The sequence below is a fragment of the Saccostrea cucullata genome, unplaced genomic scaffold (assembly GCF_032062105.1).
Source record: "Saccostrea cucullata isolate Sc308-1 unplaced genomic scaffold, CSIRO_AGI_Scuc_v1 ctg4865, whole genome shotgun sequence".
NCBI lineage: Eukaryota > Metazoa > Mollusca > Bivalvia > Ostreida > Ostreidae > Saccostrea > Saccostrea cuccullata.
Genome location: NW_026925948.1, coordinates 1 through 104,679, shown reverse-complemented (window position 1 = coordinate 104,679; position 104,679 = coordinate 1). Strand labels below are relative to the sequence as shown.

Below are 104,679 nucleotides of genomic sequence, written 5' to 3'. Positions count from 1 at the left end.
ATGGACAATTTTCTGATTTTAAAATGCGATTTTGTCGCGCACTTTTATCGAAAATGGCTAAAGATATGAACTGGAGATTTATTGGAGACGATAGCTCATGACTTTCTGGTTTGCAGAATCACCTTTTTGTGCGTTGTCAATACTTCCGGTCGTTACGAGAGGCAAATTTAAAAACTCGTATTTTTCTAACTTTTTTGTTTTTCAACATTTTTTATTTATTTTTGGAATGATAATAGAGACCCTTTGATCGATGCTTACTATATAAGTTGTTTGGATATTGGTCGATCAGAACTCTAGATATTAATATTTGAAAATCTGAAGCGGACCCAAGATGGCGGCTGTCTCTGTCAACTCCGCCATTTCGCGAGTAGGGGTTTATGGAGGCAGCTGAGCGTTTGACTAAATGATACATGAAAAGTAAAAAAACTACGTTGACTTTCACCTAGTAGTACGGTGCAATTCAGAGACAATCTTAAAACTTAATTTCCGTTTTACTGCTTTAGTGTAATTGGGCTAGATACGTGTGTGCAATGTACAATGTGTTAAATTTACTTTCTTAACGTCGAAATAAAATAAAGGCGATAAGAAGTTGTTTTATTTAATATAGTTATTTATTTAGTTCACTTTGGGGATAAACGGGTAATTAAAAAAAAGTTAAAAATGATTACCATTTCACTTCTTTTGTGTTACTTACCTATATAAGATATAGAATATGTACAATCGATTAAATATACTTTCTAAACCTCGAAATTTAGGCTTAAAGAACGTTCCTTTTTCTTTATTGTATTGAAGCTATTACACCTATTTAATGAAACATTCCAAAGAAAAGGCGCGCAGATTAACTTGTGGCGTTTGGCGCGAAATTATAAATAGTGGCGCGCCTTTCGTGATTCTTAGACAGGTGTATTGTTGAAGAAGTGTATTCAAGTACATTTGGAACAGTGGACTCAAACGCGTGATTTGAGCGTGTTGGGAATAAAGAGGAAAAAGGCGCGTTGGATTTTCACGCTGGCGACCTGGGTTCAATCCTCTTTGTGACCCAATTTTTTTATCACTTTTTCAGCTCGATTTTAGGTTCTTTTCCTGAATCGGACGGAAGACCTCTCGTTGCTCGCAACGAGATCGTTTCTAGTTCAATAGTAGTTCCATACATGGAAAAGGAATTTTCCTTTCTGTTCAGAATTTTTTAAATATTTCCTCTCAGGCCATTTTGACAACTCTGATGCCAGTGCCTGGTAAATTTTATATACTTTGTAAATAAATAAATAAAGGTTTTTCATTTTTTCCAATGCATAGGGGGCTACTCTCTGGGTTTTACAAGAGATGTTTAAAAAGACATTCGCGTCAGCTAATGTGACCTATATTTTTAACACCTTCTTATTAATATTTTTTCATGAATGCAAATATCTGATTATTTTACGAAGGAGCGTACATGTATATTGATTTTTAATATACCGAAAATCGCTATTTCTGGGGATTGCGTAATTCTAAAAAAAATTCAAATAAATTTCAAAGGTAAATTAAACAAAGGATGCTTGGTATTAAAATATTATTTCAAATCAGTAGAATTGAATGCTATTGACGACATCTGAATAATCAGGCTATAAAAGGCTTATATGCCAACTTTGGTCATCTGCACTTTAATTTTAAACACGACAGGATTTGTAATTTTTTCTGTATAAATTAATAATTTCTATATACGTTGGAAACTCAAATGAAATATTTTAATACACTTTTCTCGAGCTCTTTTCTGCAGTTTTCCTGAAATTTTATGTGGGTCCGAGGTGTTATTTGACTTTAACAGTGATTCTCTACGTTGCCATTAATTTGATTTGTTTGTGTGTGTGTGTGTGTGTGTGGGGGGGGGGGGGGGCGGGGTATTTTTATTATTAACATATTTAACGTTGGAGTTGAATCTTTTATATTATTCCAATAACTTAAGATTGATTGTGACATTTGGATGAAAGGTCAAGGTCATTAAAAAGCACCACCTCTTTAACTTCTAACCTGTCAACCGAAATAAACTCTGAAAGGTGTTTCTAGATACATGTACATGTACTTCATGTTTCTTTTTACCCTTGGGTCAAGGACAAAGGTTAAGGTCGATTTCAAGTTTATAGGTCAAGGTGATTTTGGTAAATAGCTAATATCAACATTTTATTCAGGTTACCAGTGACCTTGACCTAAGTTTCAAGGTCAAGGGTAAAAAGATCTGCATGCTTCAGTATGTTACATGTCTTGACATTTAGAAGTTCTTAATTGTGCATGAACATCAAACACTCAAGTATACTGTCTTTTAATACATTGTGTGCGGTCGCATGTGCATGCACGTCCATGCATTTACTTTTGATAGTAGTATGATGTAGGCAATCATTATATCTATTCATATTTGAAATTTCACCCTGTATTATTGAGAACCAAGAAAGATGTAGGCATTTAAAGTTTTAGCCAATCAGATTGCAGCACACGTGCATGTGCGTACGTTCATGATTATTCTTATATATCATGCTGTAGATCTTCATAATGTAAGACTTTGTTCAAAATTTCAAAGGATTTTGTCAGAAAACAAAATAGGTATCTAGACTTTTAGTTTCAGCCAATCGCAGCGAAGGGCACCTGCATGCGCGTGAGATCTTGCTATTTTGACCATGTCATCATGTCTATACTACTATTATATCCTTATATTATGAGTTTCAAAGCATTTCATCCAATATTTAAAAAGTTACGGCTAAATCTATTATATTGGTCATTTCACGTGTTACACGTGCGCGCACATGCACGCACGTGCGCGCAAAAAGACCTTCGTTCCGCACATCTACATAACATACCTAGTGACCCTAAAAAGGTTTCACCTAGATCGGATGAGTAGTTTACGAGAACACTCGCGGACAAAAAAGTACCGGAGAACAAAGAAAAAATTCAGAAAAAGTAAAAACAATATGTTCCCAAACTTCGTTTGGGGAACATAATCAATCAAATCGCACGTGACATTAAGAACGTCTAGATGCATGTATGTACCTGCCGCCACAAAGTATTATATTGTTATAGTTTCTGGCTCCTGTTTGTATGGAATTTAATCGCTGTTTTGAATCGAACTTGGTTAAGCATTATAGAATGTAAAATTATGGAAGAACTTAAGTATGCAGCGGAATTTTTGAAATAGAAATTCAGACAAAACTCTGCTCAAAAGCTTAGAATCGAACCTCCTTAAATATTTTGTCGTTAAATAGGTTACTGTATACATAATTTAATTAGCATATACTGTACGCATATATCTTACCGGAGTGCACAAATCTTAATTATTCATCTTAAATCAATCTAAAACTTGCAGTTGTCCAACAACAGACCTTCATGCCGATGCTTCATAAAGATGCTATTTAAAAAGATTAATCAATAGAGTTCAAAGGAAACAATCTCCGTTATACTACAAGATGCAATCTGATAGATTGTATCCTAAAGCTCTTTAAGAGAGTGTAGAAATGGTATAACTGAAAGTTTAAAAAAAATTATACTGAAGATAAAAAGCCTTGAAATCGATCACATAGCTTTCTCGTTAATAAACTATATATTCAAAGTTACCTAGAATGAAATATTTCTTTTTTGAATAAATTACAATGTTGGAACATATTTATCGATTATACCGAAATTTTCAATTAAAACAACGTAATCATGGTAATGTGCATTTATTTACTCAATTAAAAATTTTGGTAAAAATTGATGAGCAAGTCATCTTTTCTAGTTTTATCATTGTTCTATTTTTAATTCCAAGGAATTTTTAAAATTTAAAGCAAAATTTTATCGCTAGGCACCTGATGCCACCTCTGGATTTTATAGCGGTGGGTGTGTAATGTCCTGTTTATAAATTTGTATGGTTTTTAGATTTTTAGAGCTCCGTCACTGTGCGTTACATTTACCTTTATACGTATATACCAAAATACCGTTCAGACCCAACCTGTTACCCAAGCAGTCCCAAAAATCAGTCCCCAGTGCTTTGGGACCGCTGTGGGACTTGAGTAGTCCCAGGAAGCAGTCCCCGGGACTGCCCTGGCTGTGACTGCTTTGTGTCAGGTTGGGTCTGATCGGTACTGTAACCTCTTAAAATGAATTTAGAAGTAATGTTTGCATAAGCCAGTAATGAGGCATGTAAAAAAATCAATAAAAAAATAAACAAGAGGCCCAGGGGCCACATCGCTCACCTGAGCACATCGACTAGGAAAACACACAAAGATCAGAATTGAAAAGTTACTGAGGGGGTGGGAGTAGGGGGTAAGGGGCTTGAAATTTAATACTACTTGAGAATGCCTCCATATCAATTCTGCATATAACTTCTCGAGAAAGTTCTTAAGTAAAAGATTTTTATAGATTTTTAAAAATATTTTGTTTGTATATATTTGTAATCATTTCCCTCTCTACCCCAAAGGGTACTCATGATTTGAACAAATTTAAATCTTCAATACATGAGGATGCCTACTTGTCAATATGACTTAACATAGCTTTTCTGTTATTGAGATTTTCTCCTATATTTTCTTATGTAAAAATTGGATCCACCATTGATACCCTTCCCCACCCATGGGGTTTATGATATGAAGAAATTTTATTTTACACTACTTGAGGATGTATCCATATAAATATCACTAATCATGGCTTTGCTATTCTTTAGATAAAGATTTTTAAAAATATATTTTAATGTAGAACTTGGATCCCCCATTGTGGCCCCACCCTATCCCTGGGGGTTATGACTGGAACAAACTAGAATCTACAGTATCTGAGGATGCTTCCATAAAATATCACTAATCATGGCTTTGCAGTACTTGAGAAGAAAATTTTAAAAGATTTCCCTATATATATTCCTATGTAAAACTTTGATCGGCCATTGTGTCCTTACCCTACCCCCGGAGGTCATGGTTTAAATAAGCTTGAATGTACACTACCTGAGGATGACTCAACACGAGTTTCATCTTTCCTGTCCCTATGGATCTTGAGAAGAAGAATTTTAAAGATTTTTCCTATATATTCCTGTGTAAAACTTTGATCGGCCATTGTGGCCCCAACCTACCCTCGGAGGCCATGATTTGAACAAACTTGAATGTACACTATCTGAGGATGACTAAACATGAGTTTTATCTTTCCTGTCCCAATGGTTCTTGAGAAGAAGATTTTTAAAGATTTTTCCTATATATTCCTAATTAAAACTTTGATCGGCCGTTGTTGCCCCACCCTGGGGGTCATGATTTGAACAAACTTGAATCTACACTACCTGAGGATGATTCCACATGAGTTTCATCTTTCCTGGCCCAGTGGTTTTTGAGAAGAAGATTTTTTTTAAAATGCCATTAATTTTTCACTAAATCATAATTACCCCCCCCCCCCCTGGAAGAGGGCTTGGCCCTTCATTTGAATGAACTTGATTTCCCTTTACCCAAGGATCCTTTGTGGCAAGTTTGGTTGAAATTGGTCCAGTGGTTCTTGAGAAGAAGATGAAAATGTGAAAAGTTTACGACGACAACGACGCCAACGACGACGACAAACAACGGACAAATTTTCATCAGAAAAGCTCACTTGAGCCTTCTGCTCAGGTGAGCTAAAAAAAAGAGGCCTATGTGCCACATCTCTTACCTGAGTAGCTTTGACCATGCTGTTCTTTACCAGATTTCCCAATTGTAATACCTATTGTGACCCCGCAATAACCCACCGGTCATAATTTGAACAATTTAAAATATACACTACCCTAAGATACTTCCACATAAGTTTCAGCTTTTTTGACCCAGAGATTTTTGAAAGGAAGATTTTAAAAGGTTTTTTTTTTCTATATTTTGCAATGTAATTTGATTTCATATTATAGCTCCGCCCTTTCCCCGGGGATCATAATTTTAACAACAGGAATCTACACTACCCAAGGATCCTTCCAGTAAATATAAACTTTTCTGGCCCAGAGGTTCTTGAGAAAATTTTTAAAGTCTTTTTTCCTACATATTTTAATGTAAAAATTGGATTCCATATTTAGGCTCCGCCCAACCCCCAGGGGGTCATGATGTTTTCAATTAAGAATCTACACGGTCCCAGGATGCTTTCACATTAGTTTCAGCTTTTCTGGCCCAGTAGTTCTTGAGAAACAGATTTAAAAGTTTTTTTTCGATATATTTCAGTGTAAAACTTGGATTCCTAATTGTGGCACCGCTCTACTCCCAGGGGTCATGATTTGAACAATTTAGAATCTAATTACCCCAGGATGCTTCCACATAAGTTTCAGCTTTTCTGGTCCAGTAGATCATGAGAAGATTTATTCAATGTAAGACTTGGATTCTTGGATTCCCTACTGTGGCCCCGCCCTACCTCCAGAGGTCATGATTTGAAGAATTTAAAATCTAGACACTATCCAAGGATGCTTCCTCATACGTTTCAGTTTTTCTGGCCTAGTGGTTTGTGAGAAGAAGGTTTTTGAAGATATTTCCTATGTACTTTAATGTAAAATTGCCCCGCCCTATCCTTGGGGGTCATGATTTGAATAACTTAGAATCTACACTACCTCAGGACGCTTTCACGTAAGTTTTAGCTTTTCTGGTCCAGTGGTTTTTGAGAAGAAAAATGTCTTAATGACCCCACCCTATTTTTGTCTTTTCTTGATTATCTCCCCTTGTGTGAGGGCTTGACCCTTCATTTTCACAATTTAAATTCCCCTTTACCCAAAGATGCTTTGTAACGAGTCTGGTTAAAATTGGCCAGTGGCTCTTGAGAAGTCGAAAATATTAAAGTTTGCAGACGGACGGACAGACTGACGACGGACAAAATGTGATCAGAAAAAATGATATAATAATCTGAGTAAATGAAAACAATACAACCTGACTTCAATGGAAACATATTTTACTGTGGGAAAGAAAGTAAAACCTTCTTAACTTAAAAATTTAATTTACCATCGGCAAAAAATGTGAAATTGTGGTTTAATATTATAATCGAAAATTAAAGGTTTGTTTTCTTTATATATATTTTTTAATCGGAAGGATGCATGCACTGTCGTTTATAAGCATATAGTTCTATAAATGTAATAGCATTTTATAAATGTATAACATGTCAAGTTCTTTGATACGCCTTCATAATCATTTGACAAACATTAAGTTCTTGAAAATGTTTATCTGCAGATCTGTAGCTCGCAGATCTGAAACATTAGGAAGAAAGACCAGTCTGTTGATATAAGCTATATTTCTGCTGCTGGAAAAGGCGTGAAATTTTTGTGAAATATGTCTGAAAGTGCAGTTTATCGACAAAAGGTCTGTTTTTTTAATGTTCTAATACAATGTTGATTTTACAAAGAATGATTTTTTTTAAAAAAAATCATATAACGAAAAAATATTATATTACATTATATTTTCTTTCTTATAGTATAAATTTGTTCAAGTTTTTACGAATAGACCTGTATGCAACATAATGCATTGAAGTAAACATAAAACACACTTCTTCAAACATCATTTCAAATGACGTGTAGACATTTTAAAAAACGGCTTCACAAAACAAAAATATGATTGAAAAAAAAAATCAAATCAATAAATGTGCAAATACAGCGGCACGTTATCATTTTCGATGCAGGGTTTCGCCATTACGATTTTATCTCTTTAATTGCTAAGAATAATATAATGCAAACAAATAATTTCAACAGAGTCCTTTCAATAAATCGTTTTTGATAACAGGGTTTATTGATCTGAATCTAAAGAATTACTTATTTTGCCAATCAAAGATTCGGGGATAGTTTTTGCCCTGTCCATCCGTCTGTTTGTTTGTTTGCAAGAACTTTAACCTTGCCCACAACTTTAGACTATGTAGGGCTATGGCTTTCATATTTCACAGTTGCATTCCTTGTGACAAGATCTTTCTTTGTGTATGACTAAATTTGACCCCTTGATCTTAAAGTTTGACTCACTTTTTACAACCCCCAAACTTTAACTTTGGCATAACTTTTGAATAGTTGGTGCTAGGGCTTTCATCTTAGGCCAGGTTAAAGCCTTTGGGACAAACAGACAGACAGATGGACGGACAGGGCAAAAACTATATACCTCAAGTCTTTGATAAGGGAAGCATAAAAACCTTCCTATTTTCTAACGAAAAGAACATATGAACTATTGAAACATTGAATGTGAACAGAACTCATCATATTACCTTCACAAGTAAGATTTGTTTGTGCTCGTAATATTCAGAAGGTATCGTTGAGGTTACGTGTTTTTTTAATTAAGAGAAAATCAAGAATCAAGTTGAGGAGAACAAAATGATTGTCTCCAAAAGCCATATGTGAAATGTAAAAGCCATCGCACTAATTATTCTAACTTTATGGCCAAGGTAAAAGTTTTTTTTTAAAAGTAGGCTAATAACTAATAGATCAAAGAGTCAAAATTGTTTGTATCCTAATGGACTACCTTCTGAAAGGAATGCATATGATATATGAAATTTTTAACACTGTTAAAAAATCATGGTCAAAATTTTCTAAAAGTTAATCAAGCTTCAAGGTAAAGAATTGGAAGCCAAGAAAAGTGTTATCACAAGAAATATTAAAGCCCTAACACTTACCTTTCAAAAACATGATTTGCAAAAGTGAGTAAAACTGCAAGCTTAAGGTTAAATATGTTGTAACAAAATTGAAGTAGTGTCACAAAGAATACAAATGTAAATTATGGAAGTCACGGCTACAAGGTAGACAGAAAAAGATATAAGTGGGCAGGGCAAAAACTTAATGTTTTATTCACTAATCTGCCAAGGGGGGGGGGGGGGTAAATTTACATGGTCCTCTACGACCACAAATACACAAACGTCACAGAGTTGAAGTCATAAAATCTATTCTTCACTAATCTGCCATGGGGGGGGGGGGGTAAATTTACATGGTCCTCTACGACCACAAATACACAAACGTCACAGAGTTGAACTCATAAAATCTATTAATTTGTAAACATTGAAGCCTGCAATTCATTTTGATTAAGATATGTCCCTTTGGTTAACAGTGCAGTTTTTGTCCTGATTTACATTTTTTATGTCCAGTGTTGGCCGACACCAGTTCTAAACACTTAGTAAGCTAATTTAATGTCTTTTTCATTTAATTTAATGTCTTTGTGAGCTTGTTTCTAATCAAAAAAAGTGGGCATGGAAAAAACTTAATGTTTTATTCACTAATCTGCCATTGGGGGGGGGGGGGGGGGAGGGTAAATTTAAATGGTCCTCTTCGACCACAAATACACAAACGACACAGAGTTGAAGTCATAAAATCTATTATTCACTAATCTGCCATGGGGGGGGGGGGTAAATTTACATGGTCCTCTACGACCACAAATACACAAACGTCACAGAGTTGAAGTCATAAAATCTATTATTTTGAAAACATTGAAGCCTGCAATTCATTTTGATTAAGATATGTCCCTTTGGTTAACAGTGCAGTTTTTGTCCTGATTTACATTTTTTATGTCCAGTGTTGGCCGAAACCGGTTCTAAACACTTACACAGGCAACTTAGCCACATATGATTCTCATATGATTGGTTTCATATGAGAATCATAGAAAAAGGGCATCATATGTGAATCATATGAAGCAAATCATATGATTCACATATGATCCGCATATACTCTTCATATGAAAGGCAATGCATATGTGGATCATATGTGGCTAAATTGCCTATGTAGCATGTCAACATAATTATTTTGCATGTGAAAAAAAAATATCTTGCATTTCTGCATAATCATCTCGAATGTTAACATAAGTATCATGCATGTTAATGTTTGTATCATGCATGTTAACATAATTTACTTACATGTTCACATAAATAAGTGACATGTCTGCATAATTAACTCGCATGTTGACATAAATATTTTGAATGTCTACATAATTATTTCGCATGTAAACATAGGTAAACCACATTTTGTCATAATTATGTAGCACATTGCACCTACGATGTCAGATAAGGACTTACGAACGTGATTTTAGCCATATTAAAATCAGATTCTCATACAAAATTTGCAAGTTGCATGCCAACATAATTTTCTTGCATGTAGGCATAATTTTCCTGAATGTTGACAAAATTTTCTTGCATGTTAACATAATTTATCTTGCATGTAGGGGGCAGAAATATGCCACCATAGTTTCCTTATCCGTCGCCGGGCATTATCTGAGTAATTGCAAAAGATACCATTGTATTCAGTAGGAAGTATATAGGAGTTTTAAAAATTGAGTTGGCATTACTTTTCAAGAACTTTATAATAAGGTCAATGCATATAATATTATTTGAAATATACAGTTAATTAAAATAACATGGAAATCCACACCAGGGCAGCATTAATTATATAAGCCCCCTTGGTATCCGCTTCGCGCTGGGCAATATTTTGTCCATCGGGGGCTAATATTATCAATATTTCCCTCAACCCCAGTCAGTATTTTTATAAAACAACATTAACCTCGGTACACTTTATTAAAATACAATCAAGTTACGTAACAATGGTTTTGCACACTGATCTGTAAGATTTTTTTCGGCATCAGTAAATTTCGACCTACAATCCAATATTCCAAGCATTGCATTCTCACGTCTTGCGAGAATCAAATTAAAACTTTTGAGAACCGTAATAATTAACTCGTAATAACGAGATCTTTTCTCGTAATTACGAGATCTTTTCTCGTTATAACGAGATAATTAACTCGTAATTTCGAGATAATTAACTCGTAATAACGAGATCTTTTCTCGTTATAACGAGATAATTAGCTCGTAATAACGAGATCTTTTCTCGTAATAACGAGATAATTAACTCGTAATAACGAGATCTTTTCTCGTAATTACGAGATAAAAATATTTTTTTTATTTGGCCCTATTCGTCTTTCGTACTTTTCTTAGGGTACCTATTTTCGCCGATAAAATTCTTTTAAATCAAATGCTTTACAATTTTTTTTCTATCCATATCTATTCATATATAAACAATATTCATTACTTCTAAAGTTCATTCCGTAATTCCTTATACTTCTCGAGGTATTCTGAAATCAATTCCAAAATTGACCTCAATTTAGCTTGGGCCTTTGAAGAGCTACACAAATTGTTAACCAAATTGGTTCTATACACTGATACTGTGTTGTGTTTGAATATTTTTCCTGGAGGTAAATGCCACGTACCTTACAGTGAAAATTAGATAATTAAGCTCAATATTAACACTATTATACAATATATTTTTCTCAATGTCCAAAACACGTTTTGCACTGGTGTAGAGAGGATCCTTAAATCTATATATTTTATGAGTGCAGACATTGGTAAAAATTGACTTATCCTCTTTCAAATTTGATTTAAGCAGAGTTAATTGAATAATTTATAACAAAATTGACTGTTTTTAACTAAATGGGTTACTTTGTTTTTACATAAGGGGCCTTATTCAGCTGTAAAGCAGATTCAGTCATGTCACCAGTGCTGGCTTGGAATTAAAGTTGCATTTTTGGTAAAACTGAAAGATTATTAAATCAATTTAAATGTAATAGGATATTTTATATAAATTTCTGTAGAATATATTGTAATTATACGTGAACATGGTGAAATATGTTTTTGAATATTCCTCCTCCTTGTCATATCCAATCTGTATATTCTGAAGAAAGGGAAAAGGTGTTATTTTGTGCTCTAATAATGCTAAAAAATGAAGGAATTCTTTTTAAATGTAGTTTATTTGAAGACAAGTTATGTTTATCTGCAGTTAATTATCATTTCAATAATAAGAAATGAAATGCAAACGAATGTGTTGCCTTTTACGAGAAAAAATACATTTTTACATCGATTACATGAGATCTTCATTAAACTTATATATATAAGTAAGTAATAAGTAAGTAAGTAATTTATTTATTTATAGTGACATGTGTACATAATTAAATTCGTTTGTTTACAGACTGTATAAAACAACAATCAACACCCGGCCCATTGGGCCTATATGCCACTTTAAACACAAAATTGAAATGCAATATATAAAGAAAATAAAGAGCACAACGTTAAATAATAATAAAAAAGTGCATGAAAAATAAACATAATTGTAATAAATATATATTTTATATGCATTTTGTATGCTAAGATTGGTAATGTCTGTTTTAAAGATTATTGTTAGATGAAAATGACATTGAAATATATTTTATTTTTTAAACATAAAGGATTGTCTTCGCATAAATGAAAAATACAAGTACTTTGCAACCTGTCTAGGATAATTTGAGATAAGTAAACATAGTAAATCCATATCTGACCACCCCATTTGATTAATGCCAGTGTTTTCAAAAAGTTTTGATCGATATTCAGAGTAAAAAGGACAATGCAGTAAAAAATGAATTTCGTCTTCCACATTATTTCTAGAACAAAGTGTACAAATTCGATCCTCAACAGATTCACCATGATATCTACCGGTTTCTATTCGTAAAGATAAAATGTCACATCTAAATTGTGCTAAAATTGAACGTAAATATTTAGGCATATCAAGTACTACACAATTTTCCCTACCAAACCTTGTTTTAAAATTAACATAAGTCCGCAGTTTTGGAATGCTTAAAATCTCATTGCTCCAAAGGTTTGAGTAATAATTGTGAATTTTTGATTGAACCATATTTATATCTATCATAAGCTTTGACACTAAATAGTAATCCAGCTCTAGTTGGTGTAATATATCTTTCAAATCACTGCACCAGTTATTTCTACACTTATTGTAATCAACTTCTAAAACAATTCTTTTAATTCGATCATTGCCCAAGGATAAAACTCTATTCCAATATCTGATTATATAAAATAACACCAGGTCACTGTCCTACACTTCCATAATATACACAGATAATTTATCCAACGTCTATATTGACTTTGAATCCATCCAGTGTCTCCATAAACCCCCAATGTAGGAGCAAAACGGTGAACCCCAATAAAATACCGAGTAGCTCTGTTCTGAATATTATCTATAGGCTGGAACTTTTTGTAACCCCAGACACTGGATGCATAATCCAAAACAGGTATGACACAAGAGTAAAATAGTTTTTCATAAGCATTAAACCGGAAATCTTTATTACTATGAATCGAAGATATAATTTTCCCTAGTGCACGTCCCCCTGCTTTAGCAAGATTTTCTGCATTTTTCATGGAATTACCAGTGATGGCAAATCTTAACCGGTTAATCGATTAATCAGTCGGAACGATGCTAATCGGTTAGAAAATCCGTTATCGGTTAGTCGGAAAAAATAAAAATATATTTAAATTTGAACATATTTTCTTAAAATTCACTTCCCAGAAAGAAAGCCACTGCTTAAAAATAATTTAAAATATTTACATATCTTGCAGTTGCAATTAAATAATTTGGAGGTACTTGTAGCTCTTCTGATTGGGGTCACGGGGTAATTGGTCAGTTTGTAAAGTGTTAATTGCTTTTTTAAAACATCATACCCCGACTGTTTTGTTCCCGTTTTGCACACATTTGAATTACAGGTATTTAAAAAATGTTAGTCTGGTCCGATTTATAGAAAAAAAATACTTCTAACGGCAAATAATTATTATTTGGTCCAGCATAGTTTTTTAAGCTATATACTACTCAAAATTTGATAAGGATCATTGAAATTTTCTATGTATTTAGATACTCAGTAATCAATAACTGTATAACTGGCAATATTTTGTCCAATGCAAAAAAAAAAATGTCTTCAACAAACTTTCACGTGCATTTCATGTCATGGAAATGGTTTCTCGTCACAGTTTATACTTTTGCTACAATTGCACGATTTTCACTCAGGCAGCGGTGTGATTCTTTGTAAGATTTAAAAGAACTCACCTGAGTGTTTACACTACGTTTATCAACATAATGGCCCCTCAACGTGTAAGGCGTCGCCTGACGACAGAACAACTAGGTAGATGTATTGGAATGCTTGACGCTGGTTATTCACAACGTGATGTTGCAAATGCGCTAAACGTCAGCCAGAGCGTTGTAAACAGAGCCTGGAACCGACGGCAAACTTTCGGTACAGCAGCACACCTACATGGGGGAGGTCGTCAGAGATCAACAACTCAACGCCAAGACCATTTTGTGGCTCTTCAGGCACGACGCCACCCCTTCTGGACAGCAACCAGCCTGCGTAACGACCTCCTGAACGCCTCGGGGGTAAACGTCTCGACTCAGACGATACGGAATCGGCTTCACATTGCAGGTCTCAATTCGAGAAGGGCATGTGTTCGAATCCCTCTGACTGTGCGACACCGGCGGGAGCGATTGGACTGGGCTGAAGACCATGTCACTTGGACACAGAACGATTGGGTTCCAGTTCTGTTCACCGATGAGTCCAGGTATTGTTTGGACTTTACAGAAAGGAGGCAACGAGTGTGGCGACGACGATGTGAACGTTTTCATGATACCCACATCAGTGAACATGACCGTTATGGCGGTGGTTCCATCATGGTTTGGGGTGGAATCAGCAGGGATGGAAGAACAGATCTTCATGTCCTGGAGAGAGGAACAATGACGGGGGTGCGGTACCGGGATGAGATCCTGGATGTTTACGTTAGACCCTACGCTGGTGCTGTTGGCCCTGAGTTCATCCTGATGGATGATAACGCCCGTCCACATCGCGCCAGGGTGATGGAGCAGTACCTTCAACAGGAGACAATTGTCCGTATGGACTGGCCAGCGCGCTCGCCGGACTTGAACCCGATTGAGCATGTATGGAACATGCTGCAAGTTGCCCTTTCACACCGTAGAGCACAACCAACGACTTTGGCAGAGCTGGGAAACGCCCTCGTTGAAGAGTGGAACAACCTTCCCATCGGAAACATCCGGGTGCTTATTGACAGCATGGCTCGACGTTGTCAAGCCGTCATTGATGCAAGGGGAGGCCATACTCGGTATTGACACTACATCGACTATTTGTAATGATGGACTTTCTCCAAAAACTGTGCAATTTTTTCTCTGGTTTTCTGTTAACTTTTTTGTAATGAAATGCCTTTTTGGTGTTGTTATAAGATTTCAAGCATTCCTTATTGGTTAAAGTTCATGTTGTTCATAGATACCCATTCATAACCTGAGTAAACACCTTTTTGAGTTAATTTTTGTCTGTTGTTATGTTAGTAGTAAATTACACATATATAACCTAGTGATCCTTATCACATTTTGAGTAGTATATATATATTTCGAGTATGCTGAATCAGAAAAATTATGCTGGCCTTCATCAAAATGGCGTTTAAGAGGTCAAAATGGCGACTCAATATGGCGGACATCAAATTTATCTAATTTTCTCATAATATCTTTCAGAAATGGAGAAATAATGTTTGAATATCTCACTGAGTGTAATACAAGTATAAAAATTATAATAAAATGCTAACAATATTAGTTCAACTCAGAAAATCTACTCGTTTCTACAATGAATTCGAATTTTCTCTGATTTATTTGTCTAAATTGTTCTATATTCTTCTTTGTTCAGGATTTTACATTTGCAAATACCCATACACTGCAGATTTGTATTTTTCACTCTACATCTCACTATCCTACAATTGAATGATGTTGCAGCTGTAAGTTAAAAGTCAAAATGGCGATTCAAAATGGCAGATATTCATTCTTTTCAAATTATTTCTTTATGTCGTTTACATAGGAGAATGATTTGTGAATATCTTACTGAGCTTAGTAAAACTATTTTATTGACAATAGAACACTAAAATTATCACTTTTATTCGGAAAATTTAGTCGTTTAAATTTGAACGTATTAATTAGCTCAAAATGGCGATTCAAAATTACGTTATATTCACTTGACTTTCGTAGAATACTCAAACTGCTTAATTCTGAGTCATTTTGCAGAAATAAATAACAGTTTTTTTTTTTATATATAGTATTTATAGTATATTGATTAGTCCATTAAAAGTGAACAAACAAAAAAATACTAGAAAAAATTCATTTTTTTCTGGAAATAGTTAAAACAAACTCAACTTAAGAGTTACAAAGTTTTCCCCTTTGTATTTGACCGTGTTATAAAGCCTTTGAACCCCCGTCCACGTAAAATCACTCTTGAATCCTGTCATTATCTTCTCGCATTTCTACTTCAACATCCCTCGGCACACCATCAAATATAACTGAAGAAATTCTTGTCCGATTTCATCGAACACTTTGTTCTAGCTTTTTACCACTTACAAGAACTTAGTATTATTCCCTAACATCTTCTATTCCAGCTTTTTTTGCTATGTGTTTCAGTCTGTCCTCGGAATTTTGGTATTTTCAACACTCAAGTGAAGGGTGCCCCGTGTCAAGGATGACAACCCCCTTGGCACATAAAAGATCGTTTCGAGTTCGAAAAAGAGTAAGCTCAATGGGGGCTGCCAGAGAAACCAAAAACCTTCAAAAACCGATTATTTAAACTGATAGTCCGTGTTAAATGTCTATTTTGTTTTTCAAAACCTTATGCAAAATGAACTAGAGGTACTGTGAGCAATTAGCTCACTAAATTATACCCCCTGTCTCCCATATGAATATCATGACAGTATCCATGTTTTGCTTTGGGAAACCCAAAATATGTGTCGGATCAAAAAGTAAAATAGAAGGTCACAATGGCAATATGTAATAAAGATTCTGTGTGATCGTTTCATCAAATTTCATTCAGTGGTCTGAGAATAACTGCGGATAAGAGATGGGTACCCCAAAGCGTAACAGACGGACGGACGGACATACCGATTACTCTTTACCCTCCCGCTTTTCAAGCGGGGGGAATAAAACATCTCTGATATTCAAGACATGTAACTCTTTATTTTGTGACCTCGTATAGATTTGTTGCAATCACATTGTATGCATACATTTTGGTGAGAAAAGTTGTATAATTATGCAATTTAAGAGCCGTGCAGATTCTTCGTGATATCTATCACTTACAAGCTTTCGTACCAATAGGCCTAAGTCATTCTTGACTTCGATCTAGTCAACACTCCTCTTGACAACAAAATTTTCTCAAACACTTCAAGAAATTTACAATGCAACTTGATCCACATATCTTTGTTAGGATAGTGTAAGGTTGTATAAAGAATCGAGGAAGGATAGAACACAAACATTTTCTTCTTTCAGATTTTTAAATTTCAAAAATTTTATATATACACTGTTCAATACAAACTTATCCGTTCACAACATGAAATATTTGAGAATGCAGTTGAATTTTTTGACTGAGAATAACAAAATGCAAATGTAAGGACACAGAATCAGAGCTGGACAATCAAGAAAACTTATGGTTTACATACATTATACTGATAATTCTTAATTCATATGTTTATATTTGGATATTATAATATATTCAGAGTTATATGATGTAACAATTACTAGCCCTCTAATTGGTCATGGTCCTAAGTCATTACCAAAAGTATCCTCTAACTTTCATTGCATATTTGAACATTATTTCATGAATAATGTAAAACTGTAATTTATTTTTTGCAAAACGAATCAGAAATAAGCAGTTTGGGTATTTTTATAAACTTCGAGTGTATAAGACGTGTAAAAGTGTATAAGACGTCATTTGAATTGCCATTTGAGCAAATTAACACGTTCAAATTTAAACGACTAAATTTTCCGATTTAAAGTGATCGTATTAGTGTTCTATTGTCATTTAACATAGTTGTACTACGCTCAGTAAAATATTCACAAATCCTTTCTCCTATGTAAACGACATTAAGAAATAATTTGAAAAAAAGAAATGAATTTCCGCCATTTTGAATCGCCATTTTGACTTTTAACTTAAAGCTGCAACATCATTCAATTGTAGGATAGTGAGATGTAGAGGGAAAAATACAAATCTGCAGTGTATGGATATTTGCAAATGTAAATTCCTGAACAAAGAAGAATATAGAAACAATAGAAAAATAAATCAGAGAAAATTGAATTAAGTGTAGAAACGAGTAGATTTTCTGAGTTAAACTAATAATTTTAGTATTTTATTATCATTTTTATACTTGTATTACACTCAGTGAGATATTCACACATTTTTTCTCCATTTTTGAAAGATACCGGGGTATTTAGAGAAAATTAGATAAATTTGATGTCCGCCATTTTGAATCGCCATTTTGACTTTTTTAACGCCATTTTCATAAAGGCCAGCATATTTTTTCGGATTCAGCATACTCGAAATAAGTTTAAAAACAATGCTGGACCAAATAATAATTATTTGCCGTTAGAAGTTATTTCTAGCCTTCTTTTTAAAAATCAGGACCAGACTATGTGTGAAAAACGGGAGTTTGACCAGGTGAAATAATTGCTTAATTGCTATAGTCTTTACCATACTTAGTATGTATGACATACTTAGTATGTATGTGAAAGGAAAAATCTTTAAAAATCTTCTTCTCCAGAACCACTGGGCCAGGAAAGATGAAACTCATGTGGAATCATGCTCAGGTAGTGTAGATTCAAGTTTGTTCAAATCATGACCCCCGGGGCAAGGGTGGGGCCAAAATGGCCGACCCAAGTTTTACATAGGAATATATAGGAAAAATCTTTAAAAATCTTCTTCTCCAGAACCACTAGGCCAGGAAAGATGAAATTCATGTGGAATCATCCTCAGGTAGTGTAGATTCAAGTTTTTTCAAATCATGACCCCCGGGGCAAGGGTGGGGCCAAAATGGCCGACCCTAGTTTTACATAGGAATATATTAGAAAAATCTTTAAAAATCTTCTTCTCCAGAACCACTGGGCCAGGAAATATGAAACTCATGTGGAATCATCCTCAGGTAGTGTAGATTCAAGTTTGTTCAAATCATGACCCCCGGGGCAAGGGTGGGGCCAAAATGGCCGACCCAAGTTTTACATAGGAATATATAAGAAAAATCTTTAATAATCTTCTTCTCCAGAACCACTGGGCCAGGAAAGATGAAACTCATGTGGAATCATGCTCAGGTAGTGTAGATTCAAGTTTGTTCAAATCATGACCCCCGGGGCTAGGGTGGGGCCAAAATGGCCGACCCAATTTTTACATAGGGATATATAGGGAAACCTTTTGAAATCTTCTTTTCAAGTACTTCAAAGCTTTGATTAGTGATATTTATATGGAATCATCCTCAGGTAGTGTAGATTCTAATTTGTTCAAATGATGAACGCCTGAAGGGGGGGGGGGGGTAAATTCAAGCCCGATGTGCTCAGGTGAGCGCTGTGGCCCCTGGGCCTCTTGTTTCTTTTATATTGAAATAAAAATAAAATGTACTCTTATGCACATCGAAATCAAGATAATTAACAGAATAAAACTTCAAACGTCTTTTTAGCCTTCTTGTGTATATGAAGAAATGTCAAAACGAACATCTTGATACGACTAACCGGTTAATCGGTCGGAACGTCTTCCGGTTAACCGATTACACCCCTACTAATGTTATTGTGATTTAAATTCAAGACACGTGGTTTAGGTTGATCTATTCAAAGGTTATAGGGTAGAACCGGTTTTATAAATAAAATTGGCAGTAAACATGATATTGCTATAGCCTGTTTCTTTTGAAAACATGTCCTATAATAAATGTTTCTAAACCTTTCTCAAAGACTTTCATGATTTTCAACAGAAAAAGGGTGGCTATAGGAGGGGTGTTAAAATAACAATATATCTTATACTTTTCGGCGAAAAGAAGGACTCACTAGTGACAGATTCGATGGTAAAACTGTGCATTATTATCTACACTGACAAACCTTTGTTTGTCTTATATGGCTATTGTTATAAATGCGCACAGAGGATCTTATCACGAGCAACTGACCAATCGTTAAATGAATTGCAACGTTTACGCCAAATGCATGTTTACATATTTTACTTCGAACACGTAGTTCAGGTCAATCTATGATCATGTTAATGGACTGCAAAATAAAAAAAAAATGTTCTTCAAGGGTAAGAAAAACGAGCAGTATCTCTTGTGCATTTAAATGGACTAAACTTTGTTTACATTCGTGATCACGTGTTCGGCCAGGGAATTCACATGGCAATTGTATTCACCGATAGTACAACAAAGGAATTAATACGGACGCAAATCGCTTTTGCAGTATGACTTTCAGAAACCTAGACTTCCGCCATTTATTTAACAGATAAATTGTTTGTCATTATGAGCATGAAAATAATATTTTTAAAAATGCTTTTCATTTACCATAAGATTTTCCTTTTTTTCAAGCGTAAAATTCCAGTAGTATTCGTAGTAACCCATAATGCAATACTCACTCAGCTGATTGGTCAGTTAAAATCATGCTGGTGCCTCATTTGCTAATCTGACGCCAAAAATATAGTCCCGATTCCCATGCAAAATATTTGTCCAAAAAGAAATTTTAATTCATGACTGCAGAAAATTGTATTATAGAGAATACTTATTGAAGTTTGAATAAATGTAAAAGAAATCGATTGATTGAAGTACATATCTACAGACATTATCAGCTGATTCTAGGGTGGTGAAAACTGAAACGCAACATAACATTTCAGTTTACCATGCCTCCACGTGCTAGTCACTTCCTAGCCAGATTTCCGTGAATAATTTACCCTATCTCGCTGAAGTCTCGCTAACTCTCGCCAGAGCCACTGCCAGAGCTACTCTGAACTCATCGGACTTTATAATTTGCAGAACACTGAAAAATAAAAGGTGTTGAACTCTCAACCCTCGGAATCTGTCTCCTAGCAGTACAGGAACAGCGCGTTAGACCGCTCGGCTCTCTAGGCAAGTTAAAAAACTTGCTTTCGATGCCGATGGAACTCTCACAACGCTGCCCTACACTACACGGTCATTGAGAATAGAAGTGAGATACAGTTAGTTGGACATTAGTTTTTAGAGGATCGTTACCAATACATGTTGTGATGAAATTAATTTTATTTATAGCGGCACAATTTACAACAACTCTTAAACTAACATATGTTAGTTTAAGAGTTGTAAATTGTGCTTTATATATATATATATATATATATATATATATATATATATATATATATATATATATATATATATATATATATATATATATATATATATGACCCGTCTTTAGGTGTACATTTTTGAACCGATTGTTTTGCTTGGTAACGTTAACTATTTTCGAGGGCTGTTCAATAAAGAATGTCCTTTGTGCTCAGAAAGAAGTAAAAGAAGTAAAAGACACTTTTCAATGATTTTGTCTTCATGATTTTACTAATTAATCTCTTTTAATTAAAACACATGTCCGTAACATTTTTTATCCAATTTCTGATTGTTTTTAGAACTCATTTTTGGGTATGACCCTTAGTATTCTGGAAAATGGCAGATCCAGGGATTTCATAGATTTGTTTCTTCCTTTTGAAAAGTGTTTTTTTTTCAAGTTTGGAAATAGAAACAAGTAAAAAGTTCAAAGATCTGGCGAATATTGTTAATGTGAAAAAACATTAACTTTCTTTTAATCCCGAAAACCCCTTTACTCTCCAGGGCATGCGGGTTTGGACGCTGTCATGAAGAAATTCAATGTAGTGGATTCCTGATTCTGGGTCCTTCCTTTAATAAACCTTTCGATTTTTTTGCAAAAACTTGCTTTCTAGACTCCTCCAGAAATTAAACTGTCTCCCCGAATACGAATTTAAACAACAATACCACTAATATTTAAGAAAATTGCATATAAATCTGTCTTTGTGCTCTTGCATACCTTAGCTCTTCTCAGACCTTTTTTATCAAGTGCATTTTGTTTTGAGGGTTTTTGGGCTTAATAGATTCATGTTCCAATATCTGCTATTTTAGAATAACCGTCAAACGTTTCCTAAAAACAGTGTAAACTACTCCCGATATGATGTCTATCAAATTTGCTATATATGTCTTTAAGTCAATCATACATCATCAAATATTTGTTGAAATTTGGCGAACAGTACATAAGTTGTTATAATTTTGGTTGGCAAGGACGGTACCAATATTTGATGCCCATTATATAATTTTTCATCATTGAAATCCACTTGCTCATTTGTCTATAAAACAGACATTGGTTGCTGTAAATATCACATATTTCAGTGAATGTTTCTTTGGGATTTTAACAAGTTTTACAGCAACTTTAATGAAGTTTTTATTTTCATTCTAGTTTACTGATTCTTTACCATTGATTTATAATGTAGTGTATCGAATAACACTTGTTTCCCAGCTTCTCACGATGAAACTATGCGATGAAAAGTGGTCACATAAACTGTTATAAATTCATTAAAGAATCAATTATGAGAGAAAGCCAAGTTTAATGTCATATGATATCTGTATTGTATGGTATGTCATACAATTCAGGACATTATTTTTTGAACAGCCCTCGTGTATATATATATATATATATCTCCAAAATTTAAATAATGTCTCAGTAATCGAATAACAATATTAAAAAAAAGTAAAAAGAAAACACAAAAATCCTCGGTTAAGCTTTAGCGCTTTCATTTTCAATCTTCCGAAGCTTACAATTCTTATATATATATATATATATATATATATATATATATATATATATATATATATATATATATATATATATATATATATATATATATATATATATATATATATATGTGTGTGTGTGTGTGTGTGTGTGTGTGTGCGTGTGTGCGTGCGTGAAGGGTATCAAACGGGGACATTTGTTTGTTTACACACCTTCCAACCGGGGACGACCTTCCAACCGGGGACGTCCCCGGTTGTCTTCGATTGAAAATAGCGCCAAATTCGAACTCAGGGATGTCTAATTACCCCAAAAAGCCTCAAAAGTCCATTTTTTAACATGTTGAAAAAAAGTCCCCGGTTAGTTATTATTAAACTTGTGTGTTTGTGTGAACTTTTCATGACTAACGAAGGTTCGTATTTGGGGGTTACACACGTGTCCCCATTTGTATAGTGAAAAACGTGTCACGTGACTTGCGTGATATAAATTTTATTCTTTTTATCCCATCTTGGGAACTCTGTATTCAATTTTCATTTATATTTTGCATTTTATTACTCTTTTTTCAGAGAAATGTGAAACATTTATTTTGCAATTAACCTACTTGAGAGTGCAAAACTTGCTATGAATTTAAATATGCATAAGAAATATATATTTTTAGTTGAGTCTAAATAATGAATTCAATACCTAAACAAGCTATACTGTTTCACATTGGTTGGGTCAACTTACGCTTTATAAAAACCCTATAAGTCTTTTATAATTACAACAGGCATGTCACCTGTACAGATTCCTTGATCATGTTGATCAGTGGCTGTTCCATCAATTAATGAAACGTATATGAAGACGTTCGCATCATTAATACAATAATAATTAAAACTTTTTAATCCTTCTTTAAATAATTATTTAAACAGATATAAATATAAACAATAAAATGTCTTTCTTATGCGGGTTACGTTTTTTTTTTCTGCAACAGGGGCCTGTTTTACAAAAGAACTTACGACTAAGACCAAAAACTTAGGGTGATTGTAAAATTTTGCAAAATTAATCATTCTCTTTGAAATTGTTTCTGTAAAAACATCTTACCACATTCCTTTAAAATAGTTTAAAATAAAGTTAATTAAAGTTAATTAAAAAGTTATATGAAGAATTAAAAGTGATCTTAAGTCGTAAGTCCTTTTGTAAAACGGGCCCCAGCTGCTTCCAGGCACGTAGCTGCCTATACGCAAGTTTCCAATTGCTTATAAAAAACACATCATTTTCAGCCAAAAAAAAAAAAAAAAGAAAAAGAAAGAAAGAAAGAAAGAGAGAGAGAGATTTATTCGGAGAAAAAAAGAGACACTATCTGTCTTTCCAATTATTTTACGTCTTATTGTTTCTATTCAAATTTTGTTCAGAATATCTTTAAAATCCAGTCTTTTATAAAAATGAATTCCAAAATTCTTGAGTAAGAAAATATTGTTGAACCAAAATGTTCAATTGTTAATCCACTTTATCCTGATTATCCGAACAGATACATGTATTTGATGAAGGAAAGCGACCTACACTGTAAGTGACGTGGACGACTATATAAGAATTTCCCTTGAAGTAACATAGGCGTCGGTACCGGGGGGGGGGGGCTCGGGCCCCCCCCCCACTTTTTTTCCAAATATATACCTAGTATAGACATTGAACATATCTTCGTAAGTTTAGCCCCCAACTTTCCACAGATACGTCTTAGTATAGGTTAAAATTGGGAAAAGTGTTGGTGCTTGGAAGAAAATTTTTGGTACTGGAGTTCGAAACCCCCCCCCCCCCCCCCCCCCCCCCCCCCCCCACGAAATAGGATTTTCGTGTTTGGGAAATATACATTTTCTTTTTTTTTTTTTTTTGCTTGTCAGGTTTTTTTGGGAGGAACAAAAAATTTTTTTCTTACACTTAGCCCCCCCACTTTCAATTTGCTTCCGACGCCAATGAGTAATGAGTAAATATCGATAAACTAAAAACAAAAAAGGGCAAAATTCAAATTACTGAACAAAAGGTTATATAAAGAATATAAAGTTTATCAAAAGACCAACACCCCCGTTTATATTTTGAAATACTTTAATTCCAATAATAAATATATATACAAATATATATACATATATATAGTTGAAAATAGTTCACAGTCGATGTCACACAGGTGAAAATAATTATAAAAGAAAAAGAAAATGAAGTTTTCAAATTTCATTTAACACAAGAGCTTTCTGGATTTCATAATCCGTCTTCAGGTGTACATAAATTGAACTCAGTCTGTCTTTAAAGCAGCATAAATAAATATTTTTAGAAATTAAATATAAATATCAGTGTATTTACTCATCAAATTTATGCATTAATATTATAAAGTCAATGATTACTAATACTGAAGAAATTATTGTCATCAGAATGAAAATGTAGACTTTTCAATTGGAACCATGATCTGATACCCAGGATCTTTGTCACCAGTGGTGGATCCAGAAATTTCGTAACCGAAGGGGGGGGGGGTCTTGTGGCTTTACTGAAGTCCCGGTGGGTCTAAGACAATTTTGGGAGTCCGGGGGCAAAGCATCAATTATCATTATCTGATTCTAATTTAAATGATAATGACATTGAAATTTTGTTCACTATGCATGTCTGAACATTCAAATTCATTAGTCTTTCATAAAATTAATTTCAAAAACAGTTTCCAAAATTCTTGAGGGAGAAAGTTTTGTTGAACTAAAATGTTCAATTGTTGATCCGCGTAATCCTGATTATCGGACAAATATTTGCTGATGGAAAGAGATTTTAAAGGCTTTGATCTAAAATGAATAATTATATAATATTTAATATTAAATATCGTACTACAAAAAATGATAAATTTAAAATACGCTGAAGTAAATAATAAAATAGATCATGTATCAAGATGTTACCAGTACATATCAAATTATATTATTTAAGCATTCTAACATTATTTAAGCTCAGAATATAACGGTACATGTAATCAAAATTAGGCACCCCCAACACCACGTTTTTTTTTTCTAAATAAAATCATTCAAATCCAATGAAAACAATATTGTAATAACTTCTCTGTTTTATCTTGTAATCAATGTTATCATTTTGTAATAATTGTTCATGCCCCCCGTGGGCCCTTGATTGGTGAATAAACTTAAACATGTCACACTTGGAAACTTTTTTTCAATACTTATATCTCTAATTATCGTTCTCTTCCGGAAGTATCCATGGAAGTATAAAACTTAGCTAAGTGCTTGCTTGAGAAAAGAGATGAAGCGTGATTTCTTTTGCGTTAAAAAATGACTGAAAATTTTCGTAAAATTAATCCCGGAGCTTCTAGGGGTTTTGCCCTAGACCTCCGACCGTTTTACACTTCGATCATTTTAATTCATGCTGGCTACGCGCCTAAAAAATAAGTTTAGAACAAGTTTACTCGACATGATTTTATACATATGGTATAATTTACAGATTTATTTACTGAACTAATAGTAATAAAAAAATAACCTACTTGCAAATCTCACGGGGACATTGGTTACCGCCCCCCATTTGGAAATGAAATGATTGAAATGGTAGTAATGAGATTTGCTTTGATACATGATTAGGGCCCATGTGTTAGGATTGAATTTAGGGTGGGTGGGGGACTGCATGCAGAAAATAAGGAAATGAAAAAAAATTTCGAAAATAAAAAGAGAGGACAATTTAAACAATATACTCCCTGGATCTATTGATCCGAGTGCATAAAAAGAAAATTGTGGGTAATGAATACATGTGGGCAATTAGCTGCAGATCTGAAGCTATCCGGAAAAATATATATTGATAGATCCGGTCTATCAATATATATTTTTTCGGATAGCTATGTACAGATCTGCAGCTAGTGGGCAATGCAATGAAAACTTCCGGAAAATTCACTTTTAAAATTTTGACTATGCACGGAACATTTCTTTTTTAATTAAAAAAAAGTTTTAATGTCTCCGACACCACATTATCTCCGTATAAGTTTCTCTTGTCAAAGACACCCCAAAAGCAGGTTATGTAGTATTTTTTTTCATTGGGATCTGGAGTCCAAAATCAGTAATCAGTAAAAATGAAATACCGATCCCGATGGAAAATATGGAATGGCGGCTTGGCAACACAGCAGCTGAGTGATTGAGTCCCCGGTTGTACACCATGTGAATGCTACAGACTGTATCTCTGCAGTGTGTGTCCCCGGTTGTACACCATGTGACTGCTATCTCCTGACTATGGCGGCAACGTGTTTTTTCAAGGTTAGTCATGAAATATTCTAATTGCATGATGCATGCATGTGTTATCTGCTTTTAACCCCCAGTGCTGGCAGAGTAACCCTAAAATAGTGGTCCATGAAACAGAGTTACCTGTCCAGTAGGATATAGATGTATATTATTTATAATTGAAGGTGTTTAATCCGAGGTTCCTCTGATTGAAAAGATATTTCCTCATTAACTTTTGCATGTTGTGTTCATCTTCAGAAGATTGAATAGGAATATTTTTCTTGAGTTGCATGCACAGCATAGTTTTACCTCATTCACTAAACTTTGAGCCCAAGCTTTGTAAACTTTATCTTTTGCAGATGGGATTCTCATTCAGGAGGTACAAATAGAACAACACTTGGATTTAAGTACGTACCTTTTATACTTGCCTATAAGGCAGTCCACCTATAAGTCCATTGTATTTTTTAAGCTTATATTAGAGGAACTGAACCTATCAAATACCAACCTTTTTATAACTTGGCTATAAGTTGGACCAAGAGTTTTTTACGAAAGATCAACTCCCCGATAACTGATTAGGCGAGTATATATGGCTCTAAATTCGCTCTTGCGTACATTTGGGGGGACAAATAAAGAAATTTGTAGACACTCTTTTCTCTTAAATTTCTTTATGTATATTTGAAGTTTACACTTTAATAAGGGTGAAACAATGTTTGAATAGATAATCAAGTCAAAAATAAATATTTAATTAATGTTTGAAATGTATGAAACGTAACATATGACAGACATATAACGTAACATGACAGACGTGTAACATATTATGACATGATTAAATTACATTTTTTGATGTTTAGCAATACAAATAATTAATAAGAAATAAATTTAAACAATTCTTTAAACAATATTTTTAAAAAATCATTCTGACATAGAAGGAAAAAACGATTTTTAGGCTACTTTTGATGCAAAAACTGACGAACGTAACACTGACAGACTTCTTTACTTAAGCCAGCCAAGTCACCTTTAAACTTCATTATTTTAGCAAAAAGGTAATGTTATCTTATGAAATTTACTTTGTTCAAATTTTTATTCCTTATAAATTTTAAATTAGAATTTTTCTAAGATAAATCTCTGCCATACGCTTTGTAACATACAAAATTTCAACCATGTCTGTCATGTTACGTTATTTCTTGAGCAATACCCGTTTGAAACGAGCCAATAAAATTTATTATTCAAAGCTAATCTTTTATTCTTAGGAATTAGAATACATAAAATAATATTATTTATGAAAATTCTTATGAAATTTTCAAAATAACATTATTTAATATTGATAAAACCTATAACGTTACATGGACAGACGCACGTAACCCTGACAGACACGTTTTAAAAATTGCAAGAAAATAACTATAAAATTGTATTGTTTGAGTTATAAAGACAAATTCTGCCTTATAATACAATAATATGTTTGAATAAAATATCTTTTTGGTTTAATTCACTGAATGTTTAAATCTGAATGAATCTGCTTGATGAACGTAACATGGACAGACATTTGGTTTGTCCGTCATCGTTACGATAATATTCGGGCAATGTCTGTCAATCGGTAAGTTATGTAAGAAATTCCAAATTTGAAGTGTTTATCTATTACATGAAGAGCGTGCAAGTTCATAATTTAAACAAAACGTACAAAATACATCTACTAGTTGACAATCTTTGATGATATGTGTATAAAATCTAAGATAAAGACGACTTATAGTTTTGTGAACGTAACATACTTTTTGTAACGTAACACTTAGACAGACAAGCTTTCGTGGCTTCTCTGAATCTCTCGGTAGCTCTTCCGATAGAAATATAAACACATTTGCATAGAACATTGGAGAAATTTTAAATATTCATGACCTTAAGTGAAATGCATGCGAAGAAGCGTCTCCGAGCTCAATTCTTAAATTTGCACGTAACGCCCACTTGTCAGGACAGACACAGGAAGCATCTCACAGATTTGTTAATTTCTCAGCACACTAGCTTTTCTGTTGAATCTGTGACCACTTAATTGATAAAAAAGTAAACTTTCTACCACTGGACAAGAAAATTAAGAGTGTTTGCATAAACAATGTCCCATTTAATAGCAATTTACCATGTGTATTGAGACGGACAGACGTTACGTTCAAAATATGAGGAGAAATAAAATTCATTTTTTCTTTTATTTGAGTCATAATGTGCATTAAAATACTTTTGTATGTAAATTCTATCCTTCCTAAACAGTAGTAAATAAAAATATGCTGTGTACAAGGTATTATTGCCGTATATTAGTCTTTTATTTTGACATGGTTGAAAATGTCCCCCTACACATGCGTGATTCTAGTGGAATTTTCAAATTCTTTTCAAGAAAAATAAGTAAGTTGATGAAAAAATCTGCTCATATTATCTTTTCTATATATTTGCAATATAGTTGTCAATATAAAATATTTTTTATTAAAGTTTTTTCAATAATTTTTGAAATATTTCTCTTGTAAAAGTCATAGGTCAATATGTACACAAGAGCGAATTTAGACCCATATAAAGTACTTGACCCATATTACCAGTCTAGTCGAACCCTCAAACGAGGGTAAACAGATGTTGGAAATCCGTACCCTCAAATGGGGGTACGGGGCATGCGCAGACACTCAAAAAGTGCCGTTTTCACGGAAAAACGTGTGGTCCACAAAATATGCTCGTGCAAAGTGATGGATTATTTCGTAGCTCTGTATGTACTCAAATTTGATAGATTAAAGATGTTTAAAGAGATTGTATTGCGAAAAAGTATATGTTTATTGTAAAAATCGAGACTTTTTCTCTCCCAAAGTTAGCGTATTCTGTGCCTTGACCTCCGTGTTTGATACAACTAGATTTTTTTATGCATAATTTAATAAAACGGATGAATAAACAAAACATGTTTAAAGTTAAACTACATATAATTCCGTTCCCCGGTATTACAAATTTTGTGTAATGAACATGTTATTTATTATTTTTCGACACTTTCTTCAGTGCCCGTCCGAATTTCCTCTGTAATGTAAACAAACTTTTGTGTTTCAGAAATGAGGTAAATAAAAACGAAAATTAATTTATTATTTTTTTAAATTAAAAACAAAGGTGTAGACAATTCATTTTTGTATGTTAATGATTTTTTTTTTAAAAATTATTTTTCAAATAAGAAGAGTTATCGTTCTTCTGCTTTCGCACGTTGCATTTAGGGAAGGAAAACCCTCGTTTGAGGGTAAACCCCCGTTTGAGGGTTCGACTAGACTGATTACCCTCAGATTCAGTGGAATTGAATGCATAACACTAACAGATATGTATGCATGTTCTAAAATACCCAGTTTATATTAAAAAAAATTAGTACTTAATGCGTCAGTTACCGTAAAGTGATATAGCATTGTAAAATTAGAAATTTAGAATATCAAATATAAAAATACTTATTTGCTTTTTTTTTTAGATGCTATTAGTTTCATATCAATCAGCACACAATTAAGTTCTGCAGTCATGAATCTGAGCTATGGGAAAAGAATGGTACAGTGTATACTTGCATTTCTTTATTCTTTATCATGAAATTGATGATGAATAGAGGAAAAGTCTAATTTTGCACATTTATGATAATTATGTTGATTATTTTACATTGATAAATTTAAGTAAAACAGAATAATAATTCTGCAATATATAACTATGAAGAGATCAACCTTCATAGTTCAAAAATTTTATTCTTTTATTCTGAATTTCAGTTAAAAGCAGGATTAAACATGATGAGTGAAGAGACATGTCATAATAAAAAGGTAATTTGATATAAAGAAAAGTAAAAATAAAAAGAATTTATCATCTGTTAAAATGTTTTTTAGTTAGCAGTACGTGGCTATAATCATGATTGTCAAATTAGAGTGAATTGATCTTACTGTAGATCACTTAATTTTCACGACACAGTATTTTCACGACATAGTCATTGACTCTTCATTAGAAGGACAAAATGTTAACAATTTGTGGTCATGGCTCTATATATAATTTTACAGAATTCTATTATACGCGAGATAGAAATTTTCATGATCATCACATAATTACACTAAAATAAAGTTCTTGCGAATGAGAAGTGATTTTCAGTGTATTAAAGCCCTTGTTCTTAAAATCTATTAACTTTCAATTCCTAAGGAGTTAAAAAAATATGTATGTGACACAATTCTTTATTGAAGAAACGCAGAATGAGCCCTACAGAGGAGGCAGCATTTTATTGTGAGGCAGGGCTGGACAGGGATGGCTTGGAAAATAGAGGTACTATGAGCACTGAATTCACTGAAAGATAACCACCCCAACCCCTAACACACACACCTCTTATGAACATAAGTAAAAATGTCCCAACACAAAATATAGCTCCTCACTAAAATTTCTTTAATGAATTTCATCATGATAATAATGAAAATCAATTTATTATCACTGTACATAATTATATAGAAACAAAATTTATAGTAAAAACTAAAACATGAAGCAGAAGGTTTTAAATGGAGATCAAGAACAAAAATTGCTCAACAGCTCAGGAACAAACCACTTCATAATGTATTTTTCTTAAATAAAACCTTCATTAAAACCTTTTCTCCACCATGTTCACCATTTTTATTTGCATTCTGAAGGAACTGGTTTGTTTGCCACCAAAGATTTTCCAAAGGGATCCTTTCTTTTGGAAATTGTTGGTGAGAGAATAACTGAGGAAGAAGCAGGAGAAAGGAAGAAGCGAAAAAGAAAAAAGAACCCACTTTCATTTTACTTCTTCTCTTGGAAAGGTATAAAGTGGTAAGTTTTAAAGAAACAATTAAGGAATGAAGTTTATTTCAACTTTTGTTTTATGATACAACATAACTTAGGTTAGTTTAAGCTTAATAAACCATGAAGCCATTTCTAAAAAAGCATAAACTACCCCAAGTTATGTTATATTGTATAACATAAGATGAAATAAGCTTCATTTCTCATAATTTAATTTCAATGTAGACAATGAGACATTTTTTCGATATTTTCCAATGGAAAAAGGCTTCAAATATTGCATTTTTTAAAAGTTAACGTCAAACAGAGTAATACTTTTTTCACTTCACTCATTGTGAAATATACATAGGCAAGTTAAGTTATACAAAATGGATAAAATCGTTTAGCCAATCAAAAGACGTGTAACAACTAAAATTAAGTTATTTGAATTTGAATATACATGAAGTCAAACATTGTTATTTCGAACATGATATATATATATATATATATATATATATATATATATATATATATATATATATATATATTTTTTTGTATGTAACTTAAATAATACATCATTATTTGAAAGTATTGATGCCACAAGGACGAGGAACAGATTTTGTCATGTTGCTAATGCTGCTCAAACTGACCTCAAGGAAAATGCGGCTATGAAAGTTAAAGTGTTCAAGAATTACCCCCGTCTTTGTTTATTTTCAACAAAGTGTATCAAATCTGGGGAGGAAATATGCTATAATTTCATGAAATCAGGCAATCTTCCTCGGAGAGAAGATGTAAGTTTTTATTTAATGAAAAATATATTTTCCCTGAAAATACTCAACATCTAATAGAAAAGTGAATGTTTGATAAAATTTACAGTTAAGAATTATATTTATCATGTTTAATAGACAGCCAGTTCTGTGTCAAAGACAAAATCTGTAAACAAATTTGACGAGCTTGGTAAGAAAATTATTACATAGGGCTGGAACGATATTTTACAAAAAAAAAAACTGTAAAACAATTAAGCTCATAACAATGAAAGAACCAGAAATGGATGTTTTTGCTACTTAGACATAATTTGTTATTTACGTTCAGTTCAAGATTATTTTCAGTCATTGGGAATAATATTGTTATAAGTCTAGAGCTAAATCATTATAAGCATTTTTATTATTCATAAAGAACTGTATAGGTTTTTCCAATCCAAAATGAAGATTTTAGAACCAATTAGTAATATCTTGATATTTTCGTATTACATGTATCTATTGTGGCGTATGTCTATAAAGAATACAGTGTATCGTCCCAGTCCTATCATTTTTCATGATTACACTGCTGTTAAGTGTTTCATGATGTTTTATTGTTTTTAATAAAATTTATCATTTGAAGAAAATTCTTACTTCATCATGTTTATAACTTGAAAATTCTCTGATGATACATGTATATATTTAAATATTGCTCCTCCCTGTTTTATTTTGCAAAATTTAAGTCAAAAAGCTGTTGATTAATTATTATTTTCATAATTTTGCATTGTCATTGCCACTTAAATTTGAAAACTCCTTAATTTTCATAGCAGTTTATGCATTTGTAAGTTGATAAGTTACGCATGTACAGTCTGTCATGCTAGGGATTTGTTGTTAGATGCATGTCAAACAAGTGGTTCTTTTTCTTGGAGAAATACATTTTACTTTAAAAGATTTATTACCTGTCAAAATATGGAGACAATATTTAAGCGTAAATAAGGCACCCTAAACTCAAATTATTTTGGGTAATAAGATTGTAGTATGAAAATATTTCTGTGAACCAATGTACTAGCAAACTTGCTAAAAATTTATCTTCAGTAATTAAATCTAGATTTATTGTATATTGTATAAGTATGATATACCTCTGAAATCCCCTCCTAGTACAAACACTAAGTAATTGCAATCATTAAAAAAATTTTGTTTGATGTACTCCGACCCACATTTTTCAAGGTGGGTAGGTGGATTTTTTTTGCTTGACAGTATTGATCAAATTAATAAGGTCATAGAAATTCATAAATGTCTTGATGTTTTCAATACACACTAGATAACTTGACAGAACAACAATTTATTGCTGTTAAAAATTGCAACAATACAAAAGCATCTTAAAGAAATTATATAGCTTAGCTTGAGAGAAAACTTACATAAATTGTGATATTTTATGCATCTCCTTTTGTATTGGTTTAATTCATACACATCTATGTCCCCTATTGTATTGGTGTAATTCATACACACATGTCCCCTATTGTATTGGTTTAATTCATACACACGTGTCCCCTATTGTATTGGTTTAATTCATACACACGTGTCCCCTATTGTATTGGTTTAATTCATACACACATGTCCCCTATTGTATTGGTTTAATTCATACACACATGTCCCCTATTGTATTGGTTTAATTCATACACACATGTCCCCTATTGTATTATGATAAATTCATAGTTACACACAATTCCCTAATTGTATTGTAATAAATTATATATCCCATACTATTTTATCAAAATTATCACAGTTACTGCAATCTTTTTGCTGTAATTTGCTGTAATGCCCTATCATGAACAATTCAGTGTGTTTCATATTGGTCTTCAGTCATTCTCCATCTGCTTGTCCAATATATTTTCTGTGAAAAGTTCTAAATATTTCATACATTTTCACATTCTGTTGAAATGTTATCAACTTTAGTTTAATTTTTAGGTCACCTGAGTAAACTCAGGTGACCAATTGCTATCTGTTTTCGTCCGTCGTCGTCCGTCGTTCGTCGTGTGTTAACATTTGTACATTTTCAGCTTCTTCTCTGCAACCACTGAACCAATTTCAACCAAATTTAGCACAAAGCATCTATGGGTGAAGGAGAACAAAAAATTGTGAATTTCATTATCCCTGCCCCCCTGGGGCCTGAGGGGTGGGGCCAAAACCACTGAAATTAATGCAATCTTTAAAAATCTTCTTCTTTACTCCTGGACATCAAGCAGTCAAACTGTTTGCATGATTGTAATCAGCATTGAGTCCTTTACCAAAATTATGAAATTCATGGCCCTGGGGTCAGGGGTTCTAGTGCTAGGGCGGGGCTAAATAAGTAGATAGTGAAAATGCATTATTTCTTTGGAAATCTTCTTCTCTACTCCTGGGTATTAAATAAACCAATTAAGTACATAGTTATGATGAGCAAGAGTGCCTCTACCAAAATTGTGAATTTTATGGCCCCAGGGTCAGGGGTTCTGGTGTTAGGGTGGGGCTCTATTGATTATATATACTGAAAATACATGATTTCTTTGGAAATCTTCTTCTCTACTACTGGGTTTTAAATAAACCAATTAAATACAAAGTTATGATGACCAAGAATGCCTCTACCAAAATTGTGAATTTTATAGCCCCAGGGTAAGGGGTTCTGGTGTTAGGGCGGGGCTCTATTGATTATATTTAGTGAAAATACATGATTTCTTTGAAAATCTTCTTCTCTGCCCCTGGGTATTAAATATACTAACTAAGTGCATAGTTATGATGAGCATGGGTGCCTTTACCAAAATTGTGAATTTGATAGCCCAAGGGTCAGGGGTTCTGGTGTTAGGGTGGGGCTCTATAGATTATATATAGTAAAAATACATGAATTCTTTGAAAATCATCCTCTCTGCACTTAGGTATTAAATATACTAACTAAGTGCATAGTTATGATGAGCAAGAATGTTTTTACCAAAATTGTGAATTATATGGTCCCAGGGTCAAGGGTTCTGGTGTCAGGGCAGGGCTCTATTGATTATACATTGAAAATACATGAATTCTTTGAAAATCTTCTTCTCTGCTCCTAGGAATTAAATAAACAAAGTACATAGTTATGATGAGCAAGAATGCCTCTTTTATGGCCCCAGGGTCAGGGGTTCTGGTGTTAGGGGGGCGGGGCTCAATTGATTATATAATGAAAATGCATTAAATCTTTTAAATAAATTTTTCTTTGTCTCTCTGTATAAAGCAGATGAACTATCTTTTATAGTTATGATAGGGTCAGGGGTGGGGTGGGGTGGGGGCTCTACCTATATACTGAAAATTAATTTATTGTTTGAAATGTGCTCTTTTGTATTTATAAAACATTTATTCATTTTTTGATATCAAGGGTGCCTATTTGAAATTTGTGCAATGTGTGGACCTAGGGTCAGGGATTTATGTCACAGTGTTAGGGGCACTACTGGTTAGTTGGAGTGCATTTTTGTTCCCCTACCCTGCATATGGGTATTCAGTAACCAAGTTAAGCAACTGCTATGTGTATTGTTATGATGATCAATGGTGCCTCTTTCAAAATTGTGAATTTCATATAGCATCTGGCTTAAAACATGAATTAAATTCAATAACTGGAAAATTGTTGCATAATGCTCAGGTGACCTATAAGGCCTGTGGGCCTCTTGTTTATCTTAAAATGTCTTTTTGTTTTTATTTTTTTTTTGTATTTAGCTCAGTTTCAAAAGAAGTATTGAAGATATTTTTATCAAATTGCTTAATGTTATACGTATCCCATATATATCCTAGCTATTGAATTTATAATCATTTTTTATCCTTTGCTTAAAGTTCAAACCAATAGCGACCTTGCAGACTTGGTAGCTATCACTTTGTGTGTTTTCGGTCAATATCAATTGCCATGAGTCCTTATAACCACATATCGACCTACACTTAAGTCCATAAGTGTATCATATTTTTAGCCATTTTTTTTATTTTTAAATAGATGACAGCAAACATGAAATTGACCGGGATCCTTTCGATGTTGAAAAAGAGGGAAAGACACATCAGGCATGTAAAGGTATTTGCTGATTTTTTTTTCTTACAAGAGGGTTACTTAAATTAAAATGGAAATCTACATGTCACTCACTTTGTTGAATCTAGTAATTTAAGTTGTTTCTAGATAAAAATAATTGTTTCCCATTCCCAAATCAAAGGGCATTATCAACATTAACTGTTCATAATATGCAATCACCTTGTCATTTAGAAAGTCACAATTATGAAGAAAAGATTAATTGGAGAAATAAATGAGAAACTAGTTTTTCACTTTGTTTCAAAAATCTTTTAGATGGATCTCTACCACAGCAAAGTGATGAGAAGATGATAGTACATGTCACATTCAGTGGCTTTACAAGTGATGAGAAGGTATAACTATGTGATAACTGATATACAATACAGTAAATTTTTTTTTGTCCAATTTGGATGTCAATAGTTCTGTAGAAAGGATAACTGTTTGTTACACTCTGTTTGGCATCTTCCTTGGTTGTATCCTCCATAACGGAATCCCCCTAAGATTTTTTTTTTTAATTTAACACCAAGAATTTAAATGATTATAAAAAAATTATTACTTGTATATTTACATTAAAAGTACATGTATATGTTTTTATATGTTTTTTATCTCCTGATTATTGTCTTCTATGTCATTGAGCAGGTGGAACTTCTGGCCATTGCAAAAAGAATTGATAGTATAAAGGTAGAAGAGTCCCTTACTGAACAAGTGACACATTTGATCATGAAAACAGGTAATTTATATTCAGCCTTCAGAAGTTTGTATGATAAATGTTAATTACTAGTTATTTGTAGTTACGAAGAATTTTCGAAGAAAAAGTTCACCATTAAAGTTAATCATGAAGCACAAGGCTTTAATTATTTTAGAATGAGATAATTTTGTTTTTCTAGCTCAATTCTGTCAAAGGCTTATTTTTAAATGTACTATATATACTAATCACTGGGGACTGTAACATAGGTAAGATTTAAGATACTATGCATCCATGTAACTATAGTATTAAAGATTTTTTTTTTCAGATGAAAATGATATGAAATTCTGCAATAGGACCCTTAAATATTTAAGGGGGGTCAGCAAAAAGTGCTGGGTCCTTAATGCTGGCTGGATAACGGACAGTGCAATGAGTGGAAAACTTTTGTCAGAGGTATTATCTTCATGATTATTTGATTTTTTACTCGATCTTTTATAAATTTGATGCATTGTTATTATTCCAATCATGATTTAATAGATAGCCTTTTTACCCACTTAGCAATTATGTTTAAAATTTCAATTTGTAGGAAAATTATGAAATCACAGGTAACATTATTGATGTAGCAGGGACAAGGACCCGAATTAATCACTTTGGACCTAGGAAGGCTAGAAGGAGAAGAGGAAAATTATTTTCTCATCTTAAATTTCACCTTATTGAAGAAAGTGAAGCAATGTGCACAGGTTATTATTTTTTTATGTTTTTATAAACACTGTTTAGAGTTTTTTATACTGTATTGCTGATTTCCCATGAAACTAAATTTTTTTTTTCGTAAACTATAAAGTGTGCGCCTCATGTACAGAATTTTGATTCAGAGATCATATTGGTTTTTTTTTGAAGGGGGTGTTAATTTTTGGATCAGATATATGTAATTTAACCACCTAGATGGTACATGTATATAATTTTTTTTTTTTACAGAAGATGCAGTCTTTCTTATAACACAGTGTGGAGGACATATTGTCCAGGACACATCAGCAGAGATTCCTAATTTAATATTGTATCTTGGTGATTGTGAGACAGAAAATAAAGGAACATCTATCGATAGTATGTATTTCAAAATTCATTCATTCACTGCATCAAATTAAGAACAGTTAGTCTCAAAAGAATTTGTATATTTGTAACCTTAATTCATTTAGGTTGTGTTAGAGACCTCCATAATGTGCAAGATGTCCCAATCATTGAAAGAGAATGGCTTATAGATTGCATATCATCATACACTAGAAAGTGCTTTAAGGAATATATGTTCCAGGTTATGCCAGAAGAATCAGGTAAACACAAATTTTAGAACCTATTTCATTCCTGTTTTGATATAAACATGTACATGCAATAAAAATTCTGTAAAAAAAAAATAGGCCAATTTAGGTGAAATACCTGGGATATTTATTTTTCAGGGACTCCAGAAAGAGAGGACGAAGAGTGGGTTGATAATTCATTTGATGAAGATTACATGCCATCGCCATCGGAATTGATCAATTTTGACTCTAGCTCTAGCAATGAATCTGCCACTAGTCCCATTCACCATTTTGATGCATCACTGACAGATTCAGCTGTTCAAAATCAGAGCATACCAAGCCTACCGTGTGATGAAGCTTTGGCAGACAAAGAGAACAGTTTTCATAAAGAATCCATTAGGGTACAGCAAACACACAATCTTGGATCAAGAAAATTGATCAATTTTGACTCTAGCTCTAGCAATGAATCTGCCACTAGTCCCATTCACCATTTTGATGCATCACTGACAGATTCAGCTGTTCAAAATCAGAGCATACCAAGCCTACCGTGTGATGAAGCTTTGGCAGACAAAGAGAACAGTTTTCATAAAGAATCCATTAGGGTACAGCAAACACACAATCTTGGATCAAGAAAATATGACAAGCAGTTCATGTGCCTTTTTTGTGAAACACCACAAGCCAAACTTCCACGTCATTTTAAATCAAAGCACAGCAATGAAATAGACGTAGCCAGATATCTTGCAGAACAGGACCCATCAGTAAAAAATAAAATGTTAAAAAGACTTCGAAACCTAGGAGCCCATCAACATAACCTTAATGTTATTAGAGAAAAGAAAGGTTCACTTATTGTTGCATATAGACAATCAGAAGAAACCCACTGGTCTGAATACAGTCCATGCCCACACTGTTTAGGCTATTATACATCTTGTGTACTGTGGAAGCATGTCAGAAGATGCGAGCTAGCACCATCACAACGTCAGAAATATGGCAAGATTTTACACTTCAGCAAGATGCTCATGCCAGCCAGTGAAGGAGAGATGAGTGTAGGACTAAGAAAAATTTTCATAACTATGAAAGAGGACATTGTATCAACTGCTGTCAAAAATGACTATTTAATTAGACAGTTGGGAGAAAAACTAGCATGTAAACATGGAAACAATGGAGAGCAATTCCATTATATAAGAAATTGTCTGAGAGAAATGGGTCGCTTACTTTTATCTCTAAGGAAGCAAACAGGAGCAGATGATGCAGAACTTTCATCTTTTATAGATCCCAGAAAATTTGATATTGTTGTACAAAGCACAAAAGAAGTTTCAGGGTTTTCCATGGAAACAACAAAATACAAAACCCCATCACTTGCTCTAAAGATTGGATATTCTCTCAAGAAATGTGCTGGAATTATGAAAGGAAATGCCCTTAGAACTGGTGATTCTGAAGTGGAGGCAAAAGCAAGCAAGTTCATTGAGTTATATGAACTAAAGTGGAATGAAGAAATAACACCTCATGCTTACAGAACCTTAGAGGAAATGAGAAGAAATAGAGTACATCTAATTCCACTGACAAATGATGTTATCCTCTTAAACAATTACCTGCAGAATGAATTTCAAAAAGCCTATGACAGACTTACTGAAGAAAAAAGTAATAAAGATGCATGGTCCCTTCTCTGTGAGCTAATTTTGGCACAAATAATATTATTTAATCGAAGAAGACAGGGAGAGGCTTCAAAAATGAAGGTTGTAGACTATGATAAAAAACATCGCGCAAATCAGGAAGATGTTTTGACGGGGCTGACAGACTTGGAAAAAAACCTTTGTGCAAGACTGGAAAAGGTGGACATTGTTGGGAAAAAGGGAAGAACTGTTCCAGTAATTCTAACTTCAAAGATTACCTCAGGAATCAACCTTCTTTTGAAGACTAGAAAAGATGTTGGTGTGGCAGAGTCAAACAGTTACATATTTGCCAGGACAAGCTTTAACTCAAACGAGCATGTCCGGGGATGTGACGTCCTTAGAGATTTCTCAAACAAATGTGGTGCAGAACACCCAGAACTCTTAAGATCGATGAAACTAAGAAAACATATTGCTACCTTATCACAAATATTAAACCTGAAAGAAAATGAGGTGGACATTTTGGCAACCTTTTTGGGACATGACATCAAAACACACCGTGAATATTACAGGTTGCCAGAGGAGGCCATACAAGTGGCCAAGGTTTCCAAACTGCTATTAACCCTCGAAAGAGGAGAACTGGCCCTACAGAAAGGGTTGTCCCTTGATGAGATAGAAGTTGACCTCGAGGAAGGTAAATTTCATTAAACCAACTTCAATATAATTATTTGCAATTTTTAAGTATGAAGGCTTTATATGAGTTACATTTGAGTTGAACATTTTGTTTAAATATATTTTTATCATGCCCTTAAAAATTAAATATTTGGGATATAAAATGTGCCTCTCTGTGGCAAAACATAGATGCTCCCCAATCAACTAATAAGCCCCAAAGCAAGACATGTACTAATAGTAAAAATTAACTTTCTAAACAGTTAGGTTATTCGCAAGTGGAAATAGGTGGAATTGGAATTTTTAAAAAGATGGAATAGGTAGAAGAAACCTTGTGTTCATGAATTAACAGCGACAAATTGCTTTTGTTTGTCTACTGCAAAAAATTTTCTTCCCCACTAGAAAAAAGAATAGAGCTTCTTTTTTTACTTTACAAGGCTGGAATTGACAGATTGTATTGCAAAGACTCTGCTGAGTCTGCTCCATGCTCACCAGTTAACTGTTAAATGAAATATACCTCATCCATGTACATTGTACTTCAATTTCCATTTTTACTGCATGGTTGCATTCAAGCCATAAAAGAAACAAACTATAAGGAACAGTTTATGTGTAGTTGTATTCTATACACTTTTGAAATATGCTCACAGGAAGAGAAATTCAAGAGCCATTGTTTGAGAAAAAATTATCTAAATGTATTGATTATTTAATTTTTTTTAGAAATTGTGATGAATGAGGAGGAGGAGGTGGATGAAGATGATGAAGATCAAGGGATCCATACAGAGGACATGGATGAAACTGGTAAATGCTATGTCTTTGAAATCTGGAACATAACTGGATTTTAAATGTTTTAATTAACCTAAAGATAAAAAACATGATGAAATATTTGTAAAAAAAAAATTGTTTCCAAGATCATTATTATTATCCCCAAGCAAACAAAGATTGGAGGGGGGTATGTCAACATTTATTATACCGCTGTTAAAAATGTTTCCTATATAAAGATTAGAAGGTAAAATAGCTATCTTTTATAGTTCACGTATAGCAAAGCTATACCCTGGAGTATAGTTTTTGCTATCCACCCTAGGAAAATATTCATGCAATTGTTGCCGCCAATTTTGATTTCCAGCAATAAATCTTTAAACTGATGATGTCATAATGACTTCAGTAGCATTGTGACGTCATCAGGATTTCATATTATTCTTGCAGGATTATAATACTCCTAAAGAAATTCCACTGGTTGTGAGTGGGATAGCTCTTTTATCAAACACTTGACAGAGAACTATTCCCCTCGGGCAAGCCCTCGGGGAATATTTATCTGTCACGTGTTTGATGAAAGAGCTATCCCACTCACACCCAGTGGATAAGTATAAAATGTTGACATGTCTTTCTGTAGAGAGGATTTTGTCCGGACCTGTTCTCTTAAAATAGGACATGATGGATTTATTCTGAAAATCTGTAGACTAATGATTCGTTTTATGAAGTGATCAATGCACCTGGTATTTTCGTATCCCCCACTTGAAAAGCTGGAGGATATATAGTAATCAGTATGTCTGTCCGTCTGTCTTATGTCCCTTTGTCCATCCGTCTGTTATGCTTTGGGGTACCCATCTGTTACCAAAACTTTTCTCATACCACTTTTTGATATGATTCGGGCCTCCCAGAGCAAAACATGGACTTTTACCAATATGACCATATGTATGGGAGGCAGGGGGGAAGGGGAGTATCATTTTGTGAGCTCAGAGCTCACAGTACATCCAGTTTAATATAAGTTTTTAAAAAGTAGTTCTACTTGATCATGTTGATTGATGTTTTAATCATGTTATTTTCTCTGTCATGTAATTATAACTCTTAAAAAAATTTCAGGCGCATCTATACCAACACTTTCGGATGAAGTGCCTGAGGTACATGTGCATGAATTACACACTCACACAAGTAAGTACATGTAATTCCAAGTATTTTTAATTCTTGCAGTCATTGTCATGTTTATGAAATGTTAAGCCTTCTGGCTATGAACCTCAGCAATCATTTATATAGCCAAATTTTTAAATGTCAATTTTTTTTTATTAAATAGAAATATTGTATAGAATGTATTCCAAGTTTGCAATTTGTAGATAATATTAAATCAAGTATGATGTTCTATCTCATCATAATGTATTTATTTCTTAACATTATTTTTATTTCCTTTAACAGAAAAGCGTGTTCCCTGGAGTATTCCTGAAAAGAAAGTGGTTTTAAACCATTTTAAGAAGACCATTTTACTTGGGAGACTTCCAGGAAAAAAGGATATAGAGGATCTAATAAAAGCTGATAAGAAAAGCATTTTGACCAACAGAAGTTGGAAAAATATTAAGGACTTTATTCGAAACCATATGACGAGCATAAATAGAAAAAAATGAAATGTCAAAACAAATAAGAACTAAGGTCTCATTTTAAAACATCTATCCGAAAATAGATATGGGTTGGTTACAAGATTAAATTTCATAAAGCTCGAATTTAATCTCGTACCAACCCGTATTTATAGCCAGATAGATGTTTCAAAATGAGATCTTATTAGTCCCCTACCGATGAAACCAGAGGGGACTATAGGTTTCCTCTGTGTCTGTCCATCCATCTAGCTGTCCCCATCTGTCTGTCAGTCTTTCATACTTGGTTTTCCGCACTTTTTTTCTAAACGCTTGCAGATATTGAGATGAATTTTGGTATGCCAGTGTATTTTGATGAGTTACAGATCAAGTTTGAATTTCGTTTCGCTTCATTGTTTTTTGACAGAATTGTGGTATTTTGAATTTTTCATAATTTATATAAAACATCAGGTTCATGCTGTGCTAAATGGTAAATATGAAGTGAGAAAAAGATGCTGAATGAGTTGAATTTTCTTCTTTATGTGGATAATTTTATTAGTTTAAAGGCATTCACAACCTTACAACAAGCAGTTCTACCCTTAATATAACTTTTGCATGTTATAAAATGACTTCTTGAAGAAAAAGAAAAACCCGGTAGGGGACATATATTGCTTATGCAATACTCTCAGAATGCTTGTTACTTATATTAAATTTGTGACTTATTCACACTTTATATTTGCATGATTGTGACATTTAAAGTGTGAAATGCATTTTTTTTCAAACCCAACAGCATGTATGTAATCCACTGAACATGGGTCGACCCTCTATGACGTCACTGAGAAATTAGTTTATCTATTCGCACATCTATGACCTCTTGACCCCTGTACCGGTATTTATACAGTTACAGATACACATTGCTTTCAGTAGTGTATATAAAGGAAAGATTTGCAAATGTAATAATCAAATTTTGGGTTATAAGTTTGTCATACCATGATACCAACTTGCAAATTTATTTAAGAAAGTCCGTAGGGCTTTATTGAATTTAATCTCGTGACCATCCCGTATTTAAATCCCGATAGATGTTTTAAAATGATACCTTAGTTCTTAATTGTTTTGACAATGGCTATTGTGCAACAAATATGGAAGTGAAGAAGTAAATCTCAACAAGGACAAAATTTTGTTAATAATTTCATAAAACAATCAACTTTTATGTATACTTTAAATGTGCACAAACTGTAGAGTTAGTATTTGTTTGTATTGTATTAGTTTTTTTATAAAGCATACAAAATGAAAATGATCAATACTTCATGCTAGTTGGCCTCTTCCTTTTTTTTTACTTTTCAAAGTAAACATGTAGCTGCAAATATCCTCTTTACATAATATAATTTTCTTTTACATCACAGCATATGAATCTTTAAGAGTCAATGATCATATCAAAGACATGATTAAATACTAGTCCTTGTTGTAAATATCATAGGAAAGTGATTAGCATGTTTAGAAAAAACTTTGGAAGATAGTAACTTTATATTATAAATTCAAATATTGTATACAACTTTTACCAATTTTATGCTAGAGGTATTCCTTTTTTCCTTGGAAAAATAGGATGTCTTGTTTGAAACACCTTTAAAACCTCTTGATTGGTTATTGTTAAAGATTTTCTACTGGTAATTGTAGTAGGTGTTGAATTTGAATTATGTTGAAAATTACAAGAGGGTAAGGTATGTGTATTATTACCTTAACAATTGATTTATTCAAATTTATAAAAGAAATACATTTATATAATATTATGATGTAATCATGTAATAGAGGATATTATATTTAATATATTCTGATCTATATTTTTAAACTTGTGTCAATATTTAAAATCTTTGAATTGAATTTTTAGGATTTAGATGTTAAATGAAAATGGTATATGAAAACATTCAATAAAGATCTGTTATCTTATAGTCATTGTTGATCTTTCCAACAGATTGCTGATATTATGTGACAAGATATCTTTAATAACATTCAAATTTAAAAGATGACCAATTTTTTTTTTCTATCTGATGGATTATTTTCTAGAATGCAATGTATTTCTGATGAAATTTTTGAAACAGAATTTTATCCAATGAAATTCTCTTAAGAATTGTGTGAGCCATTATGTATTAATTTAGGTTCCATAGGTCCTTAGGATGAGAGGGCATTACAGGAAGGTTTCAAGGGGGGGGTATAAAAGTGCATGTAAATGTACTAGATTTGATTTTAAAGTGTTTATGGATTATATTCTATAGCTGAGCATAATCAAAAGTCAATACTGGTATTATACAATTATTGACAGAGTTCGAGGGCAACATGCGCTTTGTCGGGCTCAAGAACCAAACTGTCTGCCTGAGGCCTTTAGGGTCCGTCAGAACACATTTTGCACGAGAACTCTGTCAATAAATGTTTTGAAAATATAATTTTATGTTATGTTTTTTGACATCCGTGTACCATTGAGTCTGCCACTGTTTAACACCAATGAATGAAAATGAGATCAAGCTCCGCCCATTCTGTGAGATAAGCGCTCCAACATCATACTCGTGGTCCAACATCGATTTTTTTATGCCAGCTCAGCAAAACATTAAAAATGTTAAACTTTTTTGGTAGGGATTAGTATAAGACAATTTTTTTTGTTTTTTTTTCATTTTGAATATGGTCATTTTTGGAGTGGGTATTATCAGAGCCTGCCTCCCCCGTCAGACTTTGTACTATATTTTTATAGTTGTAAGTATGTCAAATGACAATCGTGTCACTTGTTCAATACTCTAATTCTGAGATAAAAGATTTGGAAAATCATAAATATAAAACAAGTAGCTTTGAATTTGATTTGTAAACTATGTTAAAATAGTTTAGGGCTGTCTTTTCAGAAGATACTTTCAAATTGTAATTTGTATCTTATAAAAATTTGAAATTAATTATGTTTATTATAAAACATGCATGATAAAGAAACAGGCAGAAAAGATACATAAATTTAAAAAGTATACACGTAAATGTGGGGCTTGATCTTGTCCACCATATTTAAATTCCATGAATCATGCTGCGACGATGAGGTCAGTGAAGTCAAATTGATTTTAAGACAGATTGCTACATTTTAATATTGTATGAGAAGAAAATTTGAATATCATTTTGCAATAACTGTTCGTTATTTCTGATTTTGATTCAAAATATCAAGCATCCAAGTACCTATTAAGCAGGGATCTTAATCAGTAATGAGAACGGTGCTAATGAGTGAATAAAACGCACAAAAGAGAGAATTTTATTTTTTTTGGAAATGTCCCCGTTTAGATACAATAAAACAAGAACTTCATGGTGTGTGAATATTAATGAGTGTGAAATAGGTCCCCGTTTGTGCTGTGAAATGTGCTTAGCTTAAAACTAAAGATATCAATATATTCTGGTTATTTTTGTCATCTTGGTTATAGGGTGATTAATATTCTAGGTCAAAAGTCAATGAAATAATGAAAATAAAGAAGTCCCCACTTTGACAGTCTTTAACCCCTGTCCCCGTTTGACACCCTTCACACGTAAGGGTGCGTGTGTGCGTGTGTGCGTTTTTGTGTGTGTGTGTAGGGCTCAAAAGTGCGATGGGACTCAAAAGTCCGATGGTCACGCCAAAGTCCGATGGTCTGCGCCAAACCCCGATGGTTTGACACGCCAAAGTCCGATGCATGGTTCGGAAAACAATTAACATTTATGACGTCATAGTACTACTGCGCAAAAATGCGATGCTACGCAATGCCAATAAATAAATGAATACAAATATCATAAATACGAAGATTAACCCTCGTCTTTTGGATGAAAGAAAAACAAGCAAAACATATGCTAGATTAATCATTTTATTTTAAATAAAATGGATTAAAATGCTTCAATTTATAAACATCTTTTTTGTTTCACATATCTAGGTCTGATTAACTTGGGTGTAAAATGTAACAGCCAGTGGTGCGCTTGAGGTTGGACAGTCAGTCCGAATATTCATGAGGTAAGATAAGCAATGGATATGTGTTCAAAATGTACTAAAATGACCCACTTTTCATAACTGTTTCTATTACTCTATAGGTAAAAACTCCTACATCAACAAATACATGGGTGCAAACATTTTTAACTCCAAAAGTTGTGCGGAGAAGAAAATACATGATTGGTCATTAACAGAAAAGACTTGCTTTGTTTTTGACAAGTGAAATAAAAGGTGACAAAATCTCATATCAAGATATACAAGGCTTTTTTGAGATGTATATTAATCATTGGTAAAAAATTGTGGGGAGGGTGATTTTTATTTGGTGCTGAACGCACCTAGTTGTAAAGAAATGGAATTTGAAAGGAAAAGTGCAACGACAATGTATATTTTATCTGGTATGTTTTGATTTGCAAGATGTGGTTCTTTCACGGCAAGAAAGTCATTTGCCCAAAATTCAATATATGTATCAGTGACTGGGGCTCAACTTTGTATGGAAGTCTATTGGAAAACATTTCTTTGTGTTTTTTATCTGTGTTCAGCTTTAAAAGAAGATTAGTTTTATTACAATGAATATAATGTGACGGCATTTTACATTAAAAAGTGAAATATAAAAAAGAAAAAACATTACCTAAATATGTTTTCTTTCAAAATTAAGGAAAGTTAAATAATCTAATGAAATAATTCATATCGTATACATTTATTAGTTAGTTTGTTGTAAACATGATAAACTCATGTGAAAAAACAAAGAAAAATGCTTCAAATGAATATCTGATATAAAACCTCAGTCTGTACATTTTTGTAGAATCGTACAATGTACATGTAAAAAGCACTATTTATCGAAAGAATTATTTTTACTGATATTGATATTGCAAAACTACTGCAATAAAATGATTGATTATGTATATCAAATTGAAGAAAAAAAACTAACAGTAAATACAGACTGTAACTTTGACAAAATGTTTTACATACTTTACGTTTATTGCAAATTAGGTACATATTATACCAGCATCCTCGCCATGATTGCAGTGCGTAACCTTGTAACCAGCGTGCTTACAATCGAAAATGGATGGCTCTGTCCCCTGACAATAGACGTGACTTCGCCAAATAGGTCCCGTTCCTCGTCCAAAGTAAGCTGCCTTGCGAGCAGTAGATTTTCTATGAATGAATTTGTGTCATCAAAGTGCGTCGTTACCTATTGCATAAGTACAAAATATATACATGTGCAGCAAATATTTACCCTGAATATCCAAGACTTCTGCAAACAACCCGTGCGTCATTGTCGTCCCAGCTGTGATCACACACACTGCCCCATCTCCCGTGGATAAACAGCTCTACACGCCCTTCGTTACTTGAAGTCCCATTGACAAGTCTAATGAATCCTTTATATGAAAAAGTATAATTCAACAGATTATGGTACACCTGTAAACTAAAACATTCTTTGATATACAATATTGCTTATTTTTAGTAACTAAAATCTAAATTAGTTTATCCGTAATGACGTATTTTTATGCGCCCGATTTGAAAGATCCGGGGCGTAAATTGTCTGTCTGTTTGTTTGTTTGTCTGCAAACTTTAACCTTCGCCATTACTTTTGAATCATGAAAGATAAAGACTTCATATTTGGTATGCATACTCCACTAATTAAGTTCTTTCAAATGACACCAAGGTCAATTGTGACCTTGACTGTGACCTATATGCTGAAATAGCTTTTTATCTGTAAAATTTTACTGTTGCCATTACTTTTAAACCATGGAAGACAGAGACTTCATATTTGGTATGCATACTCCACTTATCAAGCTCTTTCAAATGACATCAATGTCAACGATCTTGTGACCTTGACTGTGATCTGTATGTTAAAAAATAGTTTTTTAGTACCTTTGCCATAACCTCGAACCAAAGAAGATAGAGAAAGAATATTAAGCATGCATACTCCACTAATTAGTCTCTTTAAAATGACACCAAGTTCAATGACCTTGTGACCTTGACTGTGACCTGTATGCTCAAAATAGTTTTTTCGTACCTTTGCCATAACTTTTGATCCACAAGAGATAGAGACTTTATATTTGGTATCCATACTTTACTAACCAAGTTCTTTCAAATGACACCAATGTCAATGGCCTTTTGACCCTGACTGTGACGTATATGTTAAAATAGCTTTTTTAAAAAAAATGTTGCCACCGGGCTCGTAGTGTTTCACAAACACACCTTTTTGTAATAAAACAGAATAACTTGAATTATTGTACTTCAAGACTGAATCAAAAAGTATTAGTAGAAATACCATGTAGTATCTGATAAAATCATATAGTGTGTATTGAAAGTTTATAGCAAAGCCATTAAAACTTTAAATTAAAAGTTTTTGAGTAAGAATATTAGTATTGGCATGAATATTAGTATTATGCTCATTTTATTGAAATTTTTTAATGTTGGAGCACACATTATTTGTTAAACCCTTAGTAGTTACCGTATGCATTTCAGACTGATACACACTACCTTCATTAGTGTTTACATTTTATAACATAAAAGGTCATAGTTTAGCTATTTTCAGACTGTAGATGAGTAATGTAGTCTCAAATGAATATACGTATCAATAGGTTTAGGTAGTCCGAAATATCTGACGTTTTCTGGCTTTTTCTACGATTTTGATATTTTACGTGCCAGGAAAAGGTCAGAACCGGCGCCATTATGAAAACTGGGAAATCGCCGCCTCCAAACGGAGTCGGCATTCCCGAGTTGTTCATAGATACTTGCTAACCGAATTAAATTTCAAAGTCACAAGTTATGAAAAGTACGATAATTTGAGTACTTACCAATATCGTTTCTATGGTTCATTTATAAAATATACAATCCGTTGAAAACATATTTTATCCATCTTCGCTAGCTAAGGGTGACGAAGAAAAGAGGAGAGGAGCGGGTCGTCACCCTTGGCTAGCAAAGATGCCTATATACAATATATAGTCGATGGCGTAATTGAGATCGATTGCGATGCTCAGCATAATGAAATTCTTCATTTTTTTTAACCATTAACAAGACAAAAAATATTTTCTCTTTGCACTTACTTCTTAAATTTCTGTTGTACATGTAAATCTTTTATTTCCTATAAATAGCCTTTATAGAGGCATCTGGAAAAGTCCATATACAGTGCATTGTTCTATACTTACTTTTCATATATTCTTTATATCTTTTCACTTCAGTATAACATTCCACTTCTATTGCACCAGTATTACTGCAGTCTCCTAGGCCGATGGTTCCAAATTTACATCCAGCTAATGTTCTTTCCGCTCCAGTACACTTAAAACCTTTTATATACAGTTCACCAAATGTATTCCCACCTTGTCTACGGTTTACAATCCTACCATATCTACAATATAAGAATTGTCCTCTTCAGAAAATGCTTATATAATATTTTGATAATCTTTTTTCACTATAATGACGTTGCGCACGGGGTTGGTACTAAAGTAGCTAACTCTTTATGTCGCAAAGAAATTTGCGGTTTCGCGATGTCATATTTACATTAAATAATAAATAAATCATTTATGCTATGTAAAGTAATGAATAATTCTTAAAATTTTCTTTTAAATGATTTAAAATTATTTTAACTATGATGAGGCGTTACTAAGTATTGGTCATTTACGGCGAAATTCCCGTGTCCGACGTAACATCAATTATTGTTCGCGCAACTAAAAGGTATGAAAAAATGCACTTAAAATTCTCTAAATTAAATGAAATTTAGGGGGTACAATAAAATATATGCATTCTTTAAGATATTGTTGAGTTTTTAAATCATTTTATTAATTTCATGAATTTAAATTGGATCTATAGTGCGTAAGTAAAATGTCTAACAATAAGAAATCGTTTCCTTACACTGACATTAGCCGAAATGAAGATATGTACCAGACATAAATCCCAGAAAAATATTAATTTTGGTGAATAATCTTTAAGTACATTTATTACACACTTAGTAATAAATACAGGTTTTTTGCATATATGCGATATGGCTGACGTCACAATAGCCGTATCAGCCCTGCAGGGCTGATATGGATTTGCAGGGCTGATATCCGTATCAGCCCTGCAAATCCATATCATCCCTGCAGGGCTGATACGGCTATTGTGACGTCAATATCACACCCTTCGTAAATTAAACCACTAAAACAATACTTGTGATCATACACAATTTTTGGTGGGTTCATATTCTCCTAATTTTAACTTTTTGAAAATAAGGTTAATCTTAATTTACAAATAATTTATACATGTAATACTATAGATTATTTTCAAATTACTACGGATCAAGTGCATTGAAATAGAAGTAGAAACAAACCCAAATCGTATGAAACATTAGACTATGTACATGTATGTAAGAAGTACATGCATGATTATTTACTTATTTTCTTCTCAACTGAATTTGTTCTGTATTTTATTACTAAGTATGTAATAAATATAATAAAACATACCCTTTTCCACATCACATCCTGTATCAGCCCTCGACCAATATCAGCCCTCGGGCCTTCGGCCCTCTGGCTGATATTGGTGTCTCGGGCTGATACAGGATGTGATATGGAAAAGGGTATGTATTATTCTCTATATATTTCTTAGATTAACTGAATTGATACATTTTACATTACTTTTCCAACGTAAATATTAGGAAGGCTTTCTTAAGTGTAGCCATTTTGTTATGCACACACGAGTCACTGTATTGTTAGTAAATATGTCTCAGTAACATATCAAAAATATATAAACTAATGTAAGATATAAAGCAATCATTTATGTAGCTTGAAAGAACATTTAATGCTGCATTTACTAATTACACAGTCTTTACAGTAATGGTCTACATAAAATAAATGCAAGCATCAATAAAAGTGTAGCCATTTTGTCACGGGTACGAAAAACGTCATTTTACGCAATGTGTACATATGACGTCAGGAGCGTCAAATAATTATCGCCGTGGCTTTTTTCATGCAGGTCCGTAGTACCAGCTCGCAGGTACTTGTGGACATGCAGGAACCACCCCCACCCCATCCCCGATATTAAACCCAGAGATTGTTGGAGATTTTTTCACAAATTATATTTCTTACACTTAATCATCATGTGTACATGTACCAAAGGAAAAAAATTATGAAAACCCCAAAATGATATCTTTCCACAAAATATACCCTACTAAACGAAGTATGCATTATAAGAGCCCCCTCCCCCCTAAATTCTTTCACCAAAAATAGTAAAAAGATGTTTAGAATTTTCGTGATAAATGATAAACCAGATTTTCAATAATGGTGAAACGTCTCCATCCCTCCTTTTTTCATCCCCTCAATATACTAAATTGATACTTATTTTTTTAAATTCAAAATGACACCAGTTCCATTGAAACGTAGGAAGTATAAAAAAAATTTAACTCTCATTCATTTTCTCTATACACCCAAAGCGCATGCTTTATAGAAATAAAAGACTTGTAATAACCTAACTGAAAAAAAAATATTGAAGGAGGTTGAAAGGGAAAACTACTTATATATTTTCTCCTTATAAGACAGACAAGTGAGAAAAATAGAAAGAGGAATATTCACTGAGTGCCTTTGGCATTTCAGTAATTCAAATTTATTTTTAAGATTTATTAATAAACATCTAAATATTTCAAAAAAAAAAAAAAAGGTTCAAACAATGAACATTATGTGCCCTTTTATTTTATTTTTTTATATTTTGAAAAATGAAATTCATTTTAAATCCTAAAATATGCATGTACAAGGTTCAAAACGTTATAACAACGTTATGACTTTTTAACGTTATTTTGACGTAACGTCAATATGACTACCAACACCGTGCGCAACGTCTATGTAATTTTTGTGTATATGTATTTTCAATGATTAATGAACCAATTACATCGAAATAAAACTAAAGAATAACTAATGAACAATGACATTGTAATAACACACTAAATTTAGAAATCAGATATAATTTTGAGAGTTTTGAGAGTTTCATTGGGATGTGACATGAAGTCGGTCACGTAATCAAATTAAATAACGTCCGACGGGCATTATTGCCTATTGACAAAATACATCAAAATAACACGCACATATGACATGACTCAAAAAGTAACGAACAATGACAAAAACACCAAGGTATACATGTATAACTTAATGAACAATATCATCGAAATGACACCAAAGTATGAGGTAATTCAGAAACTAATGAACAATGATAAGGAAATAAAACCAAAACACAACGTTACACTGGTAAGAATAGAGACCAAATATTTTATCTTAGAAACATAACAAAGCTTTCATGGTAGTGTTGTATAGGTCCTTAAGCTTTTCGAGATTATATTTTTATACAATTTTAAGTGGGTCATTTTCGAACTACTTTTTATATCGGGGCTTTTTCGAAATGGAATCAAATTACACCGCAAAAATCCCGAGAGAGGTAGAGAGAGAGAGAGAGAGAGTTTACCCAGAGTAGCCAAGACTTCTGCAGATGACCTTTGCTTCCATGTACTCCCAACTGTCTTTACAAAATCCAATCCAAATACCATTGATAAGCACCTCTGGATTGACTACGCTGTTATTTGTTGTAAAATTTTCGTTTTCTATTCGAATTATGTCTAAAAAGAGTTTTGAAATCAGTGGTTAAGTAACATCATCTCTCTTTCTCTCTCTCCCAATCTCTCTCTTACCATTAGTGGTGTTGTAACAAACGACTCCTGCGTGTCTACCATTGTTACAGACGTTGGTTCTGCTTATGGATCGTGCACATTTGATCAAAGAATCTTCATATCCATTACAGTTAATGTTGGTCACAGCCATTTGGCCCTTTGTCTCTCCAAACACAGAGGATGAACTTGATAAAGCCGGGATTCCTCTACCAAAATATTACCATAAACTTTAATCACAGTTAGGGTTTAATTAAGGAAACCAAAGAGAGAAAATGTATGTAGATTTCCATCTTAATCTGTAATCATGCCCAAGACTTGTTACAACAAAAATGAAATCATCAGTTTATTTTACATGTTAAGAAATTAGTTCTGCTTTTACAAAAAACTGCATTTGCATTTCTCTTTTTAGCACTTATTATGCACCATGTTTAGCAGACCTATTTTTTTTTTGGTATTTTAGTGAATCGGGAAACTTTCAAAACTATTTGCAATCTTTTACGGGAAAAGAAGAAGATTTCTCTTTCTTAGGTCTTAAATTAAACATTTTGATATATCAACGACATTTTATCAATTAATAATATTTATTTCCATTCCTGCGTTGAATCGATATATCCCTTTCAGCTCAAAATAGGATATACCACAGAGTCTGCCACATTTTTTTTATATTCAGATATTTAAAACTAGGAAAAGACTTAAATGTCAACCCCAAAACAAAACTTGATAATAAACGTGATGGCTCCAATTTTTCCTATCGTCAACTTAGTTCCTTTGAGTTTATGTCTCCTAGTTGATTTCATGCGCAAGAGCATGTCTATACTCTACGTCCATGTACTAAGAATTTCTAAAACAAGTCGAGCTGGTGGCAGACATTATGATTGAATAAGAATACTAACAGTGTCGTTTAATATGCAACATTTCGCAAAGGCTTTGTGACAGTTACACAAATGCTTTGTGAGAGCTTTGTTACAGTGACATGGTCGGTAAATATTGTCTTTCATTAAGGCAAATAATGACAGCCCTTTCTCATAATCGTTAATTTCTCTGAATTTCACGTTTTTCCCTCGATGGGGATGAGGAGGGGAAGGCGCGCGTGACCGGTCGACACGGACTGCTTATTTCATTTTGACACCTGATCCCACCTCTGATTTTTTTTAAAGACCCGAGTTTGTTATGTTCTTTAAATTTCTATTGCTTTAATCAACTTTTGCGCTTGATTCCTATTTTTAAAAAAAGGATTTATAAAATCTAGTTGATCAAAAGAAGTTGCATTGAATATAACGTTTGATTACCCTGAGTACCCTAGTCCTCTACAAGTCACATTAGCATCATTTGTGTCCCACATATTGTTGCACACACTTCGCCATTGTCCATTTATGAAAACCTCCACTCGACCTTCATGTACAGAGCTACCACTTATCATTCGTACTAAATCTGTAATAAAGCAAATGATTATTGATTTTAAAGAAAAAAACTAGTAGACAAAGCCCTAGGAAAAGGCTTAAATGTAAAAATATTTTTGTTAGTACCAGGGTATTAGATTGATTAGTTATATAAGTCCTTTACAGGAATACTGCAGTATATATCTCATTAGACGTTGAAATATATGAACTTACCATTTTCTGAATGGTAGCAAACAACTCCTGCTGCCCCACCACTACAGCTGCTTGATCCAATTGTAGATTGTCGACACTTCAGCAAGGAATCTTCACTTCCATTACAATTTATACCATTCAACCATATTTCACCACCGCCTTCTCCAAACAGAGAAGATAGGACCGGGAGTCCTCTACAGAAAATATTAAATCAATATTTACAGGTGTAATTTATTATGGTGGTTGCTTACTGTAACAAATTGTATATATACTGTATACATTTATCCTCTATATCTTCGTCATTTTCAGCAAAATCTCTCTCACAGTTATTTTTTTTCTATTTTGAGTGTCTTAATGTCTATATGACATTATCCGTTCATTTATCAAACAATTTAGTCAGTGTATAGCCATTATCATTTAGCAATAATTCAATACCAATTCAAAATCGTCGAATTTGAAGTATTATTACATTGAAATGAAAAGTTATTTCTAATACAGCTGTATCAGTACATATAAATTCATATCCTAAAATAATCTAAAATTAAAAAAAGATGTTCCCCAAACGCTCCCCAACTCCCTTTTTGGTAAAAATTCAATAAATAAGTTTTATGCAGATGCATTTGCATGATGACCATAAACAAGCTAATTTAGCTATCTTTTTCTATATTTGGCCATTACTGTTTGGTTGAATTACCATCCAAAACAATTTAAAGTTTAAGCAATCAGATTACAGTTCACATGTATGCACAATTTCATGAAATTATTACCCTTTATCAAAACCTATACGGATATCCTAATGCATGCATGTTTTAGCTATCAAAGCATTAATATTCTGACTTTCTGTTTCAACCTATAAAAGAATCAAATGCATATGACATGAGGAGATTTAATTTGTAATAAACATACATTCAATGTATCCCATGAAAAATTATGGAAAATCCAATTTAGCCATTGTTAAATCAGATTGCACCGCACGTGTCCGCCATTAAATCATACTGTTGTATATCAATTATGACTATGAAACAAAGCATTTCAAAGTAACGATTTTTGTTCACCAATCCATGAGCAACTTCCGTGCATGCGCGTGCAATGTGCATGATAACCATACCTTTTTGTAAGAGTCTATAATGTCCCTCTCCAAACACAGATGTTTGGTTGAAAATCAAGGAAGTTATAGCCATTTAAAGTTGGTTAGCCAATTGGCAGCAATGCGCGTGCTTTCATATTTTTTATTTGAACATTACATTTTCTGCATGACTATGTTTAAAATTTCAAAGCATTTCGGCAAAAAACAAGAAAATTGCAGATTTTTGTTTCAGCCATATCGGAGAAAAGGAATGCATGCGCGTGACATTTGATTGCAACGATGTTATTAATACATTACAAAAATCCTTATACAATGATTTTAAGGTTTCAAAAAAAAATGTAAAAGGCGTTTTAAAGTTGAGTCATTTCACGATATCACGGCTACGCAGTGTTTGCGCGCAAAATTAAGAGAAATTACCCTAATATCACACCTTTTACAAAAAAGGTTTTAATCAGTTTTAACATCCTTTATTGCAAATACTTCGGACCAAAAAAGTTTATCAAGACTTCAAAAAAAAGAATAATAATATTAAGAAACCGACCAATCAACAATTCTTAAACGTTTCTAAAAAAAAATTGGTAAAATTATCCTATACTAGTATTTTAAGATGGCATAACAAGCTATTTTATCTACCATTTTGTTGGAGACTTTACCCTGAATATCCTAAACTTTTACAAGTGACATCAGCATCCGTCTTGCCCCATCCTCTGTCACAAACATTCTGCCATTCACCCTTTATCATAACCTCGACCCGACCTTCGTCTGCAGAGCTACCGTTAACTATTCTGACTGAATCTATAAAAGAATCAAATAATAACGACAAGAGGGTGTTTAATTTGTTAATAAACATACATTCAATGTAAATGAAAAATTATCCTTTTGAAATACCGTTTCCATTGTGGTAACAAACGACCCCAGCGTGTCCACCATTACTACAGCTGTTAGATGCAATTACTGACTGAATACATCCCAGTAACGATGGTTCACCTCCATGACAATTTCCTGTGGACAACATCCATACTGAATCAGGTCCCTCTCCAAACACAGAGTGGGAAACCGGGAGACCTCTGAAAAACAAGCCAGGGTGGTTGTGGAAGTGATTTGGAGGAATTCGACTCTTACATATTTTTTATTTGAACATTACATTTTCTCAGACCAAACAAACTTTATGTACAATTGCACCATTCTAAAGATATCCAGAAAAGGAATAAAAATTTTTGAACTTTTAACGCTTGATTAATACATTTAAAAGTAGATTTTAGGTAAAAAATTATTTTTTTTCTTGATAGGCAAAATGTTTCAAAAATTAAGAGAAATTACCCTGAATATCCAATACTTTTACAAGTCACATCAGCATCATTTTTATCCCATCCTTTATTGCAAATACTCCGCCATTGCTCGTTTATCAAAACTTCAACTCGACCTTCATACTCAGAACTACCATTAACAATTCTTACCGATTCTAAAATCCAAAAATTGCAATTATCCTCGAGTATTTTACCATATATGTATAGATTTTGTAAAGTTAATGAATTATAGAAAAATGTATTTAAAATTCAGATCTTCCTCATTTACTGATAATTAATTATTGTGACCCCACCCAAGCTTCCAGATATTTAAAAAATTAAGGGCAATAGACGCTAATTAAAAAGCGTTCACATAAGTACAGCTAAAGTTGCCGGGATATATATTTCCTGTTTGATAAAAACAACCCCAGCATTTATACCAGAAGTACACACATCAGACCCAATTACTGATTTCGTAAGCCTATAGAGACTGTACATATCCCCAGCAGTGAACGCTGTTAAACATCCATATTTGACTAGGACCCTCTCCAAAAACAGAAGACGCGAAGGAATAATGCAATTCACCAAAATGATGACATACGTAAGATTTTTCCTATATTTTTCTATGATTCATTCCTTGTTTATAATTAGTCAACAAATCTATAGAAACCTTTATGTACAATTTACCATTGTAAATGTATAAAACTTTTAAAAATTTTTGAACTTTTAAGTTATTTACATTTAATAGATTTTATGAATTTCTAAATTATTTTTATTAAATATTTTATTAACATCAGTTTTATTATAATATGTCCTAGGACACCTTGTATATCCAAGACTCTTGCAAGTCACTTGGGCATCATGATTTGCCCCATCCTTGTCGCATACACTTCTCCATTGCCATATAAGTCAGAACTTCTACTGACCCTCATGAAAGATGCTACCATTAACTATTCTAACTGAATCTATAAAATTACAAATAAAACAAGAGGCCCATGGGCCACATCGCTCACCCTAGAAGCTTTGACCATTCTGTTCTTTACTAGATTTCCCCCTTGTTATACATATTGTGACCCCACCCAACTTCACTCATCATAATTTAGACAAGTTGAAATTAATACTACCCCAGGATGCTTTCACATAAGTTTCAGCTTTTCAAAGATTGTCCAATATATTTCTATGTAAAACTTTGATTCCCATTGTGGCCCCGCCCCCCCCCCCCCCTGGGGTCAACCCCCCGGTCATGATTTTAACAATTTAGAATCTACACTACCCTAGGATGCTTCCACACAAGTTTCAGCTTTTCTGGCCCAGTGGTTATTAAGGAGAAGAATTTTTAAGATTTTTCCTATATTTTTCTATGTAAAACTTGGATTCCCCATTGTGGCCCCGGGGGTCATGATTTGTACAATTTAGAATCTACACTACCCCACAATGCTTTCATATAAGTTTCAGCTTTTCTGGCCCAGTGGTTCTTGATAAGAAGATTTTAAAAGTTTTTTCCTATATATTTCTAAGTAAATCTTTGATTTCCCATTGTGGCCCCGCCCAACCCCCTGGGGTCATGATTTGTACAATTTAGAATCTACACTACCCCAGGATGCTTCCATATAAGTTTCAGCTTTTCTGGCCCAGTGGTTCTTGAGAAGAAGATTTTTTAAAGATTTTTCCTATATATTTCTATGTAAAACTTTGATTCCCCATTGTGGCCCCGCCCTATCCCCGGGGGTCATGATTTGAACAATTTAGAATCTACACTACCCCACGATGCTTTCATATTAGTTTCAGTTTTTCTGGCCCAGTGGTTCTTGAGAAGAAGATTTTTAAAGTTTTTTCCTATATATTTCTAAGTAAATATTTGATTTCCCATTGTGGCCCCGCCCAACCCCCTGGGGTCATGATTTGTATAATTTAGAATCTACACTACCCCAGGATGCTTCCATATAAGTTTCAGCTTTTCCGGCCCAGTGGTTCTTGAGAAGAAGATTTTTAAAGATTTTTCCTATATATTTCTAAGTAAATCTTTGATTTCCCATTGTGGCCCCGCCCAACCCCCTGGGGTCATGATTTGTACAATTTAGAATCTACACTACCCCACGATGCTTCCATATAAGTTTCAGCTTTTCTGGCCCAGTGGTTCTTGAGAAGAAGATTTTTAAAGATTTTTCCTATATATTTCTTTGTAAAACTTGGATTCCCCATTGTGGCCCCGCCCTACCCCCGATGGTCATGATTTGAACAATTTAGAATCTACACTACCCAAGGATGCTTTCACATAAGTTTCAGCTTTCCTGGCCCAGTGGTTCTTGAGAAGAAGATTTTTTAATGACCCAACCCTATTTTTGTCTTTTCTTGATTATCCCCCCTTGTAAGGGGACTTGGCCCTTCATTTTTACAATTTAAACTCCCTTTTACCTAAGGATGCTTTGTACCAAGTTTGGTTAAAATTGGCCCATTGGTTCTTGAGAAGAAGTCGAAAATGTGAAAAGTTTACGGACGGACAGACGGCTGGACAGCTAGACGGACGGACGGACGACGGACACAATGTGATCAGAAAAGCTCACTTGAGCCTTCGGCTCAGGTGAGTTAAAAATGGATAAATCAACTAATATATCAATCTTTGAAATCTTGAATTATCAACTGTTCTCTTAACTCACCATTCCTTGTGTTGTAACAAACCACTCCAGCTGTATTACCATAACGACAAGTGTTTGATCCAATCACTGATTGTGAGCACTCAAAGAGAGACTTTTTATTTCCATAGCAATTCACTCTGTCTAACCATGTCCGGCCACTGCCTTCTCCAAACACAGAGGAGGAAACGGACAAACCTCTTTAAAACAAGAAAAGATGGAACCAAATATTTCCGAAAAAAAGAAGAAAAAATAAAGAAGAAAAGAAGATGAATTAAAAAAGAAAGGAAATTTACCCTTTATATCCAAGACTTTTACAAGTTATATCAGCATCACTTTTACTCCATCCGTTATCACATACACTTCCCCACTGGCCATTAATCAAAACTTCAACTCGACCCTCATCAACAGAGCTACCATTAACAATTCTAACTGAAGCTGAAATTGAATTTCAAAAAAAATCTTATATAAAAGTTTAGTATTTCCTAAAACAAAGTATACTTTATTGTCTTTACCCACCATTATTCGTAGGATTACATACAACTCCAACGATTTTTCCAGCATTGCACCTGTTGGATCCAGTTACCGAGTCTGCACACTGTAACAGATTACCCTCATTCCCATTGCAATTAATGCCGTCCAACCAAATGTGTCCATTACCGGGTCCGAAAACCGACGAATTCACCGCAGCACCCCTTTGAATCAATCCATAAAAATAAAAAAAATACGAAACATGCGACATGCAATGTTTCCTGCCATTTATCTTGATATCTGGTTTGTAAGAATTATAATGCAGAATGAAAGTCAAATAGCCTTGAAAACATTCGCAAATTTGAGTCAAGCAAACGCAAATTTCAAAAATTGACACGAAATCTCTTTCTGAAATGTTATGAGATCAGCGAAATAATTTTTTACGATGAAAAAATATATTTAACAAAGAATCTCTTGCAACTTAAAAGACATGATAACATTTTACCAAGAATATCCCAAGGAGCGACAAGCGACTTTGGCATCATTATTATCCCACACTTGATCACAGACAGCGCCCCATTTCCCATTGATAAACACCTCAATCAAGCCTTCGTTTGTAGAAATTCCTTTGGATAACCTGACATGGCCTGTCATAAAATGTAAAATCAAAAACATCAAGATTACTGCCTTAAAATCCAATCTAAAGGTCGTTGTACATGTATTTATAAAATACATTCACGTACGGTTTGGAAGAAAACAAACAACTCCGGCATCTTCTGAATGAGTACAGTTGGCTGTGGTTGAATGAGGACAGTCGAGAACATCAGTTTCAGCACCACTACATTGTAAATCTAAATAGACAGTTCCTGCTCCTTTTCCAAATACAGCAGTTGAAACTGCCATACCTTGCCTTTTAAATATTGAGGTAAAAAAATACACCTTGTTAGTTGCTGATAACCCTGGCTTTAAGTATGAAACAACAATAATAACAGTTACGTTTTTAAATCTTTGACGAGGACTCTTAAACGGACACACACACAAATAAATAAATAAAATTTTGATCTTTTATAAACATATCTAATTATGAAGACATTCACCTTTCTAATCCAAATAGTTGTTTACAGACCACATTAGCATCATTAGAATCCCAGCTGTCAACACACACTGTTCCCCAGACTCCATCCTTATAGACCTCCACCCTTCCTTCCCCTGATGAACTTCCATTTACAAGTCGTAAACCTTTGAATCAGGAAAGCATTGCATAACAATAGCCTTAAACATTTGGTTTTTATTGAAATTCAAACTTCTTGTTAAGGGTCACTGATACTTTGCAAAATCAGATCAGAATGATTTTTTTTATCTATATAGGGTTTAGATATATGATTTTAAAAATAATGATAACAACCGAAATGTGAATTTTCAAATTACTTGATATCAAAAAAAATAATAAACACAGTAATGAAGCATATAGATAGCTCAAATTTTAGTTCATGCTTATTTGGAACATGAAAAACGATTGGTAAATTAAGTATTTTTGATTCCATCATATTTCACGGTTTAAAATTAATTGTTTAAACGTTCAATTAGATATGTATTAATTTGCTAAATGTTCAACCTTATTGCATTTATTTCTTTTTTTAAAAATAAATTTTAAGAAAATTATGTTCAATTTTATTTTTTCCGACTAACCGATCACAAATTTTCTAACCGATTCTCATTGTTCCGACCGAGTAATCGGTTAACTGGTTACAAAAATTGCCATCCCTAGTAATAACAGTTTCTTCTTATTTTTATCGAATTCGTGCAATCGCAGCCGGGGTTTGAACCCAGGTCCTCCAATTATGGAGTGAACGTGATAAGGTTCATTCGTTGTCTGTAAATGAGGTATAACTAATATGAAATACATGGTTAAGCGATATTTGGGCGAGGGTAAGAAAACGTGATAGAGGGGGGGGGGGGCTTGCCGAGCCATCTTACGTTTTCGACCCGAGCCAAAATATCGCTCATATTTCTGCTCGTATTCTGACGTTCTAAAAGCATTGTGACGTCATGTATATTGCAATGTTTACGCTATGGCGTCACAGTTTCAACTGTAGAGAAGTACCTAAATCGGGACAACTGCACTTTAGCGGTACGCCCAAATAACATGGAAATAGCACGTGCTCTTTCTCTATAAGAGAGTCACATGTCAGCGTGACGATTTCGCTAAAAAGGCAATAAAATGCAAAAATAACCTATTTTTTGAATTCCTTGTCATTTTTCATGTTAATAAACTTCGTTTAATTAACGAAGTTATTAATTAAAACTAAAAGCACTTTCAAAACAAACCTTTGGCTTTCATTTTGTTGGCCACATTCCAAGAATGACGTTGTTGATTTATTTAAGTGCTGTGATTGGTCAGGGTAGGTGACGTGAAATAGAAAGTTTGACTTCCACTCTATATGATTGTAAACAGTGATGCAACATGCACCTTATTTACGATGATTTGTATTGTGTTTTCTATGAATGGATATTTTTAATTGACTGATTGCAGCATTCTAGAATTTTTGGAAATTTTAGCGATAAATGTGATCCTTAGTTTATGGAAATGTTGAATAAGTGGAGGGGCAAAACTTGTAAACATGCAGTGAGGATCGACGGTCTTGTTTCGAGAAACAGCAATCGGCAGTATAAGAAAAATGAAACGTAAGAGAGTAAAGAGACAAATCTTATATTTCTGGAAACAGAGCTGCAGTTAATCTAACATACTCCTGGATTTACGAACTAAAAAATCTAGAGATTTCAATTTGCAAAACACTGGAACTTTACAATCATTGATCCACATGGAATGCAGTTATATAGGAAATCTTACTAAAACAAGAATGCACTTTAGCTATAATTAAAAATTGACGTTTATCTCCTTCATCACCCATAAAAACGTATTTACAACACTGCAAAAAAAAAGACACAATGGTTCTACATGTGTGTATAGTGTCACGTATAGAGTCTTAGCGCAGATTTATCTAACGACTAAGGTAAGTTTGCTTTATTCTTTTTTTTACGTATTGGGGGCTGCCGCCCCCACACCCCCGCTTAAAAAAGCGAAAAAACATTTAGATATCTTTTTTTCTCGCTTCGAGAGTATCTTGCACAAGAAAATGGCGTCGCCCATCATAGTTGATACGTTGCTAAGTTTTTACGCCGCGCACTCTCACGCGCGTATCTAGAATCAAAATGGCGGCCGTACCGGTAAAGTGCATTCTATCCCTAAATCTATCGGAAATAGCTTATTTTGGACTTTCAAATGTTAAGAATATGTTGCATGATAAACAAAATACATGATAACTGTCATGAAATATAAGCGACATTTGGGTGAGGGTAAGAAAACGTAAGAGGGATCAGCAAGCCTCGCCCTCCATCACGTTTTCTTACCCTCACCCAAATATCGCTTATATTTCAGGACAGTTACCATGTATTTTATATATCCTGCAACAAAATGATACATTTGAAAGTCAAAAACAAGCTTTTTCCGAATGATTTAGGCACATCTCTTCAGTTGAAACTCAGACGCCATGGCGTAAACATTGCAATAAACATGACGTCACAATGCTTTTAGAACGTCGGAATACATCACAGGAGTTCGCGTACCTATCAATTATACCGAAATTTTCATTAAATAAAAAAATACGTAATAGGTATAATAATAACACAAGGAGTGCAACGCATTTGTGGTCACCTGGGAACCCCTCGCTTAATATCAAGGCTGTCGCACAATTAATCTTTAATCGAAAATTATAAAACACACACCAATCTTTTTGGAAGGGACCATTCTTTATTGCTCTTAATGCATATAATTTCAAACGCATGTTTTACAGCAGCAGCGGTGACATTTCTCTACAACTTCGCTCAAATATCCGTTGTCCGCGACCCATGACGTGACGTCACGGGCGCGTCCATTTATCCAAAAAGGAACAAAACTGCCTGAAATGCTAATCTAGACGATTGAGGTCGTATGCGAAAAGATCCAGAGGCAAGTTAGTAGACATTCAAGAAAATTCAAAACGGGGAGGTACAAGTACTTTTACTCGTATTTAAACGTAATATCGTTATCTCTATTCAATTGTGTATGTTTTTTGCCTTTTGGGTAAATGGACCGCCCGTGACGTCACGTCATGGCATCGCGGACAACCGTTGCACTCCTTGTGTTATTATTACATGTATAGGTATTACGTATTTTTTTTTATTTACCGAAAATTTTGGCAAATTGATAGGTACGCGAACTCCTGTGGAATACATGCACGCAGCCTTATTTGGGCAGCAACCGGATAAACCTTTGTTTTATAAGGTTACCTTTATTTGGTCAATGCAAGGGGTAGTTGCAGGATAAAATATTAATAATTAAGAATGGAATAACTGAGATCTGAAAAAGATTTCTGTAACGTTGTCTGAATGTCCAATGGTATCCGAACAATACTTTATACTTTTCGAATAACGCTCCATCTCCATTCTTGCAATTGTAATCAAAACACTCTTTCGTTTGCAAAATATGCTATTCATACGCAAGGAGATAGGAAATTCCTACCTAGTTTTTCAGTTCCGCCGGGAACAGTATACTGCATAGTCTTCATTTGTTCGGTAATTTCTTTCTTAAAATTATCCAGCTCCATCTGATATTTTAGCATCTGAGTCTCTATCATGTTCAAATGAGACGTTATCACTTTCCTGGTTGCTGAGTTAAACAGAAGCTCTAGTTCCTCTGTATTAGTCAATCGACAGTTGCCCACCGGTTCATGTCCACCATGTAAGATCTGACTGTCCACGTTCATCATGGTCAGTATCACTCCCAGAAGAGTAGCTGTGTCCATTCTGGATAGACAAAAGAACAAGAGACCCATGGGCCTTATAGGTCACCTAAGCATAATGTAACAACTTTCAAACTTTTGAATTTGGTTCGTGTTTTAAACGAGAGGCCATGTCATTCACAATTTTGAAAGAAACATCGTGCCGCTGCTCATCATAACTATACATTTAGCATGCTTAGTTTGGTTACTAAATACCCATAGGCAGAGTAGGGGGAAAAAATTTCATTTAAACTAACCAGTAATAATTAGCAATAATCAATGGGCCATGAAATTCTCAATTTTGGATCTGGCGCCCTTCCTCATCAAAATTTCAACTAAGTTTGTTTGTTTAATACCAATGAGCAGTGAAGAAGAATTTCAAAGAAATAAATTGCAATTTCAGTATATAATCTATATAACCCAACCATAGCACTAGAACCTCTGACCCTTGAGCCACAAGTTTCACAATTTTTAAAAGAGGACACTCAACAGGAGTAAAGAAGAAACATTTAAAAGATTGCATTAATTTAAGTGGTTTCGGCCCCACCCCTCAAGCCCCAAGGGAAAATGAAATTCACAATTTTCCCCCTTCCGCCATAAACGTTTTTTTGCCAAAATTGGTTGAAATTGATTAAATGGTTGCAGAGTAGAAGCTGAAAATATTCAAATGCTACCGCAGGATGCACAACGCATGACGACGGACCAAAACAGAAAGCAATAGTAGTTCACCTGAGTTAACTCAGGTGACATGATAAAACAATATTATCCAAAAAATGATGATTCAGTTTAAAAAGAAATATTTCTATATTCTACTAGGTATCAAATGAATAACTCCAGTTGTTCTTTTATTTTATGAATATAATGAATATGACAAAAGACTGAAAAGATGATCGCTTTCTATATCAAACTTCATAAGTAATTCTACGAAATCAACTAAACATCAAGATATAAAAATAAGTAAGCTTTAGTAAGTTATGACAATCCGTTTTAGTTTTAACAAACAACAGAACAAAGAACGTTATCTTGAAATTAAATTTTGAAACAAAAGCCAATTAAAAAAGGTCAATTATATAAAATGAAAAAAAAATCAAAATAATCAATGCCTTGAATACGATAAGCTTTAGCTAAATTATGTTTGTCTGCATTTCAAAATAAACCCTTTCCTACTTTAATATTACTACCTTAATATAATGACAAAACATTAATAACTTGTTTATATAAGTATAAGCAAATATAAGAAATACATACACAATATATTCTCATTTTTTAAGAAATACCTTTTGTCACATTAATTTTTATAATATGACATTACTTAAGAAATGAATTTGATAGTTACCCATTTTATACGGTATAAACTGGGTTGGGGCAGTTTACGCTTCATAAACCGCGAAGCGGTTTATAAAAAAGCGTAACATGACAAAAGCATTATTTATTCATATTTTCAATTATCTATAAAGTTTGCCTTAAAAACAAAAAAAATGTAAATGATCTATAAAGAAAACATAAACAAAATAAAACCTAACACAATATAATCGTCTATACACCAATTTGAAATACTGAAAATTAAAATAATAAAATAAAAAGTATCTTACAGAATTCTATTCACTTGTTTGTAAAAATCACCAATTGTATTCTGGCTGAAGGCTGGTCTAGTGAATAAGGATGTAAATAAATTTTCCTTCGTTAAGTGGCCTGATCTACTTGATTTACAGAAATTAACACCAGTAATCCAGCGTTGGTACCCTTAATGACCGAAATTGAAACCGACAACGGAAACACATATTATCCACTTACTATAATTTTAAAGACGTTACTTGTAGTTTGTTTAATTTTTGGTATTACGACTCATGCTATGTAAAAAATAGTTAAATACATTTACAACGTTATGAAAAAGGGACTGTTTTTTGCTGATTCTTTTTTGTAAAAAAAAAAAACTTTCAACTAATTCTTTCCGGAAATCCATCTTGCTGTCCCTCTGTCTGGCAGTCTGTCCAACTTGATTTTCAGCACTTTTTTGTACATTGTTTCAGATATCGGGCCGAATTTTGGTATGTGGGTGTATCTTGATGAGTTATAGTTCAAGTTTGCATTTTGTTCCGCTTTATTGAATGGAACATATGGAGATAACGAACAGTATTCATGATCAAAAGTCCATATAACAGTAGGAAATAGGAGCAGAGCAATTACGGACCTCCAAAATATCAGAGGTGGGATCAGGTGCCATGGGAAGTGAACATCTTCTTGTAATATTTGGGAAACAAGGGAAAATCTTTTGTCAATTCAGTGTATTAAAAATGGACTAATAATTAGTATGAAAAATGTCAGACGCTTGACTCAATGATAAATTGTATTTGCTGAAAAGGTCATTGTATCGACCATAGAACTTATGAATTGATCACTTTTAAAGGGGTCAGCTGGTATTTCTTGATTCATCAACTTGTTTGTCAACAAATTACGTTTTAGAAAATGTTCATACATAGAGCATGCTCTTGTGTATCGAATCAACTGAGATATATGAACTTCGTTTGCAGGTGATGAAGGTATATTGATGCATTAGTAAGGAAAGTTGATAGAAAAATTAAAGCCATGGCAATACAGTCATAGAGTTTGGTTGTTAGATTACCATTAACGTCTTTTTCAAGTAAAATATCCAAATACGATACAGATTTGTCAGACTCTGTGGTACCTTCTATCTCACTAGGATATATAGTATCGACATAAAAATGAAAATTACCATTGTTAATTGACAATACGTCGATATATCTAAATGCTGAGTTGATTCATTACTGTGTAAAGCCAAGTCGGCAATATTTCATCCATATTTCGACGGGCAAGTGTTTTTTTTCTTTTCACGCATAAGATTTTGCACAAAGAATGAGTGCACTTAAGCTATGAGAGTTGGATCCCGATGTTTTGCGCAAAATAAAATTCCAAAATTCATTAAATTTATGTTTCATAGGTATTAAACAATGTCTTAAGAGCAGGTTTTGGTATATTATATTACATGAAAGTATTAAATAATGCCGAACGACACTAGCTTTTGAGACGGGGGTCAAACAGTTTTGTCTCATTTCTATTGTTATTCATATGCATACCAGTTTTCAACGACTTTGTTTAAATCGAGCCGCAACTTGGCCATTTTTCTTATTTGCACAGAATATGTATTTTAACTTAAACTTATACATATCCAAATGACAATTGTCCTAGTTGCGGCTCATATCTAATTTTCAAAAAAATGTCCCCAAACTAGGATCGAGATAGCTACTAAATTAACCGGTCACTGAGCAACAACGATTGATATTATAATCACCTTTCTCACGTGACCTTCTGCTGTTCGATACGCTAACACTTTCATTGAAAATTATTTTATTGTGTTTAAGTCTCTGTTGTGACATTATCTATCGTACTTCCAACTTCAAACTATGGGAGATTTTTGCGCAAATTTTAATAGGGTTTGAAGATAATATGTCTCTTATTTATCTTTATGCTTTTCGTTAGGGGTGTTTTGAAAGAATTCTGGTATTGACAGTGTCATTGGTAGGTACATGTATAGGCTTATGTCGCCTCTGTATTATGGTCTGCACAGCGAGACATTTACCCCATCCCTTAACATTAGAATCATTTAATAACTGTGCACAATGAAATCAACACGATCTCTCTCTCTTCTCCGTTTCAATTCGCAATGCGAAAAAATCATATGTGCTAATGTTTACATTCCACAACCATGCGGTTTAAATGTCTCCGCCTATTTGCGGATATCTTAGATTTGAAAGTGGTCCCATTCAATTTTCCGGAATTGAAGGCTTTTACATGTTCTTTTCAATTACATTTTCTGTAATCATAGAAATATGTATGACAAAAAATTCTAGAAATAAATATCAAGAGCATATGCTTGCACATTAATCATAGATTAATTTAGCGATATATTGTAATGTTTAGCTTAAAATGGGTAGCCGAAAAGGTTCCAAATGACGTACTTAAGTGCACTCATTCTTTTGCTTCTTTTAAATAATTTTTTATTGAATTACGGATTTTTTTTTGTAATTGGGTTCACGATTGGGTTCGCGCGGCAACAAATTAATGTTCCATACAACATTGTCATTTCATTGATAAACAAGCTAGGCCAACAATTACAAAAAAATTGTTTGATATACTACGACCAACCCGTCAAAATCACCCCATATCCATGTACAATCAATATTTGCTAATCATAGCACTTGCACAAATGAAACCGTATATTGTGCTGATTCAAAATATACAGAATACATAAAAAAGAGGAAAAGACATTCAGAAAAAAAGAATCTTTTACCTATCTAATTCCAATAGTTGTTTACAGACCACATCATCACCATCAGAATCCAAACTATCGTCACACATTGGTCTCCAGGGTCCATACATTCCTCTTTCTTCTGGTGAACTTCCATCCATGAGTCGTACATCTTTAAGCATGCAAAAACAAATCATAGGCTTAAATTTGATTAAACACAAAGTCCATGTATTTAATTAAATTCATCTTTGGCCTCATCATTATTCTGAAATATAAAGACATAATTAGGTTTCCCACCGATAGACAAGCTTTTCGAAGCGTTAAATCATATGGGTTGAAATAACTTATAGTAATATTAAATTAGTAACCTTAACTTGAATGTCTTCGAGATACTTAGTGATTTAACATATATTTGTAAAAGTGAATCGTTAGGGATTAACGATTGCTAAAAATATTTTCAAGACCTTGTCCATAGCTTAAAGGTCATAAGGATAATATTTTCAGATGGTAATATTGAATCTATGAGCACTAAATACACCTTATACCTAGTATGCCATCTTGCTCCTTAACGGATTTCTGCGTCTTCTTCATTTGCTTGGTAATGTCTTTCTTAAGATTAACCAGCTCAATTTTATTTTGACTTATTTGGGCTTCCATCAAGTTAAAATGAGATGTTATAGCTTGTCTGGCTGCTGAGTTAATCAGAAGCTCCAGTCCTTCTGTATTAATCACTGGACAGTGGTCTACTGTTCCATCTCCACTTTGTATAGTTTGACTATCAACTGTCATCATGCACAGTATCAGTCCAAGAACATTGGTCTTGTGCATTTTGGATAGATGAGGTTAAAGGTATATAGTCATTAAATCTATAAAAAAGAAATTGAAAAAGTTACTTCGGTAAAAATTATTTCATCATCTGTCTACTAGGCATTTATATCCGGGAAATTTTCTCTTTTTATTTGACAAGACAGAGTATTTAGCAAGGACATTGCCTTCATTACCAAAGATTCGAATTAAATAAAATGATTAAAAATAAATATGCTAAAATGAACGAGCATACCCAACTTGCAGTCTTAACAATTTAAATTATGAATATGTTTAATATAGATTTTTGACCACAACAGTATCGCTTTCGTACAAAATAGAAGTATTTGCAGATAAAAAAGATACTGTTAAAGGAAAAACATGAAACTTTGATGATATATGTTTTATCATTCGTCGTCGGGAAATATCCGAGTAATTGCAAAAGATACCGTCGTCTTATAAGCACTTATAATAATGTCAAGACAGTAGATCATTTGAAAAATACAATTAATTAAAATAAAATAAAAATTACCTCACACAATTTTCACTTGTTTGTAAACGTCAGTAATTGTGTTCTTAGACTTGTTAAAGGCTGGCCAAGTGTATGAGGAAGTAAGTCAACAGATTTTCATTAATTGTGTTTAGAGCTCTCCTATAAAATTTTTACGGAAATCAACACCAGTGGTCAACGTAGAGTCTACTTAATGACCAGAATAAGAACGGCAGAAATATCACAATATCCACTTGATACTTTTGAAACCTTAAGTAGGGGTAGACAAATAATTAGTGAATATTTAGGAAATATATTTGTTACATCGGTCAGAATATGTGCTTAAAGTTATCTGCCTATCTAAGAAATCAAAGAGGACATTTTTCTTTCGATAAAAACTAATCATTTACAAAACGTATAGTTAAAACAATACTTTTAATGTCGTGAACTTCAATCTTTTATAATTCATCATAAGATAACTGAGGTCAAAAGCCAGTATGCATGCCCAGTTTATAAGATGGAAAAATTAGGTACTGCGAATGATGAAAATTTACAATTTACAATACCTAATAAATTATTTTTTGATACTCTGCTAATGGAAGTCAGGGGGAAAACAATATCATAGAAGAAGAAAATGAAAGAGCGAGAAAATCAGTTAGAAAAAGAGATATTAGGCTTGGAACAGAACATGGCGGAAAGTAATGTAGATTTATCAAACAAACAAAAAGAAATTGAAAAAATTAGAATACATGTAATTAAAATGAAAGGCGAGTGCATTCGATCTCGAGTTAAATGGGTTGAGGAAGACGAATAAGCGACAAAGTATTTTGCAAGTTTAGAGTCTAGACATTATATCAGTTAACAAATTCCCTAAAATTATTAAAGAAAATGAATATACGATATTCAATTAAGACGACAATTAGAATGAAACAAAGATATTGTAACGAAGCCGAGGGTATCGTGTAATAAACTCGTGGGCCGCTATTCAAGTTCCATATATTCCAAACTTGTAAACAAGAGTTAATCCGAATTTCACAGGTACACTTCGTGAAACGTAACATTATTTTATGAAAATTTATACAAAAAAAGAGAAAATCTAAAAACAGATGATAGCATTTACAATAGACTAAAAGACTATGATATACCAAGACTAAGTGAAAAGGAATCTGCAAAATTAGAAGGACTAATAACTAAGGATGAAGTTTTATATTTTTTGAAAAACATGAAAAATGATAAAAGTCCGGGACCGGATGGATTTACGTGTGAGTTTTTTGATTTTTTTTTTATTAGATATTGGTATATTTATTACAAGGGCAACTAGGTATCATTGAGATGGTGGCCATCTCAAAGGGTCCCGCTCTCAACAATGAACATGAAAATGTAAGGTAGTTTAAAAGGGTTTACTTTGAAGAGGAAAATTTGTGTGCTACAGTAAAAGTCATTTAGTACGACTTCACGGATATTGCCAATTTACAGATATATATCAAAGTTATCTTGTATCCCCAGTTATATAAATTTACTCGAATTAACGGGGAAAAAATATGCATCTAATAAAGATTTTAAACAGAGAAGCTAATTCTGATCATGACCTAGAAACTTCGACCAAGGTCACTGCACATCCATTGACCAGTGGTACTCTGTGAGTGAAGCATGAGCCAAATTGGGCCAAGGAGGGAGAAGATATGCTCCTGACAAGGATTTTTAATATAATTCTGCTATGACCTTGACCATTTATCTAGAGACATGGTTCAAGGTCACTGCACACAGGTTACCCAAAGGCACTCTGTGGGTGAAGCATGAGCCAGATTCGGCCAAGGAGAGAGAAGATATGCTCCCGACAAGGATTTTTCATATAATTCTGCTATGACCTTGATCTTTGACCTAGAAATATGGATCAAGGTCACTGCACATCGGTTACCTAAAGGCACTCTGTGGGTAAATAAGAGCCATATTGGACCAAGGAGAGAGAAGATATGCTCCGGACAAGGATTTTTCATATAATTTTGCTATGACCTTGACCATTGACCTAGAAACATGGATCAAGGTCGATGCACACCGGTTACCCAAAGGCACTCTGTGTGTGAAGTATGAGCCAAATTGGGCCAAGGAGAGAGAAGATATGCTCCGGACAAGAGATCTCGGACGGACGGACAGACCGATCGCCAAAGGGCAATTTTCAGATGCAAATAGATTAGTTACTAGAAACGTTCTCGTTGCGAGCAACAAGTAGGTCTTCCGTCCGAATTTTCGAATAGAGAGATATTTGCACTATGATCTTTGTTAATACATGATGCTATCAAGACTCCCTAATTTGATTTATTTTGTTTGATTTATATATCATCAGACGTCTATAGATGAAAGTCTGTTGGCCCCTCTATGCCCTTTTTTTGAAGGTTTAGCCCCTTTTTCTTCATATGATATGATGAGGCTCTGGATTTTAAAGACTTTTTGTTCAAACAACTTTTCAGAATTTCTTCTTGTTTTCGAGCTGTGCAGAATAGAAATATTATGGGGTCAGCCCTTAATGGTGCCTTTTTTCAAAAATTAAATGGTTGTATATTTTTTAGAATACGATTCTGAACATCTTTTATTCAATACTGCTTATCAAAATATTTCTCCCTTTGGGGATATAAAGAATCAAAGATTTAGCATTTTTTCCTCTTATGACCCCTAATTACGTAACTATGATCACAATTGTTCAATATATTGTTGAAAATCGTAAAGATAAACGTTTTTGCTTCAGTAATTTATAACAAAATATTGTTCATTACAGAGATATCAATAAAGGACTTTTGGCCCTTCTGAGACCCTAATTTGAGGAAAAAGCCCTCTTTTCTTGGTATAATATGAAAGCTCTTAACATTCTGCTTAACTTCTCTTCAATATATTTTAAAAATTTGTGAACAGGTAAGACGATATGAAACAAAAGGTGTCAAATTTTGTGAGATGTTTCTGAGACATTTTTTGGCCCGACCGAGCTCCGGTACCTTTTGCGCCAGAAAAATTTGGACACCCATATACAACTCAACAAACCTTCCTTTACTTTCACTGATAATCTTGACTCATTATCTTAAGTCGTTTAGGAGGAGTTATCTGGACAAGCCGACCCTCTTAAAATCCGTAAATCGTTCATATCTCACGACCGGAAGTGACGACGTACTTATAAAAAATTTCCAAAAAGGTTCAGATCAATATCTATCAGATCTGTAAGTTTTGTGAAAATCGACCGAGCCGTTTCCGAGAACTCGCGTGCACAAAAATCGGTAAGAAAAAAAAATAATAATAGGGAAAAAGAAACCGAAGGAAAACAATAAGGTCTTCCGTTGGAAACGGAAGACCTTAATTAATACTTGTATACCAAAAAAAAAGAAAAGCAAAAGAATTTTTAAGAATTGGCGCCCCATTAGCCTTTTAAATGTTATTTATAAATAAGCATCTGTGTGTATAGGCGAACGAATAAAATCGGTTTTTAATAAATCAATACATACAAATCGAACTGGATTTTTAAAAGGAAGATATATTGGAGAAAATATTAGATTGTTTTATGGCATTATGGATTATACAGAATGCAATCAAATGCTAGGACTTTTAATGCTTATAGAAATTGAAAAGGCTTTTGATACTATCTCGTGGAATTTTATTCTTGAAAAACTTGATTTTTTCAATTTTGGAACCTCGCCGTTGAATAGACTTTTTACAGCAATATTAAATCCTGTGTCATACAGAATGGTTTTTATATCTGATTATATATATCCAGAAAGGGGATGACAAGGTGATCCTATATCCCTGTATCTCTTCCTATTGTGTTTTGAAATTTTTGGTATTTTAATTCGTAAAAATAAAGATATCAAAGGTATAACAATGCACGGAGAAGAGTATAAGATTTCTCAATATGCAGATGACCTATCACTTATCTCTGATGGATCGCCTGAATCTCTGGTTGGAATTCTTAGAGAATTAGACTACTTTACAAATTTATCAGGGCCCAAAATAAATATTCAAAAAACAAAAATGATATGGATTTGAAGTAAAAAAAAATTCAAAAGATATATATCATCATTCTAGATGGAAGTTAACTGGAATAGCACAACCACAACATCTGATCTTTTAGGGATTAATTTTTCCGTACAGAGAAAGACATGATTAATTTTAATTATACATCAAAGTTAAGTGAGATTAAAAAGGTATTTAATAAGTTGAAATTAAGGACATTAACACCCATTGGTAGGTTAACTGTCATTAAGACATTGATTATCTCTAAATTAAATCACTTTATACTAACTTTACCTAATCCACCATTAGAAATTATAAAAGCATTTGAGGATGAAATTTATTTTTTTCTTTAGGGAAGTAAAGTCCATAAAATAAAAAGAAATACTATCATTCAAGACTACAGTGATGGTGGCCTTAGAATGATTGATTATTCAGAGTTTATAATAGCATTAAGAAGATTAATCCACTCTGATTCTAAGTGGGTAACATTATTTTAATCACAAATACATACATATATTAAAAATCTTTTGTTAATGGGTACAGACTTTAATTTACTGCTAATTTGTGTAAGAAAATAACACTTTTTGGGTAGAAGTCCTTAGAAGTTGGCTTAAAATATTTATGCAGAACAACAGAAAAATAAAAATATATTCCAAGAACACATATAGTATAATCCAAAAATCATCATGGGTAGGTCTTCTGTCTTTCTTAAAAGCTATTTTAATGCTGGTTTTGTTTTCATAAGTGACTTGTTTAACTTAGATAATACTTTTTTAAGCCTAGACACCTTTAAAGATCTTGGTATAAAAACAAATTTTGTTGATGTTTCTAGTTTGAAACAGGCTGTGATAGACAAATTTGTGAACAAAAACCAAATTAAGGACAGACGAGACATTCCTTAATAATAGATAGATTTTTCTAACAGTTTGTCATTGAAGTATTGCTACTTAAACATGTTTAATCACAAAAAATTGAGGTACCTTACCAGGCATTTCTGCAAGATACCATGGGTAGTTTTTCTTATATAATCCATTGGGGGAGAAAAATAATTTTCCAATTTCAAATGTTTAAGTCTTTGAATTAAAAACTAGAGGTACTGTGAGCGATGAGCTCACTAAATGATACCCCCCGCCTCCCATATGGTTATAACTGGTGAAAAAGTCCATGTTTTCCTGTGGCCGGGAAACCCAAAATATGTGTCGGATCAAAAAGTAAAATAGGAGGTGCACAATGGCAATATGTAATAAAGATTCTGTGAAAGTTTCATCAATTTTCATTCAGTGGTATGAGAGGAGTTGCGGATTAGAGATGGCTCCCCCTTAGCGTATCAGACGGACGGACGGACGGACAGACAGACGGACGGACGGATAGAAACTGGTTTAGCTTTTCAAATCAGAAACTGGTTTAGAAATCAGAATGTTCTTAAAATTTGAATATTTTTCATACATTACGAAGATATAGAAAACAGATTTTGAGGAACGTGTCGTCTGACCTTAATATGGTTTTTCCTTATGGTCCAAATATACCCAGTTCTTTGAAGATGTTTTATATTAATATGACAGGCTGTAAAGACATGTATTATATTCTTATTAAGAGAACGTAAGAATCAAGTACTTCAGTTTTAAAATAGAATGAAAATGAATATCTATTCACCATGCCTGAATGGAATAAATTTTTTGAGTTTCCCTATAAAATTACATAAGAATCTTAACTCCAGTGGCTACAATTTCTAATTTTACATAGAATACTTCCAAAAAATTTATATCTTTTCAAAGTGAAGATAAAGGAGTCTCCAGCTTGCAGTTTCTGTAAGACTGACATTGAGTCAATTGAACAACTTTTTGTTGAATGTATTTAGTAAAAGAGCTTTGAAGTGATATTGAAGAGTGGTTTTTGTGTAAGTGTAATGTATCTGTAGTTTTCGACAGAACAACAATATTATTTGGCAAACCTAAGAACAAGGATGTCCATAAAGACTCTAAAAAACAATTATTGTGGACAGAATCTTGATAGAGAAAATTTTACTTTTTAAGCAATGCAAATACATAAAGTTTGAGAAAAATTGACAGAGCATCTGTAATATATTATGTACATTATGTACATTTGTACATACCTACATGTATATACTGTTTTCCAAGAAACAAATGTTTATTATCACCCCCCCCCCCCACTTATGACAAGAAAAAACCCCACTATACCCCTTTTCTTTACTGTTTCTTTCTCTCCTCCTTTCTCTTTTCTAGATTAAAACAACTTTCACATGTGTCTAGATGTGTACATGTTAATGTGTGTATCTTGATGTTAGTTTGATACCTGTATGTGCTACTCATTATAGGTACTTGAATGAAGATATATGTATGTGAATCTACCTTTGTTTACACTTATTAGATATAAATGAAAGTTGAAATTAAAAAAACCGGCAAATCCAATGCTGCTCCAATTAGAAAACGCGATTGGCACTCCGTTTAAGGATGCGATTGCACGGCGTCACGTGATCATGTGGTGATTAAAAAAAAGAATGTTTGCTGTAACTCTTTCCGGAATAAGGAGCGTGATATGTTTGCGCTCATGACAAAAGGGTTTGTTTTTCTAAAGTAGAGAAAGAATAATTTATAAATGATACACTGAGAATGTTGGTAAACGCTGACCATATTTTTTTTATCTGCGTGCATGTTTTACGATTTGACACGTCTAGCTATTGAGTATTTCTGAACATTGAAATCTATTTCTTAAAAAATAAATTTTAAATTAATTTATATCTTGAGGTTAATGTCCTTATTCTAAAATTAGAATTTTATATAAGAAATTTTTTTTAGGATCTACATCTACGTATAGATAATTTCCTATAAGAGATTCAGACTGCGTACGTATTTAACTGGATACATGTATGAATTTTCATTAACGAAAGAGATTCAATATACTATGTGTTACGGTGAAGACCACTTATGCCTTAACGTTAGAAGACATATTCTGCATGTAAAATAAAAAATATTGCAGAGGATTTTGTTTTTTCCTATAATCTTTAGCACTTTCAGCAGTGACATCGACCATGTAAACATTAAACCATCGATATCGTCGCATATATAGCGTAAAAGGTTGTGGTAAAAATTTTTATGCGTCGTATTGAAACACAATACACTTCCAAAGAGGCAAGATATTTACAAAAAAAAAAAACATTTAAACTCATCATGCTTATAAGAAGTAATTTGAGAAATGAATTTAATTTTTGAAAAATCACAAGGACATGAACATATAGACGTTTCACTCCAGCAGATATCAAGAAGCGACGAAAAAGTTATTTCGATCAACGATTATTTTTTAATCAAAACAATACTAGATCTACAGTTTTGACGTCAAATGTGTTATTATGACGTCACAATGGAGAAAGCGCTCATTCAGGTACGTGAGAAAATGAAGTGCTCTTTCACTCGCAAAGAATCGGAAGGAAAAATATTTGAAAATGTAAATATTTAAAATGAGTTACTATAAGAACTACGAACTCTAACTCTTGATTCCCGCCTACATTTAACACCCATTAAGTTCAATATTAATGGCAATTTGGCCATTAAATCTTTGTTTAATAGAGAGAACAATTCTATTTTAATTGATTAATCATTTTAATTATCATTAATCAAATTATCATAAAATACAGATCTTGAAAAAAGGGGGTTAGACATTATTTTCAAATAATTTAATTTTGGTTGTAACGCTGTATTTGATTGGATAAAAAAATTATTTTATATTGTATAAAATGGGTTGCCTACGTCACAATGACTTGCGTCAAAAACGTATCAATCCGCCTGATGTTACATTCAAATTGTGTACAAGCTGAAGTCATTTTGTTAGAACAACCATCTTTTTTCTTACATCAAATGAATGAAAATTAAATTATAAGCAATGAATTTAATAGCTACCCATTTTATACGGTATAAACTGGTTTGGAACAGTTTACGCTTTTTTATAAACCGCTTCGCGGTTTATAAAGCGTAAACTGCCCCAACCCAGTTTATACCGTATAAAATGGGTAGCTATTAAATTCATTCCTTAAATGAAATCGAACTTTCAAGAATCACCATATTCTGAAATGGTCTTAAATATGATAAAATGTATCTCATACCTTTTCTTATGTTTTACGCACATAAACAAAACATATATAATTTAATAAAATATTTAGTTGTAAATAGCTTTAAAATTGGTGAAAAATCTGCATTTTTTTCGTTTTTTTGTCTATAAACATATGTCCCCCCCCCCCGTGAAACACAAAAAGCTTTGGCATAAATTTGTAAAAATGACAGTCTATATTACCTGTAAAAAGGAATTTTTGTTTCGGGGGGGGGGGAGATGTTTTAAAAAATATTTTCCGTTTTCCGTTGATTTCTATAGTAAAAAACACAAATTTTACCAAAATTATAGAGTTATCTTTCTTTGATATCCCAAATAAGTAACGTTTTTGGAAAATTCATATAAATATCTATAAAAACTTCGAAAATCATTCGAATATGTTAACTTTTCAGAATTGACTTAGAGGTGGACGGGAGAACAATACTATCATTCGTAGTTCTTTTCCAAATAAGATTATTCATTGATGAAGATATTTATTTCAAAAAATATAATGCAGATACAAGTTCTATGAAATGTGTTCAAATGTTTGACTCCCCCTTACCCCCCCCCCCCATTCTAGGTCATTATAAGAAGACACATCGCTGAATCTTCAAAGCATGAAGAATTAGGCCTTTGAGGACTGTGCACTGGTTTACAATATATTACGTAAAATTTATTTGTTTTGAGTTCTAAAAAAAAATTAATAAGAAGTTTATATAATCTCACTTTAAAAAAAAGAAAATTTGCTGATTTGTTTGCAACACTGGGCCAGGAAATCGCAAGGTCGGAACCTCCGTTTATACGGTCTCAACCTAAGGACTGGTCTCCACGTCCCCCAGTGTGATTCGAACCCGCGACGTAAGGATCAACTCGTTACTACTGCCACACGCGGGCGACTATTACTGGAAAGAAATTCAAGTGTATAATGAGCGAATTCGAACGTATGGGGAAAAATTACGAAAAACGGACAACAGAACAGAACATTTTTACAAAACTATTTGTGATGCAAAAGCAGCTAAATATCCAATTTCAGAGTTACAAATTCTGGGTAAAGCAGAAATACTTCTTACACCATTCTCATGGTCATATGTATCCTTTTCGAAAGCCTTCACATTGACTTACGAGGGCTGTTCAATAAATAATGTCCTCGGTGCTCAGAAAGAAGCAAACAACGCTTTTCAATGGTTTAGTCTTCATGATTTTGCTTATTAATCTCTTTTATTTCAAATACATGTCCGTAACATTTTTTATCCAATGTCTGATTGTTTTTAGAACTCATTTTTGGGTATGACCCTTAGTATACTGGAAAATGGCACATTCAATGATTTCCTGGACTTCTTTTTTTCTTCTGAAAGGTGTTTTTTTTCAAGTTTGGAAATAGAAACAAGTTAAAAGGTCAAAGATCTTGCAAATATTGTTATTGTGAAAAAAAACATTAACTTTCTCTTTATCCCGAAAACCCATTAACTCTTCAGGTCATGCGGGTTTGCACGCTGTCAGGAAGAAATTCAATATAGTTAAATCCTGATTCTGGGTCTTTCCTCTTTTATATACTCCTTGAAATATTAAACTGTCTCCCCGAATACAAATTTGCACAACAATACCACTAATATTTACGAAAACTGCATATAAATCTGTCTTTGTGCATACCTTTGCTTTTGTCAGGCCTCCGGCTCGTGCACCATGTGTCAAACCCTGCCTACTATTTAGTCATACTACATACATAATGCAACACTATTATATTATTAATATTATTTGTTGAAATTTGGCAAACAGTACATAAGTTCTTATAATTTTTGTTGGCAAGGAGGGTAGTACTACCCATTTTTGATGCCCATTATATAATTTTTTTATCATTGAAATCCACCTGCTCATTTGTCTAAAAATCAGGCATCGGTTGTTGTAAATGATACATATTTCAGTGAATATTTCTTTGGGATTTTTAACATGTTTTACAACAGCTTTAATGAAGCCTTTATTTTCACTCTAGTTTACTGATTCTTTACCATTCATTTATAATGCAGTGTCTCGAATAGCCCTTGTTTCTCACGATAAAACTATGTGAGGAAAAGTTGTCACATAAACTGTTATAAATTCAGTAAAGAATTAATAATCAAAGAAAGTCAAGTTTCATATCATACGATAACTGCATTGTATGTCATACAGTTCGGGACATTATTTATTGAACAGCCCTCGTATGTCAGATTAATCCGTTTTTGTAACCATGGCTATATTATTTCTTTAAAAACTAACAGTATTTTTACAGAAAAAAAGGTACTAATAAAATAGATCGAACGAATAAAACGAAACACACACTATAGGACTTGACATCACTTAAATGAAGGGGAAACATAAATCATAATTACATAAAATAATAATTTAAAAAATTGCTTATGAAAGGATTTATTGTAATATCAAATATGTTGAGTGATAATATGATTCAAATATAAGAGAAGAATGAAAGTAAAATATTTGATATATTAATACAAAAAAGAGTTTAAAAAATAGGTAGCAGAACCTCGGTAATCAGGACGCTTCACGTTTTGAGATATACAGTCATGTATTTTTTAAATAACAAATCATACTTCTATATCCACTAATTAAAAAAAGCAAACTGCTTATGAACGTAAACATCAGTGTCTTGAATTATGAGACTCCACTGTTCAGATAACAATAGGCTAAATTATTACATAGACAAATCAGATTATACGTAATCATTATAAACGGAAAAAAAAAATAAAATTTTATCGTCTATTTTCCAGTTTCGAAGATGTAGGAGAAAAAATGGTTCATTTACGTACACTATAAACATATACAATTTATATCTATATTTAGTATAAAAGAAAAAAAAAATCACAAACAATATATAGAAGTATGGTTAGCACATGTTTAAAGTTTCCATATACATGTAATATGACAATATTTTCCCTGCGTATATTTTAACAAATGGAAAGATGGAATGATCTCTCAAGATTTTGTGGGCAACGTAATAAATTCAGAGAAAAACTGACGAAACGTTAGTTTGAAACAGATTCTTATTACACGTTTGATAAGATATCAACAACATTTTTAAGAGCAAATCAAGGAATTTCTCTCCAAGCATAAGTATGGTGGCATATTTATGCCATCCACATAATTTTTGTCAACATAGCATATCATGTCACGCAAGATAACTATCTCGTCAAGTCATGATAATTTTCTGGTTTTTCGTCAAACACCGACTTTATATCTTGCCAAGTCAAGATAAGCTATCACGTTTTGTTGCAATAGCTATCTTGACATGACGAGATAACATTTAATCGTGATACAAGATAAATTCTCTCGTTTTGGCGAGATAGCTATCGCAAAAATACGATAGCTTATCTTGACTCTACAAGATAAAAGTCGGTGCTTGACGACAAACCAGAGAATTATCATGAGTTGACGAGATAGTTATCTTGACTTGACGTGATATCTTTTGTTGACAAAAAGTTATGTGGATGGCACAAATATGCCACCATAAATAAGGTTGGGTAATTTTCAGTCAGAAAAAAATCTAAAAGACAATGTAGCACAATTTTACTCAGTAAACTAAATGATGCGTCATATTGAAGGGTGGGGTACTCAGTGCTGTATTAGACTGCATTTGCTCTAGAGGTGAGATAATGTGGATTTTTGAAACGTATATATATTGGACTATTGATTAGTCGTGCATTAGTGTAAATGTTAGGTGTTTTCATAACTGAAAGGGGAAATTCCTATACATTTGTAAGTTAGTTTGTTGTAAACATAATTTATTCGCTCAGAAAAGAAAAGAAAAGTTCAACATTGAACAGAGAGGTTCCACAAGAGGTGCATAGCATAGTAAACAATTGTTGATAAAAAGTGAAGATTTACAATTAAGTAAACATTTATAGCATATTAGTTGCATGTTACACCTGCATCTTCGACGTGAGTGCAGTAATTTACCCCGTAGCCAGTGTGCCTACAATCGAAAATGGACGGCTCTGTCCCCTGACAATTGACGTTACCTAGCCAAATAGTTCCCGATCCTCGTCCAAAATAGGCTACCGAGCGAGCAGTAGAGTTTCTATAAAATTAACATCAAGATATAAAATCAAAGTTTGTCGTTACTAACTACATAATAATACAAAAAATGCATGTGCAGTAAATACGAGGGTTGTCCAAAAAGTTCGTGGACAATGACGTTTTTGTCAAAATAAATGGTTCTATATGCAGCTACTGTATATTAAAATATTCCTTATGAAAAACCAAGTCAGAATGGTTTAATTTTTATTTAGGAAACTTCATAATTTTGTAAAAATCGGGGTCTTTAAAGATAGCAGATTGTGCGCACGGACCAGTCTGACGTTAAGCTAATTTCATTATAACGTCAAACATTTGGATTTTGACTTAACACATGTTCATGGACACACACTTCATTTATTTTTTAAGGCACAACACACTTTCATGTGCTAGCATTTATCTTTAAGTTTAGATTATAATGTATTTAATTTTTAAAATTCAAAACAATGCACAAGAATTTAAAAGCGTCATCTAAAGAAACACTTTGTATACATAAACTGCACAGCCCAGTCCGACGCCGCGCTAGATTTATAACAACGTCATGAATAGAAATCTCCATTTTCAGTTAATTACACGTGTTTTTAAATTTTGTAGTGTCTTCGAATTTGTACACACCGTTGAAAAATCATATATACCAATCTGAAATTAATACACAAAATATATTTCAATACTTTTGAGTTGTTTTAACAAATATTTTGTCTCTTACGTTGTTTCAATCGTATAAAAACTAATTTTTTGATCGGACACTGACCAGTGCGGACAGCTGACGTCGATTTTTTTTTTCGAGTTTTGGCACAAATTTGTTAGGGTTTTTGTTTAGTATTTGTACTGTCTATATAGTGAGCGATACTTAAGATATCATAAAATGGCTATAGCCTCTTTATATGTGTTACATAAAATTTTTATTAATTTTTGACTTGTCTTATTTAGAAAATAATCATTTTAATCCGTGCATTTTATATCAGAGTTTGTGTCATTTTCACCTTGGTCCGTGCGCGCTATCCGCGACCTATAAAGACCCCGATTTTTACAAAAATATTACGTTACATCAATAAAGATTAAATCATTCTGATTTGTTTTATCATAAGAAATATTTTGATATACAAAATATTTATATAGAACCATTTATTTTCACAAAAACGTCATTGTCCACGAACTTTTTGGACAACCCTCGTATTTACCCTGAATATCCAAGACTTCTGCACACAACAAGTGCATCCCTGTAGTCCCAACCGTCATCACACACAGTGCCCCATCTCCCCCTGATAAACACCTCTACACGCCCTTCTCTACTTGTAGCTCCATTCACAAGTCTAATCATATCTGTAGATAGAAAAAATGGGTTCAAGAAAAACAAGATTAGAACCAGGAATTACTCTCCAGGAGGCGGACTTATACATGTAAATGTGCAGAGCAGAGGTAGAAGTCTAGGTTTCTCAAAGTCATACTACCAAGCGATATGCGTCTGTAGGACATTCAACTAATTCTTCAAGTAGCACATATGGTAAAGAATATTTCATAAATATATTTATAGGAACATGAAATTATCAAAAAAGTTAATAACTTATACATAACTTCAATTAAATCACATGTACGATATCGTGTTTTAAGGACAGGTAACTCAAGTGTGAAAAATGATCAACTACAATGAAGTGGATTGAAGTGGTAAAATTTTCCGTTTTACTGAAACGTTTTGAGCTATCTTTAGAACGATGATTGTCATAAAACGACACGCCCATTTCTTTAGAAAGGAAAACTTGGTCAAAAGGTTCATTCGAATGTCTGTAGAACAGGTTTCCATAAATATAATAGCCAATCAAATTGACGGTCTACATAAACACCTAGTAAGCACGTGTTCGACCGATACATCTGTTGTGGTAACTCCAATACACATGATAAAGTCATAATTATGGACAAAATAGTTGCAATACGTGTTTTACAGAAGCGGGAACTCTACAACTCTCTCTCTCTCTCTCTCTCTCTCTCTCTCTCTCTCTCTCTCTCTCTCTCTCTCTCTCTCTATAACTTTAAAAATCTCCACTTCGGTGTAACTCATGTTGCTTTTCACGAAGAGCGAGGTGTCCTTAAACATTGCAAATATTTCTTTTTCGTTTCTAAAGAAATGGGCGTGTCATTATGGTATAATTGACGTTCAAAACATGACTTAGAACGTTTCACCCAAACAGAAAATTTTACCACTTCAATGCGCTCCGTTGTAAGTGTGGATTTGTCTTTCTAAAGAAAAGGATGTGTCATCATATGATAATCAATTTAACTTCTAAAGATAGCTCAAAAACTTCTACCCAAACGGAAAATTTTACCACTTCAATGCACTTCATTATATGAGTTATCGATTATAGGAATGGCATCAAGGCTGCTTCAGCATTGGTATTGTTATGAACACAAAAGGGTTCCTTGCATTGTTTTGTACACAAAAGTGTTGACTAAAATTAGAACATAACCTACTTCTTCAGCCAATCAAATGCTTCCATTTTTCGCAAAGAATTGATTCTTCATGGTGAAGAATTCTACTAATTTCTGAAATATTCAACGGTGTTTGATTGGTTCACTTGACAGTTTTATGGGCGTGTCTTTACTGGTTTTTATTCGGCACACAAAAAGAAACTATTCAAAACCCACGTGCTGTTTGCAATGATATTTAAACTTTCTAGCCCTTGCTACAATTTTTTTTCCACTGTAATATTTTGTCGCCTTTCTGAATATTATTTTTTCACATTTCGGTAAATAGAGAAGACACAACCATCGTCATGTTTATCTGAGACGGACCTTGTCTTTGAAGACAGATTTGTCACAATTTTAATCATATATTTATTTGACACTAGGGGACGATGCCCACTCCTGCTAACTAGGGCCTTGCCATTTTAACACAATTATTTTTTTAAAATATAGATATTAAGATTCTTGTTCAAGGATATTCATTGACTGAGTAGCTTTAATATCTTTAATATATCATTTCCCCAGTAAATCAAGCTATTTCATATAATCCCGTGCTAACCTGAATGGGTTGGAGTCCACTCTGAAACTGCGTGTGTTCGATATTGATAACGTGCCCGATATGTACAAGGAGAAGTCAAATTGAGCTTTATATGTATATGACAGAGCCGTGGGAGGAGTTTATTTTGAATTCTTATGTTGCCTTTCTGAATATTATTTTTTTCACATTTCGGTTCATACAGAAAATACAATCATCGCCATGTATATCAGAGATGAACCTTGTCTTTGAAGACAGATTTACGTATGTAACAATTTTCATCAAATTTTTATTTGACCCTTGACAGCGATACCCTCTCCTACTGACAAGGGCCTTGTTATTTTAATACAATCATTTTTCAAAAATATAGATATTACTATTCTTGTAACAAGGACATTCATTAGTTCAGTAGCTTTAATATCTTCACCATACCATTTCCCAAGTAAATTATCAAGCTATTTCATATAATCCCGTGCTAACCTGAATGGGTTGGAGTCTATTCTGAAACCGTGTGTGTTCGATATTGATTGCGTGCTCGAACTGTACAACGAGCGGTCAATTTGAGCATTATATATGACACAGCCGTGGGAGGAGTTATTTTTTAATCCATTTATTTGATTGGCTCAGGTTCTGTTCTAAGTCAGTAAGATCATATGAAGAGAAATCTTCGTCATGAAGAATGGGCGGAGAATGTCTTCTATTTGAAATAACAGGGTCAAAGGAATGGGGCATAGACTATATTAATTTCATGTTTTGTGTGTGCAATATATATATATATATATATATATATATATATATATATATATATATATATATATATATATATATATATATATATATATATAACTCATTCTTCAATACTGGTGAATTTTTAAAATATATTTCTTTTCTCCTTTATTTTCCAATAAATAAAGTGGAAGCAGATAGATTGATATTGATATGATTGGATACTTGAGTAAGGATATAGTATAAATAGTTTTATGGATATGAGTTGAGGAATAAAAAAATATTGATCATTGTTGTATTGCATTTACTGGATTTCAATTGACGACCGTTACGAACATAATAGCTTTCAGTATGATTGCTAAAATAACAGCCAATGAATCATTCTATTTGAAATAACAGGAAAGTCAAAAAAAAACATGGAATGTGTCCACGGCATAGACTATATTAATTTCATGTTTTGTGTGTGCACTTTTGTCCGAGTCGAGTACTTTTGGTTTAACATTTGACTTTTGATTCGCGTATTTGTTACCTATATATATATATATATATATATATATATATATATATATATATATATATATATATATATATATATATATATATATATATATATGTAATAAATATAATTAAACAGCATATGTGTTGATTACATCATGTTGTATTTTGTTTTTTATATATTTTTTTCTTGGATTTACAAGAAATGCCTTATAGATACCAATGAGTATATGCATTGCTTATATTCCAATTTTTCTGCAAAAATATAGGGGATTATACAATTTTCCCTATATAATACATGTATGACTAACTTTAACCTATAACATTAAAGAAATACTATGAATTAATTTACAAAACTTTGTGGATTCAACGATACTTTTAAATTATGAAATTGATTATTTTTAAAAAATAACCCTTTGGTCACACATCTGAACTCAGCACTGAAGAATGAGTTATATATATATATATATATATATACATACATATATATATATATATATATATATATATATATATATATATATATATATATATATATATATATATATATATATTTCCTTGGATTCAGAGTATTTTTGATTACTTAACAGCTAATTTTATAAACCTGAGGATCGGACTACCTTAAGAAATTATTTTCTTTTTCTTATTGATATGTTAAGATGTAATTTATGACATATTGTTGCATGTTCTATCAAAGGGTATAAAAGGGCCGTGAGCTTTGATTCTGTTCGAATTTTCTTACCGCACAATCACGCACGATTAAACCAGCAAACGATTGATCCTGATATGATATTTAATGTAATATGAACGACCACGTACGTTTCACCAACAATTTAGACGATTGGTTTGGCAACAATTGCGTTTCAGCCATTGTAATCATTGATTTGCTGTTCTCGAGAAGAGGACTTTTCCCTATGTATTCTATTTATAGCTTCGATCGCCCATTTATAGCCCAATTCTAACTCATGGTGACATGATTATAACAAACGTGACTTCACATTACCCGGGAATGCTTCCATTTAAATATGACTGATCTTTAGAAGAGGATTTTAAAAGATTTTCCCTATACATTCCTATGTAGAATTTAATCCCCTACTGTGCCCCACCCTACCCTTGGGGACATGATTTAAACAAACTTGAATCTATATTACCTGAGGATGCTAACGTATCAATAAGACTAATCATGGCTGTGTTCTTCCTGAAAAGAATATTTTTAAAAGATTTTTCCAAAATATAAAGTTTTAATTTCCTGTTGCGGCCCCTTTTACCCCCAAGACTCCTGATTTGAGGAAACTTGAAACTACACTATGTAATATAGGTTTCACATAAGTTTTAACATTTCTGGCCCAATCGTTCTTAAGAAGAATATTAAGAGATGACACCAAAGGACAAGTCTCAATAAGGCTTACATGTATCTAGCTTATTCCCAGTTGCTCGTCAAAGGATCACTTCATAATAAATAGGGATCTGACCTATAGGACCGGCTTGGTTTTTCTCTACAAAAAGCTTGTCGATTTTCGTTCCGATTAATGACACTAGGCTGAATGCATTAAAAAATTTGTTTTTTCCTAAATCTTTTTTTCAGTGTGTGGAGGTAAGTGGACCCTTTCATTGATTTTCTGAGTTTCTTATCACCAAATGTAATAATCAATATCTGTCTTTACTTCTGATTGTGAATATTGGTAATGTCTCTGTCTCTGAAATTCTATTCTTTATGTCTAGGCTATTTATCCGTGGATATAATGTATACCATATAGACATGTCATTAATGTGTGCAAGTTGTATAGGTAAGTATAGGCCTACATGAAATCCAAGGGAGTACAGTTACTGATATATGTAGCCAAAATCAATGTGATTAAATTCTAAGGAATATATACAATTGAAATTCATCGCAGCTCAATGCTGCCAAGAATACCTGTATCAAATAACACAGAGTGAGTTCTTCCTGTCCTTGGAGAAAATGTGATCCTAGGTGAGGTTTGTTCCGCCTGACTGACAACACCACATTTGATTGTCACGATTTGATATCTCTTTAGTTTTTCTTATATCTATCAAAAATGGGCATACATATAGGATATACACAAGTCTATAAAAAAATTAAAATAGTCTTTGAAAAGGCGAAATTTAAAAGTGAGGTGCCAGGTGGATTCGAACCCCCGACTTTAAAAAGAAGATTTTCACGGTGTAAAACCAAGTCATATATCAACTGAGGTAGTTCGTCTATAAGAATAAAAGGTATAAATTTAAAGCAAATTTTCAATTATTTCTTATTTCTTATTCTTATTCTTATTCTTATTCTTATTCAATAATTTTCTTATTTTTTGTAGGTTTTTTATGAATTTGGACCCTAGGGCAGAGGTACCCCTAAAAATCCTATCTGAAATCATTCCTTACATCATACCCTATAAAAATATTAAATTTTATTTAGGAGCAGACCTGTCTTGAAGGACTTCTAGGCCAAATTCATGCAAAAATAAACGCTTTAATGGACAAAATGGTGTTTCGGTCAACTTCAGAGGTTTATTGTAAAGTTTTAAATAATAAATTTTAGGTATAAAAAACAAATTTGAAAAATTTCGACATATATACTGTAGAAAATAACAAATAAATATTAATATTTAAATATCACTTTTTCCGGGAAATTGTTTCCTCCTATAGGTCAATTCTTTTGTCACTGTGAATACATCCTTTCGAACATTTATTAAAAATTAAAAAATTGGCTTGTTTTACAAAGGAGTATTCTATTCAGTATAGAAGCGTGATTCCTTTTTATATCCTTAGTTTACTGGTGAAATATTAGGAAATGGTCATGTAATGTTCATATCTTAAAATAGTCATTCAGATTTAATGTTTTCCCACATTTAGGAATTTGCTATACCAGCAGAATGTTATATATATGTTAAATACAAATTCAGTAATTGATGTTGACAGTTTCAGACACGCCGATTTGTGTAATCATTTAGTTATGTAGTTTAGAATTAAAGCATTAAACCGAGCAGCAGTGTTTTCTGTTATAGGTGTCTAGAACACGGACAGTACATTGGCGACGAGGATAACAATAATGGCAAAGGCATTGCAGTTACCTGCACTTAATCCATTTGATGTTAATGGTGACCAGACAAGCGTTTTCCAAAGGTTGGATAAGTGGAAGAAAACCTTTGAATTTTACATAATGGCTACAGGAAATACGGATAAAGCACAAAAGGGCTTTGTTTCTCCATTCCGCGGGAAATGAAGTCAAAGAAATAATTGATACCCTTGGGGAGTAGGGAGATGATTTAGACGGTGCCAAAAAGAAATTAGATGTGTACTTCCAACCAAAACGGAACATAGCATTTGAGCGCCATTTGTTCAGGAACGCGGCACAAGGTGAAACAGAAAAAATGACAGTTTTGTGACTAGGCTGCGCAAACTGGTCGTAACTTATGAATTTGAGAAGCCAGGCGACTACATTCGCGATCAAATTGTTGAAAAGTGTAGATCGTCAAAATTAAGAAAAAGACTCCTAAAGGAAAAGGAATTAACTTTAAGAAATGCAATGGACATAGCCGAAGCTGGCGAAATCGTAGACGAGCAAGCGGACAGATTCCCCACTCCCCGTTAATAAACACCTCTACACGTCCTTCATTTGTTGAAGTCCCATTTACAAGTCGGAATAGCTCTGTCATAGTATATATAAAGTATATACGTGAAAATGAACACTTCTTTTCAATCAATCAAGTTTTACTAACAAAACTGCCATTTATGGATTATTATATAATATATTAAATTGGGGTAAAATGTAAGCAGAATTCGAGAGTAAGTGTGCATGGTTCTTCGATACTTTTCAGTTCGGGGAAACCAGGACACATGCTTGCCTATCTGACATCTAAAAAAAAAAGCATGTGCTGCTATTGCATGAAATGGATGGAGATAGTATTCAAACTTAAAAGTCTATTTAACTAATACAAATCAGGAGCAGAGCAAACACGGACTTATACATTATCAGAAGGGGATCAGGTGCCAAAGAGGATTGAGCATCCCTTGGCGAAATTATTTCATGCCCCTGCGTGAAATATATAAATTTGTTAGATCGGCAAGTTGGATCTCTGTGTTTTCTGAATGTTTTTTTGGGGAGGTCCGTGTTTGCTGTGCTCCTATTTTGCATTGTTTTTGGATTTTGATTTTGAATACTGTTCCTTATCTCCATATCCTTCACTGAAACACAATGTGATATAAATTTCATGAAAATTTGCATAGAATGAGAAAATTTGGAAATTGTCTTATTTTGATTTTGTGATTTTCTTTTGCCCTTTGTGTACCCTATAACCTAGAATTATGCTTACCATAATGATCTTCTTCATTTTTCAACCATGAACAAGAGAAAAATATTTTCTTTTATCACTTCTTAAATTGCTGTTGTACATGTAAATTTTTTATTTCCTATAAATAGCCTTTATAGAGAAATCTGGAAGAGTCCATATATTGTTCTATACTTACTTTTCACATCAGTATTACAGTCCACTTCTATAGCACCAGTATTACTGCAGTCTCCTAGGCCGATGGTTCCAAATTTACATCCAGCTAATGTTCTTTCCGCTCCAGTACACTTAAAACCTTTTATATACAGTTCACCAAATGTATTCCCACCTTGTCTACGGTTTACAATCCTACCATATCTACAATATAAGAATTGTCCTTTTCTTATATGCTTATATAATATTTCGATAATCTTTTTTCACTATGCAATTTTTGTGTATATGTATTTTCAATGATTAATGAACCAATTACATCGAAATAAAACTAAAGAATAACGGAACTAAATAACTAATGAACAATTTCATTGTAATAACACACTCAATTAGGAAATAAAATATAATTTTGAGAGTTTCATTGGGATGAAACATGAAGTCGGTCACGTGATCAAATTCTATAACGCCAGACGGGCGTTATAGTAGATTTAATCACGTACTTTATTTTTTATATTTATATTTTACTTTTATTCGTGTTACAAGGAAAAATAGACGCTATTTGGACATTGTTATAGAAATGCAACACAACGTAACTACGGCGTCATATGACGTCACAGTCAAGACTTTCTGATAGTCTCGTGCGGTTTGCCCAACGTCAAATTTATTTATAATGTCATATAAGGAAATACATTAGCAAATGTAAATATTGCCTATTGAAAAAATACATCAAAATAACACTCACATATAACATGACTCAACAACTAAAGAACAATGAAAAAAAACAACACGGTATACATGTATAACTTAATGAACAATATCATCGAAATGACACCAAAGTATGAGGTAATTCAAAAACTAATAAACATTGATATCGAAATAATACCAAAAAACAACGTTACTCCGTTAAGAATAGAGACCAAATAATTTATCTTTAAAAACATAACAAAGCTTTCATGATAGTGTTGTATAAGTCTTTAAGCTTTTCGAGATTATATTTTTATACAATTTTAAGTGGGTCATTTTCGAACTACTTTTTATATCGGGGATTTTTCGAAATGTAATCAAATTACATCGCAAAAATCACGTGAGAGAGAAAGGTAGAGAGAAAGAGATTTACCCGGAGTAGCCAAGACTTCTGCAGATGACCTCTGATTCCATGAAACCCCAACTGTCTTTACAAAATCCAATCCAAATACCTTTGATAAGTACCTCTGGATTGACTACGCTGTTATTCGTTGTAGAATTTTCGTTTTCTATTCGAATTATGTCTAAAAAGAGTTTTGAAATTAGTGGTTAAGTAGCATCATCTCTCTTTCTCTCTCTCCAAATCTCTCTCTTACCATTAGTGGTGTTGTAACAAACAACTCCTGCGTGTCTACCATTGTTACAGACGTTGGTTCTGCTTATGGATCGTACACATTCGATCAAAGAATCTTCATTTCCATTACAGTTAATGTTGCTCACAGCCATTTGGTCCTTTGTCTCTCCAAACACAGAGGATGAACTTGATAAAGCCGGGATTCCTCTACCAAAATATTACCATAAACTTTAATCACAGTTAGGGTTTAATTAAGGAAACAAAAGAGAGAAAATTTATATAGATTTCCATCTTAATCTGTAATCATGTCCGAGACTTTTTACAACAAAATGAAATCATCAGTTTATTTTACATGGTAAGAAATTAGTTCAGCATTTACAAAAAATCTATTGCATTTCTCTTTTTAGCACTTATTGTGCACCATGTTTAGCAGACCTATTTTTTTTTTTGGTATTTAAGTGAATCTGAAAACTTTTCAAAACTATTGCAACTTTTTACGGGAAAAGAAGAAAAATTTTCTTTCTTTGGTCTTAAATTAAACATTTTGATATATCAACGACATTTTATTAATTGATAATATTTATTTCCATTCCTGTGTTGAATCGATATATCCCTTTCAGCTCAAAATAGGATATACCACAGAGTCTGACACATCTTTTTATATTCAGATATTCAAAACTAGTAAAAGACTTAAATGTCAACCCAAAACTAAAACTTGATAATAAACGTGATGGCTCCAATTTTTCCTATCGTCAACTTAGTTCCTTTGAGATTATGTCTCCTAGTTGATTTCATGCGGAAGAGCATGTCTATACTCTACTCCATGTACGGTACTAAGAATTTCTAAATCAAGGCGAGATGTTGGCAGCATATTGATTAAATAAGAATACTAACAGTGTTGTTTAATTTCAAAATTTCATAAAGGCTTTGATCGATACAGCTAGTGACATTGTCGGCAAATAATGTCTTTCATGAAGGCAAATGTTGGCTGCCTTTTCTCATTACCGTTAATTTTACTGAATTGTCAACGTTTTACCCTCGATGGGGGTGAGAAGAGGAAGGCGCGCGTGACCGGTCGACACGGAATGCTTATTTCATTTTGACACCTGATTTCACCTCTGATTTTTCTAAGGCCCGAGTTTGTTCTATTCTTTAAATTTCTATTGCTTTAATCAACTTTTGAGATTGATTCCTATTTAAAAAAAGGATTTATAAAATATAGTTGATAATAAGAAGTTGCATTGAATATAATGTTTGATTACCCTGAATACCCCAGTCCTCTACAAGTCACATTAGCATCATTTGTGTCCCACATATTGCTGCACACACTTTGCCATTGTCCAATTAAGAAAACCTCCACTCGACCTTCATGTACAGAGCTACCACTTATCATTCGTACTAAATCTGTAAAAAAGCAAATGATTATTGATTTAAAAGATAAAAAAGTAGTAGATAAAGCCCAAGGAAAAGACTGAAATGTAAAAATATTTTTGCTAGTACCAGGGTATTAGATTGATTAGTTATATGTCTTTTACAGGAATACTGCAGTATATATCTCATTAGACGGTGAAATATATGGACTTACCATTTTCTGAATGGTAGCAAACAACTCCGGCGGCCCCACCACTACAGCTGCTTGATCCAATTGTAGATTGTCGACACTTCAGCAAGGAATCTTCCCTTCCGTTACAATTTATACCACTCAACCATATCTCACCACCGCCTTCTCCAAACAGAGAAGATAGGACCGGGAGCCCTCTACAGAAAATTTTGAATCAATATTTACATGTACATGTGTAATGTATAATGATTATTGCTTACTGTAACAAATTTTATAAACCCTCTACATCTTGTAGAACAGATTACGTCATTTGTCTCTTTTAATTTTTTTTTTCCATATAAGAGTGTCTTTTCGGCTATTAGACATTATCCGTTCATTTATTAAACAATTTAGTCGGTGAATAGTCATCATTAAGTAATAATTTAGTACCATATCAAAATCGTCGAATTCGTATTATTACCTTGAAATGATAAGTTATATCTAATATCAGTACATATAAAGTCATATCCTAAAATAATCTAAAATTACAAACAAACATTGGTAAAAATATTATACTAGTATTCTGAAGATGGCTTTGGAAACACGCTATTTTATCTACTATTTTGTTGGAGACTTTACCCTGAATATCCTAAACTTTTACAAGTGACATCAGCATCCGTCTTGTCCCATCCTATGTCACAAACATTCTGCCATTCACCATTTATCAAAACCTCGACGCGACCTTCGTCTGCAGAGCTACCATTAACTATTCTGACTGAATCTATAAAAGAATCAAATAATAACGACAAGAGGATGTTTGATTTGTTAATAAACATACATTCAATGTAAATGAAAAATTATCCTTTTGAAATACCATTTCCATTGTGGTAACAAACGACCCCAGCGTGTCCACCATTACTACAGCTGTTAGATGCAATTACTGACTGAATACATCCCAGTAACGATGGTTCACCTCCATGACAATTTCCTGTGGACAACATCCATACTGATTCAGGTCCCTCTCCAAACACAGAGTGGGAAACCGGGAGACCTCTGAAAAACAAGGGTCGTTGTGGAAGTGATTTGGAGGAAGTCGACTCTTACATATTTTTTATTTGAACATTACATTTTCTCAGACCAAACAAACTTTTAGGAAACAAGAAAACTGCACGAATCTCAAAGATATCCAGAAAAGGAATACAGAAACATTTGATGCAACGCTTGATTAATACATTGCAAAAATAGATTAAGGTAAAAAAAAAAAGGCGCTTTTTTCTTGATAGGCTAAGTGTTTCAAAAATTAAGAGAAATTACCCTGAATATCCAATACTTTTACAAGTCACATCAGCATCATTTTTATCCCATCCTTTATTGCAAATACTCCGCCAAAACTTCAACTCGACCTTCATACTCAGAACTACCATTAACAATTCTTACCGATTCTAAAATCCAAAAATTGCAATTATCCTCGAGTATTTTATCATATATGTATAGATTTTGTAAAGTTAAGGAATTATAGTAAAAATGTATTTAAGATTCAGATCTTCCTCATTTACTGATAATTAATTATCGCATTTGTACCCAAGCTTCCAGATGCATTTAAAAAATGATAAGGGCAAAGAATGAGACGCTAATTAAAAAGCGTTCACATATGAGTACAGCTAAAGTTGCCGGGATAACTTACCATTTCCTGTTTCATAACAAACAACCCCAGCGTTTCTACCAGAAGTACACACATCAGACCCAATTACTGATTTCGTGCAGCCTAGTAGAGACTGTTCATATCCCCAGCAGTGAACGCTGTTAAACATCCATATCTGACTAGGACCCTCTCCAAAAACAGAAGACGCGACAGGAATACCTCTGCAATATCACCAAAATGATGACATACGTCAAGAATTTATAATTAGTCAACAAATCTACCTAGAAACCTTTATGTACAATTTACCATTGTAAATGTATAAAACTTTTAAAATTTTTGAACTTTTAAGTTATTTACATTTAATAGATTTTATGAATTTCTAAATTATTTTTATTAAATATTTTATTAACATCAGTTTTAATTATAATATGTCTACTAGGACACCTTGTATATCCAAGACTCTTGCAAGTCACTTGGGCATCACTTTTGCCCCATCCTCTGTCGCATACACTTCTCCATTGACCATTTATCAGAACTTCTACTCGACCCTCATGAACAGTGCTACCATTAACTATTCTAACTGAATCTATAAAATTACAAATAAAAAATGGATAAATCAATTAATATATCAATCTTTGAAATCTTGAATTATCAACTGTTCTCTTAACTCACCATTCCTTGTGTTGTAACAAACCACTCCAGCTGTATTACCATAACGACAAGTGTTTGATCCAATCACTGATTGTGAGCACTCAAAGAGAGACTTTTTATTTCCATAGCAGTTCACTCTGTCTAACCATGTCCGGCCACTGCCTTCTCCAAACACAGAGGAGGAAACGGACAAACCTCTTTAAAACAAGAAAAGATGGAACCAAATATTTCCGAAAAAAAGAAGAAAAAAAAAGAAGAAAAGAAGATGAATTAAAAAAGAAAGGAAATTTACCCTTTATATCCAAGACTTTTACAAGTTACATCAGCATCACTTTTACTCCATCCGTTATCACACACACTTCCCCACTGGCCATTAATCAAAATTTCAACTCGACCCTCATCAACAGAGCTACCATTAACAATTCTAACTGAAGCTGAAATTGAATTTCAAAAAAAATCTTATATAAAAGTTTAGTATATCCTAAAACAAAGTATACTTTATTGTTTTTACCCACCATTATTCGTAGGATTACATACAACTCCAACGATTTTTCCAGCATTGCACCTGTTGGATCCAGTTACCGAGTCTGCACACTGTAACAGAGTACCCTCATTCCCATTGCAATTAATGCCATTGAGCCAAATGTGTCCATTACCGGATCCGAAAACCGACGAATTCACCGCAACACCCCTTTGAATCAATCCATAAAAATTAAAAAAAAATACGAAACATGCGACACGTTTCCTGCCATTTATCTTGATATCTGGTTTGCAAGAATTATAATGGAGAATGGAAGTCAAAAAGCCTTGAAAACATTCGCAAAGAGTCAAGCAAACGCAAATTTCTTAAATTGACACGAAATCTCTTTCTGAAATGTTATGAGATCAGCGAATTAATATTTTACGATGAAAAAATATATTCAACAATGAATCTCTTGCAACTTAAAAGACATGATAAGATATTACCAAGAATATCCCAAGGAGCGACAAGCGACTTTGGCATCATCATTATCCCACACTTGATCACAGACAGCACCCCACTTCCCATTGATAAACACCTCAATTAAGCCTTCGTTTGTAGAATTTCCTTTGGATAACCTGACATGGCCTGTAATGTAAAATCCAAAACATCAAGATTACTGCCTTAAAATCCAATCTAGAGGTTATAATATTTGTAAAATACATTCACGTACGATTAGGAAGAAAACAAACAACTCCGGCATCTTCTGAATGAGTACAGGTGGCTGTGGTTGAAAGAGGACAGTCGAGAACATCAGTTTCAGCACCACTACATTGTAAATCTAAATGGACAGTTCCTGCTCCTTTTCCAAATACTGCAGTTGAAACTGCAACACCTTGCCTTTTAAATATTGAGTGTAAAAAATACACCTTGTGAGTTGCTGATAACCCTGACTTTAAATATGTAAAAACAATGATAACAGTTAATAATTCAAATCTTTGACGAGTACTCTTAAACGGACACACACACACAAACACACACACACACACACAAACACAAATAAATAAATAAAACATTGATTTATTATAAACATATCTAATCAAGAAGACATTCACCTATCTAATCCAAATAGTTGTTTACAGACCACATTGGCATCATTAGAATCCCAGCTCTCTACACACACCGTTCCCCAGACTCCATCCTTGTAGACCTCCACCCTTCCTTCCCCTGATGAACGTCCATTTACAAGTCGTAAACCTTTAAATCAGGAAAGCATTGTGTAGCAATAACCTTAAACATATGGTTTTATTGAAATTCAAATTTCTCGTTAAGGGTAATTAATACTATGCGAAATAAATATTGTTGGATTTCATATAAAAAAAAAAACAATCAGAATGAAAATTTTACCTGTATAAGGTCTAGATATATGGGTTTTTGAATCATGATTACGGAAATGTTAATTTTCAAATTTCTTAATTTTTAAAAAAATAAAGACAGTAATGTAGCATACAGGTAGCTCAAATTTTATTGCATGCGCAATCGCAACCAGGACCTTCCAGTTATGGAACTGAACTGAATTATATATATATAATTATATATAACTGAATTATACATTGAATTGAAAACGATCATTCCTTGTACGTTAATGAATTATAATTATACACTAATTAAGAATTTAACAATTGAGTCTTAGAAAAGATTTCTATAACTTGTTTGATGGTATCCTATGTCAAGCCCTTTAACTATTTACATGTATTCATAAAATAAAAAAATCCTTTCAGTAAGAGAGGCATCTCTCTAGCATTGAGGGATATCTCTTAAGTTTATAGAGATATCTCTTTGACTAATAGAGATATCTTTATACATTAGAGAGAGATGTCTCTTTAAATAAAGGAGATATCTCTTTTTGTAAGAGAGATAAGCTAGAGAGATATCTCTTTAAACGAGAAGAGATCTCTCTTAAGATAAAGATATATCTTTAACAAGGTTAAACGAGATATCTTTCTTAGTTATAGAGATATCTCTTGAAATTTTCAAAAAGAGATATCTTTCTAAGCTAAAGAGATATCTCTTTTAATGAAAAATATATCTCTTTTCCAGTGATCATTGAAATAAAATAATAAATTCTCAACTTTAAAACGATAGCGAAACAAGAAGTACTGGAGTAATTAGAGTTTCTGGAATAATTTCACTGTTTTAAGAAAAAGACTGAACATGCAATGCCCAGAATAATTTATGTACTATGTAGACAAAAATGCTATAAATCCCATGTTTGAAACGATTAACATACAATAATGGATACATCGTTGATCAAATGCTAAAAGTTTAACATTAAGGAAAACGAAAGTAAGCATATTTATAATCTCAAATGCAATGGACCGAATTTTCTAAGCTTATGAAATAATCGACTATTACAAATATGAAATTTAGTCAAATCTTAATAACTTGTCATGTTTAGTAAAGCTATAATATGGCATATTTTAGGAATATATCAAAATTTAAAAAAATACTGACGAAGGGTATCTCTTTGCAATTAAGAGATATCTCTTTTTGCTTGAGTGATATCTCTTTAATACACTTTTGAGAGATATCTCTTTCACTACAAGAGATATATATCTCTTAACATAAACTAAGGGAAATATCTCTTTTACTTTAAGAGATAACTCTTTAACTTGGAAAGATAAAGTAAACGAGATATCTTTCAGGATGAAAGAGATATCTCTTTAACGTTCAGAGATATCTTTTTTCACGAAAAAGATATCAATCAAGGAGAAAGAGATTTCTATTCAAGCTGAAGAGATATATCTCTTTTATCAAAAGAGATATTTCTCTAAGTATAAGAAATATCTCTTTTAGTTTATGAGATATCCCTTTCTCTTAAAAATGAAATATCTCTTTAAGTTGGGGAATATCTCTATTTTTTAAGAGATATCTCTCTAAATTGAGAGATATTTTTGTAATTTTAAGAAAAATTTTATTTTCCGAATAAAAAGCAAAAGGGCAAGCCATTATAACCCATCAATACTTTTCAAAGGGGTGAAGAACGCTCTATCTTTAATCATAATTCTTGCAATTGTAATCAAAACACTCTTTCGTTTGCTAAATAGGTTATTCATACACAGGAGACAGAAAATCCCTACCTAGTTTTTCAGTTCCGCCAGGAACAGTATACTGCATATTCTCTATTTGTTCGGTAATTTCTTTCTTAAAATTATCCAGCTCCATCTGATATGTAAGCATCTGAGTCTCCATCATGTTAAAATGAGACGTTATCACTTTCCTGGTTGCTGAGTTAAACAGAAGCTCTAGCTCATCTGTATTAGTCAATGGACAGTTGCCCACCGGTTCATGTCCACCATGTAAGATCTGACTGTCCACGTTCATCATGGTCAGTATCACTCCCAGAAGAGTAGCCGTGTCCATTCTAGATAGATAAAAGAACAAGGGACCCATGGGCCTTATAGGTCACCTGGGCATATTGTAACAACTTTCAAACATTTGAATTTGGTTCGCGTTTTAAACCAGAGGCCACTTCATTTACAATTTTGAAAGAAACATCGTGCCGCTGCTCAAAATAACTATACATTAAGCATGCTTAGTTTGGTTACCAAATACATGTACCTATAGGCAGAGTAGGGGGACAAAATTGCATTTAAACTAATCAATAATCAATGGGCCATGAAATTCTCAATTTTGGATGTGGCGCCCTCACTCATCATAACTTCACATTAAGTTTGTTTGTTTAATACCCATGAGCAGTGAAGAAGAATTTCAAAGAAAGAAATTGCAATTTCAGTATATAATCTATAGAACCCAACCATAGCGCTAGAACCTCTGACCCTTGAGCCACGAATTTCACAATTTGGGCAGAGGACACTCAACAGGAGTAAAGAAAAAACATTTTAAAGATTGCATTAATTTTAGTGGTTTCGGCCCCACCCCTCAGGCCCCAGGGGGAAGGGAAAATGAAATTCACAATTTTTTCCCCTTCCTCCATAAACGTTTTTTTTTTTGCCAAAATTGGTTGAAATTGATCAAATGGTTGCAGAGTAGAAGCTGAAAATATTCAAATGCTGGCGTAGGATGCACAACGCACATTGACGGACCAAAACATAAAGCAATAGTTCACCTGAGTTTACTCAGGTGACATAATAAAACAAAATTATCCAAAAAATTATGATTCTCTTAAAAAAATATTTCTATATTCTACTAGGTATCAAATGAATAACTCCAGTTGTTCTTTTATTTCATGAATATAATGAATATGACAAAAGACTGAAAAGATGATCGCTTTCGATATCAAACATCATAAGTAATTCTACGAAATCAACTAAACATCAAGATATAAAAATAAGTAAGCTTTTATAAGTTATGATATTTGACAATGCGTTTTAGTTTTAACAAACCAAAGAACAAAGAACGTTATCTTGAAATTAAATTTTGAAACAAAAGTCAATTAAAAAAGGTCAATTATATAAAATGAAAAAAAAATCAAAATAATCAATGCCTTTGAATACGATAAGCTTTAACTAAATTATGTTTGTCTGCATTTTCAAAATAAACTTTTTCCTACCTTAATATTACTACCTTAATATAATGATAAGCCATCAATAACTTGTTTATATAAGTATAAGCAAATGTAAGAAATGCATACGCAATATGTTCTCATTTTTTAAGAAATATCATTTGTCACATTCATCTTTATAATAATATAAGACGTTATTTAAAGAATGAATTTAATAGCTACCCATTTTATACGGTATAAACTATACAGTTTATACCGTATAAAATGGGTAGTTATTAAATTCATTGCTTATAATTTAATTTTCAGTCATTTGATGTAAGAAAAGAAGATGATTTTTCTAACAAAATGACTTCAGTTAGTACAAAATTTGAATGTAACGTAAGGCGGATTGATACGTTTTGACGCAAGTCGTTGTGACGTAGGCAACCCATTTTATGCGATATAAAGTAAATTTTTTAATCCAATCAAATACAGCGTTACAACCAGAATTAAATTATAAAAGTATATCATTAAGGAATGTAAAAAAATAAAAAACGTTACATAATAGTGACAATGAAGAGATGAAGCGGGAGAGAAAGAAAGAGAAAAAGAGAGAGGGGGTATAGAAAGGTGAAAAGGAGAAAATAAGCATGATAAAAATGTCTCAATCGCAACATCTCGGGTGTTTCCTTCAGAGGTCGCAAAAACAACCAAAAGGCATCCCCTCTATAGTTTAATTTAGGTAATATTATTACATTGAATAAAGATTAACTCATAACTCACACTCCACAACTAAAAGATCTCCATTTTACGTGTTTCAAAGGGGGGGGGGTGTCATGGCGTCTACGTAATACATTCGATGTTATTTTTTCCGCTAGTTGGAAAGACCCGAAAAGTTGCGATTGAGAAATATCTGTTAATTCAAGTACTGGTAATATAGAATTTGCAAAATATCTTTAACTGCCTAGTTTCAGTTCCTTCTACAAGTAATTGCCATTCTTTCCATTTAATATTTTACTCACTACTCTGATTACTTTTTGCTGCACTATATTTCATGGTAGACAGTAATGTTCTGCGAAAGCCTTGTGATCTCAAAACCTCATAACAACGCTTGGTTCTGTGCATAAATAATTTAAAACATGACTGTATTGTATTTGATCCCTTGCTTTTTTGTTCAGGGCTTCCAAATATGAACATACAACTATCTTTTGGATACATATAATGAGCTTCATATAAAATTGTAAAACTACTCATAAGTCTGAACCTCTTGACATTCCCACATTACATGTATATGATAAAGATCTTGAATCATATGTCTGACAGAAGCTACACAATTTAAAACCTTTCAAACCAATTTCTATAATATTTTCTTTGTAACTATTTACATTAATTTATGTTGATTTTTTCTGAATTGTAACCATTATAATTTAGAAATTTTTGTTCGCTGAAAAGGAATTTCGTGTAGCATTTCCGACAAGGAATCTTTAATGTCAAAATATTTACTTATTTTTACTTCTGAGAAATGTATTATAGTTCTGTGCTCAAAATATTATATAAAGGTTTTGTTTCATTTTTATATAAACAGAATGATTTTAAATAAAAAGGTAGAATGGGCCTTGGATTTAATCTTTCTTTGTTTATTTTTTTTCAGCCATAGGCACTTTTACAACTCTCTGTAAACTTGCATACATGTAGGTCAAAAAATTGTTTTCTATAGTAAATTATGCTTTAAAATCTTCAAATTTTAGAAAAGTTCCCTTTTTATCTAACAAGTCTGAAATAAAAATTACACCATTGTTAAACTATTTGGAGTAAAAAATGGGTTTAATGTAAATTTGATTTTTTGATTTTGCCTTAAGGTTGAGAGATTAAATCTTTTCCCGGAATCTATTTTCATTTTATCTTCTATATTTTTTTTAAAGGCAATTACATGTATGTTATGATTTTCAAAATTTATTAGTAATCCTTTGTAAAATAAATTCAATATTATTTAAAAAAGTACTGAATAGTTTTTCAATATTATAACTCATCACTTAGCATGTAAAATTTTCTTTAGGGAGATAACCACACAATGCATTCTATAATGATGAAAAATACCTCCCCGTAGGATCAACATAGATTACGGAAGAATTAGTGTTATACTTCACCCATATCAATTCTCTTTAGGGGTACCGCCACTCTGCTATAAATTTCACCAAGAAAATTAGAATAGTTGAAGTTTGAAGCGCTGCTTATTTTTTCAGATTGAAATGATTTTTATGTCAGATTATGATATGAAGGAATTTCAACACAGAGAACAGAAAAAGTAACGATTTATTCATAGAATTTAAAATATGAGGTATATATGAAATAATACTTATTAAAATCATGTTAGAATACATCATAAAGAGCTGCTTCCCAAGTCAGAATATCCCAATGTTGTATGTGGTTGTAAAAAACAAATGCATCTGCCGTACCCCTTAATTTAAATCTACACATTTATTTACACAGACTACCCCACTTTTATCATTTCAGCATAGCAATGCTTACTATGTACATAAATTGGTATAAGTAACTTGTTCTTGAAATGAAAATGTATTAACAAAGTGATTCACACCATATAACCTTCTGAAATTATTAGAAAAATACTAATCTATAAATATACTGCTACAAACATGTACAAACATAATAATTACCTCGATCTAAGTCAAATTAAATGATAAAACAATGAGAACCTAATACAATATCAAACTTACAGCTTTAAAAACCTTCATTAAAAAAATCTAAAGTCGAGATCACCTTGATAGGGTGATCTTTTGGTGAGCATACCAAACTCTGAAGTTTATATATATCTTTATTTAAATATAATCCAACATAATAATATAAATTTTTTTCAATTTTAAATATATAATTGTATCTATATATAATGCATTATATAAATTACGCACTTGTGGCCTTATCGTCGTTCACTGTTTAGATAAGAGCTGACAAAGACAGGGTTGTTGAAAAGGACAGGAAACGCCAAAAGCATTATTTTTTTC

At 33.0% G+C, this 104,679-nt stretch overlaps 3 protein-coding genes across 3 annotated transcripts; 2 read left to right on the top strand and 1 right to left on the bottom strand.

Moving 5' to 3' along the window:
- Positions 1–30,755: 30,755 nt before the first annotated feature.
- Positions 30,756–36,095, top strand: LOC134270141 (histone-lysine N-methyltransferase SUV39H2-like). Its single transcript, XM_062752319.1, has 5 exons — positions 30,756–30,825; positions 31,182–31,341; positions 31,877–32,078; positions 32,193–32,244; positions 36,010–36,095. The coding sequence occupies exons 1-5, from the start codon at positions 30,756–30,758 to the stop codon at positions 36,093–36,095; spliced, it is 570 nt and encodes a 189-aa protein (XP_062608303.1).
- LOC134270140 (uncharacterized) lies at positions 32,059–44,510 on the top strand. The gene is made up of 12 exons (XM_062752318.1): positions 32,059–32,078; positions 36,010–36,084; positions 36,352–36,428; positions 36,715–36,805; positions 37,089–37,213; positions 37,347–37,500; positions 37,736–37,861; positions 37,954–38,085; positions 38,209–40,350; positions 41,043–41,123; positions 42,186–42,254; positions 42,513–44,510. The coding sequence occupies exons 3-12, from the start codon at positions 36,384–36,386 to the stop codon at positions 42,716–42,718; spliced, it is 3,171 nt and encodes a 1,056-aa protein (XP_062608302.1). The 5' UTR covers positions 32,059–32,078; positions 36,010–36,084; positions 36,352–36,383; the 3' UTR covers positions 42,719–44,510.
- A 2,882-nt stretch (positions 44,511–47,392) lies between these two features.
- LOC134270139 (deleted in malignant brain tumors 1 protein-like) lies at positions 47,393–100,582 on the bottom strand. Its single transcript, XM_062752317.1, has 19 exons — positions 100,296–100,582; positions 98,271–98,412; positions 97,889–98,055; positions 97,662–97,803; positions 97,211–97,386; positions 96,988–97,129; positions 96,717–96,892; positions 96,489–96,630; positions 96,087–96,265; positions 57,271–57,412; positions 56,839–57,017; positions 56,604–56,745; positions 54,885–55,057; positions 54,561–54,702; positions 53,293–53,477; positions 53,070–53,220; positions 49,796–49,995; positions 47,875–48,016; positions 47,393–47,792 (listed from the first exon to the last, which is right to left on the bottom strand). The coding sequence occupies exons 1-19, from the start codon at positions 100,576–100,578 to the stop codon at positions 47,624–47,626; spliced, it is 3,174 nt and encodes a 1,057-aa protein (XP_062608301.1). The 5' UTR covers positions 100,579–100,582; the 3' UTR covers positions 47,393–47,623.
- Between the last annotated feature and the right edge of the window lie 4,097 nt (positions 100,583–104,679).

Excerpts from the sequence above, each read along its gene's own strand:
- LOC134270141 (XM_062752319.1), top strand. The coding sequence starts at position 30,756 with ATGAGCCCTACAGAGGAGGCAGCATTTTATTGTGAGGCAGGGCTGGAC. Across the intron at positions 30,826-31,181 it reads GGATGGCTTGGAAAATAGAG|GAACTGGTTTGTTTGCCACC; the intron begins GTACTATGAGCA and ends TGCATTCTGAAG. Across the intron at positions 31,342-31,876 it reads TCTTGGAAAGGTATAAAGTG|TATTGATGCCACAAGGACGA; the intron begins GTAAGTTTTAAA and ends ATTATTTGAAAG.
- LOC134270140 (XM_062752318.1), top strand. The coding sequence starts at position 36,384 with ATGATAGTACATGTCACATTCAGTGGCTTTACAAGTGATGAGAAG. Across the intron at positions 36,806-37,088 it reads ACATTTGATCATGAAAACAG|ATGAAAATGATATGAAATTC; the intron begins GTAATTTATATT and ends TTTTTTTTTCAG. Across the intron at positions 38,086-38,208 it reads GGTTATGCCAGAAGAATCAG|GGACTCCAGAAAGAGAGGAC; the intron begins GTAAACACAAAT and ends TTTATTTTTCAG.
- LOC134270139 (XM_062752317.1), bottom strand. The coding sequence starts at position 100,578 with ATGGACACGGCTACTCTTCTGGGAGTGATACTGACCATGATGAACGTG. Across the intron at positions 96,631-96,716 it reads TTGTTACAACACAAGGAATG|ATTCAGTTAGAATAGTTAAT; the intron begins GTGAGTTAAGAG and ends GTAATTTTATAG. Across the intron at positions 48,017-49,795 it reads ATATAAAGAATATATGAAAA|GATTCATTAGACTTGTCAAT; the intron begins GTAAGTATAGAA and ends TTTCATATAAAG.